Genomic DNA, 121,896 nt, shown 5'->3' on the forward strand with positions numbered 1-121,896 from the left:
AAGTAGAGACTTGCTCCATAAGTGGAAGACTACAAGGAAGCCTTTTTCGGTTGCTGGCCCACATGGAGAAGAAGAAAACGAATTCCTTTTCTTTGTGCTGATGGGAGTCTTTGACTAGCAATAGGAAACTAAACAAGGAGGAATTTCGGCTGAGCCTTAATTCTTTGGCTCTTAGACTCCTTATTCGGCGGGGGACCACTCGATAGCAGGAAGTCATTTTACTTTGGCTTTAAAAAGAAGACAAACGTACGGGAGGTTTTCGATCAATAGTTTTAGCTTAGTCTTTAGCATAGTTTTTAGTTTTCTTTTCGTGGCTCTTTTGATGGCCTGGACCTCAGTGAAATTACGTGGAGATTTTCTCATGAGATATGGCTAAGTTTTTCTAGTCAAGGGGACAACTGACGATTTGGTTCGACAATTATTGTGAGATCGAATCTGTTTTAATTATTTTCTTCATTTATTGGTATTTATATGTTCCCTGATTTTAATTGCTATGGCCTTGTGTATGATTGATTAGTGCGCAATAATTAATTATTCATATAGGCTATTTTTGCTAAATAGGGGTAATTGAATATGTAATTGTTCGTTATCTCTACCTCAGTAGCAACTGGCGTAATTGGGTTTATGTCAGGGGAGCATACGATCTAGCTTAAACAAACCCTCGTAGCGTGTTTATTGGTTAGGATTGGGCCTTTCTAATTATTAATGCAATCTAGAAATTAAATCCTACGGTCGTACTTAGGGTTATTTTTGGGTTAGAGAAATAGTTAACGGTCGTACCTTAGCTATCGAGAAATTAAGGAAGGGTTGGTTGTTTATTGCGTGCATGACAACTATAACTAATCTATTACTAAATGTTGGAATTATTTCTGCATCAATGATTAGTGCATGAACCATTTCTGAAGTGTACCCTTGGCTAGAGTTTTCCCTTAATTATTCCTCTTAATCAATTATTTTCTGCAGTTAATTTATTTAGTTAGCATTTAATCCTGAAGAAAGAAAGAAAGAAAAAAAAAAAAAACAATTCCCCTAGCAGTGGGATGGTTTCTGAAATTCTTCAGATTATTGTTTGCTTTTGCTCTTTAGATGGTAGGAGCATTTGCTAAACAAAAATCAAGGACGATGTTCCATTCCATCAGTTCTGCCTTAGGTTTATTATTTTGAGCATGAATCAGATTGTGAAGCCTTTTCTTTTTCTTTTTTATTTTTTGATTTAGGCTACAAACGTGCCCTTTTCACTGATTTCTCCAATTCTTACTCCCTTAGTCTCATATTGTTTGTCTTTTTTTTTTGGGGGGGGAAATTCAACCTTATATAATAAGTATGTTTATGGTTGTATGTATGTGTTCAGATTCTTCAAATTAGACCATCTAAAATTTAAAATCTGAATGGTATGACCCATTGTCATTCACAAAAAAAAAAGGGGACATAGTAAAGAAGAAATTATTATGTTTTTGAATTTTTTAAGGATGAAGAACATTTTAGCATAAATGAAAAACATATCAATTTAAACCCGAGGAGTTGGGGCCAGTGGTAAGCGGCTGGTAATGCGAGCAGGACGACCAAGGTTCGATCCTCGCTGCGCTCCTGCGATAACTCTAGGGCGAGGCCTTCACCCTCGAGTAAGAGTCAAACTCTGCGGGCGCTCCCCGGGCCGAATCCGGATTAGTCCGAAAGGGATACCGGGTGGTTAGACCCAAAAAAAAAAACATATCAATTTTCAATGGACTCAAATGTGAAAACATTATGAATCGCGCACATAGAAAAGCAACAACAGAAGATAAATACGAGATTCCTCAGGATACCAAACAATACAGCGGCGCTGGTTTTGAATTTGTCTCATTCCATCACTTTTGCCTTAGGTTACTTATTCTGAACACGAATCAAAATGTGAAGCCTGTAAACTGTAAACTGCAGCTTTTGTTCTGTAGTCTGATCTATCATCATTCTCATATCCTCGCTCAAAAGATTCTTCCAATCTCCAATAACTCCTTTCCTGAAAAATGAACTGTTATTCACCCGACCCTTTTTATAAATACCGCTCTTATTCACCTCAAATTGCTCAAGTTTTTAAAGCTACGCATCCCTATAAATTTCTCAGGGACACCTTCAATTTCTTCCTCCTTGGAAAATGGTTTCCCCATGAACTCCGCCATTTTCTTCACGTAAAACAGTTCATCTTTCTTAAACACTTCATGCTTCAAGAACAACCCAGCTTTGATGGTGGCTCTCCAAAATCCCAGGACATCGTCCCAGTAAGGTCCATATATTGACTTGCCTTCACAGAACAGCTCTACTTCCTTCTCCAGGGAGAGGGCCAGTTCACTTGAATATGGCCCCCTGTGGAGATGATTCAATCCGTTTAAAAAATGCCAATATGATTCAATCTGTTTAAAAAATGCCAATATGAAGCGAATGTATCCTTCGGCTCCCTGCATGTGTAAATAATCTTACCAGTTACCTCCTGATTTAAGAATAGACTTCGGCAAGGATGTATGAGGGATACGGGTGGCCAAAAGGGGCAGCTGGGATGTTCTGTACGAAGGATCTCTGGCATGATCAATTTCCATAAGTGGAAGACATTCATGAGTTATAGTTTTGAGAAAAGGTTTTGTAAATTCGTTGAAACGATCTCTTGTTATGACGGGAAAGCCAAGGCTGTGAGCCACGTGGTACCTGTTTTGGGAGAACTGCACAAAAAAATTTCCTCGGGTTTGGCCTTGAAATGTTCTTGGAGGGTAATTGGTTTTAGGAAGATTAAAGGCATCCAAAACCCTTGGTATTGGTAAAAGTCATAGGAGGGATCTACGTCTCCTCTTCTGGGAAGAGTTGATATGATTTCAGCAAATTTCATGTTGGTTTTTCCTGGAAATCTTTGTAGTAATGATCTTTTCAAGCTATGACAATAGTGGCTCTGATAGTAGCCTGAGAAGTACTGGTCTGGTCTCTACCTTGTTGAAGAGGATGAGCTTAGACTTGATGGTGCCATATCTTATATACTCAAATATTCCTTGCTACTTAATATGGCCAGCAGCCATGGGTGAATTATTTTGGTTTTCAGTCACAGTCTAGTAGTATAGTTTTCTTCATAAATAAACACATTCCCTAAGGTAGACCTATTCTGGAGTTTAAATTTTGAGATTACAAGAACTTTGCTCCTAGTACCTATGTTTTCAGACTCGGACCGAGTATTGACTCGGTCGAATGCAGGGGTTAGGGGTCATTAGCTTCGATTGGAATTGAATCGGATGATGTCATAAATAAAAATTAAACTATTGTATGTAAAATACCTAAGAACATGTTCATATTAATAAAGGTATATTTATATATATTTGATGTTTCAAATATATTTAACAAGAAAATACAAAGAAATTAGAACAATCAAATAGCAATTTATATTATTCAATGAACATTAACAAGTTTAGAATTAAAATTATGAACTTGATTGAAAATTAACACCAAACTTTAGGACAACAATTTTAAAGTATGAAATATTTGAGATATATTAATAATTTTTAACAACCCAGGGGTCAAAACATAATATTGAAAATGCTTTGACCTTTTCAAAAAAAAAAAAGTATGACACAAATCGGTCGGTTTCCGGTTAAACCCGATTTTTGACCGGGTATGACAGAGTCTTTATCCCTCCGATTTTTTAGTACAACTCGGACTGGACATTTGACCGGTTTTTGGTTCGACCGATCGAACCTGCAGGCCCGGTCCGAGTTTAAAAACATAGCCTAGTACCCAATAATTAAGCTACCTTTCTAGTATTTTGCACTAATGAAGGGGATGAGTTTTAATTATATAGTGCTAAATTGCTAGTTCTCATGTAATTGAATTTCTTGCTATATGCATGGATGGCTTGGGGAATCATTTTGATTTCTAGTCAGTCTAGTAATTGGAATCTCAATGAAATTTTTACAAAAACTAAACCAATGTGCCCTAAAGTTTGTTTTGAGAACGCTGACGTATGCATCCGGCATCTTTCGAGATTATAAAGTACCTGTTCTCAAATGGTTATTAGATTCTTTTGAGATTGAGCCTTTCTCTTATTCATTAATTAGGCTTCGAACGTGCCCTTTTTACTAATTTCTCTTAATTGTCACTCCCCTTTTATTTTTGTATATCTATACTTCTACGAATCGTATGCAGATAGTAATAGTTGCTTAATTAATCTCTTCACTTTTACCCTTCAAAATACAACTTCGGTCAATATGCCCTTTGTAATTTACTAAAGGGTTAAAAACAAAAAAGTCCTCCGTAGTGTACCTAATACACAGAAAAGTTTCCCATGGTTTCAAAACATACAAAATAACATCTCGTGTTTTGAACTAAATTATAAACTAATAGAATTCGTTAAACTTAACGAAAATAATGGTCTCGACTGTTAAACTTACCGGATTCCGTTAAGTTTACCGTTAAGTTTACCGGATTCCATTAAGTTTAACGAATTCTGTTAGTTTACAATTTAGTTCAAAAACATGAAATATCATTTTGTATGTTTTGAAACCACGGGTGCTTTTTTATGTATTAGGTATACCACATGGGGCTTTTTTATTTTTATCCCTTTACTAAAAGAAAAGGAATAAAGTTAAAAAAAAAAAGAGTAGTAAAATATGCTTCGAGCTTTTTAAGATGACCAATTTTACAAGACATGGAAAGATGGTAAACATGTCACTCTAATTTCGTTTTATAAGGACATTTTTTTTATATTAATTGTATTACCGTTAATGTTTTATGGGTTCTCCAATCGAAGGTGCTGGTTTTTAGTAAATAATTTTTTCAGTATTCATTTAGATCTTTTCATTACAAGATCGGATGATGAAATGAGACCGAAATTGCTTTTCGGGACAACAATGGGACAACAGTTTCAAACAAGATTCATATAGTCTCACAAGAAAATACAAGCAGCATTTTATTCTGAACCTTAACTGCGAATATATAGTTGAACCAAACATACAAGACTCCAAAAAGCATTCAGACAAAACAACACCATCAAACCATAACATACAGGTATCTGGACTCTGGAGGAGTTGGCAGTACATTAATCAGTTGTAGGCATCAGGATTTGCCTGGAGGTAGGTCTCGACAGCCTTGAACATGGCCAAGGCCCTCTCTTTTGCTGCCTTAATTTTCTCTTTTCCTGCCTCAGATTGTTCTTCTGTAACCTGGACGCTATCCTTGATGTGGTATGTGCTGCTGGTTTTGCAGATAGACCCTCCATCAGCAGAGGCTTCGATTTTGATAACGCAGGTGATCTTCTCAAGCTCAGCACTGAAGGCATCGCTTTCAGTTACAGTATAGGTGTAGGTGAAGTTGTTCTTGTCAAGTCCATCGACTCTGTGCTTAGCACTCTTAATACGGCAACCTGAAGATTATATTTAAAGTTTATCATTAGTATTTATGCATGTACTACAAAAACGGTGCATAAATGATTTACTATTACGTAGAATGATAAATATTCGATGACCTGAAAATGATAAAGTGCATGTGTAGAACTAACAAACCTTCGCCAAAAGTAATCAATTTAATGGTTCCAACACCTCCATCTCCTTCAATGATCTCGACGCTCTTGATGGCCTGTGGAAAGACCTTGGGAATGAGGTTGTCATCAAGGATGAAGGCCTTGAACAATCTTGCAGGAGGGACAGAGGAGGTGGCCTCATAATCACAAGTGATAGGTGCCATGATGCCTTAATTTGGCGTTTGGGATGTTTCAAGAAGGGTTTAGACTTGAGCTAGTTCTTATGGAGGAATTGTGGTGCAAAGTAATGTAATGAGAGATGGTATTTATAGATTGAAGTTATTGTCTGACTTGAACAGAAAACAATAGGATGTTAAATTGTTAATAATTAAATCCAAACTAATGAAGGCATTTACAAGTTGGACTTAGCTTTATGCTTTGCTAAGTGAGCCAGAGTAAGAAATCCTAATTAAGTTGACTTCGTGGTCAGTCTTGCAAATTTAAAATGTGAGTCCTCATTGGGTGGCCAAATAGTTATATTCAGCATTTGCTAAAATTCAATATTTAATATTACGTAATTAAGCAGCACAAATTTAAAGAAAAAAAAATGCTGAATTTGTCTAACTTGGTGCTTAATTAATAATAATAATTCTTCATGAATTTTAATTGGCTTTCTGCAATTGACAAATTTGACCAATTTAACACTTAGGCCATGTTTTCTTGCGATATTGCCTGCAAATGACAAATAACAAAAGTGTTGTTGAACAAGTTTTTTAGCTATATTCGTGACATTTGGCAAGCAGTTTGATTTTCCGTCACTGTCTACTTATTGGGATGTCAACTAAATCCGGTTATTCCTTCGACGCATTTTACAACTCTCAATCGATCTTCTTATACATTACAAAAAAATATGCTACACCTGTTTAGATTGCTATTTTTAGGATTTTTTGTAGGAAAATATACTGTAACGATTTGATGTATACGAGATAAAAAGGTGTTTGGAACATGTGTTCATGCAAAACGTAAAAAAAATTTCCAAACAATAATTTTCTAATGAACCCTGCCGGCCGTGGCAGTAGGTCTTTTATGAAGGAAATTGCAACCTTGATATGATATTGGCTATTATGGATTGACCATTTCCCTGGTCATCATTTGACAAAAACAAAAACAAAAAAAAAATGGAGCATATCGACATGGTCTTGTTCGAATTAAATATGCCACATTTGAAACACAATAATATTTCGTAGCTTGGGATAGCAGCAATTTATAACAACTCTGTTCCTGTAAAAATGAGGGCGTTTACTTGTACTCATTAGTGATTGAAAATTGTATTTTTGTTTTAATTTATGTTGACTATAATAATATGCCCTTTCACTAATTTCTCCTAATTGTTACTCTCTTAGTCTCATATTATTTTCTATTTTTTTCATAATCATAAACTTATAAACAATAATAGTGATAGCAACAGTTTTTTGGCTTCTTCCAATTTACCCTTCAAAATTTAAAATTTGAATAATATATTCCACGCAATTCACAAAAAGAGAAAAAAAAATAAAGGGTTAAAGGCACGAAGCCTCTCCAACATTTGGTACCATTTGCACCTCCCCTAACGTTACTTTTGTTGCACTTTACCCCCTTTGTTTAGCCACATCAATATTTACCTTCAGAAAATAAGAATGTTTCAATTTTGCCCTTATCTCTATTTTTCTCCATTCTTCTTTGTCCTACCCAAGCTTCTCATGCCACCCATATTTGGGGATGTAATTTTTTTTTTTCCTTTCGGAAAATGAAAAACTAAACCATGTTGATTAAATTCGAAACTTTGTTGTTGTTCTCCTCAAATTAATATCAATAAGTGGATGTGAGATTCAAATGTGACAAAAACATCTCTCACAAGCATGTCATGGACATTTTGATAGAAAAATTTTGTGTTGTGAAAATTACACAGCATTCCTTTTGATAATTATTTTATGTTTTTCTTTTTTTGGTACATGAAATGATTTTATTTTAAATTCTACAATAGACTTCAACGGGCATGTAATTTTTTAAAGTGGTTCCAATTCTTTTTTTAAGGGCATTCTCCTAAAAGAAAAAAAAAAAAAAAGGTAAAAGATCTTCTTTTTAATACTACGATCTTTTAGCTAATCCTTTAGTGTTGATCATTTGTCAAAGTGGGAAAAGCACAAATGGCAATCAAACATTAGAGGGTTTAATGCTTTTCAGCTTTAACCCAAAAAGTAAAAGTGGGAAAGAATACTAAATATGCTTAGACCTTTTCAAGGGGACATGTTTTCAAGTCATCGAAAAAATGAAAGACGTCACACTCCCAATAGACGCAGAACAGCACTTCATATGCATACACTTAAAATCCTTATCGTAAACTCATCTTTATGAGCAAACAGGGAAAATGATGTAATAGGGTGATTCCAGAATCCCGTTAGCTGCTAACTTCTGCATAAATTTGTGCGGCCAATAGGATTCTTTTCTTGTATTTACTGCAGGTAATGAGCAGAAGAGAGGGTCTAGCACTTTAACCGTATGCATCTTGGAGCAAAAAGGATGAATATGGGCATGTTGTAGAGCAAATCTAGGCTATTGATCAATAATCATCAACATAAGAGGAGCATATTAACTATATCATCTGCAAAAATTATAGTAGATGGCTACTGCACTGGAGGGTACTTGTATGTCAATGTACATGTAGATATCAGTCAATTCTTGTATATGAACAACAGGCATAAATTAACAGATGGAGGTCCTGCCTTTGCATTTGCACTCCCCAAATTCGAGCTCACTTCACAGAATAGGATTCCTATTCCAAAACCAGATCTTGGAATTCAAACGGTTAAAATGATGATTGCGCAAGAACGTTTTGAAAGACCCAAGTATTACTAGAAGTCTTTGGCTTTTCTCCTCAGTTCATTCAGCTCTTTCTCAATCTCAGAATCTTGAAATGGAAATGAAGAACTTGAACCCGTAGTAACAGGCGTTCTTCCAGGTGGTAGATCTCCTTTCTGCTTCGATCAACAAAAAATTTTGTGAGTTTGATACTTGAAAATTTATAATGAATATTAATCATCCCAATCAAACAGGGATCAGAAGAAAATAGTTGCACCCCTGCTCAACGAAACACATAACAAACACCTTCAAGGGCATATTCCTGAAGGCGAAAAAGTTGCCACGGTTGCAGCGGGCAGCCTTTCCACCACCATATGGAAAGCAAAATATAAGGGCCATAAGTTCCCTTTTCAACTTCTCTGTAATTATGTCATTAAGTTTACAGTTCTATGGCAAAGCTGCGCAAAGTTATTTGATTCACATGTCATTTCTTTTCCATTTTTTCATTATTTTCAGTTCTTTCTCCCCCATATTGCAGCATAATATCCTATGAGAAACTCGGTACATCACAGATTAAACCATGCTGGAGTTCCATAATGGACTGCCAAAACCCTATACAGCAAGTAATCTTGCCATAGTCATACTTCACCATTAACAACTGGGAACATAAATCATCAACAGTATAAAAATCTGCACACACTTGCCAGACTTAAAAGCTCTCGATTCCATTTTGGAAAACTCACATTTTTTAGTGAGTTACCATGGATCAAGCAACAGTAGCTAAATTTTGTAACTTAAGCACACGAAATTTGTAGATAACAGCAAACCTTAGCTATGATGACATCAAAAAGTCGTGTGAAAAATTGTCTTATAACTCTGTGTCCGAGTGAGCATGTCAACAGTTAAATGGTAAAAAAAACAAACTTCAAGAAGTTAAAAGAAAGTAGCCGTCTGATGAAAATCACATTTCTAGAAAGGGCAAAACCTACCTTAGAAGTACAATACATCATTGAACGAAAGTTTATGGTCCAAGATTTATAAGGCTTTACAACAAATAAAAGATGCAGAAAAGCTTACCTTTGTGCTTCCAGATAGCTCTTTCTTCAATGTGGTGAGATCATCATCAACCGAAGAACTCTCCAGCAATGCAAACTGATTAAGAAAAGTTTCTGGAGTTAAAAATCACCTTATAGAAAGCATTTAGGTAAAAGAATCAGAGAAACCATCTACACTGACACATGTAATTAGATGTAAGAGAAAGTCTGAAGATTATCTAGATGCAACAAAACATACTATCTTCAATTAAATACGCCCCAGATACATCTGAATTCCTTCCCAGTTCCAACATCCAAACAAGAAGCTTAGAAAGGCCACAAATTCTCTCATTAATGTCTAACACAAACTGGTAGTCACTTATAGGAGGGGGTTATTACAGTAGGCGCAGAGAACTGTAGAAGAACTTAAGGAGAACAAAAAACATAGAATCACATCAAAGAGGTACTACCTGTCCTTCAAGCTCATCACTTGTTAGCTGATTGAGTGCTTCTGCTTGAGATTCCAATGCCATGACTACCAAAAAGATGTGAAAGGCTCGGTCAAAACCTACTTATTTCTGTATTGATGCACCCACCAAAAAAAAAAAAAAACCTTTGTCTACCACAACGAACTAGAAAAAATGAACACCATAATCCTAAAAAGCAACTTCATTTGTCACCCAAAACAACTAAGGGAATTAAAGAAATGATGCATATTCACTCTTGTAGTAAATCTAAATGTGACGACAAAGAATGCTACAAAAAGTAAAAGAAATATCAAACAACCAGCAAAGAAATGGCTAGAGAAAGCAACTCATCGAAGTATAAGTGACATTGATTTGTCTAGCGAACCGAGAAGGCTCATCTCAGGTGGTATAATTCAGGTATATAGTCTTGGGACAACAATTATAAAAATAAAATGTCAGTGGTAAAATTTCAAATAATCAAGACAACCTAGCAACAACATTGCTGTTCTTTGCCTGCTGAACAGAATAAACAAATTCCTTCCTTCTTCCCTTGTTGCTATTATTCCCCAACTCCAACTCAATAACCTTTCTTGCCAATAACTCTTCTCGCCCCCAAACAACTAATCATAGACAAAAATTGACAACTTGTTAAAACCCCTCATTTCTCAACAACTTTATCGAGGTGTATGAATTCCATAAGTTAAATTCACTCAAACATCCACAAGTACAAAGAACTTGCTCAATGACAAACTGCTGCATATCATTATCTGTTTACCTATACATTTGCTACTTGGCCCTCATTTTATAAAAAGAACCCCATGCCTACTTTCGTCTAGCAGAAAAGATACTGAAAGTACTTCTGAAAAATATGACTGATAACAGACCAAAAAGAGTAAATTAGAGAGGAAAGAATTCCTAGACCCATAATTATTAAACCCAACCCAGAAGGTACTCGGTAAAGGGAGTGGGTCAATAGGTTACTGGTTCGACTAGTGCGTTGGGGAGGGGTGGTTGAACCAGTGAATCATTATAATACCATTACGTTTAGTATTTCATTGTTTTTGATACAAGATATATATTAAAAAATTAGTAAAATATGTAATAGCAATTTTTTTAAATTTTTGAATGAAATCTAAAATAATTATTTACATTGAGAGTTAGGATAAAATATTTTTGGTTAACAATCCATTCAACTGTTAAATATAAAATTTTACTTATATCATACTTACAAACTAACACGCATGAAATTTAGAGTAATTATTGTCTTGATAGTGAATTTTGTTAATGTATCATTTTTGGTAATTCATTTTGTGACAAAAAGCTTTTAATGAGTATTTGAAGAGAGGTTGTTTGAAGTTAAAAGAAGGGGTTATAGGACTTTGAGATTTAAAACTATAGTTTAAACCAGCACTTATGGCAAATAGGATTTTGATATTCAATGTAGTAATAAATTGAAGGCCTCAAACAACATTTATTGCTATATTTGAGCTTAACGCAAAACTTAAAGGCTTCAACTAACACAAGAAGTGCTGGTGGCCTAGTGGCAGAGTCTTCTTTTGGTATGCCGAAGGTCTAGTGTCCAAATTTTGCAAGAGCACAGCTGCTTCTCCTTTTTTCACTAAATCCAAGAGCCATCGGTTCACTCAAAAACCTGGGCACAGCTCAGCCAATTGAACAGCCGTTTCTTCAAAAAGTCAACAGCCTCCATCCTTATCAGGTCAACGAGTTACCCAGCAAGGCTTGATGGCCAGTTCACTGAGTTAACCAGTTGAACTGCCATGCCTGGCTGGGTTTAATAACTATGGCTAGACCAGATTGCATCTTCCATCTAGTCTATAGTCAGAAGTAATCTCCACAGGGAAGTAATGAGCTCAAAAAATTTTGATTTTTCCTTTCTTTTTTCTGTTTTGCTCCATTTTGGGTCATTAAGTGAGAAAAGTTGAAAATTCCTTTAGGACCTACAAACATCTAAACTGAAGCATGACAGAACCCCCAGCTTAATTTAGAAATGCAATAAGAACCCTAAAGAATTTGCCAACATATTTAAGATGTTCCCATAATTCTAGTTAGATGTGATGGGGTGGATCTCTCCTCATAAAGACAAAAGATTCCTCTAAAATTTAGGAGTTAGAACCAAAATTAGATACATATGGGTTTTGTGTCCCCAAAAGAACATTTTAGTTCATCTCTAGCTGCATTGCATACAGGACTTTATTATTTTGATCATGCATTATTCATTTATCACTTCATTGGCACATATTTAACATGTTTTAGGCCATATATACATTTTACTCTCCTTAAAAACCAATTGTACTTTTCAAGCTAATAACAAATCAAGTTAAAATTCATTAAAAAATCACTTAAATAATTCTTCTAGAACGGAGGATTTTCTGCCACAGCATCTGTCTGTGGAAGTTAAATTTGGAATCCTCAGTCATATCTTTAAATACTCTATTGCCCCACCCGCAACAAACAAGCAGAGACACCAAAAAGAATATCCAGTATTACATCGGTACCTCAATTAACTGGACATAGACATTCACCCACAACCAACCATGTTGAACCAACATCTCTATTTGGGAACCATTTTCAACTTGTATGCATTCATTTGTCAACAACAGATTTCACGTAGATATGCCAAGCAAACAAATTGGTGTATCATTAATAGGCATCAACATCTTTGCATGAATCAGCAGCTATAGCACAAACCAATTACACCAACAAAGAACTCTAACCTTTTTCCTCCATTCTTTCAAATGCTGACAGAGCACTGCTTGTATTTACATTCCCCAGCATCTCACTAACTTTGTTGGCAGTCCTTTAAATGAGATAAAGGCGTACAAATGAGAAAGGATAAATGAAAAATGAAACTTAACAGGATCTGGTCTATATTGTGCATCCAAAGAAGAGAAAAAACAAAAGCATGTTATGAAGGTTAAGAACAGACTTTGCAGATTGAGCACGTGCTTTTAAAGTGTCCTTCTTTGACTTTGCTTCCTGTATCTTGCTTTCTAAAAGCTGTAAATACATCACATAAACAGTTAGAGAAAAATGTCCTGGCAAGACCTACATTCATCAGTTGATAAATTTAATCATCAATCGGTGAAGCTATCAGTGGAATGGATTTTTGGATGTAAAACTACATAAATCTATTACTACCAAATCCTGGTAAAGGAATTTCAGTCACTATGAAAATCATTACAAAGAACATGCAGTCACCGAAAATCATTGCAGGTAGTTCAGGGATGCTATATTCAAGGCTTGGATGAAAGATGCCCTCAGATTCCTGTAAACTTGAGGTCTTCTATTCCTGAAAGAAACCCAAGTCCCAAAAAGTAGCTATTCTGATATTCCAATCTCTAGAAAACTTGCTGAACTTTTTTTTTCCTGTTTGAGGTCTCAATGGAAACTTCTTTTTCACTTCAAAAAAAATTTTGTATCAACAATAGTTGCGAAGTTTCAAAAAGGGTAATGAGCCAATAGCATAGAATCTGTTTCATGGTGCATGGGAAAAACAACCCACCCGTGTGTTTGAGACAAGGTTGTCAACCACTCCTTTCTGCTGATCAAGTTGTGCTTTAAAAGCATTTGCATTATCCTGTATAATGTGGGTGCAAAATGAATTAATCAACTGAAAAATATCCCAAAACAATAATCACTTTACTAACAAACTTTACTTCCGCTTCAAAAACAATCAAATGTTTTGCATACTTTATACAATGATAAAGGACTTAACATGATGCAGTGAAATTTTGTGCAACTCTTGACCAAAATTGAAATTTAAAATGACTCACAGACTTTACATAGTGTTCTTCACTACTGGCTTCGCACTAGCACAAACTACTAAGTTATGAATTTGAAATCAGGACAAATACAGTGCTCTGCAATGCTTGGACCTTAACAAGTAAAATGTCGTATGAGCACACACATCAGGAAACTGTAAGACCCATTCCAAAGCGCATAATGTTTTCTTATTATCTGATCCATCATGGAGTATTCAATACCGATTATCTAATCTCGACATTTTCAAAGTCAACAAAAAGCTCTAATGTGGTTAGTTTATTTCTCGTGAGCTTGAAATAAGAGAGAACTGCAATGGTCTAGTCAGACCAAAGAAAAGTGTAGTAACATCACCGTCACACTAGATACAATTCATATGAACACCACATAGGTTTCTGAGAGGAAAATAATAACACGATGCAGAATTAGTCCAATAAGAATGCTGTAGTTTGAAGTGAAAAGTATGGGAATCGTTCAATCTATAGACAGATAAATGCACAGCTTAAAACCAGAGAACACACAACACACCATGACTTATAAGAAAGGAAACTTTGATACTATCCTTTAAGCCATCTGTGTCAGTTACGAACAAAATATTATCTCATAAATAAATACACCCAGCTACCTGAGCAAAAATTCAACTGAAGCTGTTTAAGCAGTACACAGACAATATATGGGACCAAAAGAAGGAACATCAACACAATGCAGTATGTGCAAAAACCACTAGAAGAGCACATGGCAAGATCAAGAACTCGCACTGCAGGGTATCTAAAATGTCACTAATGGAGAAATTAAAAAGGCAACTCAAGAATATATATATGTGAACAGAACAACAATCTTTCTTTTACCTTTTCTCTTGTATAAGTTTTAACACTGTTAGATTTTTTGCATATTTCTGGACATAGAAAAGGAAACTTAAAAGAAGTAAAGCACATTATTCAGATTTTGCACCCATTTACATTGGCACAAGGCTCATCTTTTGAAAGCATCTGTTGTCTGAAAAACTATGTCCATAAAAAATGTAGACCCTTTTTTCTTTTTTCTTTCAGCATTAGCAAAGCCTCACAAAACCGTCATCCACTTTTAACTCAAAAATAATCTTCGAAACAAGATGGTCTTACAGCATAAGACTTCCTCCTTTTCAACGCCTCACGAGCAAGATCTTCATCTCCTTTTCCAAGTGCTAGCTGTGCTCTTCGATACCTGTGATCAAGTTGAAAGGTGAACCCAGAGCTGCTAGAACAAACAAGATACAATTTTTCTTTCTTTTAATTGTTTTGGGGTCTTTACCAATCCTCAGATGCTTGCTGTGCAGCTTTATATTTGTTCTCTAACTGCTTCTGTGAAGCCAATACCTTCATAGAAACAAAAGAAAAGCGCATCAAGCCTCTAACTCACAACCTGATGCAGTAAAGTGCTGACAGTAATTTTCCCCAAAAAAATATTGATCCATTATATTGGTAAGAATATTACTTGTGCTGTGGCTTGCCTCATCTTTATTAAGTCATTGTTCATTTCAAGCACAGTCTGCTCCAAGATCTTCTCTGGATCTTCAAATGAGCTTATGACTGCATTTGCATAGGACTGTACTTGTCGCAGAATAATAGAAGAGGATATGTCTCAGTTGTGCATAATAAGATAAAATTGCAGCAAAGATGGATCAAAGGAACTATTTTAACGACTAGACAACCTTAACTACTCTAGCAAATCTCTCAAAAAGGTTCATCTGAGAGCCAAGAGAACCGCCACCATGACCACTGTAATTGCATCGAGTTGAATGAGAGAGTTGCAGCCCTATAAATCTTGTAGTTCCCACTGCAAAGCAGGGAATGCATTTTTTATCAGAAGAAAGGATAAATATCTCTAGAGAAACAAAAAAGAAAAAGTTTTAAAGAATAAAAGAGAAAGTGGAAAAAATATGGACCTATAATGCCTAAAATGATGCATAAAATACTTTACAAACTGCAAGGTTCCTTGTTTGCATTTTTTAGTTGAATGCAATAGATAGCTTACACCGACTTCATTTCTTCAATACTACATTTTTCATGAGCTAAATCTAACTTCATGGAGAGACTTTCTGCAAGTCTATCTTAATTTGGGCATTTATACTCATTCACTGCCCAAGTATTCAAAACTTAAAACCAGGGTGGACTTGATACATCTTCAGGCAAGTCTTATATACAAATTGTCAATTCTGTACTGAAGTCGGAATCTCTTGCAAACATCTGGATTTTGCGTAGGAGATTATCTCTTGACTTAGGACCAAATTATATAAATATAAAAGCATGAATACCAATTGCACAAAAAAAAAAGTACGAAATTAGCGTCCAAAAATTTGGATATACACACTATGCAAATTCTATCTTCATCACCTTAACACATCATACAAGACTAAGTTTGTACCTCCAATCTACAATGCTGATAGGGGTGGGGGGGAGGGGAGGGGAGTCTTCAATCAGATAATATTGCGAAAATTAATAACCAAAATAAAAAGTTCAATATTTGGATATACACACTATGCAAAATTCATAAAAAGTCAAAAAATTTGGATATACACACCATGCAAATTCTATCTTCATCAGCTTAACACATCATACAAGACTAAGTTTGTACCTCCAATCTACAATGCTGATAAGGTTTTTTTTTTTTTTTTTGGGGGGGGAGGGGGGAGGGGCTGCTTCATTCAGATAATATTGCGAAAATTAATAACCAAAATAAAAAGTTCAATAGAAGTGGAAACACAAAAACTAATACCCAATCGAAGATTACAACTGGGAATCAACCAAAACACCTAACATCAAATGCAGAACAACTGGTGCTGAAACTATTGGAATAACAAATTTTTTAACTAAAAGTATCAAAATCCCATTTTCAGAAAAATACTAGAAAAAAGCTACACAAATTTGTAAAGGGGCAGGGGTTTTCATATATCAAGAAAGAAAATGAAACTGGGACGGCAGAAGAACGAAGAAAGCTTTCTCCTTTTACCTCCATGACCGAAAAAAGAACTTCTAGACGGCGGAGGCTTGAAAAAAGCCACCACCCGGTTGCAAGAAGAAGCAGAAGGTGCTGGCGAAGCAGCCATGCTGATGCTCATCCCACTCGGGGTTGTTATCCCTGTTCTAATTGCCGTCGTCATCTCTACTCCTCTGCTTCTCTCTCTATTCTGATACTACAATCTGCTACACAGACAACTTCTACTGGATATCAAACTACAGTGGCTTTATTGCAATTTGCGAAGAAAAAATGGGACGGAGAAGGCGTGAAATTTTCTACAATTCGTGGTCACTCATAGCAAACAAAGAATTGCGGTGTGAACATTTGATTTTTCCAGTAGTAACATTTTCTTTTCTTTTCCTTCCTTTCCTTTTCTTGGGAGCTGAGGGGTTTTGTTGTTTCTGTGACTGTCTTCCTTTTGTGGTCTGTGATCTCCCGGAGGGGTGCAAGATAGATGGAGAATTGGATTTTTTTTTTTTTTATAGTATTTTCCTCTTATTTATTTTCTACTTCCTGGTTTATTTGTAGGGGTAATCCCACGTTGCACCATTTAACTATACCAAATTTTTCAATTTGATCGCTAAACTTTAAAATGAGATACTTTATTTCTTAAATTGTAAATTTTATACCATTTAATTAAAATCATCGAGGAAGGGGAACAGATTTTAGACTTCAGTGACTACACTTTAAGGACTAAAATAGAAATAAAGTTATATTTTAAGGATTAAAGTGGAATAAGTTATATATTTTAGGAACTAAAGTAGAACAAATTTTATAATTTAGATATTAAAGTGTTTCATTTTAAAGTTTAGATACCAAAATGTTTGGATATAGTTAAAGGGTGCATAGTGGAAATTAACCCTTATTTGTTTAGGCATTTTTTGGTTTTTCTTGTAGAATTTTGGACTTCTTCCGTGGGCCACATTTAAAAAAAAAAAAAAAAGAGTTAACTACATTTACCCCCTATGTTTAACCAAACTATGAAATAAATCTTGAAATTTGACCAAGTAATATCAAACCCCTAGTCAGTGATACCATCCAAAACCCCACAAACAGAAGGAAGAAAATGTCAAAAGAACCATTTATTTCAAACTCTTGCTATATATTATCATCTTTCAATCTACATGCAGATGAGAAACGATCATACTCTCTTTATTTTTTTTCCCTCAAACCTATATTTGTTTCACCACATTCAATGTTATTTTATTTTTCTCGTAACACCTACTCTTCTAATAGAATCACAAGTTAAACCAATTTCATGAGAAAAAAATATAGCAAGTCATACCTTATTAAAACCATAAAAAAGAGGCACATATTCAAGCTTTAATTATTGAAATTCTAAGGATTCGACATATCATAACTGGATTAGTAACTTTGGTGCTCACAATTTAGTTTTGGTGGTGCGTCAATAACAAGAAATAGGTTGTTTTATTTGTTAATATAATTATTGTATCTTTCCTTGTTTTCATTTTTGGTTGGAATTCAAAACTATAAGTCTATTTTATGATTCGAAGGAGTATGTTTTCATAAGTTGTATGGAGACTTGAAATATTTTATCGATAATTTTTTTATTGATAATTTTCTTAAACTACAATAGACTTCAAAAGATTAGTATAGGGTTGATGAAGTAAATTGGGGTTGAATGTGGATAAAATCACCTAAAATAAAACCACTGATGATATTAGATTGATGATGCCTACGGTTTTGCTTGGAGAAGGAAGGAAGGAAAGTAGTAGAATGGTCAGAGATAATTGGTATTTTGGAAATTGAAGTGATCAAATTTGTTGACAACCTTAGGGGTCTTGAATTATGACTTTCAAGAGTTTAAGGGTGGTTATGTTAATTGATCAAATCTAAAGGTTTGATTTGTAGTTTGGATAAACCTCAAGGAAGACAAGATAAATGTAATTAACCCAAAAACCGGTTGGGGCTAGAGAGTTGGGCCTATGATTCATATACTTTTGGGGAGGCCCTTCAAAAGTTTAGCACATGCCCACAATCTATATGTATAAATATATATATAAGTAGCTATTTTAACCAAAGTTGTTTCTCACTTCTATGTGACATGACTAATTGAAGAGAATTAATGAATTGTGAATAGGAATGGCAACTGGGCGGGGTTGGGGCGGGGGACCCCTCCCCCATCCCCTGCCCCGCTACCTACAAACTCCCCCCACCCCCCATCCCGTCCCCCGCCTCCCACTCCCCCAGCCCCGCCCCCGCCCTGCCCCGCTTCCCCCGCGGGGTTAATAAAATTTTTCCCGTTGGGTTAATAAAATTTTATTATAGTTAAATTTTAATAAATAATCAAGTACTAGAATATCAACACATCATCAAGTTATTATTCATTTTAATTTTACAATTGAAACTCATAAAAACAATCAAATAAAAATTATTTGAATACAATCCAACATGATGAAATAAATATAACTAAAATAGTTAAGTTTTCACTTTTGGTACAAATACAATCACTAATTCATTATTGTGTTTGTGCTTTTTTTTTGAGAAAAAAGTGTTATTCTATTAAGTGTAATTAGAAATTTAGTATAAATGTATTAGTAAATTTAGTATAACTAATTAATAAATTCTATTAGTAGACATGTCTAATTATTCGTATAATTGATAATATTAATTATATTATATACACTAATATACATTATATAATATATCTAACTAATAATATCATTATCATAAGTTTATAACTAATTAAATTACATATTATATATAATTATATATATAATTTTTTTTTTGCGGGTGGCGGGGCGGGGAATGGGGCGGGGGTATACTCCCCCATCCCCCGCCCCGTTTCTAAACGGGGGGAAAAATTCCCCCCCGCCCCAACTCCCGCCCCGAGAGCCCCCCGCGGGCACCCGCCCCCATTGCCATCCCTAATTGTGGATCACTTAGGTTTTACCCATATTAAATCCTATTTGGATTATATTATATGCTTAAAAATTATCTCTAATTATCTCTTAATGATATTGCTTTTAAAAAAAAACAACTAATCTTTGCTTTCTATCAAATTATTACATATAGAACTATAGTAAAATCATTTTCAAATAGCAATTATTAAAATCTTACATATTCCAAATTACTTTTTTAATCACAATTATTGAAATCTTACATATCCCAAATTGCTTCCTTTCACCATCATACCATTTATTAGTATTCAAATTGTTCATCATTTCTTCCCTGAATTTTGAATTAACTTAGTGTACAAAAGAGAATTAATTGTTACACCGACAGATTTATCAATATTGTTGGAAACTAAATATTTATCGATGAAGAAAAATGAATTGCTAGATTATTTTTCTATTTAATTAAATATGAATATCTAGTTCTAGATTTATGGCCATTATAAAAATTTAAATTATCTAAAAGAATATTTGTAAAAAAAAAAAAAGAATATCTACCAATTTTTTGATATGGGGTACATGATTTGATGTATATTATCATATTATAGTGAAAGCATGTAAACAAATTTTTAAAAATTAGTAAATAACTGAACATTTATAATACATTAATTTTTTAATTACATTTCTTATTTAACCATACCTATTCTCCCTTGTATTTATTCACTTTTCCTAATTAATCTTATATTTCCAAATATAAGATACTTGAAATATATCTTAGCGCGTGCCCTGTGAGCACTCTGTTAGACAGACTCTCTAGTTTTTATTCTTACAAACAACCATTATAAATTGTTTATTGATTTTAATTTTAAAAGGTGTCAGTTTCCTCAAAGAAGAAGCTAGGACAGTAGAACTCAAAAACACTACTTTCAGTGTACTAGATTGAGTAACAAGAAGCAAGAACACTTTCAGTTTTACTAAACTGAACTATAACAAGAAGAAGCAACAAGTAGTATGAACATAATAAGCATACACAGACTACAAGAAGTAAATCCCCGACTTTTCTGATGCTCATCAGAATCTATTTTGGTAGAAGATACAGCTCTAACATGTTCTGCATCCCCCTGAACTTTTGTGATGAGAGATTATTTTCATTCGCAACAACCTGATTATTATTATTTGCATTAACCACATAATGATTCCCAGTTTGCAGCATTGAATTTACCTCAATCCCTCATCCGCATTCAGCTCATAATCAAATCCTAAAACTCATTCCCATTCGGCTTATAATCAAATCAAATCCTTCAACATTCAGATCATAATCAAATCCTTCAACATTCAGCTCATAGTCAAATCTTTCAACATTCTGTGCTCTCGAACATTATCTTGCACTCTATTGTTTGCTCTAAATAAAAATTCAAAAAAAGAAAACAACTTTGGAGAGAGAGAGAGAGAGAGAATAGAAAAAAGTCAGCATGATAGAGGGTTAAGTTAAAAAAAAAAAAAAATAGTTTTGTCTTGAAGAGAGTTAAGCAACCAAAAAAACACAGATTAGGGGGGAATAAACTGAAAACTAAAAGGTATATGTTACGAGGATAAATTGTAATTAACCAAATGGGTTCTAACTCAAAAACCTGAATTCTTCTAAAGAGCGGAGGGGAAGGTGTAGCAGAACTAAAAATCTCAAATGCAGCCGAGCCTTGCCAGGAAGGACGTCATAAATTCAAGTGCTTGAAATCGGAGTTATACCCTCTTGATAAAATGGGAATCATGTAGCTTGTGTTTCGAGAAACAAAATCGTAAGATAAAATAAAAAGAAGATGAATTAATGCTTTGGTTTCACTGAAAACACTACTATATTTCACTTCAAGCTAATATACAAACTCCAAATCAAATTTGGTCATTTACAGAGACTCAGTACAGCGATACAATCGCATTACTTTTCCTCACCCAAAAAAAAAAAAAAAAAAAAAGATAAGATGATTCACCAAGCCAACTCCACAGTCTCCTCCTCAAATTATCTTCGGCAGGTAACTACCACCTGCTCCTCTCCTCTCCTCTTCAAGGAAATCACAAACTTTGCTCTGTATATGTCAGCAGCATGGACAGACAAGCCTGTAAAGCAATCCCACACATGAGGCCAATTGCCAAAACAAACTTCTTAAGAGCTGGTTTCAAGTCAAACACTAAAACTCGTGTTACAAAATGTTCTTATTCACCATCTATGAAACAGCTTTCAATTCATGTCCCTCGTGATGTTCTTTGGAAGACCTTTCGAATGATTTCTGCAATGAAATAGAAACACTGGTTTCAGCCAAAATATAATAGTTGTTGCTCAAGGAGATAGAAGAAAAAGCACAAAAGTTTAACAAAAGTACCAGTCTTCAACTATAGAAACAGAACTCTCAATTACTGCCACTTATTTCTCAAATTGATTAATCCAACAGAGTATGCATAATAATGTAGGTAAATTCATAATGTAAATCAATACTTCGAACAGCATACAAAATCAATAATAAAGAATCTAAAAATCACCATAATCCATTGACAAAACTAAATCAATTCATTCATTTTACAAATCATGAATTCATCAAATTCATCAACACTACTATATCAATGTCATTATTATCGGAATAAAAAAGCTATCAAGTTCAGTAAATTAAGGTTGATTGTTCACTTAAAAAGATACATCTTAAGAGATTATCAAATAAAGTCAAACATTAAGCATGTAAAGCAGAAACATACTCACAAGTCATGCAATTGAATGAGAAACAAAATCATGAAACCTATGCTTTTTTTTTTTCCTTTTTTGACAAAAAAAAAGCACCTTTTTTTTTTTATAATGAAACATACATCTAAGCATTAAAGTGCCTATGGACATGTTCATGAGCGTGTAGTCACCAATCAAGTGATAATGTAAGTCAAAATTCTCAATTGAACCCTGAAACAGCAATACCACATAAAATCTCTATTATATCAAACGCCAACTGGTGCATCTATATGCACAGAATTAAGGGAACATGGAAGCTCAATGATGTATGAGACAATTATCAATTCTTCCCTCAAACCTCTCTAACGTTTCAAAATTCTAGACATATTTCGATGCACCAATGTTTCCTACATAGATAGTGCAAAGAATTTTCCGGGCTTAGATTCACCATTCATAGCACAACCTCCATTCAAATTTTGTAATCTTCTTTTTTTACACATATCATGCATCTGTGCCGGCAAATAATTTACAATATCAGTGTTAAAACAGATAACATCAAACCGCATTTGTGGATCCATAACAAGTATGTGATTAATCTGAATCCGCACATATAATTCCCCAACATATATGCACCAAAAAATTCTTTACAATAAATGTTTCTTAGAAAACATCCGCATATATATGGAAAAAAACTTCATTTAAAAATAATCGCTTTTACACTTCACCTGGATAATGCGGCCACGACCCTTCATAAACGAAAGATCAATCGGTTGGGACAATTCATTACGACGATTACCACCACCCTCCTCCGCAGTTGCGGCAGAGCAGTCGCGGGGTGTCTCGAAAAACGACAAAGAGAACTGCTTCGAAACGACACCCACATCAAAATAAATCAACCCAGAACTAGGGATATCCACCTGAATACCCTTTACAGGCAACCAAAGAAAAAGCTCCTGCGCAGAAAGGCCGGAAATTTCCTGAATTTGGCCGTATGAAATGGTCCCGGACACGTTCCACTCGTACCTGACTTGGGTCTCGAATTTGGCGTCGCAAGGAGAATCGGTCACGTGGAGCTCGAATCTGCCGGAAACTTGGTCGAAGGCAAATTCAGAAATTGATTTTGGGAAAAGCCCGATTGGAAGGCTGTGCGATTTAAGGACGTCGTGGATGGAGGAAACCGTGTTGAAATCGGTAGAACGAGGACCGAGAGTTGGGGATTGGATTGTCGTTGAGATTGGAATTGAATAGGTGGGTTTTGAAGAGGAGAGGATTATGAGGAGGAGGAAGAAGAAGAGAAGAGGGAAGTGGAGGGAAGCCATTGTTGAGGGTTTTGGGTTGGAATGTGGGAAATTAGGGTTTATGGAGGTGAAATTTGAGAGGAAATAGAAAGAAGAAGAAGAAGAAAAGAGAGAGAAATGTTTTGGTGGCATTTCTATTTGGGGGGGAAAATTGGGGGAAATGATGATTGTTGTCCACAAATGGACGACTTTTTTAAAGTAGTTTCAAATTAAAGGTCGTTTTACTTTCCTTAAAGAAAATAAAGGTGATTTTGCCAGATAAATTTAAACAAAATAATATTTTTTTTTTTAAAAAATTCATGGTGGATGTTGGAAGAATAAGCTGCAATTATGAGTATGATTATGGAGTTTAGTTTTAGGGAAATGGAATACAATGAAATAGAAAAACTGTAAAAAAAAAAAAAACACTTAGGTTCCGTTTGATAAAACTGAATCTGAATTCTGAAGTCTGAATTCTGAAATCTGAATACTGAAACAATTAATTTGCTGAATTTTAAGCACTGAAAAGAAATATATGAATGTCTGAATTTTAATGCTAAACCTATTTATACTGTTTGATAAATAATTATAACTGAATGTTTAATAAGTTAAATTTGACAATTTTGCCCTTATATATTTTCATCCAAAAAAGAAATAGAGCCTATGATTTAATTAGCTAAAAATGTTAGGTATGAAAATGACAATATTTATTTTTAAATCAAATTAATATAAAAGATGAATTATATTATATGAGGAGTATGAAGAAGAAGTGAAAGTCATTCAAAAGGGAGAAAAGAAAAATAGAAAATCATTAGATAGAGAATATTAGGTTGTTTAATTATACAAGAATTTTGAACATAATTAATAAACAATGGTAGATTTGGTAGATAAGATAAGATAGTTGAAGTAATTCTATTGATTCTTATCAGAATTAAGCATTCAGTTAGGATTCTTGTGCTGAAAGAAATACACACAAGTTCAGCACTACTTAACAAGTTCAGCAAATGGATTTTCATTTATCAAACACTCAAAACATCTGAATGTCTGAAAAAGTTCAGATTCAGCACTTTTTTATGTTATCAAACAGACTCTTAAACAAGATACAATTTTAAACCAAGTTAATAAGAAGCTAAATACATTTAAAAAGAAATTACATTTGGCTATGAATTTAAATTAGAATTAATCTTTCTTATACTGACATTGTATATACTGTCAGCGTTGAATGCATGATTGCTATATAAAATTTGAATTTAAAATCATAAATCAAACGGTGATAGTGTATACATTATTAGTATGTATAAAATTTAATCTTTAAATTATATGATACTCCAGCCAGTGTGAAGTTTTGATTGTTGTGCATAAACACTCTTAAAAATTCAGAGTCATTGTTTCAAAGATTGATATATTAGCCCATATTTCTTGATCTGCAAAATACTAACTCATCCAATAGCCAAAAAATAAATAAATAAAAAATAGAGTTACTAAGAACTTGACATCCATTGATCAGTCTCCAATGGCCAGCGCACAAAATTAACAAGTTAGCTGTGTATCCATGATAAAGGAGCATGCAAAATTCTACAAGCCAGGCTTGTGATTTTTGTCATGCAAAAATTTCCATTCCAGTTGGATTTACAATATCGAATGCCACATTAACATTTCAATCTTCAAAAGTTTAATGCATATCAGACCTCCAAAATCATTCTCTCCTTGCCAGCTACAAAATCATTTTAACTCATTGTCCACACTGTATTTTACAAACTCATGCTTACTGAGATGGTAAGCGTCCCAATTCAGCTCAATTTTTAAGGCACACTTCAGCTGTTTTTACTTTCTGTTTAAAACCACTGAGAGGTTGCGAAGCTCCTCAAATGCGTGCATGGTATCTGCATCAAGTCCTCCGGCAAACTGCATGATTGAGACACAGTTTAGAAGCAGATAAAATCATAAAATAGAATCCACCACAATATACTAATCGAATCACAGCCCTGTCTGTATTTTCCATGATGGTTCTCTTACTCTATACCTTTTCTTGCATCATTTCTTGTATCACTTTGTTCCCAATCGATACAAATGTTTCTTAGGGGCAAGAGTAGGTGAAAATATTAACTCGATAAAAGCTCCATATATTGTGATGTTAGGAGTTGAAAAGAATCTTTAAACAGGCAGTTTACTGATATTTTTCTTGTCAGGATGGATAATACGGAGAAGTTTCCTTCTGTATATGCTATAACCCAAAAAAAAAAAATATTTAACAGTACTGAATAGTGATTACTAAGACTGGACCTGATGGATTCGAAAAGCAAATCGAACCCCCTGGAGCAGCATATAGTCCATGGAAGACTCCTTGTCTAATGCCCCCTTGCTTTGTAGTTCCATAGCTACCCTCCTCATGTACACCTTAGCCAGTTTAACGGAGGCAAGCTTTATCTGCAATTCAGAAATTAAAACAGCTGCTAAATCTTGTGACCCTTCTGCTTTTGAAAACTAACAGAAACAAATGACACAGTTTCTAATGCCTTCACGACACTGTTTTCTAATCATTTTTCTAGACAGCAGAAGTGAAATGTGCACTTGCATCCTTGAAGGTGGATGGATATCTTAGGTAATGACAACCAGCTAAAAATTGTGGAGATATTATTTAGAAGTTCTTTACCATCCAACCATTAATATGGATCACGTTGAGGAAAAGTCCAGGAATTGCACACTTCGTTCCACCCCACACACACACACAAAAACCCTTTATAGTGAAATCCTGCCGATCCCTCTTCAGTTGCAAGGCTTGAATTAATAGCAAATAGGTCACTACTGTCCTAACCGACCATGAAAAATGCTTCTGAATTCATGTTTCATCCTGTCTCTATAACTCAAGGATCCTAAGCCAAATTAGAAACTATCATAGTTCAAAAATCTTGTAGCATGTAAAAAGACAGTCCATGGTAAATAAACCTGATGAAAGGAACTCCTAAAATTGTGAAATTTGATATATATGTGCTCTAGATCAATAAAGTAGAAGAAAATTTGAAGAAGTTCTTCATTTAGTTTTGACTTCTGGATATGGAAGTATGAATTGAAACAATATATTACCTTGCTTAATATCCCAGTATCAAGCATCCAATCAGTAGGAATTTGGAATTCCTTGCATCGACGGATCATCAGGTCTCTCATTCCAAGGAGATTGTACACAGTACGTTCCATCCTGGAAGGAAAAAAAGAACATGATACATAATCAGAAGTCGAATATGTCAAAGCACCCTTAAGAAGGGGAGGGAAAAAAAAGGACAAGAAGAAAATGCAAGGCCAGGCCTTTACTTCTCCGACAAAGCAACTGTTTTCCTCAATGCTGCATCGCATGACAATTGAGGATCGTCTATGTAATTCTCAATTTCATGTTCTAACTTCTTTAGATCTCTATATCCAAATGCTGCCTCACGTAATGTGTCAGCCTTTTTCTCTGGCCATTCAAAGTGCTTTAGAACTGCCCTCTCATCGACCTTGCAGATAAGTCAAACATTAGGGGATTTGTAAGTGGAAAAGCAACATGAAACTTGTTTGATCTAAATCTTGCATTCAAGTGATAGGGTTAGTAATGCTGCTTCAATTCAAATTGTCTACTTCCTAATAATAACTTATGAATATTAAGAACTATTAGCTCCATGAAAATAAAAAGAAAACCTGCATTACAACCAAAATTTAAAAGACAAGCTCCTCATCTTACAAATTCTTGCTGAATCAGTTGGACCTCTTCAAATTTTCTAAATAGATACTAGCACTCGTATTTCTTTTCCTTAATAGAAAAGCTACAATGATAAACTTACCAGAAAGCAGAGCTCATCATCCAGCCACTTCACAAATGCAACCACATCTTCAATGTTCTGATACATGGCATTGTTCACCTCTTGTATGAGGGAGTTCACAAACTCTCCTTGAGTCTCAACATCTGCCTTTATCTGGCCATTTAACAATGAGTTAGCATAACAAGCATAAATAATATTTTTTGAAAAATCCAAGAAATTTATAAGAGTATTTATAAGATGAATTTCAAAGAATGACAAATGAAAAGTTCAGTATCTTCAGAAAACAAAAGGTAACCTGCAGTAGCTATTTAATCAAACACAAAAGCGATATATATTGTATTATCAGAGAGAAGCAAGTTAAGGAAAGGTAAGGAAGTACTCACTGCAAGCAAATATGATGATCGGTTCTCAATTTCACCAATCATGCTACTACGTACATTGGCAACATCAGAGGCATCACATGTCCCACCATTTAAAGAATCTTTCCTAGAGTCCCTCTTCATCAGCGAATGATAAAATTCAACTACTTGTGGAGCACGCTTCACTGTTCCTGTCATATTTCTACCTATAAACTTTGGAGGAGGAGGAGGAGGAGGAGGGGGAGGAGGAAGTGGTGGTGCTGGAACTTGAGAAGAAATTTGTGCTTTCTGAGTACTTGAAGCAGTACATGAAGGTCTGGGAGGAGGATTTGGAATGCGCAGTGCCTTCTTCTCCACATCAAGTGAAGCTTTAACTCTGCAAGCATCTTGGCAGCTGCTAAGGAACTCAGGCATTTTATTTGCCCTCAAATCATACTTTTGCGAATCTAGCATCTGGACTTCGTTTGTGGGTTCCTTGAAACGCATAAAACCATCAGATTGTCTTCTCTTATCAAGCATGAAATCTTGTGAATAGCACTTCAATCCACTAATGGAGTGTCTCCTCAACGAACTCTCTGAACTATCCCAATTAGGATCCCTGAAATTGTCTGTGTGGTCAAGCTGCTGCATGTCTTCGTCAGTAATAGGCCATTTCTTCAGCTTCTTAATAAGATTTAACCTCGATATACTGCTGTATCCAGAGTCTTCATCACTTCCATTAGATGATAAGCAAATAGATTCTCTAGGCCTCTCAATTGCATAGGGGCTACATATGGTATCTGAATTCGAGTTTGAACAGTTGCGCAACTCATTCCTTAGACAGGAGTTAACCCATCTCAAATAAGCAAGTTCCTCAACCTCATTTAGTCTACTCATTTGAAGGCCTTCAACTTGTTTGCACAAATCTTGGTTCGTATGTCTTAGCAAAGAAGCCTCCTCTTTTATTTTCTCAACAATGTCACTCTAAATACAAGCAAAAGGAAATCAATTAGACAAAGAGAACGCGCAGAAATCTATTTTAAATCATGCCGCAATTTTTTTTGATGCCCATGAATTAGATATCGCTACGGAAAAAATAACATCCTTTTAAATTTGTGCCGTATTAACTCATCAAATAAAAACATCTTTTTCCATTACCTAAAGGAACAGCAGAACTATAATGAAGTTTCATACTATTAAACAGAAGCCTTGTTACATTACTAATCCTCACCCTCCCACAACACAAAATCCCAAAACGGAAATGAAAATATAGAAAGACGACTATACCAGTTAGTATTAACACTTAGCAATAATGAAAGAGAGATGCAACATTTACGAATGAAATGAGACAAACCATGATCAGCAGAATGCTAGTATATGGTTAATGATACCTCAGAAACTTTTGCAGAAGTGGCCAACTGTGATTCCAGAGAAGAAAGCCTGCAAGCAAGACTCCTCTTCTGAAGCTGAAGCTCCTTATTCAAGCGCCTCAACTCAACAACCTCCATTTCCACTCCATTCATGCTTTCTTGGTCATCCGTTTTCGGCATGTCGTCCTGCCTCCCCAGAATAGAACTTAAAGATACCAGCTGCTCAGAGAGGCTGGATTTCTCAGATTCTAGCAACTCAACTTTCTCCACAAACTTAGAAATCTCATCCCTTTTCAGTTCAAGCACCCTTTCCAGCTCAAAAACTTTAGGATTTCTCTTACATTCAGCCAACTCAGCTTGCAATTTGAACTCCCTCTCCTTTGATTCTTGCAGCAGACTCCTCAGATGATCAAGTTCAAGAAATAAATCCCGAGAGCCCGGAGAAGACTTACTAGTACTGAATGAGTGAGGATGAACTTGTGTAGCATTGATTGAACATGATAAATCACCAATGAGAGACCTTTTCACTCTCGAATGCGAAATCCCAAAAGGGTTCTTCTGGTTCCCTACATTAGAGCTTGCAAGAGGAACTTGCTTGCTCTGTGATGCTGTCTGCAACTTAGTCTTCTTCTCCCCAGAAAAACCCTTCACAATTTGAGAACCCCACGACGACTTCACCTTTGAAAGATGGCCATTAGTCCCTTTGGCATTGTTCTTGCCAGCCCCTTTCACTGGTAACTGATTTTGATCAGTAAATTTTGAAGCTTTTGCTCCATTCCCGGACTGATTTTCTTCTCTCATTCTCGATATCTATACTAACAAAAATCCCAACTTTGCACCACCTTGTGTTGAAAAGCATATAAGTTTACATCTAAAGCTTCTCAAAAAAAAAAAAAATTAGCCAAGAGAGCCGCTAAAATTCTCAAGTTAGAAGCTGAGTTTACAGCATTTAAACCAGCAAAATACCAGCATTAACTATGGGAAAAAAATGAACGATGGTCCTTTCTTCCTTTTTTTTTCCTTTTATTTCTTGTTTTTGAACTCAGACTAAGGTGATAGAAATGTGCATGATCAAGGAAGGCCTTTTCTTATAGCACAGCATTTCGTAAAAAAGTCAGGCATTATTATCTGGTTTGAACGCTTCAAAGAAGGAAGGGGGGGGGAGCGTGGGGGGGAAAAATGGAAGGTGAAAAGGAAGAGGATGACTTTGGGGAGTGTAATCAATGTAATGTGTCTTGGGAATGGGGGAGCTGGAAATATAGCAGGCTCCCAATGCCAATTGCCCAATGGTAATGGTAGTCGTGTCTTGATTCTTGAAGAAAGGCAGACTGAAGAGTCTGTGGTACGGTACTAATACTTCTGAACACTGGCAGCAGCTTTCTTTGCCTCATGCCCACATTTTAAATTTTGAATTTTGAAACTCACGACTCTTATGAATTTAAGACTAACTCTAGTTTTAGCCGTTAATGTGAACATTTACAGTCATAATAATAATATTCTCTTAGTAATAAGCCTTCTTAACCCTTTGTTTCTCAGAGTTATTGTCCAATTTCTTGTGATAGTAGTATTTAGTTTGAGCAATTTATCTCAGAATTTAGAAAAGCATGAGGGTTTGGATTGGATTGCAATTTTTTGGAATTTTTATAGAAAATGTGCTGTAACTATTTGATATATGTGAGTTAAAAAAGTAATTAAGAAATATGTTCACAAAAAACGTAGAGATTTTTTGGTAAAATATTCACCCTTCTTATTTTGTTAATTGTTTTATCCATGTGCTACTATTAGGTGTGATTTTCCTATATGTTTATCATAGACAACCCCGAGACAGCCAATACAAAATTTTTAAATTTGATGATACAGGTTGCCTTTGTGGAATCAGATATAGCAATGACTGTTGTGCTTAAAAATTCACAAAATGAAGTAGATGCTCAATAAATTTTTTTTTTTGCGGTCTTTTAGTAGCATTTTTGGATTCCAATCCTCATTGAATTTGAGAAACACAAGCCTAACCTCCAACTACTAAACTATTGCTAAATGTGCTAAATGTACGTGTGAACTATCATTTCACGTAATTAACCTCTGAAAAATTGGGGCAAGGAATTCCAAAAAAAAAAAAAATTTTTTTTGAAAGAAGCTGTTCCAAAACATGTTAAAAACTCAAAATATGTTTTTCAACTATTTTTTCTTCTCGCATACACATTTACTTCAATTAAGATATTCTTCAATTAGGACATCAGGTAGCTACTTTGGTGGAAGATATTCTTCAATTAAAAATGTTGTTTCAAATGTGCTCTTTTTGTCTAGTTAAAAATGATAAGGATAATATAAATTCTAAGATGAGCTCTCTTGTTTTAGGCATTACATTAGACGAGAAAATCATACTTCCTCAATATCATGTGCACTGACTGATTGTAAGGCCAATTCAAGCCTTTACTCGCAATTATATAGCTTCTGTTTTCGACAAAAAAAAAAATTACACATTTATTTCAAACGTCGCTCTAGTATTATTTTTCTAAAATACCTAGTAAAAGAAAAATCCATCCAAAGAAAAACCAAACCGGTGCAGCCGCATTTGTCTTTCGCAAAATAATGCGCGGAGGTGGACTGTTACCCAGTGACCTCAATGGTTAAACAACAAGTTTTCCGACGTCAATTGCAAAAGCTGCTAATCATATTAATGAATTTCTAGAGTCGATTTCCACCTAATTATAGGCACTTTATTATAAGCAGAATCTCTTGCAAAAACCCACATATTATTATCAGCAAAAAAAAACTTCGGACGACGGCATATGAAATCTATGAGTTCATTTCCTCGAAACGTTCTTGAGTGCCAGTCTTGCAGAGTACCTTGGTCGCTAGAGAGAGAGAGTTCGAGATTTTCCCTCTTGTAGTAAGCTTTGATACCAAATTGGAACAAACACCTCGCTGCTTTGATAAGGTCGGGCACAGTACAAGATATTCTTGCGTTCACATCACTGGTGGAGGACATCATTGCACTAGCCAGCTTGTTTGAATTGTGCTCCTTCTGTGCGAGAAATTCTGATAGTAAACTGATTAATGTCTCAACCTATATGCAATAGGCATGTTTAGAGACGAAGAGAGAACTTTTATTAATCCTTAATAACTAGCTAATTTGGAAGGAAGGAAATGAAAAGAAAAGAAAGATTTTGGAAGGATAATAAAGTTTTTTCATTGTTTAGGAGCTAAAATATGAAAGAAAGGAAAGATTTGAAAAGATTTCATCACCCTCTACAGTAAAGGAAAACTTTCCGCCCAAAATTGGTCAAAAAGCGAAGGAAAATGCAAAAGTCTTAAGTAAGTTTTCAAATATAACAAAACTACTCTTAAAATCCTGGTATAAAAAATTTTAATCCCCCATGAGTTCTCCCACCAGAAAACCCTCAAAACACCTCCTTTCACTTTATAAAAAGGACACATTTGTAAAATGACTTGTTTGAATATCTTTTCTTTTTATTTGTATTCAACTTCCAAACAAAAGAAAACTAATACCTTCTTTGATTTCTTAAAACTCCCAAACAACTTAGATAAAAACTTGGGTTAAAAACAAAAAAACCTCCCGTAATATACCTAATACACAGAAAACCCCCGTAATTTCAAAACATACAAAACGACACCTTATGTTTTGAACTAAATTATAAACTAACAGAATTCGTTAAACTTAACGAAAATAACAATTTCAGCTGTTAAACTTACCAGATTCCACTAAATTTACTGTTAAATTTACCAAATTCTATTAATTTTTTTATTAAATTTACCGAATTTCGTTAAATTTAACAAATTTTGTTTAATTTACAATTTAGTTCATAACATAAATTATCATTTTGTATATTTTTAAATCATAGGGGACTTTTCTGTATATTAAATATATCACAAAGAATTTTTTTATTTTTAACCCTAAAAACTTCGATCCTTTCTCATCCTTTCTTTTCTATTCTAAACTCCCAAACTAGCTACTGTATCGTGGTACACTTTGTATGGCTGATTGCGCAGTTGCTCAAATACTGTAAAGTCTATTTTATCTATAAAATCATCTATCATTTTCAGGGAAAAAAAAAAGAAAAAGAATCCCCACTTCACAGAAGGGAGTTGAAAAATCAAAATCAAATCAGCATCAGTCCCACCCGATGTTTTGCCAGAGCTCGTTTCACTAACCAAAATTAACAAGTTCCCAGCAACCGAAGCACAAAACTTTTTTTACTTGCGAGGATCATGCTAGTTTAACAAATAAAATAAAACTAGTAGTATAAAGCTGACATACACAAGCGGTTGTAAACAACAGCAGGCGGGTTCCACTAGCAAATACAAAAGACCAATCTTCGACGTCCACAACTTAAAATAAACAGAGTAACATCTTGCGAATCCTACATCAGGTCAGCACCGACCAGACCAACAAAAAATCCAATCTATCTTTCCAAAACCATTTTCAGCTAGTAACGGTCAGAGCGCCTGACAAGAAAAAGGAAAAGATTAGCAGCATATACTTCTACCACAAGAAGTAAAAATTGAGAAAATCAACAGAAGTTCTACTAAATTCAGAACAAAATTGGAATAGACAAGCACACATATTGCTCGAGTGCACATAAGAGGCATGAGTAGATTACTGAAGCTCTTCCAACCAGACTATCCAAAACCGCGATTCAGAAATGCATCAGTAAACAAGGTACCAAGTAAATGAATTACATCTGTAGGAACATGACCACATAGCAAGAAGATGTAAATTGTGATTCTTTTGAGGCAGCAATGACAGTAATCACCCCCTTCCAATGAAAGGGAGGAGTCACAGCTGAGCAAGAATAATCAAGGTAAAAAAAAAAAAAAAAGAGGAAAATCCAATGTCTCAACAGAGAGAGAGAGAGAGAGGAGGAACATCCAATGTATTTTAATCGACATTTGTATCTGATCTAAAAGATCAAATGACATATGAATATCCCCATTTCACTTACAATAAAAAAACATAAATTTTGAGGTAACCAGTACATGGTATTAGAGCATGCAAAGACTCACATGAGAGTAGGTCGGGTTTCAGGCAGTCATTGCAACAAAATAACAATGACTTGCTACACTTTAAAATAACAATTACCAACTACATGTGGTTTCCCCATAAAGAAGATTAGTTTGATATTTCAAGAACAAGAATAAGAATATTCACGATCCATTATCCATGTTTGCTTGTACAGGTCAATCTATTAAAGCACAAAAATGTACAAATTTTTAGGAATAAAGCATATTTGAAATATAAATGACCATGGTGATACAAATCAGTTACTATGCCTCCGTAGGGAGTCCAAAAGCAAAAGGCTAAAGAAATTGCTTTTTGATATTCAGCATGTAAATCAGATTTTTCAACTTAATATAACAGAACAACTATAAACAGAAGGTTATTAGTTAATATACCTGTGGCGATCATAGTCTCTAGAACGTTCCCTTGATCGGGATCGTGATCTGCGGCGACTCCTTGAATCATAGCTGCGAGAATGATCTCTTTCTCTATCACGCTCGCGATCATAACCACGATTACGATCATAATCTCGATCTCGGTCTCTGCTCTGTCGATCATGATCCCTCCCTCGGTCACGGCTGTCACCTTGTTCCACATCCTTACTAGGTTCCCTGTCACGATCCCGACTTCTGCGCTCTCTTGATCTGCACAAAAAACATTAAACTTCCCTCCCCAACAAAGTGGAAAGAACAAATGAGAGGAAAGAAAGTGCAAGATATACCTCCTCTCTTCTTCATGGGCTTTTCGCTTCTTGTTTCTCTCTTCCTGAGAATTCATCACCAAGTACAATTGAAACAAGTTCCAAAATTCAACTTCTCAACCAGTTCTAATATGAAGAGACATGCTTGAGACAAGAAATGAAGTATCTTAAAAAATCCCAAAACCACCACTTCCTCCTCCCCCCCCCCCCGGGTGCCAAAAAAAAAAGGAAAAAGGTGAGGATCATCGTATGATATGGAACTGCCTCCCAATGGTACATCACCACTGATAAAATAATTTAGGTCTCAGAAGGGAACATCCTCCCCATAAACATGCCTAATGAAGAACAAATCATGTGCCCCACATAAAGCTGTGCTTGGAAGCTCTTGTTCCCCAAGAAGTGGTCCATATAATCAGGAAACTAGCTCGTGTCTTTAAATAATGGCAAAAAATGAGAAAAACAACAGTAGCAAATGAAGCTAAGACATTCCAAAAAGCATTTATGAAAGCAGGTGCACAAACCTTTATAGCTTGCTTAAAGGATCAAAGCAAAAAAAATTTCAAAATGTGTTCAGGAAGAAACTTTCACCTTTTTTTTTTTTGGGGGGGGGGGGGGAGGGGGAATTTTGCCAAATCTTTTCCTAGTATGGCCAAATTAAATCAACCAAAAGAAAATTAAATGCCAGTATCTGTGGAAGTGTCAGACCAAAGGTTAGCTATATCTCAAGTTGGTATGTATGGGAATTAAAAGAGCCGAATAACCTCCACACCATATTATTATTGTAATTTTCAGCCTATTCTCTAATGCACCTCCCATAGAGATACTAGTAAATCACATGTATCATCCAAAAGTTCATTTCAGAGCAATGTCATAAATGAGTCCAGTTTTGGACCGGAAGGATAAGACATTTCACTAATAGTAAGCATATGTCCTCAACTTCTTAATTTTTAAACAAAACAAACAAGAAAGAACAAAGATGGAGAGAATTTTTGTACTAATAATGTAGGACTAAGTGAGATTATTAACAAAGCACACTTCATTTTCATTCTTTCCTTTTCCCCTTCCTTTCAGGTAATCTCATGGGAAGTGCGAGTGCCAAACATCACAGACCATGCCTATAAAACAACTGACTGGAGAAATTTAATCGTGGAGAAAAATGCAGAACTTAACTGAAACAAGAAAACTCGTACATGGAATGCGTAAAAGATACTGCTAGTATGAATCTTTATTCATACAGAACAAATCACCATGCAAAACCTCCAATGACATGCACATGAACATTCTCTGACTTAAAAAAATTTACTTCTCAATATAACATGTACCAGAACTTTCTCCAGGTTTGGCCAAAAGTCCATCTAGGCGACGTGATACTTGGGAGATTGACAAGCGCCAATTTCAAATTGGCAATTTTTCTCTATCCATAGCAAATTAGAATAACTTATATTCAACAGACAAAACCTGTATACTTTTTTACAGGAACCCCAATCCGAAGTCACAGAGAAATAAAACTGAAGTTTTCTGAGAACAAATTGAATTGTAATATTCATTATACACTCTTTTTTCCAAGGATAGAAAACTCACAGAGGGCATATAAACTGAGAATCTCTATAGAAGTAAGTGAAACATTATAGCAGCACCTGAATCAAATATTATAATGACCAACTTAGGTATACACCAAATACAAATAATCCATAAACTGTCATCTAAAATTAAAAAATATATATATGAAATCTGTATGATTCCAATCATTCACAGCTTTAGTCAAAAAACTAAGGCCTTATAGATGCAGCGAACAAATAAACTACCGAGCTAAAATAGGCTCCAAAGACCTCCACAATAATTTTAAAGATATCCATCCATGAGACAAAAGTCAAAATTATTCAAGAAGAATTGGTTGGCCCTTTCAAAATCTCACCTGAAGCTCGGCCAACTTTTCGCGGATTTGCATATAGCCTAAGTGAAGCTTTCCTCCAAAATGATCAGCTAAACGGCGATCACTGAAAATAATCAAAAAGGAAAAGCATAACTTGGTAATTAACTCTCCATATGAGACAAACAGAACATATAGAGCTGGCCCACAATCTTCTACCTAATGATAGCATGATCAACAACCATAAAACAGAAAAATAACGCACATTCTTTAGCTGCAAAAGTATATCCTCGTAAAACTGGGCCACAAAAGCCTGCTGGTGACAAGGAGGTATAATTTCCAGGTCAAGCACTGAAGCACTACAAACTCTAAAAACTAATTTTTTCCATCCATAAAAAAGCCACGAGTTAAAAGTTTCGAAGAATTCAAGAGAAAATTCACCTGTCATAAACACTCAAAAATGCTCCACATATGTCGCAGACACGTAGCTTTTGATCAGTCTGAGGAAGAAATGAACAATTACATTAGAATAGCCAAAGATTAGCATCTAGTTTTACATTGGAGATTACCGCTAATTTATCAACCATGTCTAAAGTAGCCATTTAAAGGTCTTGAACAAAACATTGCCGGACCACAAACTAAATGTACATATCTTTCAACCAAAACATAGATTCCACAGAAAATGGGTATCAATACTTTCCAGCTTCTACCCATAAAAATATAAAAAATTCAAAAATAAAAAAAATTTACCCATACAGTAACACTCCTCTTCACCACAATGGACGACCCAATTTTTAACACTAGTTTTAGAAGTTGAGCCATTCTGTTTTAAGCTCTATTCTATTTCTCGGTACTTCAAATGTTTGACTTGTAAATGATAGGAAGATACATGATGATAGGATAGCTCCACTGCCCCATTCACCCATATCTTGTGGAAAATTGAAGGTTTTGAAATTTTTTTAATGGAAGAATAGCCAAGCGCCGGACTACCACTTTTGTATGAAGGTTGGACCTTGTCTGCAGGCATCACTATAACTCATCTGCTTCACTTCAAACCATGGACAACCTTCATATCTAAGTTCAACTTTGTTTATTTCACCAATGTGGTGGAACACTACATTTTGATCACAAATAGCTGACATTTCAATAATCCTATATAGCTTTTAATATCCCCCCCGCCCTATATACATGTAAATGGAAAAATTTTAAAAGCCAGGAAGTAAAGAAGTAAAATTTAGAAGACCATAAGAAAAGGAACTTACAATTCGCACATCAGCAGCAGTATATTTAGCAGAATCCGCAACATTTTCCTGCCGTGCTGGAAGCTGATAACAAAACACTAGTTAATCTTAATCCCATCAAAAATCTGTTTTGGCACCAAGTACAAAGAACAGAATGGATATTAATTATAAAAAAATACCTTTTTAAGTGCCTCGGCCTCTTCCAATGCTTTCTGTGCTTCATCAACCATTCCTTGTTCACCTGAAGAATGAACCAAAAATAAATGAATGTCACGAGAATCTAGTAAACTTCATGGCTAATGATCTAATGAAACTCTCACTCCCAATGTCATAAGATACTAAGAAGACTGTCATCTAAAAGTAGTTTATTGAGATTCATCATTCCAAGAGGCCGCCAATTCATCAGAAAGACAGGTATCACCATATAGCCGCCAATTCTTAGGCACTTGGATGGCTTCCTTGCTCTGTCCATTTTCCCCTCTTTTTCCCCTTGTTTTTCTTTTGCTGGATGTAATTAAGAAAGCTAACATTAACAACCTAATTCCATAAGATTACTGGTTTTCTCTTTCCTGTCCTTCAGTGCTTTAATTTTTCCTGCCTTGGAAACAAACCTTATCATAGATCCCTAAAGATTTATACTTTAAATTTAGAAAAAGAATCCTACATATTGTGTTCCCTTGAATATTAGTCTTTCCCTGTGAAGGAACCCCAAGCCATTTGTACCCACCCGACTTCAGTTGGCTTAGCAATAAAACCTTGTATTACTATCAACATAGCTTTACACCATTATTTCCTTTAAACTCATGTTTAAAACTGAATAAGCATGAACAAAGCAACAACTCATGTTAGCTCTTGAAGACTGCACAAGATTCTCAATAAGTAGACACATTAACAGAGGAAATAGAAAAGCTATAAACCCTGTCCCTTCCAGCTAGAACAACATGTCACTTAAAGTTTCAAAACTAAAAGCAGCAGAAACAGTATAGTGAACAAACAAACAATGTCCTGTGTTTATATGGGCCAAGAAATCAAAATTGTCCAGGGCAAGCTTTACCAAGATCCTCAGCTTTCTTTAGCTTCTCATTTATCATTTCCTGTATACGAGGATCAGGAGTAGCAGCAGGCAAAGGTGCCAATTGGGGAGGGTTCGTAAGAGGCTGAGGTAGCGAAGCTCGATCCTTGTTGAAAGCATCCAAAAGTAGCATCGACTGCCATTAAGAAAAGATACATATGCATGAATCTGGAAGTCAATTTAGCCCAGTGCAATAATTCCATAGTAATCAGCAACCATGGGTGCTGAAAAGCAGGCATTACCTGTTTGTCTGCTCTTTTAGTCCTGAGCTCTTCCACCACTTCAAGAGCTCTAATCTTCATATCCGTCTTGCCTTCAAGATCTATATGATTATTCAATCACAGGCAGCATTACAAATACTAACGACCTTATAAAATCATTCTCATCCTAGAAAGTCAGAGTTACTACTAAAACGGAGTCATACATTCATCTATGACTAGTGTGTGACTAGTGTTGACACACTGTACAAGAAATACATGGTGAATCCAAAGAAACCATATACACTATCAGGAATGACTTCCAACAGGCTATTAAAAAGTAGATACCTCCCACTTCTTAAGTATACTTCATCTGTAGTAGAACATATCTAAGAGATCTATGCCATGCCAGGGCATCATTATAAATGCAAAAGGAATTGTATGACACAAAGCAATTCAAGCTAAATGATACAATCTATGCACACCATGTAAATGCTTTATATTCAAGAAGTATAACCAGAAAAGAGGATTTAACCAGACACTTCCTTCAACAAGGTCTGACACAAGTCACAACAGGACTTTTTTTATATTATTGATGCAGGAATGACCATGTTAGGACCAAAAAAAAGGACTGACAAGCCTGGGATTAAATTTTGGATCAGTTTGATAACCATAACACATCATTTTAAATGTCAGAGACTGAAAATGGATAACACAAAAATGTGAAGGTCCATAAATTTCTGACTATTCATGATATATTCATCAGCTATCTTGGGCATTCCTACACCATAGGAGGTATTTTCCTGCAAGAATACTCGTGATTCTAATTTCTCTTCAGGAGCTTATTTCATGCTATCTGCCAGATTTTCCTACACAAAAAGGCAAAATAGAACCAGGAAAAGAAATCCAACATTCTAACTTTTTCTGCATTAATTTAGATAAGACCTACCAACATTACTTTCAACTTACATTTAATGCATACACAAAGTCAAGATCAAATATGCTTTAGAACATTTTTGTTCAAAGAACAATGATCTTTCACTTGTTAACCATATTAAAGATGATACTGCAGAAATAGATGACATAGGTCGTAGAAGAAAGTTCAGTTCAATAGAAAAATATGAATGTGTTAGGACTTTACCATATTGATCAGCTTCTTTCAGCTTCTCCTTGATTTGTTTTGATAATTCTAGAATCTCTGGTGTCTGCCAGTCAGATTATTAGTTCAGTCACTACAAAAGACAAAAGAGAAAAACTAAAGGAGAAGAGGCAATTATATTCTGATTACCTGCGTAACTTCGGATACTGAGATGGCAATAGCAGCCTTAGCATCTTCATCATCAAGTCTTTTAAGAGCTCTAGCAATTTTCCGGTCACACTCAACAATAAGTCTATCAATGACATCCTCCAAGTCCCTATCATAGTTGTCAGTACCTTTTGCCTTCGATTCCTCATACCTAGATAGAGTTAAAGTAACACGAAGACAAATTGAAACTTTATAGTTCAATTTCAACCACATAATGTGTCAGTCATTGATGAGATGTTGTGGACAGAAGCATGCGTCGTTCCTAAGCAATAGCATTGATAATAGTTGCCCAAAATGGATTTCTTTAAGTCATAAAACCTACAAATATCTAAAACACTGAACATATCTTGGGGTCGATCAAAAACTGGACCATAACCGCATAAAGAGTAGGTAAAAAGGATACTCTTTCCTCAGCTGCAACGAATGCACCTTTGGGCATGGTCCCATATCCATTTTCTGCAACATGTGAAGTTGAGAAAATTTATTAAACCAAAAAGTACAATTAAGAACCAAAGAAAATAATTACTTCTACTACTACTACTACTACAGATACAAGCCAACTGAGTATCAAAACTAGCCAACTGAGTATGCCCCAGATCAAAACTTCTTATTTAATTCTTTAATCTGCAAACTCAACAGCTATATCAAAGAAAGGAGCTTTTTCTCCGTTTTATAACGTTTTACAGGAATCTCAGTCACATTTATACGTCTCCATTCTACCAAAAGTACCAGCAGTTGAAATAGAAATGGAAATCCCCAACTAAAACAGCCGCTAAACTTAAATTTTGCAACTCCAATTACATCTAGCCTCTCCATTCAACCAAAAGTACCAGCAGTAAAGAAAAAATGGAAATCTGCTATACTTTTCAATCTAGGGATTAATCAAAGCATACACAGACTAAATGGAGGTAGAAAGAGGGAAAAGATGAGATTTAAGAGGAAAGCAGAAGTAAAAGGTACGCACAGTGAGTTGAAAGAGCTCATGAGGGCACAGGCCAGAGAGGAAAAGACGGCAGACGTCACGGTCGTAGTACTTGCGATCCACCTCCCTGACGTCGCCGTTTCGGTTCGCTCCCATTAAGACATCGAGTTGCTTCCTTATCGCGTCCATGGCTGAACCAGAGTTGCAGAACCCTTCTCTCTCTTTATCCGAGAGGTAGGGCTTTTTTATTTCTCGTAAACGAGAGTTAGGGTTTTCGCTCGATTGGAATCGGAGCCTATAAGGATATCAAGTCCATAAACGATTAGACTGTGTAAATTGGTTTTAAATTTAGGCCTAATTGCTAATATTAGACTGTTAGCTACTGCTTAGGCACTTGTGTGAAATACATACATATATATATATATACTTTCTATTTTTTGTGAGGTAAAATCATGGTAAAACATGTGCTTGGATAAGATACTTATTATAACACTTTTTATAATAATGAATTTTATGTGAAATAAAAAAAGTATTAGATGAGAAAATAAAAACGTAATTGAAAAATATGTTTATATTAAATAATATCTGAAAAAGATTTGGTATCCAGATCTATTTTAACAAACACATGCTTAATTGGATAGGTTAGCCAAAAATTTGCTCTATTTTAAAAAATTAAAGCCATCCCCCAATGGAGACTAAAATACAAATATACATATAGAGTATTTCCTTTTCAAAAATTTTGTTTAAAAACATAGAGTAAAGATAACACAAAAAAAAAACACGCCTAAAAAAATTTTAAAATACCCAAAAACACTCATACATCAATAGTCTTTTCCCTAACAACCTCCAACCCCGTTTAGGGTATAATCGAATCGAGTCGAACTCGAGTAGTGTAAATAAAAAAACTTGGATTCGAACTTAAGTTCGAACTCTTTGAATTCTTGAAAGTCAAGTTCAAACTCGAATTCGATTTTATTTTACATTACTCGAACTTATGTTCATTAAGCCCAATCGAGCTTAATTAAGCTTAATCGAGTTTGAAAAAAATATAAATTCATATAATTTTAAACAAGAAACAAAATAGATTTTTTATCCTAAAAATATATGTGTGTGTATGTGAAGTTTGATTGAACTCGATTAAGCTCAAGAAACTTTCAACTTTCATGTATTAAGTTCGAATTCAACTTATTAAATAGTTCAAGTAGATCAAACTCGAGTTTAAACTCGATCAATACAAGTTCGAATTCAAACTTTGATTGAGCAAGCTCGCGTGTTATTAGATTAGGTTGGACTCATTTGCACTTCTAACCGTACCTTCCCCACTACCCAGCATAGTAAGAGAAAAATACTCTAACTAGGCGACCGAGAAGGAAAGTAAAAAGAAGTGGACAAAAACATCAATGAACTTTAAGCAAAGGATTCAATAGCAATTTGCCTTTACTGTTTAAAAGAAATTTTCATGTTCCGTGACTTCATTAGTTCTGGTGTTCCGATCATTAGTCTTCTGGGGTTCTAATCGTTAGTTTTTACTCCAACAGACAAATTCCGCTGCCCGACTTCTCAACTCGTAGATTCTTTCTTTCCCCATAATTTTGGGGGGGAAAAAAATGAAGATCACCGCATATTCTCCTAAATCCTCCAGCTGGATTCTTCTTCTGCTGACTCTTTCTTTTCTTCTTACGTCGTCGTTTGCTTTCCAATCGGACGAGCTCCTCGTGGACGACGAAGAATTCGGTCTTGAAGGGGGCTCGGGATCCACCCCTGATGTGGGCTCCACTATTCCAGCCCGACCATCTCAGCCGGCCCGGAAAAGGTCTCCTCCGGATTTTAGTTCCGGATCCGACCTAGACTCCAAGGTCCAGTTCACTCTGGAGCACGCCTTCGGTGACTCCGATTTCTCTCCTGCCGGTACCTTCGCTGCCCGGGTAAAGAATTCGCCGCATAGCGGTCAGGTTCGTGCCCGACCCCTTAAAATTTTACTTTTTTCAGTACATACACGTGATTGTGGGCTTAGCAGCAGTACTCAATGCTTTTTCAGTCTTTGATTGCGCAGGTAGTTTACTTGTATTATTTACACGTCTAGAGTTGCTGGGGTTAAATGTTTTAAGCTTTAATGCTGACTGATTAGTGGAGTGAATTGTTGTACGTGATCAATTGGAGCTGTACCTCACTCGAACTCCTACGTAGTTGAATCAATTTTTTTGCATTTGATTAGTTACATGCTATTGCTATGCTAGGATTTTAGTATAAATGCTGACATATTTATGTATAGAACATGGATTTTGTTTAAATTATTGTAGATGGCTATGTTGAGCGTTTCTTGATATGTATGGAACAGACTCTGACAAAGCTTCGATTCTCGAGGACTGATTTTACTGCTGCAGATAAGGATAATTTCAAAGTAATTGTTTATTTTGCGTGCTTTTTTTTTGGCTCAATATCCAATTTTGAAGGATTGAATGTTATGAACTATTGATGAATATTTTTTGCAGAAACTTCTGGAAGCTGATGACTTTTATAGGATCAGAATACCATCAAATCTATTAACTCCTCCTGGCAGAGATTATGTTATTTCATCTGTGAAAGCGGTAAGTTTGAATCTGCAATGTTATTGACATGCACTATACTTTGTTTGACTTGAGGACAAGTATGTCATTGAGCGTGCATGCCATGTTATGTACCATAAAGCATGAATCTTGTTTATAATTTAATGCTTGCGTGTCATGGTGTGTGCCATAAAGCATTAATCTTCTTTTCCCCAGAACTGAGAAAAGCTTTTTTTTTGCTTTAGTTTTAAAATTTAGTACCCTATACATCAGAAATTAACTTTATTTAAAGTTTGACAACGTTTTAAGTGCATATTGCATTATTTGAACTAAAACTTTTTGACTTATAGTTACTCAATGCACTTGTCACTTTGAATAGTTCCTGGTCTTGCCATTTGACTGTTTTCTTTCATCTGATATTGAAATGGTATAGGAGTTTTTTGCACTTATCATTGGTATGGTGATGCATTGGCATGATTAAAGGGGTTCTGTTTTTATTTTTCTCCCCATTCTTCTCCTTTGAGCTATGCACTGCAAAACTTTGACATGGTGCTGATGCTTTTTATGACTTCCAGAGATGTCTTCCACGTCATGGCTTGGATGAGCACATTGTCATTCACATGGTATTATTCAGTGCCAGATGTTCTATATTGCATGAACTAAATCCTTGAATATGATTTTTCTTAATCTTTTTCAGGACTTCTGCCTTTTGTGTTAAATTATTCTAAAGCATATCCTGTATAACTTTGGCTGTCTGCATGTAGCACAGCGTCATACTTTCATATCCACGTGTTCTTTGAAAGCATATCATGAGACTTCTATGAATTGGTGAATGTGTCAAATAACCACATTCCTTTATGAATTCTAGGATTGAGAAATTCTATTGGAGGATTTTGTGTTCTGTGTAGTCAATATACTTGGATGGATTCTTGTGCTTCATGAAGGTTTTGCCAGTATATTTTGAGGTTTATAAAAAGGTGAAATAATGAATAAAATAATATTCTTCTTCTTAAAACTATTCTGTCAGTCTAATGCTGTACTTCCAGCTTTTGACTTTTTCATTGTACCTACGAATGCTGGTGCAGCTGACTGAACTTCATGCCAGTTGACATAAAACCCATGTTTGTTGTTTTATGTATCTGCTTCTACCTCAATTATAACGACTTATATGTCATGAACATAAGATCAATTTTGGTGGATTTGTATATTCTTCTAGTCGTTGTTATTTGACCTAACCATGTAATAGCCTCTACCTTGCATGTTGAGGAACATGAAATGAGCTGAGAAAGTTCCAATGCTTTGTTGAAGTATGCTACTGGAATAAACAAAGTCTATTCCTGGACACTTGCTAATGTTTACCATGCAAGTTCTCATATATGCCTTTTCTTGTTTTATATTCAGGGTTTTAATTTTTTGCTTCTAATTTTGGACATTTTCAAATTTGACTTTCTTTTGTTGTGGCAATACATGCTTCATTATTTGCTTATATACAATTCCAGGATGGTGTCAATGTCTTGGCTGTTAACTATGGTTCTCAAGGAGCATGTCAATATCCTCGGCACTTGAAATTTGTAAGTGCATACTTAGCAATTCGTTTTTTCCTTTCTTCCCTGACCTTGTTTTAATACTTGTAGTAGCCAGAATAATAATTTAAAGTTTCCTGTATTTGATCGAAATACATCAGTCGATCTTGCTGGACACTTAATTTGGAATATTGACTGACTCGGATAATTTGAAGATTTGTAAGGGTTGCTACCTTTTCCTGTAGAAGTACTATGATTATACCATGCCTTTTAAGTTGTAGGGAACTGTTGACTGAAAAACTGCTATGGGTAGATATCATTTTATGTCTTAATATGATTTTATTGTCTCTTTTGCAGCCAAAAAGGTGGTTGTTTAACTCGCACACTGTCTTAAAGAGTGGTGAGCAGGCGCCAAGGTGATCTTCTAGTTTGTATGATTTTTGCTTTAGTTTTTCCCGTTGTTTATTAGGGTGTCTTTTGTAACCATATAGTGATTGTCATCCTTCTTGTGTTTTGCTGTGGTGCAAATAATGTAATTCATCGTTGCTAAACCAAACTTTGTTTAAGTCGAAGCACTTTCAATTTCACAAATTTACTGGACCATTTGGGGAATTCACTTGATTTAATATTGTTTATTTGTTTTATACTCATTAGGAGGAACGAATATGCTACATTTCCTTTTGATACCCTTTATTTTCCCTTGTTTACATATTCAAGTTTGTTTTTATGATTGGGATTGGTATGTAATTGACCAAATATTTGAAACAGAACTCCAGTACTTTCCCTTGTCTACATCTTCAAGTTTGTTTTTATAATTGGGATGAGTATGTAATTGACCAAAATATTTGTAACAGAACTCCAGTATTTTCTGAAGAAACTGCTGTTGGTGAGAATGGAGAAGGTGAAGGAGTAGCACCTCCAGAGAGATCATTTTGGGCTAAATATGTGAGAATCACTATAGCCATATACTTGTGGTTGTTCCTGATCTGATAATGAGATTTACTGGTGCTTCTTTTGGTGTTCATTGTTCTTCCATCTCTCTTTCAGTGGATGTACTTGCTTCCTCTGGGACTTATTGTGATGAATGCTATGACCCAAGCAATGAACATGCCTGAGGAACAACAGGGTGGTGGACAAGCTGGCTCTCAGGTGCAGCAACGTGGACAAAGTGCTGCAGTGCGAAGAAGATGAGTGGGTTAGTTCGTACGTTGTAGATCATGTTTCAACAACTATTTTTGTTCAGCCCTGATAGTTATTCCTGATCTTAGTTTTATTCGCATTTTGTAAGGTTGTCTCGAAATCTAGGTTCTCTCTCATTTTAAATGTGATTTCCATGAGGTTTTAAAATCTCATTACACTTGTAAGGTGGTTTTGACTTTTGGAATTCAATATTCGGTACTGGTGATGTTTCTCTCTTTTTTTACTTTTGCAAATAAGGCATGCATGCTTTGATGTTGGCAAGATGATGTATGAGAAGGTAGAGAATATATACAGATTTTTGGCTAATGCAATAAAAAGTTAAGACAGTGTGGTTTAGGATCGATTTTCTGAAGTTTAGCAGACCCTTTCTGCTTTTTCTTTAGAAATTAGGATTTTAGTCACAAGATTCACACAGAATGAGTAGGGCCTGAAGTTGGTTATTATTTGTCTTCCGCTTATGAATGATTTCATATATTAATGTCTGTAATGAATTTAGATGCCATCAATTCTATGTGCCATCATTTCTGTGATGTTAATTTGTTATAGTGCTAGCTTAATGTATCTGACAAGATTCTCAAATTTTGTGTTTGAAAAACTTATTCTTCTTTGGCCCTTTCATTGTTCGCTCTGTAGTTCCTAAGTTGTTGGGATTAGCCTGTCCTTGCCGCCAAAGCAACTCGCCTAGGTTCACCTGAGAAGATATTTTCATCCAATGGAAAACCTAGTGCTGTTGTTGCTCTACTTACAGAACATCGTATGGAGGGGGTGATATGAGTTGTACCATACAGTGCTTTTATATACCGTAGGTTTTGAAGCATGGACTACAAGTAATTTGGTATAGGAACACCTGTATTTTTGCTCTTTTGTGTCACTTGTGGTAGAATATTTCTTGTTACCTGACCCTCCTGGCACTAGATGGTCCAGTATTTGTCAAGTCGTAGTAGATCTATTCATGTGTTGTACTTTCTCTTGGAGGTGAGGTGAATGTGAACTTTTGTCTAATGTATGCAATTGATTTTACTGTTAACTGCACTATTTGTAGTTTAAAAAAATTTGTGTTAATAGAACAATGCATTTAGAACCAGATAATGCAATCACCAGAGTGTTTCTTAAGCTTGGGAAATGCATATATGTAGTTGACTGTAATTCTTGTGGTACAGGATGAAGGAAATAGGTCTGAACAGGAGTTTGCGTTGGCCAGTCATCAATATGAAAGCATTACATGCAAGGTTATTTTTGCCTGGCTGGAAATCCAGTTTGGATCTCGTCCGTCTTGTGGGAATTTTGGAAGCAAGTTCTTTTCCAGCACACTGGTTTGGACTGATGTTTTAGCTTGTGCCCGTCCCATAGTCTTTTTTGCTTTGAGGTGGCCAATACTTGATGCATCCACAATTTTTTCAAAGAAAATTTCCTGGATAGTCCCATGCTGAACATTCATGTATGATTACTATTATTTTGGTTGTGGCCCATGTTTTGTAACTTACAAATTTGAACTTTAGTTATTTAGTTAGTATTTAAAAGTGACTTGTCAAACTCAAGTGAATTAGATGAATCATTAGAAAAGATAACCATGTCAATGATTATTTGAACGAGACAGTTGCTAGATTTTATACCCCACAAAAATGAGAAAATAAAATTGAGAAAGAAGGATGCAAAAGGGCTGGTGCCTAACAGGTTTATTTGAAACTTATTATGGCATCTCCATACTTGGAAGTCGTAAACACGGGGATTAATTGGAAAAGACAATTAAAGGGGAAGCTTCCTAAACATCATAATCATAAACATGGTTTTACTTAAATAACTACATATTTTATTCAATAATTAATTTTTTTAAATTCTGAATTCAACTAAAAGTTGTGTTTATCGAATGGTACAAATGATTATATTAGGTGGATCTGGTAAGAAACCGAGTGATTTTTCTCGAGTTTGTGCTCTAAGGGCGCTCTTGAATCAAGCTCGAGTGGTACCCAATTCAAGTTCATACTCGAAAGATAAGGATATTACTCGAGCTTGATCGAGCAATGATACCTAAACTCAAGATCGACTCAATGCAGTTGTGATACTGTTCAATCTTGACTGGTTAAGACTGAATAAGAGTAATGAGTGTTAACGAGCTTGAATGCTTAATTAAAGCAAGCATTCAAGCTCGTCCGAGTTTGAAAGTGATTCTTATATAATTATAATATTACCTTTTTGTCATTTAAGAATTTTACAAAGCATACAAGACATCGTGCAATTTATCTAAATTATAAACCTTTATTGGTTATTTCATAATTATAATTAATATATTATATAAATAATAATAAATACTCGAGTTATTCAATGAGCACTCAAGTAGCACAAAACAATGCTCGAAATTAACTTGTTTTCTTTGTTGAGTAACTTGAATTCGAGTTCAAACTTGATCAACTCGAGTTCGAGTTCGAGCCGAGTGTTTGACCGAATTACTCTTGAGCGGCTTGACTCGCCATCAAGCCTATTGTGCTCTTTTACTCTATATTTTGTTCACCATTTTTAGTACCCCTTCATAGTTGTTCACTAGTTTAAAGTCTAGTATCATTTCCGTGGTTGAGAGTATTTGTACAACTTTATTATGAAGATAAGCTCCCTATCTACTTCATCACATCCCTGCCACCAGATTGAAAAAGATTAAAGTTTGTTTGAGATTTGAGACATTTTACGAGTTTCTTGTTTTAGGTGATGCATAGGCTTGGTGCTTAATGTTTCAAATTTGGCTTGTCCTCCTCCCTCCCAAAAAGCACCTCATTTTTAGAAGAAAATATAGAAATCTTATGGTAGAGTTTCACACTATGGAATTGGGGACAACTCCTCAACTTCGTCACAAAAAGGAAATTTAAACGAAAAAAAAATCTCAATTGAATGTTTGATTGTTAATGAATTAACTTTTTATACACTGACTGATATTTTTACACTCGCATATGATTTGATTTGCTTATTTTACTTACCAAAACGTTAACAAGATCATATGCATGTTGACTACGTCCATCGTTAATTTGCTAGCTTCACTTACTAAACACTAAATGGTCCTATACCATTAACAAAAATCCGTCATAAAAGGAAAACTAGTTAAATTCCTATAAATAGTTACCAATTCTGCCACACTGTCTTTGTAAGATTCCCACACATGTACATCATGCCACATGCATATGTATTAGCTTCTTGTTAGATTCAGAAGCTGTGCAATGGCATCATCATCTTCATCGCAGAGAATAATGGAGAAGGCAGTGGAGAAGCCAGGAGCAGGTCAGAAGAACGAGCCCAAGAATTTGCATGTTGCCCAGCCGCATGAGATAATTGAGAAGCTCAAGAACACAAAGGATTCAGGTCAAAGATCTTTCCAGTGGGCCTATGATGAGAAGCAGCTGCAGCAGGTTTGGGAGTGGCAAAGCAAGATGAGTTTTCAAGAACTCTTGAGCCATGTAATTTATGGAGAAGGAGAAGAAGTTGTGTGGGATGATGATGTCTTTGGTGTGCGGCAAAACAAAGAAATTTCCCAGCCCCAGCCACAGGTCTCTGTAGAGAAATTCAAGGATAATTAGGTTAGAACTTTTGCATGGGGTTGTAAAAATTTCTGGCACGTAAATTGGGCACTTTTTTTTTTTTTTTTTTTACTAATTTTCCTTTTAGCTGAATTGGGGAATGAAGTAGATGATTCCTGTATCTTTAAAAAAACAAACAAATAATTTGGCATTTTTCAATTTAGAGCATTTCGAAAGGTTTTGCTCATTAAAGAAGGGAGAAAATGGAGTTGAAAAAATGTAGGAAAGACTGTTGATAGGGGAGATTTCCAGAATGGTGAAAATTTCATATAGGAGTTCTTCTATAAGCTACTATGGTAAAACTCCGCAATGACAAAATTTACCTTCTAGTTAAAGTATCTCATTGGAGAGAATTTTACCCTCTTTTTGTTCTCTTTTTTTTTTTTTTTTTAATTTTCCTTTTGAAATAGTAATCTGAACACCTTTCATTTGGCTAAATTGGGATTCAATTACGTTTGTATTTTTTATTTAGTTTGAAATGATCAGGCCTTTCATGATTTAAACCATTTTACATTGTACACTAGTCTTTGAATTTAGTGCCCTATAAGTTTTTATTAGAGAAGGGAAAAAATGTAATTGAGAAAATATGAAAAAGGTTGTTGATAGGGGAGATTACGTGAACCGTGAAGATTTAGTAAAGCTTTGCTATGAACATCTGTGCATGCTTCCAATTGCCACGTTTGCTGATTAATTATTTCAAGTCCAAATATTATTATGAGACTTTCAATTACCACATATGCTAATTAACTCTTTAAGTCTAGATTTATTGCGAGATTTAGTCAGAATTTTAAATGGCTACTTTCTCATGCGAGAATAACGCAGGGTCGACAAGACTGTCACCTGCCAAAATAATTCGGTTGATTAGCATTAAATGCAAACAATGCTTTGAGCATTGGTTTCTCGTCTCACTTTTAGTCTTTTAAAGCAAACAAATCCTTAATTTCTTCATGTCAAATCCCAACCCAATTAATTATTATTCACCAAATATTAAAGGGAAAATCCTCATTATTCAAGAACCAAATGGCGTACAGTCTTTTTTTTTTTTTCCCCCTTGTCTAATTATGCACCAGATATTAAAGGTTCTCATGTCGGGTTCTATTTAACTGTTATCCTATTTAAAAATTAAAAGGTACTACGCCTGGAGGTACCATATTGTGAGGTAAAAATTAAGAGCACAAAAGTTTAGGCGAATAAAAGATAATAGGGATAATTTCAGAAACCTCCCCTGAGATTTCTGACAATTTTACTAAGCTCCCTTGAGGATTGGAAAATTACACATATCTCTCTTATCATTTAAAATGACAATACTACCCTTAAATATTTTATTGAAATTCCCTTGTTTGCCATTCTTACACTTAGAATGATTTTAAAATTATATTTCATTCTTTTTCCTTCTTATTTTAATTTTTTGCCAATAAAATTATAAAATTACCACTATTATCTTTAGTTTCTATTGTAACCAAATGTCGAACTAAAAATTTTTTTATGAGTTAAGTTTATACGTAATCCGATGTTTTTTGCTAATATTTGTTTTCTAATTTTTAGTATTAAAATTAACAATAAATAAAAAAGAAATTGCCCAAAATCACTACTAAATTATGATAATCCCACTATTCAAAAAATTCATAAACTCTGAATCAATTATTTCAACATTTTATTTTCTATCTTATAAATCTAAATCCATAACAAAATACTATCAAAAGTATCCTATCATAATGATAAAATTATTATTATAATTGTTTATCAAATAGTAGGTATGGACATGAAAAATTCGGCACTTTTTTCCTTATAATTACATTAGATAATCTTATAATTCTATAGGAAAATAAATTAAATCTCATTACACAAGGGCATTTTTGGATATTCATTTCAAAATCTGACCAAGTAAATATTATTTTAAGGTTTTGTTACTAAAACTATCAAATCAAGGGAGGTATGTGTAATTTTTCAAATTTCAGGGGAGCTTAGTGAAATTGTCAGAAACCTCAGGGGAGGTTTCTGAAATTATCCCAAGATAATATATAACCAAACAAAATGGCATCAAAAGGCCAATGTAATATTAAAGACCAAGATTATATACAATATTTGCAATTGTCATATGGTTAAATCTTTCGATTGAAACAGGATTAAGAGTAAAGAGGAAAAGTAATCACAATTATCAACTGTGCCAATTTTGTGTTTTTTATTTCTTTGAGGAAGTGTTTTAGTGCCTATGGTTCGTTTAATTTGTTCGCGTCCCAACAACACCTTTTGTCTCTTCCAACAAAACCGAGCATAACAAATCTTGGTTCAATAATAGATAAAACAGCACATAATTTCAAGACTCAGAGTAGCATTTTAAAGCATATAAACTCATAACATTTACTTTGCTATGTTTTCCTTCCAAGTTTTTATAAGCTGCTTTTCTTTGCTTGTAAATGAGACATGGATGTAAATATACTTCGCTATTAGGAATCATACAAAATAAACATGAAACAAGAAAGTAGATGAAGGAAATATAGGTCATCTATGCCCACCTTTCTAATCAAATCAAAGGCTGGAAATATGTATAATTCTATACTCATTTTTTTTTACATTTTATCTTCAGTTATTTTACCAAAATAGAAATACAGCTAGAGCCTGTATGATGTCTTGTTCAATATATTATTCTCACAAGATTAATTCATAATATGCATTGAGTTTTTCAATAGAACTAATTAACTTGTGATCAATTATATATGTTGTTGGAACCTTTCACTTTATCTGTCGTACCCATGTTGAATTCTTGACTTTCCACTAGAGCACCCCTAAGTCCAAGTAAAATGGATAACCAGAATTGTGCTATTTTTGAAGGATCATTTTTTGACTCTTGCATCATTTTGCTTACATTACTTGCATGATTTTAGAAGTGCAGCTTGATCTTCACACCTGACGACCTATGTGATTTCTTCAAGTGATGCTTCCTGGTTAAGAGTTGAGACCTTAGCAAGGCCTTTTCGAAGCCAATTGTTGCTGCAAATGTTTACAATCAAGATGAGTATTCAACGATTGGAACTCTTGTTGATGATAGGGAAGTTTCCTGGATTTCTAGAGGCTAGAATAATGTTGTTCAGGTACTGGATTAATATGCCAAAACAATTTCTGATTCCATCCATCGGAATTATCCCCGTTACAATATATTGCACTGCCCCCATTACAATACTCATCAATGGATTTCATTTCAATTTTCATGCTTGTTATCCAAAAAAAAAAAAAAAAATTATTTTCCTAATAATGTGGACACTCGTTAACACATTTAATTAAAATTTTTTTCCCTTTAACTTATCGCGTTAATACACACAATCATAATTAGTGTACTTCTATATTTAAGCACTTTCCAAATTAACCACACCTTTTTTTAAAGAAAACTAACACCTAAGATCTCTCTAATAAGAGTTGCGTTGTTTGATTTGCTTCACTTAAGTCAGCAAACATTAATAATATCTGATAACATATATTAGCCAACGGAAAACTGATTAAATTCCAATATTTAGTTACCAAGTTTGCTACACAATATTTATTAGCAACCGTTACATGCATTTCCTGCATTAGCCATAAAAACACTGTCATTAGCTTTTTGATGGACTGTAATTCAGGATATGCAATGGCAACATCATCGGAAAGAACAAAGGAGAAAGCAACTGAGAAGGCAGTGGAGAAGCCAGAAGCAGCCCAGAAAAAGGAGCCCAAGAATTGGCACGTCGCCCTGCCTTATGAACTGATCGAGAAGCTGAAGGATTCCACGGATTGGGGTCAAAGGTCTTTCCAGTGGACCTTTGATGAGGAGCAGGTGCGACAGGTATGGGAGTGGCAGAGCAAGATGACCTTCGAAGAACTCTTCGGCCATGTATTTTTTGGAGATGGAGAAGAAGCTTTGCGGGATGATGATGTCTTTAGGGTGCAGCAAATCAGAGAAACCTCCCAGCCACAGCCCCAGCAGTTCCAGTCTCAGGACTCTGTAGAAAAATCAAAGGATAATTAGATTTGCAGTTAATTTTGCATGGGGTGATAAACATTTCTGGCATGTAATTGGGCAACTTTTTTTTTTTTTTTAAATTGTAATATTGTATTAGTAAATTGGGCTCCTTTTATTTAGCTGAATTGGGATTGGATTAAATATCTGTTTTTCTATTTAGTATGTAAATCACTTGCTATTTTATGATTTAAAGCATATCAACCAAGTCTTTGAATCTAGTGCCCTATGAAGGGTTTCACTAAAGAATGAAATAGAGGTGATTGGGCAAATATAGGAAAGATTTTTTAATAGGGTGGATTTCCTGAATCGTGAAGATGGACATATCCAAAAAAAGCATTGTATATGGTTTCTATGGTAAAAATTAGCAATTATAAAATCTACCTTCGAGTTAATGTGAAACTCAAAAATCCGTCGATATGTTGGAATTGTAAATATTTGTCAAAACGAACTATTCCACTGTCGTTACTAACAAGTACACTTTATTATTTAGCTTTAAAAGTAAGATTAGAATAAATCAACTTAGGAGAATGAACCTTAAAAGAAAAAGAAAAGGAAAAAACTCAAGAGAATGAAAAATTAGATTGCAGATGTACTATATACATTGACTTCTCCCATCTTTGATCTAAATTATGTAGTATCTCATTAAAAACAAAAAAAAAAAAATCAACAAACTGAATTTCTAAGGTCGTTTTGATTTTGTTACGAGTAATTAAACAAACTGAATTTCTATAGGTTCTTTAATTTGCTCAAATGTCAATTTTCTTTCCAACAACACCTTGTATCTCTTTTATTCTCTCCTCCTCGTGTAAGAATAGCCGAAACAAATTTAAGGGCAAATCATATCGTCTTTGCACAAATTCATGGTTCCATAGATATGAAACAACGACTGTATAACACCTTTCACTATCCAAAGGTTGCCTACTGCCCCGCCTGACCAGCATCTTTACATGGCAGCTGAAACGCATCGCACCAGCAATGTAGTTACAGGGTTTCTCCATTTTCCCCCCCATTAACCATGAAAGAGCGTAACCTATTTCTAATGGCTTTAACAAGAAGCTGAGAGATTTCAGAGGTTCGATCGGTTCTGAAATCTTGAACTGCTAGCTAGATGATTTTTTTACTCTATCTATGTCCTAGGAAACGAGTCGAAGGTTCTGTATCTAGTGTAGCTTTTTGTACTGTAGAGCTAGGTAGCCTGCAATTTTATTCGTCTGTTCCAAAGTTTTATGAGGGCATGCATTTCAGTTTCTCAGTAAATAGCATCTGTTTTTCCTGTGATATTGATTAAAAGGAAGTGTCCATGTTGGAAATCAAAGGCGAGCAAAATCGAAAATCGGGTTACCTTACACCGAAGCTTTGGTCGCCCAGGATTTTTCGGATTCAATATTCCAGCTGAATCACATGTTTTTGGTTGGGTGTGAATCATAATGGAAATCACACTTTCCACAACCCAAATCCTAGGCTATATCTTTTAGTTCTTCTATTTTTCTAGAGGAGGAGAAAACTGGAAGAAGGACTTGAAAGCTCTCTGTTTTTCTTGTTTTTTCTTTCGATTCTTATATAGACATTTTTTTTGTCGGTCTCTGTTCCCTTTCTTTCCTTATAGAGACATTTGTCGTCCCTATTTCTCGGTGGGGCGGTGAAAAAAGCTACATTTTTACTCCTTTTCCTTTCTTTTTGTTTTGTTTCTACTTTCAGGTAGAAACCGGGTTGGACAACCCATCATGGGCGTCCACCTATTTTTCCCACATTCTCTCACTTGCACATAATGGGATAGATCCACCTAAAATCTCCTCAAACTCTACTTTCAAGAACACTATAACCTTCATACAGGAAAGTGGGTCGTGCGACCTATGAGCATACCTGCATTTTGGGAGCAAAAAAAAAACTACTCACCTGTTAGGGAGGACATAGCGGCTTCAACCCGAAAGAAAGTACAAGAATACATTATCTTGTTGTGCCCCAAACTCATTTCATCACACCATCATAGTATACCCAATCTCTAAAAGGTCATACTTGATATCCATATTTCACAATGCATTCACAATTGTATTACATCTCAAATAGTAAATACAATTAGTTGACCAGTGAATACATGTGAAAGGTGTGACCAAACCAGTCTTCCTATTGCATATATATCACTTGGTAACGCACAAATGGCTTTTCCAGTCATGCTCGAAAGGTTGAATCAATCATAACCATAAGGAACATGCTAGAGCAGCAAACATTTATTTATCACCTTGTAACAATGTCAAAAGTCACATAGGGCACAATTGAAGGAACTCATACAAGTGAGGAGGCAGTGATTTTTCAAATGAAAACTCACTTACTTTTCTTCTATGGTCGTCATAGCACATGTGGTATAAATCACATGTTATGGTGGATAACTCTTTATAAACAGAGCATATGTCTTTATTTTTCAAATATACCACCATACGAATCTTGACTCAAGCGCTTTCACATAAGCGCCTAGTCCAAAATCTTGAATAGCTCATTGTTCTAAGCATCTCATTCAGATTTCACATTCGGCTATAATCCAAACTTATATGATCGTGGGATATCATGTCTGGTCTGCTTTATTGAGACCTTATCTTGATCTTGGTCAATACGACATTTCTATTGTACAGTCATAAGCGACACGAAATTGTCAACTAATCAAAAACTGTAATTTAGTCTCATCTCAACTCGCTCTCGTAGCGTTTGAGGTGGTCACTTGTATGAGAAAGTCGACCAATGCTTGGAGACATATTTATTGAAATATATATCAGTGCTAACAAATGTAAATAAAAAACAACATATCTATTTCATTATAGATATGAAATATTTACATTACTAATTCAAAATTATACATCTTATCATAATCTACGCAAGCCAAGAGTCTTAACATGATACAAGAAGACATCTCTAGCAATCGATTTAGTAAGAGGATCTGTAACCATCTTATGCGTAGATATATGTTGTAAGATTATTTTCTTTTGCTCGATAATATCTCTAACAAAATGATATTTAGTGTCTATATGTTTCGTTTTACCATGATATTTGGGATCTCTAGTATAGTCAATAGTTGTTTGACTATCACAATTGATCACAATAGGCACACAGAGAAATTGACGCCAATCCATGAATTTTGTAAAAACCTCTTTAGCCAAATAGCTTCTTGTACAGCTGCAGCACATGCAACGAACTCAGTTTCTAGGGTAGATAAGGCTGTGCATGTTTGTTTCTTGCTACTCCAAGATATGGCGCCATTATTTAGCAAGAATACGTATCTTGACGTAGACTTTCGTTCATTTAGATTCCCACTCCAATTCGCATCAGTGTAAACCTACCAAATGTAGATTACTACCTTGATAGCATAAAACATAATTAGAGGTACCTTTAAGATATCTCAATATTCTTTTTACTGCTCGTCAATGAGCTGGTCTAGGATTTGACTGATATCGACTTGTTATTCCAACCGCATAACAGATGTCAGGACGAGTACACATCATGGCATGCATTAAACTTCCCATAGCACTCGCATGTGGAACTCTTTCCATATTTGTAATTTCTTCTGGAGTTTTAGGACACATTTCTTTACTAAGAGAATTGTCTTTCATTATAGGTGTGTCAATAGGTTTGCAATTTTGCATATGAAATCGTTCGAGAATTTTCAACACATAACTCTCCTGTGAGAAAGCAAGAAATTTCTTCGAACGATCTCTAAATATTTTCACACCAAGAATATATGCTGTCTCGCCCATATCTTTCATTTCAAACTGGGAAGATAAACATTCTTTAATGGCAACTGCAACATTTATGTTGTTTGTAGCCAATAAAATATCATCCATATAAAGTGACAATATTACAAAGTTATCTTCGAACTGCTTTATATAGACACAATGATCCTCTTCAATCATCGTAAATCCATAAGAAATTATGGCTCAATGAAATTTCATGTACCATTGTCTGGATGACTGTTTAAGACCATATATTGATTTAAGGAGTTTACAAACTTTGCACTCCTGATCTTTAGTAATAAAACCTATAGGTTGTTGCATATAGATTTCTTCATCCAATTTTTTATTAAGAAAAGCAGTTTTAACATCCATTTGGTGTAACTCAAAGTCCAAATGGGCAACAATAGCTAAGATAAGACGAATTGAGGCAAACCTTACAACAGGCGAAAAAGTTTCTTCATAATCAATACCCTCTTGTTGGGTATATCCCTTAGCTACCAAACGTGCCTTGAATTTATCAATGGATCCATCTGCCTTGCGTTTTATTTTGAGAACCCATTTGTTCCTAATAGCCTTACGCTCTGGAGGCAAATCAACTAGATCCCAGACATGATTTAATTTCATAGACTCCATTTGTTCTTCCATAGCTTTCTTCCATTCTGCATTATCAATTGATGAAAGAGCTTCTTCAATGGTTCTATATTCACTTTCATCATGTGGTGCAATCATAAAAGCTTCTCCTTCAATCTCAAAACGACGACGAGAAGTGCTCTTACGATTGCTTCTACGTAGTTGAATTTTCTGTGAAATTGATTCATTTGATGAAATATTACTCCTACTCGGTTCAAGAGAATAAGGAATCTCCTTATGTCCCATATTAGAACTACTTGGGATACTTTCATTATCAGGATCTTCCATTTCATATAAATCAAGATCCTTGTCAATTTCACCTCTAGTTGGAAATTCATTTTCCAAGAACTGGGCATCTCTTGATTATATTTCAGTTACACTTCCATCCACATGTTCACCAATGAATACATATCCTTTTGAATGTTCAGAGTATCTTATAAAGATATATTTCTTGCCTCTATGACCCAATTTTCCATTCATATGATTTGGATTATGAACATATGCTGCTGACCCCCAGGGTCGCAAATTGCTTAGATCAGGCTTTCGTTTTGTCCAAAACTCATATGGAATAGAAGTAACTGATTTAGTTGGCACATGATTAAGTATATATGCGGCAATCAACAAAGCATCTCCCCAATAAGAGATTGACAAATTTGCTTGTGCCATCATCGACCTAACCATATCCAACAAAGTCCTATTTCTTCTTTCAGTAACACCATTTTGTTGCGGAGTACCAGGAATAGTTAATTGCCTATTTATTTCTTTTTCATCACATAGATCTTTAAATTGATCTGACAGATATTCACGTCTAAGATCTGTTCTCAATGTTTTAATCGTTTGATCTAATTGATTCTCAACCAAATTCAAATACCATCTGAAGCAATCTAATGCTTCTGACTTGTGGGAAATCAAATAAATATGACCAAAACGAGTAAAATCATCGATAAAAGTGATAAAATAATAGGTTTCATGCCTTACCCTCACGTTCATTGGACCACATATATCAGAATGGATCAGTTGCAGCGGAAGTTCTGCTCTAGTTTCTTTACCAAATGGTTTTCTTGTTGCTTTTCCTGCTAAATAATGCGCACATATTGACAAGTTTACTTTTGAGTTATCACCGAAAAGTCCGTCTTTTGCTAGCCTATTCATTCTTTCTTGCCCAATAAGGTCAAGTCTAGCATGCCATGTATTTGCATCAACATTATGACTACCAGAAAATGCAATCAAAGAAAAGCAATAGTCATAATTTATATTTTCTTGTACCACATCTAGCACAAGAAAGTTATCCAAAAGGTGTGCGAAATCAACATATTGAGTGTCAAGACATATTTTACACCATGACCATGAAGACTCATGCAAAAATTCAAACGCATAAGGACAGTAACTGAAACCAAGTTTCGCCGAATGTCTGGTGCATACAGTACATCATGTAGGAATAAGGTTTGGCCATTTGTCAAACATAGTTTACAAGTGCCAATACCCTTAACTACAACTCTGGCATTGTTTCCTATATATACCCATTTTGTGTTTGCTGGAATTCGGTGATACTCGACAAAAGCTCCTCTTTCTCTAGCTACATGGTCTGTGGCTCCTGAATCTAGAGTCCAAAGAGGATTCGTTTCAGCGAGCATTACAGTGCTAGAAACAAAATTATAGTTAAGAGGAGAATTGAGCAATACCTTTTTAGACTCAGTGCATTCACGAGTATAGTGACCTAATTTGCCATAATTATAACAAGATTGATTGCTCTTGTCCTTTTTCTTACCACCGCGCTTACTTCTCTTGTGATTGCCAGTATGAGTTTTCTTAAATTCTGGAACATTCTTTTTGAACACCTTCCTTTTCGTGTTACGTTTGAAGTCACATTTGAAGTCAGAGAGCTTACTTGTGTTTGATTCAACAACATAAGCCTGTCCGAAAGATCTAGCTGCCTCTAGGCGCTCATCCTCCAATTCAACATGATGTCTTGCATCTTGAAATGTTTTGATGCTAATGTTGTGAGTCATGTTGACTTTCATATGCTCCCAACTCTGGGGAAGTGATCTAATGACAGCTTGTACTTGTTGCTCATTAGTCAATATATGTCCAGCAGACTTCAACTCAGTAATTATTTTTGACATTTCTCTCAGATGCTGCTTCATTGAGTGATGTTATTTTTTCACATAAGTGTCAAACTTGATTGTCAGCCGTCTGACTTTAGTAAATAAAGTCACTCCAAACTTTGCCTTCAAAGTAGTCCACAGTTCATGAGCTGTTGGATAATTCTCATACTCAACCATCAGATCATCTTGCATACTGCTCAGCAGCGTGATGCGAGCATTACTATTTTTCTTTTTCCAGGCTTGATAAGCCTCTAGATTCTTCTGATGGTAAGGAGTATCCCTATACTCTGGTTCACTCATGGTATGATGGAGAGTCTCCAAATATTTTTGCTCTTCAAGAATATACTGAACTTTTCGATGCCAAACATCGAAATTATCTCCGTTCAGGTTCTCCCCTTTGTTTAATTCAGCCACAATAGTTTTTGTCGCAATAGCCATGTTCTCAATCAAGTTACACATAGACAAAAAACGCAAAAAAAAAAAATAGCACTAAAAATATATTATTCATTTGCAGCCAATATTACTGAAATAATATTTACTAGAAGTAATTAGTACAAGATCGAAAGTCCGCATTGCGTCCAATCATCTCTTGTAAACTAAAACTTCTTTAAGTAGTATTATTCCAATATATTCATGCTAATTTTTTGGGTGAAAATTTTAACTCGACCAACTCACGCTTCCCACTTGAATAAAACATAGATAGCAATAACATAAAATGCATACATCAACATACATTTAGTATGCATTAATATTCATGAAAAAAATGCTTTTTTCTCAAATGATAGCATAATTCAATTATTATTCATAGACAAAATTGAACTAGGTATCCCTAATTAAAACATTCCAAATAGAACGCATACATAATTTAAATATATAAATCATACCAAAAAAAATTAGGGACTTAAATACAAGCCTTTATTCCAATTTTTTTTAATTTTATGAATCTAAAAAAAATTTTGAACTATTTTATAATGGTAACTTATAGTTCAAATTATCATATATTCCAAGAGAGCAAAAATCAGGAAAAATTTGGCGCAAGAATCATATTTTTCTGATTCATAGATGATTTTCTGCAAATTTCCAAAGAAAATCTTTTTTTTTAGCTAGAACAGCCCCAGCCACACAACATGGCAAGTGTTTTTACGTGCCTGTCATCTTCTTCAATAGTTCACATAAGTCAATGAAAACAGCTATAGGTTATGCGACTAGGGACTCTAGAACTCTGATTTCTCATTGTCTGAGCATCCGCTTTGCGCACATAATATAGCGTTGGAAAGCTCTTTCAGAGTACTACATAAATATGTAATAAAACATATTCAATTCTGCACACACAATTCACAGAAATTCTCCGAAAATAGCTTGACAACACATATGTAAACTTCAAAAAACTCAACAACAAGAGAGAATTAAACCATGAAATTTTGCAGGTATATTCTAACCCACATGAGGAACATATTCCATGAATTTCATGGCCTGAAATTATGTGTGCCAAAATCGGCCATTAAAGCTCATGCTTTAAGCTTTAACTAAAAATCAGCGCAAAGCACTTCTCAGAGCATGGCTTAGCAAGAATTCAGCCTTAGAAGCTCTGATACCATTGTTGGAAATCAAAGACGAGCAAAATCGAAAATTGGGTTACCTTACACCAAAGCTTTGGTCGCAACGGATTTTTCGGATTCAATATTCCAGCTGAATCACATGCTTTTGGTCGGGTGTGAATCACAATGGAAATCATACACTTTCCACAACCCAAATCCTAGGCTATATCTTTTAGTTCTTCTATTTTTCTAGAGAAAGAGAAAACTGAAAAAAGGACTCGAAAGCTCTCTGTTTTTCTTGCTTCTTCTTTCGATTCTTATATAGACATTTTTTTTGTCGGTCTCTGTTCCCTTTCTTTCCCATTTTTTTTGTTCCTATTTTTTTTGTCGGTCTCTATTTCTCGGTGGGGCAGTGGAAAAGGCTGTCTTTTTACTCCTTTTCCTTTCTTTTTGTTTTGTTTCTACTTTCAGGTAGAAACCGGGTTGGACAACCCATCATGGGCGTCCACCTATTTTTCCCACAGTCCATGAAGGCATTTGCAATATTCAGTCGTTCAAACAAATTCACTTGACAAAGGAATGGCTACTCAAGCAACTAGTAGGAGGGCTTTAACATCTCTATATGGAAACATTCTTAACACAATTTCTTCTTCTTTTTTGTGCAGGCTTATCTTAGGGTTCTTTCAGACGCTAACTTCCTAAACCCATTTCTTGAAAATATCCACAAGGGATAATCTTCCAAGTTGGGATGTTCAAAACATATTGGTAAATGGATTCGCACATAGATAGTTATCAGATTTTGAATAGTATATAGGTCGTATAGATTTTTCAAAGTAGACCCTTTGTTAGCTTTCTAGGGAAGAGCAAAGATCGTAATTAACTAAAAGTTTATCCCAATTCTTTTCATATTCAGCGTAATCTTGCACTCGTGGCTTCAATATTTAAATCTGTCTCCGTTAATTTCCTCCCCCCTCTCTATCCTCTCTCTCTCTTATTGCATCTGCCGGTGGTTGGCTTAAATTAGTCTTTCCAGTTTATCTATACACATCTACTATATGAGGAAGATATACCTAGCATAATGAATGCTGGTGCAATAAAAGATAAAATAACAAGTTGTGCGAACAATTAGTGGCATTTTAAGTATGGAAGATGCTACTCTACACGACATACAACTCTAAACTATAAAAAAGAAAGTGCAAGATGATTCACTTCTTTGATTGTTGGCATTTTCGCATTGTATTTATCGTTTTATGCATGTCAGCAATTTTAGTCGCTTTTTATGCATCATTTTGGATTAAAGGAAAGGGAAGAAAAGGAAAGAAGATAACTCTAGTCGAAAGGAAAAAGAATGAGATTAGAGAAAAGCGGATTTCATCAACCTTGTTTCGATTAAATATGAAAGAAAAAGAAAAAATATTAAAAATATTACTTGCACCAAGAAAGGAAAGGAAAGGAAACTGGTACGTTTTAGTTATTTTTTTATCTGTTTAAAAATCTAATTTATAAATCGATAGGTTCGTTAAGACATTTTTAAATTTTCAGTTATTTTGGTTCCTTTCTGTTTTAGACCACATCTGGACGAAAGCAATATGATAAAAAATAACTAGATCTTACCCTTCATTTTCCTCCTAAAATATTGGTATAAACATAATAATACCTTGTCCCTCCATTTTCTTTCCCTCCTATTCTCTCAAAACAAACAAACAGAGCCTTAAGTATGTAGTTGTAAAGGCTTGGTTATATATATATATATATATATATATATTAGTTACGTATTGAGGAATTATAAAAAATAAACATGAAACCAATAAGTAGATAAAAAAAATTTAGGTCATGTATGTCTACCTCTCTACTCAAATTGGAGGCTTGAGAATATACATCTAACCTCATTTTTTCAATTTTATCTTTAATTGTTTTACCAAAATAGATAGCTGCACCGCGTTGTGTTCAACAGACTAACATCTCATACGATTACTTAATGATATGCAATGAGCTTCACAATAGATGCTGATTTTCTTGATACTAACAACATTTTCATTGGTAAAGCACAAAATAAAACACAATAATAATCCAACAATAATGTACATTATCTCAATCAATTAGGTTAAAGTTTGCAAATTACGACCCAATTTTGTATTTTTTTTTTTGTTGATTAAAAGATGACTCAACTATTCCCACAATTTAAGAAGAGTAAATGCACAAGAGGATTAACTATGCTATACTTTTTTTTTTAAATTTCAATAACTTCTTTTTTGGCAAGCGTTTGCACTTATGATATCTTATTTATAATTTCTCACACCTTACCACATAATCTAGAATCTCAATAACCTATTGAACTTTGACATTCCATTTCAGTCTTTTTTATTTTAATTAGATAGCCCGTTACAAAATATTTTATACTCTATTAAACACCTCGGTAATTTATGTGAAATTATCACCGTAAAATTTTCTTAGAAGAAGATATGAAAATAATGTCCAAAACTTCGGTAGATTCGGTTTTTAAAGATCCAATGATCCAAATTATACCATATCACTTGAGTGAGATAGTGTGATATAATTTGAACCATTGAATTTTTGAAAATCAAGTCTACTCAAGTGTTTGAATAATACCCAGTTAACGGCAGACCGAAACGAGCAGAAAAAACGAACATCGGGTTAATACACTACTGATTTTCCAACTTCTGACCCGGTTCAGGACTCAGCCCACCATTTTCCCCTAAGCCTACCCGCAGCCAAACATGGGTTCCTTATAGTGCCTGGATTCATCAACTACTACACTAGTAAAGCTGCTGCTCCTAGTCGGGTAATTTTTCTATCTTTGAACATTTTAATTTTCATGGTGAAATGGGTTTTTTCTACTCTGTTTGATGTAGGAAGTCAATAATCCTGTAAGGTGTTGATTAATTCTCTGTCTATGCTGCTATAATTGAATTGCATGAGCAAAATCAGAACCTTCCTGTATTTATTCTAATCCTGATTTCATAGCTCAAAATTTCAGTTTTCCTGCAGTTTTGCAAACTGTGGGTGTCTTTCTTTTTGACGAGTGCATTTTCTGGATGTAAATCCAGGAAACTTGCTATTACTGACTTTGGACTTAAATTCTGGAACTGGGATTATTTTGGGTTGAAACTTCTCAATTGCAGTCTTTATGAACTTTCATTCCTGGATTTGGCAAAATTTCTCCATTACCTGTATTTCCTTTCTCTTGGATTACTGTTTAAATAGCTTATGTTTTAATATTTACACCTCTGTTTTTCATTCATCTGTTGATTACTCGTTGCCTTCCATTTTTTTTTTTGTTGTGATTGCATTGGTCCAACATTTGTCCCCATCTGATTCATAATTTTGGGCATGATATTCAGGGTATCAAGAAGCATATAAGCGTATTTTCAGCTGAGCCATCTGTCTCAGTATTTGGCTTCACTCTGTTCTTGGACTACTAACTTAATCTTAATAGGCGCCCAAACTTCTGACCTCACTGCGATTGTCAGCTCTGACAAGTTGGAGACCTTTAAAAAATGAGCAGCTTCTATTAATGGACTTCTTCGTCTCAAGCTTGGGAAACTTGGATTCCAGTGGTCACAAATGAACCAAATTTCTAAACCGGGAAAGTCTAGATTACCCTATCCTCAAGCAATTTTTAGATCCAAACATTTTGAACCAAAATCACAAAATTATTCATCATCTCTGCAAAGGGTACCAGACATTAATAAAAACAAACCCATCTCGAACCCATTTTACAATCTTCTCCCTGAAACTCAAAATCCTAACAACATAGTCAGTCTTGTGTGCTCTAGTCTGAAGCTAAAAGATGATGCTCATTTGTCCTTGTCCCTTCTCCATAAGACCATGCAAGAGCAAGGGCATTTAAGTCATCTGGGGACACAAGAAATTTCGAGGATTCTATTAAGATGTCAATCCGATTCATCAACTGCTCTGACTTTCTTCCGCTGGGTAAAATTTGATTTGGGTCTCAAGTTAAACTCTGAAAATTGTTGCATTGTAGTTCATATATTGGTATGGTCTAGAAAGTTTTCACAAGCTATGAAAATTTTATGTGAACTTGTGAAATTAGACAAGAATGTTTCAGAAAGATTGGATGTATTTAAGACTTTACTCTTGTGCACAGATGATTGTAACTGGGACCCTGTTGTGTTTGATATGCTAATTAAGGCTTATCTCAGAATGGGTATGGTCAAAGAAAGTTTTAGAGTTTTTAGGAAGATGGTTAAGCTTAATTTTGTTCTGAGTATTGTGACAATCAATTGTCTTTTGAATGGGCTTTCAAAGATGAATTATGGTGATAAATGCTGGGAAATATATGGTATGCTGGGAAGAATTGGGCTACATCCAAATACTTGTACCTTTAATATACTCATTCATGTTGTGTGTAAGGAAGGGGATGTGAATAAGGTGAATAAATTCTTGGAGAAGATGGAAGAGGAAGGATTTGATCCTGATAGAGTGACTTACAATATGCTGATGGATAGCTACTCTAAGAAAGGGAGGTTGAAAGATGCGATTTACTTGTATCATATTATGTTTAGGAGAGGAGTTGTGCCTGATCTACTTACTTACACTGCACTGATAAATGGCTTCTGTAAAGGAGGTAATGTCAGTGTTGCTCATCAGCTCTTCTCAACAATGATACATAGGGGTTTAAAACCAGATCTTAGGGCCTTTAATACTCTTCTCGTTGGTTACTGCAAAGAGGGGATGATGCAAGAGGCGAGGTCCTTGCTGCATGACATGATTGGAGATGGGATTCACCCTGATGAGTTCAGTAGCAGGATGCTTGTGGAAGGTTACCACAAACAGGGTTCCTTGATTTCAGCTTTAAATTTGGTTGTGGAGCTTCAGAGATTTGGAATCTTAGTACCTCAAGATGTATATGATTACTTAGGAATTGCTCTGTGTAGGGAAAATCGACCTTTTGCTGCTAAGAGTCTTCTGGAACGAATAGCTCGTCCCAGCTATGAGCCTAATCCAGAGATCTTATGTAACTTGGTTAGTTCTTTTTGCCGATGCAACTCTTTGGAGGAGGCATTAGATTTAAAAGCTCAGATGGTATCCAAGAATATGAGGCTGGACTTAGTATCCTATAAAGCTATTATATGTTGTTTGTGTAAATTAAGTAGATGCAAGGAGGCTGAAAACTTGATTAAGGAAATGGCTGAATCTGGTGTATGGCCGGATATTGAAATTTGCAGAGCTTTGATAAAGAGATTGTGCCAAAAAAGCAATTTTAGTGAGGCAGAATATCTCCTGAGATTCTTCGCTGAGGAATTCCAGGTTTTTGACACAGGGTGTTACAATGAACTTATAAGAATTCTCTGTGAGAAAGGCGATATGGTTAAATTGATGGAGTTTCAAGATAGCATGATAAAAATGGGGTTTGTGCCAAATGGCCGAACATGCAAGTACATGATTGATGGATTGCAGAGAGTCATGGGGATGCAGAAAGGCAGTGTATCAAATGGGACTAGTTGGTGAGTTATTTAAGTTATTCTTATTTTGGTGCTTCCCTATGTTTTCCAGAACAAATATCAGTCTTACCAAAATACTTTTCTGGATAAAATAAGTACATTTGGATTGCCTTATCCTTAGTCTTTCCCAGGTACTCTTTTTTTTTTCTTTTTTTTAAGATTCTCTCTCTCTTCCTCTATTTATTTGAATGTCTTTTGAGTCTAAAGATGTAAAACATACATCATTCATCATTGAGAAAAATCTTTCAGTAATACACAGAGATTTCTTCTTTGCCTTATTACAGGCATTGCATATTGATGCTTCAAAATCCAGTAGAATTTTCATGGTCCACTAATGTAAATTAACAATATTCAGTTGTTTCATCCTAATTAAGGGGAGGGTATGAGTAGTATTTAAATTGGATACCCTTTTCTCTTGTTTTCTGAGACCTTATATCTCTACTGTATTTACATCTTCAACCTGGGCTTTAATAATTGAGATGAGTTTACAACTTAATCAAATCAGTTAAAGCATAATTTTAGTAATTTCTGAGAATTGCTAAAGGAATGGAGTGGATGAAGGAGTAAAGCCACCATACAGGTCCTCTCTGCACTAAACGCTTGAATGTCAGTATTACTATACATTTCATGTTGCTTGTTAATTTCTCTTGTATTTATGTTGGGACATAATTTATCTCTCTTGGGTTTTTATCATTGATGCCAGTACTCAAGCAGCAAACATGGCTGAGTAACAACAGGCCGGCTGTCAATCGGGTTCAGAGTACAGCCAACAGTGGCGTGGTTTCCATCTGTGGAAGATGCTTCAGTGGGAATAAGATTGCTGGTCAGTATTTTGAAATCTTTGTCAGCTTTCTAATTATCGTTCCCAATCTTCTGTCCTCTTCTTGTTATTACATCTTAAAATATATAACTTGTTATTCTTTTGTATATAGTTCTAGTGTTTTTGACAATAAAATTGATTATCTACCACATCAACTTAAGGCATTTGAAATTCAATTGCTAATGTGACTAAATTAGATAAATCTTTCTAATAGTATGTTTATGCCTGATACTGGGAGTCCAGGACAGCTGATGTATCAGACCCCAGACCCCCTTCTGAATTCTTCAAGCAAGCAGTTTATGACCACGTGCAGCTTGTGCACTCTGATGTAATCATGAGGATGTTGTCTAAATTTCAGTATGACTACCTTATGTTCTGATGGATTTCCATGAAGCTAATCTTAGTACTCCTCAATTGAAGGCTTAGTTGGGAGTATCACGCTGGCACCATCCTCCAGCTGGGAGTGTGAAAAATCTTTAAATGGAGCTATTAGGACAGACGCTGTTTTGGTGGTTGGATGGTAGTCAGAGATGGTGAAGGTTGTTTCATAGCTGGTTTTGCTGAGAGGTTTGAAGGGGCGCGACCAATATGCTGAAACAGTAGCAGCTAGAATGGTTATTGAGCTGGCAGCATACCTGCAGACTCTGTGCTTTGGTGTGGAAGGTGATGCAGTGAATACAGTTGAAGCACTCAAAAGAACTGAGGATCATTTTTCTGTTCTAGGTTCTATGGTGGCTGTATCAAGAGAGGATGAGCTTAAAGTAGATTGCTTCAAGTCTTGTATACTATTTGGGCAGTATTAGGCATTTTTATGGTTTTCCATCACTGACTGCTTATTGAAATGTTAACAAAATTCTTGTCATAAATAATGTAACATTCACAAAAGTTTGTTGTTCTTCTTCTGGGTTGCTATCATCAGTACTATCTCTTAACTTTGCTGATGGGGATGCAGATAAAACAACCTTAAATGGATAGAAACCTCGAGACCAGTCAGGAAGTGACTCCAGAGAAGGTATAAGAATGTAGTGACTGTCAGGAAGTAGAGGAGCAGTCTTGTCGTTGAGAAATGGATCGAAAAGGCAAAAGAGATCACCGGAAGGTTTAACATGGACAAGCCAGCCATGAGAGGAGCCAACACATTCATTCCCATGAGGAGTTGCTTTTGGGGCTGCGCAGATGTAGTAGTATTTTCCTTGACAGCATTCTGAAAATGGGCAGAATACTTTGTGGGGAAGACAACGAGTGGTTCATCGGACCGTGTTCTGGGTAGGCAAGGAAACTTTCTGGAGTTCAACACAGCCTAGCTTATGTCCAGCTTAGTATAGAAATGCAGTTTAGGTTTTCTGTTTTACGTTCTTATTTTTTATCTTTTAATGTTTTCTCCTTCAACCTTAGGGGAAAAAAATGCATTGAACCAAGATCATTTCCTTTCTCTCTGTTTGGTAGAAACGAAGTTTTCATCCGAACAAAAAGCAAATGATTCCATTCAATAAGAGCACAGAGGATAGCTAGTACTCCAGTTCTACTGCTGGAGTTTCTTTAGAAGTAAACATAAAATTGCTCAAGCTTGCCAGTTACCCTCAACTAACTTGAGCTTCATAATCTGCACATGAATAATGCCTATTGCTTGTCCAAAATCCACCTACACTAGCTGTTACAACAGGAAATCAAAATACAAGGCCAAAGTAGACGAGACAATTTGTAGTCCGCGAGAGCAGAAAAGCAAAATGTCACTTTCTCACAGTTCGTCCTGCATAGCAACATGGAGATTTGCAGTGTTAATTGTACAATCCAGAACTTGCAAACAAAACAAAAAAAAAATGAAAATGAAGCTGATTATGATTCAAATGTGAAGGACATAATATTTCCAAAATTTATCTTAACAAAAAGTGAAGAATAATCAGAAACAACTGTCAGACAAAAACACACTAGTTCTGTTATTTGTCAGCAAGTTTTATCAAAATATTTACATATTTCAACCTTAGAAAAGATGAGGTATGCAAACTTACATGATAATCATCCATGTAGTCATGGCGATCATGCTGCAAAACAGATATACAGGAGTTATACAGATCAGATTTGACAAACAAACACAAAGAATGAACTTTTGGAAGGAACCTAATTTCCAACATGCAATAACTGGCCGATTAAACACTTTGCCAGGACTAAGCAATGTAATACACATTCTTATGTGTTTCTGTGTGTGTGCGTGCGCACGCCTGCGTGCATATTTATGTTAGTTTATCTCGAGCACGTATCTTATTAGGAATCCATGTATATCATGAAGCAGTCATAGATTTCAGCTGCTTGAAACCAAAGTATCAATGTGTGGTTCTACTAACTAAAACAAGTTAATTAATAATGGAATCCATAAAGAAGAAAGGAATGTAGTAACTTGAAGAAGATAAAGCAAAAACATATTTTAGTCCATAAGATGTCTGGTAGCATAATTGATAGAAAGAGTCTACCACAGATACATTGATAGAATAAATCTAAATTATAGTATTAACCAAAAAAAGATATGTCAGACGTTGGTAAGTAGTTCTGAGAATATAAAAAAAATGTTTACTAACCCTTCTATATCTGTCTCTGTATCGATCTTTCCGTCGATCGTGACCCCTTTCTCGTCTCCTCCTTTCACCTTCCTCTCTTGCTCTTTGAGCTTCCTGCATAAACAAGGTCACAAACAATTTAGACATTGTTTTTCTTTTTTTAACTAATGAAGGAAGACCTATCAGGAGTCAGGCCTCAACCTCTTCTTCCTTCGCTTTCCTAATTTTTTCTGCTTCCTCAAAAGCCTCCTTCTCAACCTGAAATTTTAAGAAAACAAGACAGTAAAATACTAATACCTAGACACAAATGCAGCCACTGATTGGCCAATAAGTGGAGGAACAGAGTCTCACCTCCCTATTGGACAAAACTTCCTGCACAACTTCTTTTGCATATTCTGGATCATCACATATCAAAATATTGTCATAAACAGACCCAGCTTTAACCTGCAATTGATCACAAATCATAGTAAGCTTCTAAGATATCACTATCCTATATTTGTTAAAAAAATGATTGCAGTGTCCAATGTTGATGTTAAAAACCAAACATCGAATGAGAAGGAAAATGCTTGAAATATGACGCTAGAGGAACTGAACTACCATTTTACCTGCCAGACTTCAATGCCCACATATTTGATGGGCTTCAACACATACAGGTCAGGATCATCTTCAAATTCTGTTCATAAGATGTATGTAATCAGAAGCTATAAGATACTAAAAGATTGAAGTCATATAATGCTTTTTTGTGAATCATCACAAGTGCACCCGAGAATTAGAGCAAGTCTACTCATACAGTACCTGGATTATCGATCCAAGGAATCTTCCACTTCCCTTTGTAGTTAGGATTCTTTATCTTCTGCAACATGAAAAGGCAGTCTTGCTGAGAAAATACATTGATTAATAAACTCAAACCATCTGAATCAGGTAGCTCCTGACATACCTTACGCTTCCATGGTCCCTTATATGCTGGATTAGGTATCTTCGGCGGTTTCCATATGCCATCTTCCTCTTCATCCCAATGATCAGGCTGATGAAGAGAATATTAGTTTAGAACCCGAAAATCATAATTCTCTATCTCTCTCTCTCTCTCTCTCAGTCTCCCTCTGAGAAAGTATAATCTTGCCCTTATGTTTTGGTCTTTGGAAAACAGTCTGTAGTACGATTCTCTTCTTCTCTTCACACTAATCCCTCAGCATGGTCCAACATATTTCTACTCAAATTGCTACTTTAATACTTGATAAATTGTTATTACCATAACTTAGCATTTTAGCATGTGTAAAAAGGGGGCGTGGAGGTAAGGGAGGGGGGACAGAGAGAAAAGGAGAGTTTAATATCTGGATATTGAGATGAAGACAATTTAATCTGCCTATTTATTTCATGAACAATTATTTTTAAGAGCCCATAACACACTTAGAGTACAAAAATCAAGAAAAATGCACGAAGCCAGCTAGAACACTAAAACAACCTGGGTGACACTTCTAATGGAACACAGCATGGTTAGTTGACAAAGCAAGATAAAAAGCATAACTTACCTTTACAGCATTAGGATCAGGAATTTCTCGGGGAATTGAGTCATATCCCTGCATTGCCAAGAAAATTCAGAAGTGCTTAGCTGACACACTATATGTGCAGTACGATACATAGATAAATAAATGAATTTGTGTGGCAACATAATACCTTCGGTTTCACATCATTCGGATCTTCAATATATTCTCTATCATCCCAGTCTGCAGGCTGCAAATATAAAATTAAGTTTCCACATAAGAAAGATTACCATTTATCAGAACCTATATTCTATTTGTCACTTGCATAAGAGAGAGTACTAACAACCAGAACCCATGCTGCATCTGTAATTCATATGAAAAGAGGTACCAGATACCAGAACCTCTATTTCATCTGTCACGTGGCAGGAATGCAACCAAAAATTTTCAATTTTACTAAAAATAATAGCCAATAGAAAGTTAATAGTTCTGATGTGCATGCTTAAAAAGTGGACCCTTTTCACTTTGAAGCAATGGCATAAAGACAAAGTACAAATCTTTAAACCAAAAAGACATTGAAGTTTTGATTAATTTCAGAAGTTTTTTTTTTGGCACTGAAACGAACCTTTTTTGCATTCACAGCCTTGATTTTCCGAGGAGGAAGGATATCCCAGTCAGTATACAAGCTCCCTGAATCTCTTTCTCTACCATCAATCAGAACGCTATATGTTGCATCAGGCCTAAGAATGAATGTATAGAAGTGGGTAAACTTGTCTGTTTCACATTGCAAGTCCTTCTTGATGGGGTAATTCTGCCCTTGATAGGAGTATATAACATGAAGTTTCTTAGTCTGTGTGCCACATAAATCTGGTCCAAACATTACACTGCAAGACAAACATTGAAATTGATTTTAGAAAGGACATATGAGCATTGTCCAGACAAAGGATTAAACGAAGTACACCGAGAATACCAGTACATGCCTTATGAGAGCAAAAGGTTCAAAAAACATCCAAAGTACATGATTGGTGATTAAGAGTATAACCAGTTAAGAAGTCTAGCAGCATACAAACGGTAGGTAAGAAAGGAAAAAAGACCACCCTTAAACCCAATGCACAGATGAAGTAATTGTTGGACAATACGTCATTCAAGCTTTCCTTACAACAAGTTAGATATGACAGATCAATCACTATAGTTAATTAGTTTACATAACATACAGACCATCACTAAGGTATTGCTAACAGACATTTATTTCATTGTCATCCATTACAAAACCAGCATTACTTACATGTTCAAATTAAGATGCAATTGAATAATAAAGGACCACAACATACCCCTAGAATGAGCCACAATGCAAGAGTGCACAAACACATGAATAATTAAAAACTGAAGCTCGAATATGACACTTCAAGGATATGCATGTACCTTTCCTATGGGGAAAAATAAAGGATGTAACTAAAACAGGATGCCATCTAAGTGAAGATCATACTAAAGATAAAAATACAAGGAAGGCAAACTACATGTAAGAAAAAAAAGGAAAAAAAATACTCGACCTGTAAGGAGTGTCACCACCAAATTTCTTCTGATTGACAAATCCAGAAAGAAGCTTTATGTAACCTCCTCCACATTCAATATCCTGCTCAATCCTTATAGAATATTGTAAAACCAGTGTCCTGTTCTTGTTACTAAATTCCGGTATCTTTGCAGATATTGCAAAATGTCTAGCATCAGCAGATGTCTGGATACCTGAAAAAATTCAGAATTCTTACTATCTGAGATCAAATAACTTAGTAACACATCACTCTTAAACACATGTCAAGTACCAAACTACATTCAGATGAGAAACAAGAGAGGGAAATTCAATCTTAATAGTGAATCTATGAGAGGGTTGACTTTCATCCCAAATTTTAAAAGACTTCTTTCTTCATCCATGCATTCACTTTGGAGGAACAAGAATGAGAAAACACGGTTCACTTAATATGTCATCTAGGCAAAAGAAAACAATCCAAACCCCACTAAGTAATTTAATAACTATGACTATGAAGTAAACACACAATATAGGATGATGACACGAAGAACTTTTCCACCATAAAACAGAAGATATGATGTCAACAAAAGTATAGGCTACTTCTATTTCACCTACAAGTTTTCTATGAAGATTTGAGCCCTTTTCTATCGAACCTTTCTGTATAGTTATGTAGAAAATCTTAAAAAAGGCACTTAAACAGATAGGCATTCTTCTTCACCTAATTAAGAAAAAGATTTTAGAGAGGAAAAAAATTGAAGGAGGTTTATGAATAAACTACAAGAAGGATCTTAAGAAAGTCAAAGCCCCAAATGTTGTAAAATCTCTTTTTAAGACACGAGTAATTTAGAATTATATTCTCTTTTGAGTTAGTTTTTCACATTTTTCTGATTGTTTCTTGCTAAAGAAGGAACTTAGCCACAACCTCTTGGTAAGACCATTTGACAGAAACAGCAAGGCCAGCTCTACAATTGAACCAAGTATTCTCCTATCTCTGACGGATTGGAAGAATATCTGAGAGCAATGCTTGAGCAAAATGACAACCCACATTCACAAGGGAGGACTAAAAACAAAAACATGAAGCCCTCTTGTTTAACATAAATGGATCTTTCTATGGAACGAAATGAGATTAAAAAGATATGCAGCAAATGTACATTGTACGAATTGAACTTTTGCAAGCTGTACTGTGAATATAAGCTGCATTTGCCACATATATGACACAATTATACGGAAATATATCTAACAAGATAAGCACTACCATACAACTTCAGCTGTGCTTAGTTAAAAATATATGCCATTTTTGCAGATTAGACCTTCAGCTTAATGATCTATTTGAAGGAAGACGAGACAACTTTCCAGCAGTGCGCTATTACTTCCCGAGGAGACAACAATCAGAGTAAGAGTACGGAAAGAAACAGGTAAAATATTTCAGCTCTACAAGTTGAAAACTCTCTACTGGAGATTATAATGTCCAAGCGCAGATATATTTCTGAAGAAGAATCTAACTAAGGTAAAGAATACAAATAGTGACAAATATAAACCTTTATCATCAGGATCACCAGGCCACTTTCCAGCAGTGTGCTTAAAAGAACCTGCTTTCCCTTCACTCTTTTTCCAATCAGACTTGACCCACCTGCTCTGCCACCCATCTTTCACAAACCAAAAGAAGCACATGAATCAATCAATCCAAGCACATAAAAGATGCAACTTTATGAACAAAACCATAATCTCAAATTCAGCAAACAAAATCCACTTCAAAAACTTCAAAACACAAAATTTCAAGAAGTACAGTAAAAAAGAAAATGAAAAACTTTGTCCTACAACGACAACGACAGCAACAACCGAACAAAGGGTTTGCTTGGTATTCCCTACTAGCATTAAAGAGCATATGGCCACCCCATCAGGCCATTTTGCTGGATTCAAAACAGTTCAGCCCTTTTTCTAGTTTTGAGTTCAAGAAACTGAGCTGCCAGCAGACAGAGCTCCAGGGAAAATCAACCCTTCTTTCCATACTTTCCTGCCACTTGGTACTTGTACACATGAAAACTAGAGAAGGGTACAAGAAAATGGAAGTGGAAATTAAAAAATCATACCCTCAAATCTCTCCTCGAAAATGATTTCAGCAAGTGAAGAGCTGAAAAATGAGCTACATAGGAGCAGCAGAAACGCTAACAGTAGTAGTAGTAGACGGCTGTTGCCGTGACTTGATCCAGCCATGTTTCTCGGATCGTTGGAATGTAGTATTGGAGCGTTGGGTCTAATTATAGAAAAATGGGTGGAAACTTTGCCTGAGATTTTGGAGTTAATTGCAACATTAGCCTCGTGGAATCGGACTTTTTGAATGAATTGACCCGTCCTCCAATGAGAATTCACTTGCACGTTGCTGCATCCAATTGCAGCTCTTCTAGTACATTCTCATTAGGCCTTTTATTTTTCCACCTTAGGCTTAGGCTTGTGGTTTTGTGCCTTGGTGCTTAAATTGCACTAAAATTGTTGCTAATTGGATGATTTGGTTTGTTTGGATAGTGTTTATTTGCATGATTTTTATTTACTTGTATCATCGACACATTTTTTAAATTATTTTTTTTTATTTTATATACACAACATCAAAAAAATTGTTACAGTATACAAATATATAGATTAGCAGAGAAATTTGAATATACTTTATTTATATGAAATTATAATTGTATAGCTTAAAAACTACACACAATTCACTCTCTAGATCCATTTTACCTCACACTCGTGCTTATGGAAGCTTAATATGTTTTGTATTGTACAATGATGCAATTCTTCGTTTTATTTTGTATCCACTTACATTCACTAGTTCTTATATCATACCATATAATTGCAATAGTGATACCTTGTTAAAGAAAGTAGTGCTTTTTTCTTTTCCCACGTTTGAGCACAAACTTAGCAGTGTCCCTAAGTAAAATTTTTTAAAAATTATATAACTTTTAGAAATAATACTTAATATTTAGGTAAATGTAAAAATGACTCCTCTTTTTTTTTTTCTTCAAAATGAAAATGAAAATGACTTGACTAGTTTAAAGGACAGTGCAAAAGTAAAATTTTAGAGTTGAGTAGACCCGGCCATTTGCCTACAAGCCTGCGCTAGAAAGTATTCTTGTAATACTGACCAATATTGGGGGTTTATTCTAAGCAGGACGGTCTTTGTAGAAATATAGCAGTCAGCAACGGGGTCGTTTTCAGATTTCTCAGTCAAAGTCTTCGCCCCTGAACACACGAAAAACTCTTTGGAAGACCGGTTGACTTCATTTGTTTCTACACTTTTTTTTTTTTTTTACAGTTTTACGTTAAAAGTAATTTTGTGGGGTAATAAATTTGTAATTAATTAATACAAGTCTTACCATATAAAGCATACCGTTTAACTAGAATAATTTCCAATTTTTATCCAAATTAGAATTGGTGTTTTCTTAAATTTGTTGATCCGCATTACTGTTTTATTTTCCTTTCTGCCCAATAGATGCGTTTTCAACCTATATTGTCCTATGCGACCGTATGAAAAATCTAAAATTCATTTTTTTTGGATAATTTTTTTTATGTATATATTAACAGATTTAGATGCATATCACAAATATAAAATTTAATATTTAAATTTAAATTGAAATAATGTAACGTATATCTAGACTTGTGAATGTATACACTGACACGAAGAGAGATTAATTTATTTTCTTAACACAAATCCTTTTGAAAAAAAAAAAAAAGAGGTTTCTTATCACAAATCCTTTTTTTTAAAAAAAAAAAAGAGAGAAAGAGGAGAACAATCCAAGTCAAGACGCAAACGGGCCAATCCAAATCATACCACGTAGGGGCTTTTTGTTTTACATTTAGATTTTTGTCCAAAATGGAAGTGGGCCAATTTCCCCAATGTTCAACAAAACCTGATTAGCCCAAGGTCCTTGCTTTTTAATGCAGTTGAAGCTCTAAACAGTTAACATTTATCTACCCTGCTAAATGTTCTGCTATTTCAACCGACCTTAAAAGAGCTAAAGACTCGAGTACTTCAGGGTTGTCAAGGAAATGATAGCAAGATACTGGCCATAAATGCAACGCATTCAGCAAAATATTAATTGAACAGAAAACAATTAGGCGGTAGCATGGGTAAGAAAACAATTAGTCGGTAGCATGGGTGGAACATGAACAATTGAATTACAAAGATCACAAGTTTTAGTAGGAATGCAAATTATTAACTGTATTTGCAGCTTTGATAACCTAGCTTGAAGCCAAAAAAACTGAAGTATCTCAGCAGAGAACAATTCCCAACCAGAATGCAGATTATGGAATAGAAATCTAGCAAAATGGATGGTACAAAAAGTTGTAGGCGTTGGAACACTATCCCCTCATGGTGCAAGTTCTCAAGGCAAAATCATAATTGAAGTGATTGATGTTCCCCTATTTTGCTTGAGGATGAGATGCAATGAAGTCCACAGCGAGATTTATGGAGCTTATCTTGTCAGCTTCATTGTCTGGAATCTCAAATCCAAACTCTTCTTCAAGAGCCATAACAATCTCCACAGTATCAAGACTATCTAAACCAAGATCATTATGAAAATGAGCACTTGGGGTAACCTGAAACAGATCCAAAAATGAGGAAAAAATTGGAAGAATCAGCGTAGCGAGGGACAAACTATTTCATGATTTTACTAGCATACCTTCGAGCATAAATGCTAAGACATATAAATGGAAAAGGCCAGAAAATGCATGACTTTCGTACCCCTCTCTCTCTCTCTCTCACACACACACACACACACACCCCAAAAAAAAAGGGGAGAAGAAAAAACTTTAGCACGCACAGTAACGCATGCTTATTCAAGTCAGTGTGTAACAGGCTGGTGACATGCACCTGCAAAGAGGCAGGGAGAGGGAACCTGTGACAGTGAGGTTAAAACAGTCGTCAACCAAGCCATTGCATGTACCAAATCATCTTCTTTTTGATTAAAAAACAAGCTTTGTGAGAGAAACAACTCCATATGTAGCTAAAAATCACCCAAAAACTAAATCCAAATGGATGGAACTCAATAACAGCCAAGTCATTTATGCCTTGTGTATGATTTTCTCAAACATTAAGGTAAGCAATGATTACAAACATATATTCATTCCTTAAGTTATATGTATGCTTTGCCAGGAACAAATATTAGCGACATCTGCAAGCAAAGTAGTTAAAGAAATCGCCAACAAGGTGGCCTAGCAGACAAAAGGCAGATGCAGACTCAAAGAATAGTATAGATGGCCTTGCATACAAAAAGCAGAAGCCAATGTTATTGTTACTCCTGACATCACTTGCACAGACTCTACACTATCAAAGGCCAAAAGGATTACACAGAACTCTGAGACACTGTTCAATAACCTGCAGTAAAAGATGCCCTTCATTTTATAAATAACCTGCAATGGTATTAACAGGCCCAAGTCCATTTGAATATGAAACTAGAATATACCCCTTCCAAGCCCATCCCTCAGATTTATAAGCACATTGATATGAAAAAATAGCCACATAAAAAATTGATATGAAAAACATTGATATGAAAAAATAGCCACAAAGTTTGTAATTTGTTCTTATTTCTGGGGGAAAAGAAAGGGAACTCAAAAAGCAAAAGGATAGAATAACCATATCTGTAACTAAAAAGGATCTATTCACATACTAGTTTGATGTGTTCTCTTGTTTTATTAAAACCTCTATCGGATAGTATCTAGTAACCCTTACTTAAATGGGCTGGAATTGTCAATGGTTAGAATCTCGGCTACATTGTCTAATGCTCAATGGCTACTGACACGTTTTAAACATCGAATAATATACAAAAATGGCTCCTTAACCAAGATCGCCAAGAAAGTCCAATTGCTTTCGCCTTTCTTAAGCCCCATGTAATTGCTTAATACCACAGACACCACCAAAGAAACAGTTAAGTATCAATAAGCTGACTCCAACTGACTGCCAATCAACACGGCTATTATTACCAAAAAAAAAATATTTGACTACTAATCATACAAGGCTATTGCAAATCGACGAGCATGAATGGTAAATTATTTTCCGCGTCAACAAAAAATTAACACTGAAGCGCCTAAAAATCTAAACTGAAACAGCCGAAATCTTTTACAACTGGTACCCGATAATCATTTACTAAATATGTTCACCCCTCTCCACGAATGAACAATTATTATCAAAAATCAGATTTTCCCTGATGAAATGCAAGTCCTGTAATCATGATTAAGCACCAGAAAAAGTAGTGCCTCAACAATGAAATTACCACACTAATCCCCTTCCGTCTACAGCATTTACATATCAAGACAGCAATTTCATACCAAACCAAACATTTTTCAGCATATTCAAACACCATATTACCAAAAACCCCAATAAAATCCTAATTTCCATACCGACTAATATTCCAAAAAAAAAAGGGAAATACCTTGGAAGGATCAACTTTCTGGAAGTTCTTGACGACGGTGACGACGCGATCGGTGACCTCGGACTTGTCAAGGAAGGAGCCCCTAACTTCCTCCGAGAAGCAACGGTGCCTTAGGAAATTAGAAATTGAGCCACCAATGACCGTTCTAGGGTTTTGGAGAAATGGTTGTACTGGATGAACATTCACCCTCAGGTACTTTAGCAGTGCGTTCCTCGCCGCCATTGATCGAAGTCGAAGAAGAAGAAGAGGAAGACGGCTTGGGGTTTCCGGAAGCCTGTATTGTAGTCTGGCTTCTTCTCTTGTGCTGAAATGTGGGAGAGAGCTGCTTCACGGCCAAGTATGCGCCCGGGGGTTTTGGTTGGGTTTGTTGGGATTGATGTACAACTTCAACAGCATGAAGTACTAGTCCCTTGCGTCAGTGTATGAAAAGCAAAATTACAGATTTGGTTCCTAAAGTTTTACTAATGTGGCATTTCAGGTCCCAATGTTTCAAAATTAATTCAATAAAACCCTCAATTTGTTACCATCTCAATGATATTCTGGAAGTTCAAAAAACATATCTAATTCTTCAAAATGAATTTAATTATATCATACGATAGCAATTCTACTCCATATTTATCTATTTTTTTCCTCTACTCACACTATTTACAAATCCCATACCAATTGGTATAAAACGAAAAATTGTTATAATTTTTATTGATATTATTGTTTAGCAAAATGATAATTCTTTAATTCAAAAGAAATGTGCACGAAAGGAGAATGATCCGAACAAAGATTGAGTAAGTCAATTATGAAAATTACTGATATAAAAACTATCAAGAAATCATCAGGATTTCTCGTATCAAATTAATTATAACCCATTTTATATGTGTGTTATTTATAGAAAAAATTCATGAATAACTATCATTACAGTTTTCAAACACTCTTATTTTTTTTATTGGTTAGAAGTGAATTGGCTTTATCTATATCTATAATTACATTAGATTTACATGTCATTGTCGATGAAAAAAATTATTATTTTTCTACCACATTTCATAACCGAATTATACAATTCATGTATTATAATTGTTTTACTTCCTTTTAGTGGCACCACTATAGTATTTTATTTAAAAGAGGTAAGTTTAATAAATAGAATAAATTTGAGGATTGGAATGGTAAAAGTAGTGCAACTGTCAAGAACTGACGGAAGTCTCGAAGAACACAAAATAATCCAGCTCCAAAATCCTGTCTTCAGCTTCTCAACTCTCCAAATATCTCACCATTACAAAAGGCAGTCGGAATTCGAGTGTGAGTTGATAAAGAATACTAGGAATAATATGCTGATTCTTAGCATAGCCTTGCTGCTAATTGCTGCATTCATCGGAGTGTTCTACAAATTCTTGACAGCTGATGGTACTAGTCTCACAAATACCCGCTAATTCATTCTGGAATTTGTAATATTGCGGTGCATTTATTTGCGATTGACCTTTTGGTTGATGGGTTCTTGTTTTATTCTTTAATCAGGGGATTTCACGTTATTGTCTAAAGGGCACGTAAAGCGTGTAGAAATCGAAGACAAGGTATGTTGAAATTTTCCTTTACTTTATCTCAATATATATTAGATTTGTTGATTATGCTTGTAGAAACTGATTTTTATAATAACAAAAAGTACTCTTTTTTTGGTTGTTTTCTCGTGTCAATTTACTTTCTTGGCATAAATAGGTCATTTGGATTACTGGAGCCAGCCGTGGAATTGGTATGTTCTGTTAGTTTAGTTGCATTTACTTTTCCTAGATAACTTATTTTCGTTTTATGTCGTGAAGATTAATATTTGATTAGAATCATGCATCCCACTTCGTTGAAAATGGTATTTTGCTGAAAAACATGTTTTATATTTGTTGCTAAATGCAATGTTTTTAATGGCATTGAGATCTCGACTGTAGATAAATTATTATAGCCTCTGATATAGCTTTATTTGATGAAAGCAAGTATACTTTCGTAAGGACGAATCCTACGTATTTTTTGTTAGGAATAATGCTTTTTACATATGATTTGGCAATTGCATGGACATATCCTAGTTTGGAGTACTCAAACTTTGGCCATTCCCACTATAACGGTTGCACAATATGCTTGCAGGCACTATAGTCTTCCAACCACCAAATAAACTATTGGTTTTTTGAATATTTCTGGCTAAATAATGGTGTCATTGAAATTAAGTGTTTCAATTGTAACCAACGCATTACTCTAGGAAAGGACTTGTCTCTTTAAACTTGATTATGGTAAGCATGTATTCAGATGTCCAAAATTAAACCTGTTCATTGTGGGCTTTTTGTGCTGTTTGAAATTTTGGAATTCAGGAATATTTTATTACTGTCATACAAGAAATGAACTACAGATTTCACATGATTCATGGTTTACTTTTTATTCCTACACCCAGCTTATGTATCTATTTGTCTGGTATATGTCATTCCTTGGTTCTTTTGAAACTGTAGGAGAAATCCTTGCTAAACAACTTGCAAGTTTGGGGGCAAAACTTATTATTTCAGCCCGGAATGAGGCTGAATTGGAGTGTGTCAAGAAACAATTGGCTGGTATGTGGTTATATTGCGAGTTGTGTTAAACCTGCTTCATGCTTACTTGTCAATTTGTTGCTTCATTTACATCTTTTAATTTCTTTTTTTTTTTTTGTCAAACATACATCTTTTAATTTCTTGGTGGCTGTAAAACCAGGAAAACATGCACCAGATGAAGTGATGATATTACCTTTGGATTTGACTTCTGGGGAAGACAAGCTTAGAGAGGCTGTACAGCAAGCTGAGTCTCTTTTCAGTGGTGCCGGTGTGGACTATTTGATCCACAATGCAGCATTTGAACGCCCAGTGAGTCCCTTTGTTTTTGAATTTATCTTTTTATGGTGTCATTTTCACAATGAGAAATATATTTAGTGTTGGTTTTGTTCTATTTACAGATTTTACATGCATAAGCAGGTTGCTCATGTTGAGATTAGTTCAAGATTTTATAGCAGAGTGGTGTAGTGCTAGGCTGCAACTTGGAAGAATACTAAGCAAGAGTTTCACTTAAGCAAAATAGGATCATATTCAATTCGTACCTGATATTCTTTGCCTGTAGTGTCTGACAACAAGCAGAAAGTAATAACCATCGACATTTCATAATTTGCTGATATATAATATTTATGCATCTCTCAATCGATTTTTGTTTAATGTGGATCTCCTACTTCTGGAAAGGGTTATCTCTTTGAAGCTTTTATTTGCAAATAGATAAGAACTTGCATCCGGTTTGAGGTTTCCATTGGTGTTGCTGGGCTGTTCCTTAACCCCTGTAATATTCTTCTTTGTGCAGAAAACAACAGCATTAGATGTAACGGAGCAAAGTCTCAAGGTATCATATTTACCTACAAGTGCAGCAACGAACCTTTAATAACTAAAATCTTCACTCATACTTCTTCTGAAGTACTGGTGTTGGTTTTTTGACTTTGGAAGAAAGCATTCATTTAACAATGTTCTTCCTTAGTAGGCTACATTTGATGTAAATGTCTTGGGACCAATATCTCTTACTCGGTTGCTGGCACCTTACATGCTGAAGCGTGGGAGGGGACACTTTGTTGTGGTATGAATTATTGAATGTTATGTATGTATTCATGTGGATAAGAAATTAAATTCCTTTTACACATTGCAGAGTACAAGAGATAATTAAGTATATTGAGAGGTGTATACACAGATACAAAACAGATATGTAGACACACAAAATGTAGCACATATTTGTGTATAAATAATTGTATATATGAATGTATTGCTGTATGTATATATGCATGTATATGTACATAAATACACATATATATGGCCATATATACATAAGCATATATGATAATCTGTGAACAGACATAACTTGATCATATACATACATGTTACTACACCTATAGAGATAAGACTTATCTATGCAAAATACTGCCGTACATGTTCCTATGCTGTATATAAAGGCAGGCAAGATTATCAAAAGTTCTGGATTACCTGTATCTTTTGATTATTTTTGATGTATATTTCAACTTCTTCTTGTATGCAGATGAGCAGTGCTGCAGGAAAGACTCCTGCACCCGGACAGGCTGTATATTCTGCTTCCAAATTTGCTGTAAATGGGTATTTTCACTCCTTGAGATCTGAGGTATGCCTACCAGTTATCCACATAAAAAAGCATTAACAGCTTTGTATACTCCTCATGTAGCCTTGCAGTATGTTTTTGCTAGTTTCAGCTGTTTCCGTCTGCATGTGTAGTTATAGGGAATGTAAGAAAAACAGGGCGTACCTCTTTGCAGTTGCTGTCTGTTAGTTTGCTGCACTGTAGGAGCATATAAATGTTCTTTAGCAGAACTAAATGTGTATACAGATTTCACTGCCTGTTTTGCATTATTAAGGTAACTGAAAAATCCGAATCAATGCACTGTTTAGAAGTCAAACCAAATCTTACATCTTGGAACACACTTCTTCAATTATGTTGTGATTATCTCCAGTCTTTCTAGAGATGTGCAGTTTTGATTACATTATTATCTTGTCGGATCATTGGTTTTGTGTATTTTATGGTTGGATTACCATACTTTTTCTTATGTACTGCATTTGTGGGGGCTAATAACATGCACAATGAAATCTTTACTTCCTCTTTGTTTGAAGGGTGATTTTTTCTTATTTTTCTTCTCCAGCTTGTTCTGCAAATCTTTTCATTCACATTGAAATTGATGGAGTAGGTTAATAGCTGCATCATGTTTTATTTTCATTTCAAGAAGCAGAATCATATGAGCAACTTAATGTTTTCCTGAAAAATTTGCAATCTACATATCTCTTAAAATCAAACATTTGAATGGTTGAGATTTTGAAAGTTTATTAATGATACAATCTGTTTAATCTGATTATAAATGGTATAGCATCTGAAAGTAACAGAACCAACAACAGCTTACTATTAAATTTTCTGTATGTTATCTCAAAAGAGTTAGTGAAGGTCAATGGACACAAGTCTATATCACGTATTAATCCACATACAGATGAGTCTATTCTCAAGCAATATTGACTTGTAATTATGTCTTTGTAGTATAATTGGTATTCTTGTGATTTTAGTTTCTTCCATTGATTACACACAAATAATGTTTCAGTTTTTTTGGATTTTTTTAATCATTTATTTCAACTAGAAATTTGAGTGAGGAGCTCACATTTAAAAGATATTCCATATGACAAATTCGTTTGGTAGGACTTGAAAGTTGATATTCTATATTTTTTTAAAGATTAAGACATGCTTCACTTGAAATTAGATTCTTTCTATGCCACTGCACTGACTAAAAAATGTTGATTAGTAGAAATGGTCATATTTCTTCCAAAACAGAGAATCCATGTTGAGTTCTATTATTTCAAATACCCAGTGCTCTTTGCAATTGAGGTTAAGTCTGACTTTCTGCTTCTGAGATACTGGGTTTTGTCGTATATTGCTTGGTCATTGTTGAGGGATTCTATAAGGTTTAACTTGTGATTGTTTTTCAGACTGATTACAATCACCAGAGAAACTTCATCCTTAGATTCTTACTAATACAATGGAAGGCTAAAATGACTAAGGACATCCAAAGGAATTTTGGGAAGAAGTAAATGACTAAACTACAGAGAAAATTTAGTATCTCAAGTTTATAAATGTCATTAGACAGTATTTATGTGTTGATTTACTTGGACAGCTTGCTATTTAAGATGTCTGTGGGAATGCATCTTTAGCATATTTCATAGCATTTCCAATTTATAAATGAGTTGTATCAATAGTGTGAGAAGTCTATTGGGAATCTAGGGTAATTACCATTTCCATCTTATCTTACTGGAATCATCAGCACCATCTTCTCCATCATCTGCATCTTCATGGTCTTTCTCGTGTTTTATTCTTTTTCTTCTTGTACTTTGTGTTGCTCTTCAGTTTTTATGTTGTCATTCAGCATCTTTGTTTGTATTCATATTATTCTTCTCTTTTTTCAGCTTTATCGAAAAGGAATCAAGGTCACTGTTGTTTGTCCAGGGCCCATAAAAACATCAAGTACTCCAGAGGCAAGCACCTCATCAACAAAGTTGCCTGCTGAGGTGAGTATCTCCGTTCCAGGACAGACAGATATTTATCCGGCACTCTTTATTTGTTGTTGTTGTTGCTGCTGTTATATAACTGAAATGTCTCTTATTTCAAGCCCAATGCACCTGCCTTCTATCTCTAGAATCACTGTGATGCCTTTTTTGGTTAAAAACCAGAGGAGCTATTGATCATTCTATGATTTTATTGGTAGAGTTGAATACAAGTGTTCAGGCGCATGCAAATTTCTTTCCTTTTTGACCTGTAACCTTGATAGAGCAATGTCTAAACTATCTGTCATACTTCTCATGCCTCAGTTACAGACCATCCAACAGACTCTAGTTGCCAGTCACATTGAAAGTTTGTGTGGAGTTGAAGCATTGCAATGTTGGATGTACTTATAGTTTCATCATGAGCTGCATGAATCTGTGTGCATTTATTTCCAAGTTTTCCAATAACTGATAAAATATTTTTTCATTTTACCTTTAGTAAGTTATTGGTTGCTGTGCACTGTGAATGTGTTTGTAGCCAATTGGTTTGGTGGTCTATAGATATTTAGAAGTAAGAGATTACCATTTTATCCTTTTATGCTGTTCAGTTTTAATGTTCACTTCATCTCCATCAGCGACGTGTGTCATCAGAGAGGTGTGCTGAGCTGACTACTATTGCTGCAAGCCATGGTTTAAAGGAAGCTTGGATATCATATCAGGTAATCCTGTAAATCAATTTGCATTGCTTATGCAGTAATACTATTAGTTTGGTTCTGTGGTGAAACATTGTTAAGCCGGAGTTTTCTTCATTTTGTTTAGGTTTGTTGTCATTTACCATCTCTAGCAATCTTGTTATACAAAAAGTAGGAATTGCATTCTAATTCTAAGTTGCTTTTGCAGCCTGTGCTTGCTGTTATGTATTTGGTGCAGTATGTGCCCACTATTGGATTTTGGCTTATGGATAAGGTATCTTCTACTCTTGATTGCAGAATATTTGCATATTTGAGGTCCGAATTGCAGTAGACTGGTTTTTCAGTTTAAAAATTGCCAAAGCACAAAGTGTTGATGATGAATTTCACAAGTAATACAGACATCTGATCCTTCGTTAAACACACAATTATGTACTGATCTTAGGGTAGTAAGAGTGACTAATCTTTTGAGGTTTCAAGATATGATGTTGCCACATAGTTGCCCAGAAAATCTTTTAGAGTTACGTTGTTGTCCATGGAAAGCATTATGAAAAGCTTTGTGGTCTAATTTATCTTGACTGACCATTGCCAGAACATTGGTTTTTCATGCTATCTTGCATTGTGTACAATTAAACATTCTAGGATCATATATTGCATTAAATTTTTCTCTAGAATAAGGTGATGAAAGTTCCAACATTAATTGTTATTGGATTTTAGACTTGTAGCATGGTATATGGTTGTCCTTTTAATTTGAGGTTTTAGACTTGCATATCGATTTTTCACTGGCACTTTTGTCCTATCTCAAATTTGCTTTTTATGGTGTGAATGGCACTAGGTTGGTGCAAGACGGGTAGAAGCTGCAGCAAAGCAGGGTGATACATACTCTTTGGCTTTGCTTTTTGGTAAAAAGAAGGAATAATCAAATGAAGGCTTAGACTGACGAATCAAAGAAACAAGTCTTCCCCACCATGGATCGCCTGGTTGCATCTGCAGCACCAGAAGCCATGCGCTCTGTTTTTTGAAACTTCCATATTGTCCACATGATGAACCCACATTGTTCTCTCTCTCTCTCTCTCTCTCTCTCAAAGTTAAAGCCTTATTGTACAATGGTTTAGAATCATTAATATACTTTGTAGTGGAGAAATGTAACAGGAAATTTTGCCAAATTCCATCTTTCAGTCTCTGAGCTTGTTTATCTTCTTTTATCACCTATAAAGTAAGCTCTTTCAAGTGTTGAAAATGGTATTGAAGTAAGCTGATTGAAGGGAATAACAATAGAAGTACTCAAATCTGGATGTAATGCCGTCTCTGCCGAAATGAAAAGTGTAACTGCAACTCTACACTTATTCTATTGATGAAAGGATGAAGTACAGGACTCAGTGATGACAAAGGAGATTCATGCTTTGTTGCATGATGCCTCGTTGTTTTGCACATTAACCACCTAGGAGTTCCTGGCCAGCTAAATTAATCCTGTAGATTTCCCTTTTTGGATCCAAAAATATAAGCAAGAAGTTGTTTAATGGAACTAGTCAGGCAGCTGATCTAAGGATAGGCTAGGGAGCATAACGCTGTACCACAATAATATTTTCACTAGCTACAAAATAGTAATTGCAAGTTTTTCTAGCCAACTAAGTACCCTTAAGTTTCCTTTACCTTAAAAGACAACATATACAACTATCGAATTGATCATGCATTCAAGAATTACTCTTGATTATTCGAGACCGATGTGCTGTACTTGTACTTGAGGTAAGATTTGATGAAGAGATCCAATTCCCCATCCATAACAGAAGTAATGTCAGAGGTTTCATATCCTGTACGCACATCTTTTACCAATTTGTATGGATGGAATACGTAGTTCCGTATTTGTTGACCCCATTCAGCCTTCACTGCATCCCCCCTAATTTGCTTGATCTCAGATGCCCTTTGTTCCTCAGCTATCACCAACAGTTTAGCTTTCAGCCGGCCTAGAGCCTTGATCTTGTTTGCAAGCTGGGTTCTCTCTTCTGTAATGTGAGAACATGTACAGTCCGTGAGAAAAATTGCAATGCAACTAGTCAAAAAGGGATAAATAACAAAAAGATGCAAATAATCAAGAAATAAACTACATCAAGCTTCGAGAATCTTGTAAAGCTTAGCAATATAGCTCAAGAACAAGTTTAGGTGGGTTGTCCGGCCAACTTAATTTGGAACATGAAATACTAATAGCAGTTACAATCTAGTAATTACTAGCACTGGCATATTCTACGAACTCAAAAACGGTCTGCACTCATCTAGGAGACCTATTCTGCGACTCTGCCTTAGCTGATGCTTGAGCTAAGACCTATGTTGGAGCTGAGATCATGTGACTAATTATAATGTCAACACAAGAGTCCCTACTTGATATAAACAGAAAGATCGAAGTCAATGAAACAAAAAGGGGAGTTCAAATCAACCTCTGTGCTCAGGCATGTTTAAGATACACTTCAAAACTTGAAGGGAAAACAGCTGGTGAGACAAACCTGTGCAACGAACAGTTACACCAGTGGGGATATGAGTAATGCGAACTGCAGTTTCGACCTTGTTAACATTCTGGCCTCCTTTCCCACCAGCCCTGGAGAAAGTGATTTCCAAGTCTTCTTCTGGTATTTCAACATCCATTGACTCAGGTATAAGAGGCATGACTTCAATACCTGAGAAGCTTGTCTACAAGAAATTTAGAGTTTAATGTATCTATTCATCTTTGTTTTTGTATTTAAAATACTGGAAACCGTGTGCGAGTCTGTGGGGTGTATGTGTGTGTGAGACAGATTAAGGAGATAAAACAGGGAAAAAATTATAAGGTTACCTGCCGAAGGCCTTTGGCATTAAAAGGTGACTGTCTCACAATGCGATGGGTGCCTTTTTCCCCAGACAAGTACCCGTAGGCATATCGGCCTTCAACTTCAATTGTAGCTGATTTAATTCCAGCTTCATCTCCAAGTGATTTCTCAACCACTTTTGTTTTGTACTTTTGCTTCTCAGCCCATCTTACATACATCCTAAGAAGCATGTCAGCCCAATCCTGCACTGGAGTTTATCAAAAGAATTTTACATGAAACAGGAAAATCAGACAGAGATTATACCAACTCTACAATAGTACATAGTTGACCATCAAAAATATACCCATATTAGCCTATATTGTGCATGAGGGTGTCTTGGAAAGGTGATGGTCAATATCATATGCATGGAAAGTATCGTGTACAGAAAATGCAACCAGTAGGAAGATAACAGAAAAGAAGAGTTCTTGCAATGTGGTTGTTGGTGCTAGATATCTTCATCTCTCCAACATTTGCAGTTTAAGCGTGAAGAAAAAGATGGATAATCTTAACGTTAGTGCTTGTGGGAAACTATCAACATTTTGTAGTTAATTCGAATCCTTTGAATCAGGATGTGGCCAAAGATACTGATTCCCGATGCATGATTTGAAATTTGAGAATATGTGAATTACACACCAATAGTGCATATTGCTGGAAAATCACTAGCAGGGAAATTTAAATAGATTTTGTGTCAAGCCACTCAATTTGCTGTATATGTATTTCTAACTTCTGATCAAATATACGTGCCTCAAATTTATAAGCTAATTAATCATAAATAAGTTTCAGGGACAAAGATATACAAACATGCTTTGAATTTTGATTAACTTTAGCAATGGCTTCAAATAAGTTAAGTCAACAGTCCACTTGACCAGATGCATATCCTATTGTCTTTATTCGGTATAACTGCTTGCAGAAAACAATTTTTGAAAACTGTTTTCCCAAATAGAAGCAAATGAGCCTTGGCAGAAGATAAAAGGAAACTATGCTGAAAATCAGCTCCGGAAAGTATTTAGAACTAAAATTACCTGTGCATCAGTACCCCCTGCACCGGCTGTAATATTAATAACAGCACCTTCTTTGTCGTATGGGCCAGATAGAAGTTGTGTAAACTCAAAATGGTCCAATGCCTTGTTCAAGTCCTTAATAATACTAACAGCCTCCTCCAGAAGGCCTGTATCAATGGAGTCCATCTCCTCAGTAAGCTTTACTATTGTTTCTGCATCTTCAATCTGCATTCAGCCTATAACACATGAGTACTTTGTAATTTCTGAAACTAGCCCACATTCATTCACCCAAATTCAGAGTAACAGATGTTTAGAGCAAACCAATTAAATATTCAGCAACAAAACAATATCATGGAAAATGTAGACATGAAGCACATCTAAAGGAACAATCAATGAACTCATGGTTTATGAACAATGAAATTACAATGTCCTGAATTCTCCTAAGCTTTCCAGAGTTGTTATTTCTCAATGATCAACACGCATCAATTAGAGTCACCAAGTAATTTTGAAAGAATAAAGTCAGAAATACTAATGAAACTTGTAAAGAAACTAGATTTAGGGCATTCAACCTTCTCTCCTAAAATTTACCACTTTTGCTAGAAAGAAAAAGAAAGATGTTATACTGCCTCAAAGTGTACATTCTGCAAAAATTGATCTTCTATCATCATTCTTTTCTTTTCTTTTGTGTCTTTAATCCCAGAGAACCTCTCTTTGTCAGATCTCTTTGAACTTACTGCCTGAAAAAATATTATCTAGTATATCTTTAGGAAATTCTGCAAGCAGCTGATCAGTATATGGGCTGTTATTCGTTGATCTTGTGTCCGATTAGAAAAAAAGGGCATAATTGAAGCAAATTATGGAACAAAATAGTTCCACAGTTATAATAGACACAAGCCTCACCCGTGCTTTAAAGTCATTGAGAAGCTTCATTCTGTCTCTGACATCTGTCAGATCCTGAAGTATTTCCTGAGCTTTAGCACGATCATCCCAAAGAGAGCTATCTACGGCAGCATCCTCCAATTTTGCAAGATCTTCCTCTAGTTGCTTAAGACCAGCAGCAGCCCTAATTTCTTCTACACGCTCTGATGTAACCTCTACATTCCTCCTCAGAGTATAGAAATCTGTTTTAAGAGTACCAGAGCTATTAAAACAGAGTAAGCACTAGACATGTACACTATGTATTCTCTTCATTATATACTTCAATATGAGATCATGAGCACACGATGAGGAGAAAGTGGTAGAACACCCCATAACATCTTGTTGGCATGAAAAATACCATTCTTATGGTTAGGGTCCTGGGAATGCAAAGCATTCTTATAGCATCCATAAGTTGGTTAAAGTCCGATATACTCTCACAGAAACTAGCTACAGGATTATCGCAGGTCTTAGCAATTTCTTCTCCTTATTATGTTCAAATAAGCTCCAAGAGATTCATCAGCTGTTCCGTCTGAGAATCAAGCTCTCAGTTATAACTCATGAATTCACTTCCACTGAGCATTAACTCAATGGCACAAATATGCCCTATATAATACCTATCCTCTGATATAACCAAGTATGTCAATTCACAGTTTTTTAAGTGCTACAGTTACCTTAGCATTAGTAACTGCTCAATCACAGTAACATGGTTAGCTTGAATTATTTTTCTTGAATCTAATGAAAATTTAGAATTCTTTCATGCCAAATGTTGACATACAAGATAACTATTCTCATAACCTTCACACGCATTGCCAAATTAGGCCATTGCACAATGACTGCAAACTTCATAGAAGACCAGGAAAAAAGATTTTTAAAAGACATTACATGATTGCAACCTCAATTCGATTGTTACTAAGAGACACTAACCAGACAACCTATAGAAATGTTCAGAATTCAGTTACATGCCAACCACCGAAATCTTAAAAACATGAAAGAATGATTTTTGTATTCATCAAATGTTCACAAAATAATTATTATCTAAATTGCTATCAATAGTTCTGAGAAAAAAATTGTTATCAATAGGCATTATCAGGGAAATATATGGTGCCAAGTTGAAAAAAGCCTACCTGGCATTGCCCATTCACTTGTTTCAGTACTAACTCCCACCTCAGGTGCGGCAAGCAAGACTTTACTGCCTTCATTTGAACACACAAACCACCACCAAAAAGCAAGCAAAATATTATTCAAAAATCACAGCAATCAAATTAGCAAGGAAGCAAAATTTGAACATCAATGAACAAAACAGAGCTACCATCAAATTAAATACCAAAACAGAAGAAACCCAACAAACAAGAAAACATGAGTTAATCGCAGGAACAGAAAAAACCCGACAATAAATACGCAAAAAGCTACAAAAAAGTTTGCAACTTTATACTCTAACAACAAGAAAAAAAGTTACTACTTCACTACTTACCAGAAAGAAAAGCAGGAGAGTGAGTGGCAGAGGAACCAATGGATAATAGACAATAAGTAGAAGTAGTATAAGAAGGAGGGGATAGAAAAGGGGTATAACGATGGTGATGCAAGGAGAAAATGGGGCTTTCTTGGTTAAAAGTGAGAGATATTGATGGTAATCTTCTTGGTGATAGAAGTAGCTTAGTGGGCTTGAATGACGTAACTGACAGTGTTGTTGGATGAATTATGAAGCTCTGCAGCATTACTCCCTCCATTTACGCTCACAAGGAGGAGTGGGAGAAGTGACAGCAAATTCCCAAAAGCAACAGCCCCAGCAAATTGCTTTCCAAGCTACAGGGGAAGCGTTTATCCTTCTTGATGAACAGGAGCAAACGTTATCTAAGAAAATAATAAGAAAAAAATATGAAGAAAAGAAAATAGAAATAAGATTAAGAATGAGGCAAGAAAATGAATATCGTAATGCTAAAAGGAAGGGGAAAATATAATTTACCCCAAATTGAAAAATTCCCATGTTGCCTCTCCATCATTTGGAATATGAGATTATTTGATAAATTACAATAGTATTTTTTGAACAGAAGAATTATAATATTTTTTGTGATGTAATGTATACGAAGTAAAAAAGTTGTTGGAAAGATAAAAGTTAATTAAAAATTATAATTATGATATAAGCAAAATAGTATTGAAAAAAATTGCTCTTCAAACACACTAATTTTGTGCATTATTCGTCAATTATTAAAAAAATTTAATTACATCTGCCTCGTTTACGGTTATAAGACAATGGATAATCAAAGTTAAATCAATTGTATACAAATATTTTCGAGAATGTGCTCATATTAAGCCGCAATCAACACTTGTTCATGAAAAATATGGAGATCTATTCATTTTGAGTCTCTCCCTCTCTCTCTCTCTCACACACACACATATGTTGAACTTATTTTTACTTCATCACAATTTTCATAAAAAGTATTATAAATTAAAATAATTGTGGCTAATGTATAAGGATGGTATCTATGCTTCATTTCTTTATAATACAATAAACATGATAGCCTTCTATAAACATTAAACAAACTCTTTAAATTGATGAATGCCTCTTGCAAGAATAAATAAGAATATTGAAAGAACTTCACATAGATATAAAGAATGAAATAACCACCTAGCCAAAGAAAAACACAAAAAGATAGGGGGAGCTAATCAAGGCAACTGATAGTTGAAGTCCTGAAGATAGCAATCTGAGAGAAGATTAGATTGGGGGGGCAATATGTAATTTTGTTAGAATAAGAGAGAAAAATGAAAATGGAGGGTAAAGGGCAAAGGGGGCAACAACAAAACAGGAAACCGGCAGTTGACTAAAACCCAGAAAGCTGTAAAACCTCTAAGAATTCGAAAACCAGCCTTCCACCTTGAATCGCCATTACTGCTGCTTTTTTTTTTGCCCAAATTATTTTCAACGCCCCTCGCCTCCGAAAACCCAGGAAAGAAATCCCACCAAAACATAAGTTCTTAAGTTTATGGTCGCCTAAAAGATAAGAATCTTGGGGAGCTGTTGGCGTTTAGGAGATTGCAGTGGACATTCTTGTTGCTACAAAATTACAACTTGACTAATTTTCAAGGTAAGAAGATGCTAAAAAAAGGAGAAATGGGAAGAGAATAAATAGGCAATCTTGAAACATTCAGGCTGTTTACTGTTGCTTATGCCTTAGATGCCTAAATCTGCTGTAATGCCGGGATAATTGCTTTTCTTCAAGTTCTGTGATTTTTTTCTTCCCGCTTTTTTTATTTCTTTCTTTTTTTTGGGTTAGTGAGAGGCTGCTTTTCTTGCAGTTATTCGTGTATAATCGATGTCTTGTTAATACTGCCTTTGTGTATATATTGAAGTTATATAGTCTTTGATTTGTACTTTTTTTGGTTTTTGGTTGATTCCGTAGGTGAGATAAGTAGTAGCTAAATCATTTACACAATTAACTGAATGAATTTGAGTGTTCCTCTTTGATAACGTGTTTACTAACTTATTAGACTTATCCATGTTCTATTTTACGGATATGTACTTTCAATATTTTCTTTTTGTTTAGGGAAGAAGATAACTCAGAAGACAATAACAGAAATCCTAAAGCTCAAAAAAAATAAAAGTACAAGCTTTTTGAAAAGAAAAAGAAAATAGGAGAGAATTAAAAGAGAAAATGAGAGAAAACTGTACTTGTAATAGCATTGTAGTGGTCTAGACGGAAACCTAGCAGTATCATTAAGTTGCCATAATTTTTCGTCTTCCCCTTGCATTCATTTCTTTCAACATGGGTTCTAACGTCTTGCTGTTTCACAGAGGTTAAGTTATCTTACCATTGGCTGCATGCATCTGTAAAATGACAACGAGAATGGAGTGCCACGTATGTGGTAATTTTAGCTTCAAGGATGGTGGCGATGGCTTCTATTATTGCAGCGTCTGCAGCTCACAAGCTGATGATATTGTTGACACTGGTGTTGATGACGAGGACCTCTTTGGCAACAAAATCTACAGTCAGACTGCCCATCGTTCCCAGCCCACAACTGCTGCTGCAGCCGAGGACATTTCTCAATTTAAACAAACACAATCCCAGCAAAATTTGCTTCAAGACTTGGTGGTGGATGCCGATACTGATGCAGGAGATGGAGTTGGGCCTACTGGGCCTAGTGATTTTGGGTCATATCCCGAGAATTTAAGCTATGATGACTATTATTCAGAGATAAGGTCAAGGTATTTGATGGGGTATCAGATATTGATCCAGTTGCAGTGTAAGGCTTTGGTTGAGAAGTTCAAAGTCAGCCCATTGATCATTGGTCTGGTGGGACCAATATGGTTAAGATATTTAGCTTTCACAAGGATAATGGCTGATGACTGGGCAGATCAGGTTATTCATGAATCAGAGTCTCAAAAACAAGGTATCCTTCACTTTTAGTTCTTTAGCAATGGAAAACTCAATTATAATGTAACTTCTTGGTTTTATTGTTGTTACTGTTATAGTTTCTATGGTTTCATGAAAGTAATGGCTCCGTTTATTTCATTTGGCTAGTTTAATATATTCATGCTTAGGACACACACTATGAGTTTTGGGAGTGTAGTTGTTGATTTTGGAGTGAGAGAATACTTAGTTTAGTAAGGGCTTTTTTCTTGTGGGCAAATAAGAAAATGACATTACATCAAATCCACCTTTATGCTTAAATATATAGTCAAAATTAGTAGCTTGTATTGCTATAATTATGTGTGTGTTTAGTGAAGTATAATTATTGTAAATTGCAATGTAGTGCAGACAACTGAGTTGCCTAAGGTGGCAAAACTCATGATCCATCCTTCCATTTTTTTTCTAATACCCCTTCACTTTTCATGGATTTGCACTAGTAACAACTTTTTGAAGATAGTTGTCTAATAGCAGTTCTAATGATTGTAAGTAGCATATTCAGCAGGTTGTAGGTATAAAGTGAGTACAGATCCAAAAACTTGTAACCAGTTTTGCTATTCATTGTCTTTATTGCTCTGGAAACATTCCTACTCTCCTATTTCACATAAATTACCGTAATCATTTTGACACATTGCTTGTAGAAGACTCTTTTGCATATGGTTTTTGTCATTTTTTGTCTGTTCGAACTTCTTCCATGAAGGGGTGGGCATTTTTATGACATTTATTAGTCACTGTCCCAGTAGCATTAAATATAGTGGAGAATCACTGATGAAGAAGATGATAAGGGGGAGAGTTTGGGTGTTGGGGGAGTTTCACGAGAGTAAATTTCTGATATCTGTTTTTTGGGTCGAATGAATTTGAGTGCAGGGGATGCTGCTGATTTTCATCCTCCCGCTAAACAAAGTAAAGAGCCACACAATATATTTGGACAGAGGGCTGTTACATTATGGCATATATCCCTCCGCAGAACAATCCCATTATCTCATTCTTTGGCTATAAATTTTCTTGTTTGTCTTCTGGCAAGAGAGGCAATCTTGCCAACAGATATACTAAAATGGATTCTTGAAGGAAAACTTCCATATTTTGCCGCTTTTGTTGAAATTGAGAAACAACTTGGACCTCCTCCTAGTGCCTGTCCTATCAGTTCTAGTCATATGTTTAGACCTAAAACAACTATGTCAGCTCAGAAGTTGGAGGCACTGGCAGGGTCTATTGCTCAAAAAATAAATCTAGAATTGCCTCCAGTGAATTTCTATGGTATAGCTTCCCGCTTTGTTGGGCAGTTATCTATTCCTGTCAAAAGCATTCTCCAACAGGCATTTCGAATATATGAGTGGTCTATGCCTCCTGAGTTGTATATATCAGCAAACATTTTAAGGCTACCTACACGCATATGGGTGATGTCTATACTGATAGTGGCAATAAGAATTCTCTATAATTTAAATGGTTCTGGAAAGTGGGAAAAGAGTTTGTCTAGTTCCAGGAGCTCATCATCATTGGCTGGTAAGGATGGAAAACAACCTACACATGCCACTAATATGACTGATGATGCTGAGAAGGACTTGTCATCACATGATTTGTGCCTTCGTGACAATGCATCAGATGATGAGGAATTTGAATTGGATGCTGTAGACCTTCTAAAGATTCTTGAAACTAAGTATGACAATCTCAGAGATACATATGGTAAAAATTTTGAGTGTCCTATTCTAAAGGCAATTGTTTTCGTGCTGCTACTGATTAGTTGATTTTTAGCTTAAAGAATTCTCACTTTCTTGGTTTGACAGATTATTCAAAAGGTTTGACATCATATCTGCAACACTGTAAGGATGTGGTGTTTGCTGGTTCAGGACAATCCTTTGAGGATTATGAAGAAGAAAAGATAATAGAGGATTTATGGGAGTTTTATCAGAATAAGGTATTTTTCACCAGATATCTATCCACTCCAGAATAGCAAATGTAACCTAAAACATAGTGGTCAGTGAAAAAAAAAAAATGCACAGTGTTTATGCATTTGATTGATGCTGTGGGGTGATATTTTATATGTGAATTGTGCCTGGTGTGAATTAAAAATGTGGACTTGTTTAAACTTGCATGTAAATATTGTTCCTGAAGTATCTAAAAATGTCCTCTTCTTCCTTCAATTCACATTTTCAACATTAACTTCCGGCTAATCTTCTGTCCATGCCCACATGATACTCAGTCCTTTAGCTTTGCTTGACATTTCCCTAGCATCCTTTGTCTTCCAAAAGACAATGTTGTCCTTTTGCTTTTGTACTTGCTTCAAGCTTCATCCTCTTTTTCGGTAATATTGGATAGCTTTGAGTTTAAAATAACCTAGTGAACTTTAAAAATTTTTGTTTCATCAGCCATTTTAGCACATGTTAACACCTTAAAGACATTTGCTTTTTTAATCTTTGGCACCATTTCATGTCAAGATGATCATGGAAAATTATTCAATATAAAATTGCCTTATTTGGTGGAAGGGGGTAAAAAAGAACAGGAGCTAAAAGCTAATATTAAAACTGAGTCACTAACAAGTTTCCTCCAGTTAAGTGAAAATTAATGCTCATATGGAGCTAATTATTTCTTTCTTGTTGATTTCAGGGTGTTGAATGTCTGGAAGATCAAGAAATGAACTCATTTCAAGATAGTGGTTTGCACCAAAAGAGATCCATGGACGACATAAGAAACATACAAATAAAAAACAAAGAGTGTCGATACTGCAAGAACAACCTATCAGAAGATGGCTCACAATATAGTATGGATGAGAAGAACTATTCTTCCAGGTTTGAAGATTCATCCCATGAAGGTCGATCTTCAATGGAGTCCCGCAAGGTTAAAGCAATAAGAGAACTGAAATTAGATATGGAAACGAACAGATTTGCCTATATTCCTCCTAGGCAAGTAATTATGAGTCAAAGATACATCAGTTATAATAGGAGAAGAATAGAAGGTGCTTTTGTTTATGCTGCCCATGCAGACTATTATATCTTACTTCGTGCCTGTGCAAGGGTAGCCCAAGTTGATGTTAGAAGCCTGCACATAGGTGTATTGGAGTTTGAAAAGAGATTGAAGCAACTGGAAGAGAAAATGGGCAAATGCTTGCATCTGAAAATACCCAGCGGCAGTTCTGGTTTCTGTGCTAATGAAGATGATTAAAGTCCTACGAATGACTGAACTATTTTTGAAGTAACAGGATGTCCGTTGGTGTTCTCTCATCACTTTTCCCCAAGAAATTGAACTACTGGAAACTCATCCTTTGTATGGGAAGCCCAAAAAGTATGTCTTTGCTTGTGGAAACATTGACTAGCACCTGAATATGTAAATAGACCGGTGAACTACTGCAATTTTGCTAGCTACATAACCCAGACTGATTCTCAAGTATGGCATGCTGCTATGTGATACAAGTTTTAATAGCTATGAGCATTCAGGGTGATATCAGCTTTACTGTGAATAGTAAAGGAGAAAGGTCAATAGTCTAACAGGAGAAACTGAAATGCGCTGCTTTTTTGTCACTTATGGGTGGAAAAGACCGAAGTCTTTGCAGGCCTGTGTACTTACCTACCCTCGAAGTTGCAAGTACAGAGCTCTTGGCAGGTCTCATTTGGAACTTGCCATCACAATGCACCAATCGAAAGCATCCTTGAAGTATGCAGGTTCTTCAGAGAAGCTCTGCTTGGTCACAATGTGTGCATGTATCTCGAAAACATGTTGTGGAGAAATTTTTGGACAGGGGTTTGGAGGCAAAACTGTGGAAACCACATTTAGCATATGTCTAGTTTGAGAAGAAACATCTTTAAAATAGGACGTTACTGACGTTTGATTAATGAACTTACCTCTATATGGCATATACTGCATAGAGTAAGGAATGCCGGACCTCAGACAGTAATGAGCTACCTACATGCTAAATACCAGTAAGTTTCTTAACTTTCAGGAGTAGGTCAATAGAACAAAGAGTCCTCTTTAATTGTGCATACCATTGTGTACTATCTCTAGCAGTCTTTTCGCACTTCTGGATTATGGTAGAATTCTACCACTGATGACAAGATTAAGTTGTTCGTCCAATTATCTAAATTGCCAATTTCTACTTCTTTTTACTATGTTATTATTGTCTTTGATTACTTGAAAGTTGTATTGCTGTTCAATTTGAATCGCAACTGCCCTCTTTTTCTTATGATGGTCTTGAGGTAATGGTTCTGGATTATGCAGTGGTTTGAGAACTAGTGATTTTTACACAACATGCCATAACCATTTCTATAAATTCACATGCTGAACGGTTTTGCTAGAAACGGTTGGTGCATAAAACATACCGGTTGAAACCCTGTGCATTGTAGAGATGAAGGATTAAAAAAACCGAGACATTGAAGTTCAACCATGTTGCTAATAGTTCTTTGTGTTATCAAGAGCAGTCTTGAAGCCTTGTGCATTTTAGAGATGAGGATTGCAAAACGGGATATTTGTTTCCTATTTCGTATTGTACTTCATGTCAAATTTTCATTTACGCTTTGATGGTTTGTAAGGTTGAGCACTTTATTAGTTAACATATTTAAGGTCACAAAACATATTTTTACTTTGGATATGTATATATATATTCGTGACATTACATGGCAGTTATGGGGAAAGGGGAATAGGTTCAAGTGGATCATGGGATCCAACGAGGATTGAACTACTATCGGATCAATAGCATCCGTTAGATTTAGAAACAGCCACATATACACTTTTGATGGCTAGCAAGGTTGAGCGCTCTCTATTAGTTAACAATTTAAGGTTAGAAAACCTATTTTTACTTTGGATGGTCCCTTTTTTTTTTTTTCTTTTTTGACATTACATGGCAGCTATGCAGGAAGGGAAGAGGTCCAAATGGACCACAGGATTGATCTTTAATATATACCATACCTCAACATATAAGCATTAACCGTTTTTCACAAACAGTAGACGTAGCTACCATTTTCACAGTTGCCAATACCTTATCTAATCGACTCATGTTGTCATTTGTACACCAAGCAACCATTATTGCGATCCTTTTTGTTGTCCTTGAGTACTATCATACCACTGATATTAATGTAAACTTTTTTTTTTCTAAAACCGCTGTACAATGCATTTCAATAATCTGTAAAGATTAAAAACTGGGATTTGATTTTGATTCAAGAAATAGAACTTTGATAATCCATGGAGCAATATCATGATAAACAACATAATAACCTATAACCAAGTTAACACCTGAGGAAATTTTTCTGAGTTGCTGGCTTGGATGAGGAACCTGCCCGCCCAATATCAGAGTCTAATTTGCTTTTGTAGCATCACGGGGAAGAGGTTCTTCCACCGAATTCATGACAAAAGTTGCAACGCAAATTTTTCCAAACAATGACCAACTTTATCACCCTTCCTTTCTCATAAAGGAGAGAGCACTTACAAAACATGGAACTCTTTACACTGATATCCTCCAGTACTGTTGCTGGATAACATCAAAGTCTATCCAAAAGCTGCTTTCTCGATCTTTGAATCACGAACTGCCTACGTTGTAAAATCTGTCCCTGCCAATCCTTGCAACAATGCCAATTCCTGTACTGCTCTTCCCTTTCTTTCAGTGCTGTATCAATATCTGTTTTAATAAACACCGAATCTTGGGATTCTACGCCTTTATTTTATTGTTTTTTTTTTTGGGGAACCCATACAAGGGGGAAGGGGAACGGGGAAGGTTTTGAAAGTCGAATCAGCAGGCTAATGTCCCTGCTAGCTGAGCTGAGCTCGGCCTCTGGGACGGGTTTTGCACTTCTGCTGTTTTTGATGTTTGACTTGTTTGATCAGTGCTCTGCTCCTCTTCCTTTAGAATGGTACTTTTCCATCATTGATTACTAGAATGTTTACTAAGACTATATGCAACTACATCAACCTCGAGCTCCTCCCCTGAATATTAGACGAGCGCTCCTTCAGTACTTTCAACAGAGCTTTGCAGGCTAATTTTTTTGCTGTATTCTTGTCTGCCGCAGAGTATGAGTAGTTGTGAGTGATACCATTTGCTTCAACCTCTAACGTGATCGTTGCCTTCCCATTCTCGTAATTCCAATCTGGCTTGTTCCTGATGTAACCTTCCTTCTGGCATAATTCATGGAACTCCCTAACCGGATGGAGCTTTAACTTGTCAGGTGTAATCATAGGCTCAAGAAGCGGCCTTATGCTTTGGAACACAACGTCCTTGTTGTATCCTGAATCGATCAGTATCGCCCCAGCAAGAGATTCAATAATATCGCCTAGCACCTATAAAATATCAGAAACATGAAAGTTGAATTTTATAAGAAAAATAGAAAATTAGCAAATGCAATCTTTTACTCAAAAGCACACTGCAGTCTAGAACATATGTGCCCGCTCAATAACAATTAACCTACATTACTGATCAAATTACCAGAGAATATCAATGAAAAAAAAGGGCGCGATTGGTAAGCGGAATTATTTCAATAGCCTATTAAGGAATATTGTTGTTGTCAAAATGGGTACAGTTATCACTCCCATCAGAACGTACTAACTATTACGAGGCTCACCTTTATGGAATGCTTTAAAGTCAAAATCATGATCTATTCTTTCAATATAATAAAAGAATCTTTTCTCAAAACAAGGCATGAGACAGGCAACATTACCTTAGGGATTTTTGTCTCCGATTCCCATCCAAAAGTTGAGTCCATTGATAATTGTTCAAAGTTTTGAACAGCACTCACGATGTGCCTTTGAAGCTCTTGTGAAGCATATAGAATGTGCTTATACAGTCCAGCCTTGACTGCAGATTGTGCATAGCAGTCGTTGCTCACTGATGCTGACCTTAAATCAGTTAATAGTCCAGGAGACAGCTCTGGATATTTAGCGTACAGATGCATGGTGATGAGATAATCCAACACAGCATCCCCAAGAAATTCTAGACGCTGATGAGAGAGGGGGGGGGGGGGGGATTGGGGAAGGAGGGGAAATCAAGATGAGAACCCACAGAATATATCAACAAAGACGAAATAATAAGTCATGCTATCTTCAAAAAAATAGAAACCATCAACCATATGCAAATTACATTCTGATATAGTTTCAGTAGATGATTTCATTTGAAGGAACAATGTTTCACATATCTCCATAGTAATCTTCACCAAAAACAGATTTTATATTAGGGTAAATTACATATAACCTACCTGTGGTATTTCAGATTGCCACACGACGCCCTTAAGATTTCAAAAAGGCCACACCACTACCCTGTTGTTTTATCTAAAGTGCAAAATGCACGAAAGGAACTGTAGAGAACTTTGGCTAAAAATTGAAGAACATAATATTTGGAAGCACATCAAATTGGCATACATCAAAAAGCTGCTCTAATAGTGCAATATGTCTTGAACCACAAAGTTATACTATAAATGACAACCAAAAAAGACAAGAGGACAAACCAACAAGTCATTTTTAACAGATGATTTAAATATCTTTACACTCAATTCAAGCAAATTAAACCTTGAATACAGAATCTTCAGCCAATTAAGTTGAGGCAATAGAAAAATAGATAAACAAAAAAAATTCTGAAAAAATCATAAATAGTAGGAAAATAAAATCGTATAGGTTTAACAGTAAAATAGTACATTCTTATATCACCTGATAACATCTTGGAATCTCAGGTAGCATGTAAGAACCATGAGTAAGTGCTTCAACAAGGAGAGAAGCATCACGGAATGAGTAGTTCAATAGAGACTCCAAGAATTTGACATTAACTAGCTGCTCTGGATTCACTTGCAGGGGCATCGTATATGGAACATCGACAAAATCAACCTTAATACCAAGCCATTCCAAAAATAACAAGGCTGCTATCTCACCTACTGTGCTAAGAAATGCACCAATGAGGGCCTCAACAACATCAGCCACCCTCTTACTTTTAATCTTTCTTTTCTCCCTTGCATAAACAACTCTTTTGGGTGGAAGCAGCTTTTTCTCCAGCCTGTACACTCCAGACTTATCACCAGGTATGATCCATGTTTTAGGATCAAACGGTTCATTGCGTACAAAGCCCTGTGATTTGCAAGAAATATGAGAAAAAACCAATCTACAGTGCAAAGGGTTGTCTGGATTACTAGCCAGCTATATATAATTCAAAATTTAGTCAACCTTGATGAGATGCAAAACATTTGTTAAAGCTACGTAGATGAAATTATTATGATGTGATAAGGATGCTCTGATGAGTTAAACTCTAATACAAGGTTAGCTAGGAAGAGTTACCGGGATATTATGATCACATCCTAGCTTGCATAATGAAGCATTGGAGATAATTTTATCTTTCTTGACACTAAGAATACCCTCGTGGTGATTTTGAAACGTTTTGAACAGTTGTTGACTTGCAGCGTACTTCAAAAAAGAGTCGCCAAGTGTCTCCAATGACTCCAAATGAAATTTTTCTTGACATTTTTTAGTTGTAATTGCCTCCAACACCTAGGATAGAAAGAATCATTTGCACAAAGACAATTAGGTAGTGAGATCCTCTTGAGAGATGAGAATTGATTTACATATCATGCCTCAAGGATATTTGACATAAAAAGCTACAGCTGCACAGATACAAATCAGTTACATGATTAACATAAACAAATTTATTGAAACATATATCCAACTTAAACCATTTATCAGGCTCAATTAGTTTGGCAGCTTCAACTACCCAAACTATTATATGGACACAAAATCCAAAGAGTGTACAAACGCTAAATTGTTCAAAGATCACAATTTCCAAAATGTAATTGTTGGCTTTCGACTCTTTACTAATTTACTTAAGCTTATGATGATAGTAGTACAAAGAAAATATCAGGCTGGTGTGATTAGCAAAGTTGTCTGGCCTTTTTGTTTTATTTAAAAAGCAAGTTGTCTCTGCATAGTTAAACTCAATTTCTGAAAACTTCGGTTTTTATCGGGCCAACTGGTATCTCAAGTCAGCAGCCTCACAGGCCACAGCATTTCCACTGGAAAGTTATACAGTCATCCTTTTAATTACTTCTGCCTCATTTAACCAAGCATAGGTGGAAGGGAAACCTAGAAGCGGAAGTGAAAGAAAGTTTTCCATCAATTTGGCTGGAGTAACTAGTAAAAAGAATGAAAAGAGGATTAAGGGCCCCAACAAAAATCAATTTGTTTTGAAACAGATAGATGCAAAAGTAATGATGGGCGTAACTTATAATTATTTATAACTCAAAAGAGACCACCTATTTCTATTTTACTGCTATTTCATTTCTTGGATGTGGTAAGGGTGGCTCTTACAAATTCACCAAGCCCCTTGCCTCACTAACACCCTTTGTTTGTCCAAGCATGGATTGCTCCTATTCTTGGATTTACCTCTCTTCCCAGTTGGCATACATAAACGGTATAGAACCTAAAATTGATAATATAACTCACTGGATACACTAATAGCTACACATCCATAAACTCATGTCCGCAAAAAATAACCAGATAACAAACCTTCATGGTTGGAATTGCATCATTTTGCATGCAGTGGTCCACGTGCATTCTTTTCAAATTGCCAGCTATTAAGAAAGACTCTATCCGATGCATGATGGATGGAGCAAATGAGAAGGAATAAAACGAAGCTATCGAGATGGGAGACATAATAACTGAACAGAGTTCTGGAGGTAACTCAACAGATGCTTTACTGGGTTCTACAAGAGGAGAAAAAGAGGAGGACCAGTCAACACACAGAGAACCATAGAAAATTAACATTACGTGTCATTTAATATTTCAGAAACATTACGGCAACAGAAAAATACATAACATGAATCCTAACCCAAATCCCACAAATGATATTTAACAGAATGCAATCTGCACTCTTTGCAATGGATTGTAATCCTAAAACTTTATCTTTATTTGTGATAATTTTCCATCATGTTCAGGAAAATATGTCAAGTAGTATATCTCATATGATGCCCCTGTAATGAACTATGATTCCTCCAATCAGTTAAAACTAGTGATCACGAGCAAGCCAACTATCAACACCATAATAGAGACATAACAGGAAAGCAGAAAAAATTAAGAGCAGAAAGTAAAATCTAATATAATACATCTAGTTGCTAAGAAATCTAAAGCTTTTGAGTGAAAATCTAGATCGAAGTAAAACCAAAATTCAAAGGGAAGGTTTTAGACACAAGAATTTGATGACCCTTTTCTGCTGACTCATACTGTGCTGAGGTAAAGTTTTAGACACAAGCATTAAAGTTGGAATGCAACTGATCAACCAACCTTTAGCTTTCTGATTTCTACATCTATGAAGGTAATTTCGCACTGTAAATAAAGGATTTCCTCTGAGTAATGATTCTCTCTCAAACTGCAATTTGATGCCATACCTGTAATGAATAGTGTTAGATTCTCAATTAAACCACCACAGAGAGGTGGAATGGTGGGACTCCCAAAAAAATAAGCATATAAAAAGTGAGTTCACAAACCGATTTCGATAATAAGCTTTGTAAGTAATAGATTCTCCATTTGTCAGCTCTAGCAGGGAGTTACTGTCCAAATCATGCAAAATGCCAGTAATGCAATACAAGTGACCATTGTGAGGAGTGAGAACTAAAGAATTCCCCAACATACAGCAGCAAACCAAAGCATCCTTCGTCCAGAAATATTGACGGTGACTTCTGGTACAACAAGAAGCCATATGCTTATTTGGAATATCTTCTTGTGGAAATAGCACCGAACTAACATACTTCCAATCAATTAATGCATTTCCACGTGAGCCTGTAGATGGAAGCAGAAGATAATCAAAGAGAGGGCATTCACTGTTCAGATGTAATCCACCCAATGCTTCATGTAGCTTATTCAGGTTGTGATCAAGAAGAGCCCTAAAAATTGTAACTTGAAATTTCCGACAAAGAAGAACCTGCACCAAATTTTCAATTACAAATGACAGGAGTCACTCCACTGCCACTGTTAAATGTGACAAAACATGACCATTTTGGCAATGTTACTGATTTACCTCTTCAGAAGCAAGAGTTATAGATCCAGCATAACTGATTTCTATTTTTAAGCTGCCCCTGTCAGCATCTAAATCAAAATTTAAAGTCTCCCCATGACATTCAAGGGTTTTCCTCACAGCAAGTACAATATCATGAGGCAGGACGTCATAATTAAACTCTGGCTGTAGCTTAATTAAATAGCAATAATATGACGTTTCAGAGTCATTCCCCGGGCAATCAACCAATTCTGGTGGGACATACTGTACTTGCTCTTCAACATATGGCTGACGACCTGTTGAGAGGTAAGTATAGTCCAAAAGAGATTGTATACATCTCAGCAAGCATCAATAGATAATGTATAAGAAAAAGACTGTCAATGGTTCTTTGATATCACAATTAAGAAAATTTCCAAAATAAAGTAAGAAAGAAAGATGCCAAACATACACAATTCTTGAGCCTGTGCTTCTTCCTCAACAATATCTGGCACAAGATAATCTGTCAAGGCTCCAATCTTGTGAAGCTGCTTGCATGCTTCTAGGCATGCCAATTGTTTCAATGTTTGGGTGTTGCCCTGAACACTGATAGTTTGTATTGGACTGCTCCTAGGAAGATGAAGAGTGCAAGTTCCTGACTGCTTGTCTACAACAACCCTTGGATAGGATTTAAAGTACCTAAAATGGAATAACAAGTGTATATAACAGTTATAATCATGTCCATATCAGGATATTCTGGCAAGTTGATGATCTAAGAAGCCAAAAATTAGAATTTGTCCCATATAGAGTAAAAGAGATCTAAAACAAACCCATCACAGGGAAGCCTTGAGCAGTAGAAGTAAAGCACTTGCACACTGGAACTAAGGTTTACAAACGCTCCTGTTGTTTGAACTTTATAACAAGCCTCCTTATGCACTTCTCCATTAAGCGGTGCACAGGGAACAAAGGCATGGCGCAGTGACTCCTGCCTCATTGTGTCCCCACTAGCCAGATAGTTTTGTACTCGAGAAAGAGTAGATTTATCCCCACTATAAGTTTAGATGATAAAATACAAAAATTAGGAGAGACACGAAATGGGGAAAGTATGTAAAACAATGTCATCAGTTCCCAAGTTTGTTCGTAAAAAATGAAACAATGAATGTTAATGCATAGCCCACGTTAAGCAACATTATTATGTCCTTTGCAACTAACCATCTATCTTGAAACTGCCACCATAGGCCAAAACCATTGGATGACAAAGAAAGCCACAAGATGCACTAAAGGAGAATGCATTTATGTCTTTTAATTGTGAGAGGATAGGCAGAGGGAAAATAAACACCTAAATATGCATTTCATTTTTGGTGAAGCAATTCAAAAAGGGATGATGAATCAACCTTTTAACCATTATTAAGAAGTCTGAATTTTGCATGCGAGCACGGCCACGGGACTGAATAAAGCTACACACAGTTGCTGACGGATCAAATCTAATTACAAGGTTGCAACTTTGAACATCCAAGCCTTCTTCTAAAATTGAGGTTGCAACAATGATGTTTAACTGCAAATACATGATTTATCCAAAGAAAAAACCATATATTTATCATGCTCATAGACAAGTTATTGAATTGTCCAGTAAATCAGTAAATTTATAACCAGGAAAAGATGTGTTAAAGAAACATATACAAACCCACCAAGCCCTTCCGAAATTCTTCAACAATTCGATGTTGTTTATTCCTACTCTGCGACTGCAGATTGGAACTAAGCCCCACCATATACGCTGTCCTCCATCCACTTTTGCTTGGGAGTAACTCATTAAGAAGAGCTTGAAGAACGATGGCAGTGATAATCCTTTCAGCAAAAATTATACATCTCAAATCCTTCTGGTCCCTGTAGAGATACATACATGACAAGCCTCATCAAAATGAACCTTGAAGCAAACTTCTAAGGTTTCTGACCAACATTTTAGTTCTTGGACATTCAGAAAAAGGGTAAAGCACATATTAGATTGAGCATAATTTTGACAAACATGTTTTAGATTGAAAATAAGGCAGAAAAATTAGTAATTTCAGACATATAACAAACACCAAAGGGAACTGAGCATTAGATATCTAGGCTCCAGAATTCCAACTTCAACAGCAGAAATACATAAAAATTCCAATTTCCATCAAACTAAATGTGACAGCCATTTGGAGCAAACATCAGACTGGTTAACATACTAGTCTAAGAATGAGGAATGAGCCAATCCATGCCTAGTTGCAGCATCCTAGACAAATGGCACAAATGTCAAAGTTATTGTTCTCAACCATTAATGTTTGGAAAACCGTGTTCCACAAGAACTTGGATCATTTGCTTCTTATGAAAAATGGATGAATTTCAAATGACAATTCTTGCTTGACATCCCAAGTCTACGAAGAATAGCATTTAGAATCCAAGCAATGATAAAGTTTCACCAAACAACCCCAAAATGTATAATTTATGAACACCTCCGCTTATAACTGAGCTAATGCAGGCTATATCTTAATATGATTATATGTTGCTAAGCACATTATACTGTTCATACCGACATTCAATATTTCCTCTCTTTTCAATAAATTCCAGAAGAAAACTAGAGAAATTGAAAAAGGGAGTCTAATACCCTTTAGGCTTATGTATGTTAGGCTACCTGTACTCAAGAAGGGAGTCAACGAGACATTTAACCTTTGAAGTTAGATACCCAGCACTGATGGCAGCTTTGGTATCAGAACTAATGCACCACTCTGGACCTAAGTTAACAGTGACAAACCAAACACTTCAGCAAGCAGATCTTAGGACACCAAAAAAACAGCACAAAATACAAGTAGAAGCAAAAAGTTAAAAAAAAAAAAAAAGAGAGAGAGAGAGAGAGAGGAGGACCAGATGGTATCCACTCAGAGAATATTGTAACAGCATCCGAACAGAAATTATTGATAATTGTTTCACCGCGATCATCCAATCTCCCCCATAGACAGACCTCAGTTTTAACACAAGCAAAGGACTCTGCAGCCTGATCAAAACAAGATTCAATAATCTAATGCAACCCGTTGAGAGATGCTCAGAATTATGCATCTAAATATTAGAAAGAAAGAAATACCTTCAGAGCCAACCAAACACCTAGTTCACTCAAACAAAACAACAAAGTTGAGAACAACTTGTCTAATTTTTTTCTCGTAGATTCAGCAATGGATTCTGGGAGACTTGATGCGTCAATAGAGTGCTCATACTGATAGGGAGTATATGAAAACTGTCAGAAACTCAATTAATTCCAAAAAGAGGAAAAATGGAAAAGGCTTCTAGTTCATAAAATTGACAAGAACTACTTTCACCTTCCAAAAAATAAAACAACCATATAATGAAAGACACAATGAATAGCCAGCTGTAGGAAATAATTTTCATCGTAAAAAAGTAAAGTAAATTCTTTAGATCAAGCTACATGTTTGTATTGACAACGATATATCTCCAAAGCATCAATAGAGTACTCAACCAAGGTTTCGAGTACATTCTATGCTAAAGGCGGTCAAATAAACATTTTGGACTTCAATTGTCAGCTGATACTTTAGTCGTGTGTTCATGGATTCATTATCATTGGTTAGTTATGGCAATGTTTAAATGCTCACTCATATTAGCAACATTTGGCATCAAGATATCTTCAGCCCCTATTTTGCTTACAAATCACTTCATATATCCAAGTCATTTTTCACTAAATGGCATGTTTGTAGCTATATTTGCTTGTAAATCCATATAGAACATCTCGTGGGGCTGCATTGCTAAACTTTTGCTGGTGAATCTTGAAAATCCCACCACCAAGCATTCTACCAGAAGCATAAAAGAACATGTGACCTAATAAGCATGAAACTTAAGTATGCAAAACTGGAACAAACCTTCTCTCTCAAAATCTTCAGTCCATTGGCCACACGTTCAAAGACAATATAGGGAATATCCATGTGTTTGTAAAACTTTAGTTTTGGAGTTGAGAAAGGGATATACTCCGCCAAAACAGATTCGCTGATGCATGTATAGACCTTCATCCACAAGAAAAAGTGGTAAACATCATAAATTTCATGATGCAACTATACTTCACAAAAACTATAGAGCATAAGCTGCTAGATCTTCCAATTTGTTCTCGTGCTACCATGTATAATAGACAGGAATCATTTCCTTGAAATATATGCAGGAAGAAAGGACATGTATGTAAAGAAGTAACCTTTGAATTCATAAGGTTCTCAAGTTCATGAATATGTTGCCAGCATAGTGAAGATGAGCTAGAACCTGCATCAAACAGGACCACAAACAAATAACTCAGCTACAACCACTTGCCATTTTTCAATAACCAGAAAAATCCAATAGTATATGAAACGATATAACAAACCTTTCGCTTTGATAGGAGATGCAGTCATCCCAAATATTCTAGGAAGGTCTGAAAAGTTTGAGTTCATGTAAAGATGGTAGAATTCCTGTCAAAAGATTAAAATTCTCATGATTCATGTCTTCAAAGTACAAACATTTCAATCAAGATATCCACTTTTAAGAACATATATCAACAGTTACATCATTAGTTTTAAGCAATGAACCAACATTTCAATCAATGACAGTATTATACAGTTTAGGTCAAGCTTATGCATTTTTAATTAAATAACAATGAGCTGCCAAAACTGCAATGCAAGACCAGATCAAATTCATTTTTCCTTAAAAATAAATGGTCACCACTGAAAAGTTCAATAACCTCAAAGTACAACCTCTAATTACAAGGATCTTGGTCATGTATTAGCCTGAAACCTCTTTGGAACAGAACTGAGTGGTCACAGGTAAGATTTAAAAGTCAATGACAAAATACTTTAGTGAGAAACTAATACCAGAAAGCTTGCATATAACTTGCGCATTCTTCTAGTCATTTAAATGCATAAGAAAACACCATTTGCATGGTCCAAGGAGTAAGTTAAAGGGATAAAAATAAAGAGACATAATAGAGCGAAACAAGATAATCTATCTTTGCTGCTTTCATAAGATGTAATTCATGTATAACATTCGGAGTAATTGATTGTCTGCTTAAATTTTCTCTCTAATGAGAAAGGAAGATCGGACAACATAGCTGGAAATGAAGATCTAAGCAGCAGAGCAAATAAGCTTTTGCATTCACATCGGCTTGAGTAAATGTCCCAAAAATTATTGATAGCTCAACAAAATGAGTTGAGCTAACTTCAAGCCAAAGAGGTGTTAGATTAAGACATCTAGCATTGGTTACAGAAAGACCTAGGTTGAACACTGATGATAAATTATCTTGGTAACCAAAGAGAGGTAGAAGGAGTAGATGTTGGAGAGTGGTCTGCTAGCACATGGCTTCTACCTCAGGGAAGAAATGTTAGTGTTATGCTAATTTAGAAGATAAAGAAAGGCAAGTCTTGTATGCAGTCGATAAAAGAAGCAGGTATATGCAGCTTGCGATATATAACCCCTTATGGCATTTTGCATTCTACAAAAACTCTTGAAGGTGTAAACTATGATCAATTTCAATCACGTTCCAGTATTTACCTAATGAAAATATTACTTAAAAAGCACGTCATGCCATGCTGAGAATATCATAAATAAGTTTATTTACCGTCATAATGCAAGCATATGGGTGTTTGCCCCTTGCATTGTGGCATTCATCAAAAATGAGAACCTTAATCAAGTCGAGTTTCAGAAAACCATGCCTCAAAGCAGAAAGTAAAATTGCTGGAGTCATCACAAGCACCTGAAACAAGTAGACCAACTGGTTAGGCGTGTTGAGGATTGACATGCGAATACAAACCGTGTAAGTTAACTAACTGACTCTAAAATTTTATCCTTATCACAACCGTAAGCCTTAAGTTTATCATAGTAGACTTCAATGACATTTAACCACATTAGGTTTCCTCCTTTGCACATACATCTAGATGTTCATCAAATAATTACAATCATTCGCTCTTCGATGCACTTCTCAAAACATTTTGGATATAGCCCAATGGAAGCATCAAAGACAGAATTAATACCGGAATAAGCAGTTCAAAAAGGTCAACAATAAATATAAGATTTATCATTTTGAGATTTCAAGTTTTGAATATCAGCAGTTGTTCAGCACCATTTGAAAACCGTTACAATGACACAAAGAAAAATTGAGCACACCTCAAACTCGTCAACCTGCTGCTTCCATGTAGCAGCATCCCAGTAATCAACGCCCATATCTCCCCAGTACTTGCCAACTTTCAAGTCAGTGTGCATCATGACAGCTTTACTTTGCTAATGACAAAAGTTATTAACAACAATCAGATAAATATAACAGAGTTCAAGGATTGTGTTGATAGCATGTCGACTAACTACAAAATTTGCATGAGTTAGTGCACAAAATATTCAACAAGAAAAGAGAGAAAATAAAGAAGACTCAAACTTGGAGGGAACAATACAATAAGCATGAAATGGTCATTGTAGATTTAACCTGCTCCACCAATACAACAGTTGGGACCAAGAAAACAGCAAAGAAAGGTTTAGGCTTTCGTATAAGGTAGGCATAGCTACGCAGAAGCATGATTGCAATAAGCGTCTTTCCAGAGCCAGTCTCTAAAAACACAATGGTATTCTGCTTGATTGCTTTCTCCAATGCTTCCAGTTGATAGCTGTCCAGAACAAACAAAAGAAGATTGAAAAAGATTGTATCTTTTTTTATCATTTTAAGAAAACAGAACATAGCAGAGTAAGAATACATGTAATTTCTGGAATTGATGAGGAAGCCTACCTTCTAGCAAAAGGGAGAGGATCAGCACCACAATGTTGATTTCTTCCATCAATTTCCATATCAATCGGCTCCATAGGCTTCCTTTCCCTTTCTATTTCAAGAAATCAAGAACACAGTTTAATCTCAAACCCCGTAAAAATGAAGTAAAAAGAAATCAACCGCAGCAACAGAGACATAAAGTAAGCATTTTCACGAACAACAAGGGACCATTACCAAACCTTGATTCACTTTTTGCATGTAAGCATTCATATTTGAACAGTACAAAATAAAACAAACGCTCTGAGGCCTTAAAGAGTGAAATGCAGACAAACTTACTAGAATAGAGCTAAGGTTGAATCACCCCAATAAAAAAAATAAAAATAAAAATCAAGATGCCACTGTTGACACTTGGTCGTCTGCAATTTCTGAAGTCTAATAGTACAACCGATGATCACTTCTTGAAACCAAGAAAAAGAAAGATGCTATCTTTAAACTAGTACAAGAACAACAGAAGCATCAGCCGCTCAAAAGGGACTACTTACATTTGATAGGAGAACCGAAAAGACACAATAATGTAGACTGATCTTAGGAGGATAGAGGCAGGGAATGGGAGTCAGGATGTGGAGAAATGCGGGGCAAAATGATCGCAAATAAATGCTACCCTTTAGCTTTCCGAGCAAGGAAGCAACAGTGAAGTGATGCTGTACTAGTAAGAAACAAAAAGTGACGGTGGTGTAGTGCAGTGTTGGACTGTAGTCAGCGTAGTGGAGTAAATGAAAGTGATTGATCAGGAAAGTGGAATCCCACTTCACATATTCACGTATTCACGTAGCATAGCAGCAGGAGCGCGCTCCCCAACTTTCCTTTGCTTCGGTCTTAAGCGAGACAAAGGGAAATTTGAAGGACACTTGGCGGAATTTTGAAGGACAATTGCTGTTTCCGAGCTGCTGCTGCTGCAGTCAATACAAACAAACAAACGAGCACTAAGTAGGAATGCTGGAGGTCAGGGGTTCAATCCCTGCCTCCCACAAATTTGCCACAATTTGTGGCGGTCTTAATTGACCTTCATCGATGGAGTCTGTACTCACATCGAACCCCTTCCCCTTAGACTAGGCTAGATTAGGTTATAGGACATCTATCGTTGCGACAAAAAAAAAAAAAAGTAGGAATGGCAACAGTCCCCCCCCCCACTTCTCACGGGGTAATTAGTAATTTAGTATAAATATATTAATATAACTAATCATAATTTTTATTAATATAAATATATAATTATTAATATAACTAATAATATTAATTATATTACATAGGCATAATTTGATATTTATAACTAATACTATTAAATATGTTTTGTATATAATTCATATATATATGTATATATTATTATTATTTTATTTAAGCGGGGGACGAGAGTATAGTCCCCGGTCCCCTGCCCCATTTTTCAACGAGGAAAGCATTTTATCCCCCGCCCAACCCCGTCCCATGCCCCACCTCGTTTACCCCGCGCACAAGTGGGGGAATGGGGTGGGTGTCCGCAAGTATCTGCCCTAATTGTCATCCCCTATAAGTGAGGTGATATTTACTAAAATAACCAACTAGCTACCAAAAGTTTGGCTTTATTTAGGTGTAGGTCAAGGAATCAAAATTTTTAACCTGCATTTTAAAAAAATTCAAGTTGCCAGCTGATGCATATGTGTCCGTCTGAGCCAAAGGGATTCAATCCTCTCCCGATTTTCCTTGGACCTCTTTAGGTCTCCCCAATAGATTCAATCAGAAAAAAAAAAATTTCTACTGAAACAAACAAACAACAATAACATGGAAAAAAAAAGAAGGGAAAAACAGGTGCTGCTGGCTGCTGCACGAGGGTGCTCGGAGTTCTGTTGGTGTTTGCCCACGAGGGGCTCCTGCAGTCTCTGAAAATCTCAACCATGTCCCCCTTTCGGGCTGTATGGTGCACCAACGGAGTTGCACCGGTACTAATTTTTGAATTAGGAATTATCAGATTAGAAATCCCCTTGAGTAAATTGTGGGATAATCAAAATTCACAAATACTATCGAATTTCCTCTATCAGGACTAGTTAAGATTTGAAAATCCCCTTGGATAAATTGTGGGATAATCAAAATTCACATGTACTATTGAATTTCCTTTGCCAGGACTAGTTAAGATTTGGGCTTGCCAAAAGAGTTGATTTAGTTGGTAAAAATTGATCATTTTTTTTTATAAAAGATCACGTGTTCGAATCTCGCTATTATATAAGGGTTGTATTGATAGAAGATTTTGTCAAAACTGATGTAAACGACCCGACCCGTGGTAGTGATTAAAATCAAACCCATCTAAACATTTCAATGCCTGAAAAAAAAAAAAAAAAAAGATTTGGGCTTTGTGTTGAAAACACACATCCTGCCAATTAGAGCTTTTTTGATAGGAGATTTATAAGACATAAGTAATAATATAAGGTAAATCTCTTCTCCTCCTTGACCTTTTTCTTATCAAAAAAAAAAATAATTGTTCTTTTTTTTTTTTTTTTTACATAAGACTGTTTTCATTGTAACACATTAGCATATTAGCTAATATAAGCAGTGCATGATCACAATTGCAACGTGACAAAATCATTTTTCTATTTTTTAAAAATTCCTATGCCCCTATGAATGCCTTTCTGGAGCTGGACATTTATGTTGCTGCTCCCTCCTTCAAATCAAAATATAGCATGTGAAACATAATCACTAAATTTTATACCACATAATCCAAGATTTAGAGGGCTTATCTTCAAATTCCTTATCTCGTTCCATTTCTTAAATCTCACTTCTCTCCTGCTAGAAATTTTTTTAAAAAAAAAAGTAAGGAATTTCTCTCCCTCGCTCCTGACTATAGTCCCTATTTTAGCTAATTGTGTTTTTGCTCCCTTTTTCTTGTCAAAATGAAGGAGGAAGACAACCAAGTCTGCTTTTCAATTACAAGGAATAATCATCTTCAAACACGTACAACATCAATACTATGAATCAGATACAAAACAGACATCTTTTCGTCCAGTTATATGATTCATACATCCATGGACCAGGTCTCTTGGCTCCCGGAATACAAGTCTGACCAATTCCTTTCTCCTCATTTGGGTAATCACCTTGTAATGCGAAAATAACTTGGCTCTTGAACTGCAAATGCAAAAGGGAGCATTGATACGCATTGGTTAGTTGACAGGTACTAATATACCCTGTGACATAAACCCTCGGCACATCCCCTATAGCTCCTGAAATTTGATCAAAATCTGATTCATCTGAGGTTGATGTCTTCTAATCTGAAATTAACACAAGAAAATGCACGAGGAATCCAATTAGTCTAGGCACTCAGTTTTGTATAAAGGGAGAATACAAAATGGCAAACCAAAATTAAAGGCTCACTTTCACACCAGCCATGGATAGAAGTTTTTGTGATGCAACGTAGGTAGTTTGAGAGTTATCCAACCTCTTCTCCACAAAGTATATCACTTCTGACACACCTGACTGCAATTTTAAGAAAGAATTAACATATCAAAAACGCAAAGATATTATCTTGCATGGCCGCAAAGCATATAGTTCTGCAGGGTAACACGGGATCAAGATCTAAACATCACCAGAATACACATTAATTTCATTGTTAATCCATCTCTTACATGTCCAATCCTTTGAAGACTTCCCCTCAATCATCTTTGAATCACATTCAACATGGATATGGTATGGCATGCTTAAAAATTACACAGATTTGCACTCGCTATTTTTTCTTGTTTGCTTTCTTTTTTTCTTTCTTTCTTTGGTTGGTTGGGATCATTTTCTATTTCAAACTGCTTTTAACTGGTTCCTAGAAAACTTAAGCATCCAAATCTATGCTACAGGAATACAAAACTTGTGGTTCAGCAATAAAGATGGAATGAAGAACTAAACAGCACTTGGATACACATAGTATCACTGTTCATGACAAGAGCCATGTTTTGAAAGAGTTATTAACAGTTTTATGTGGCATGATATTCCTTGAGAACATCTACAATCCAGAAATGCAAATTTCAGATGTCATAATGCACGGAAAAACAGGAGTTTCAAGGGAAAGATGAACACCATTTTTGTTTGTGAAAGTTTATATGAGAACTTGAGATTCAAGTCAGCATGGTAACTTTGCCTTTATATCTTGTCGACCTTGGAGCTATTTGGTAATTCACATACTTGTACAATTTGCTACAGGAGTACCATCACAGAAATTAGTTGCCAGTCGTGACTGTGTTCAGATGGGCCAATATGGAAATTTCATCCATTATAAAGATAAAGAGGCCACTGCAGGTGAGCACTGGACTTAATTTCTTCTTTTTCCTTCAAGCATTTTACTGCATTCACAGCATTTTTAGTTCCCAAAGCTAGCAACGCAACCAACACATGCATAAGCATACAGATCAGCATGCATCACTTTCTGCAACTTGAGGGACTAAGCTCGAATACAGGAATATGCTTAAGGAAAAAACTATGGCTTTATTATGTAGTTCCTTGTCAAATAAAACTGTCATAGTGTCCCTTCAATGTGATCAAATATGTTTCTTTTTCTTCTATTTTGACCTCAGCATTACTTAGCTGATATTTTGTTCTTATGCAGTTTCTGAATGTGTAAAAGGTAAATTCAGAGTAAAGTTTATAAAATAATATTAATTGCTAAAGAAAAATAAAAACTCTTTACTCCTAGAGTTCAAAAAAGTGCAAGAAATGATCAGCCTTCTTTACCTGGATAATAATCTTTGCACATTCGTTGCATGGAAACATAGTAACATAGAGTTTCTGCAATGACAGAAAAATCACAGGCTTAGTCAAAGAGTTACTCCATGACCAGATTTAACATGAATATTACAAAAAGATCACTTTCTTGTATGTATTTTTTCATCTCTTGGATTTCCATTTTGTGTTGGATGAGGGAGGGGGAGGACAGGTGGGAAGAAAGGTACCTAAGAACTGAAGAAGAGAGAATTCAAAGTTGGAGCTAACCTGTCCTGCAGCAGATGCATGATTTGTATTAAGAATTGCATTGACTTCAGCATGACAAACATAACTGCAAAGAGACAATCAAATGGAGAAGATGCACCAGGTTATCAAAACCCTGTGAGGTAGACATGAAGGAGAGGTGGCTGACTGACTATGATCATCAACCAAGAACAGTTTATTGTTGCAGACCAATATGAATGGCAAAGAATGCTTTACATCATTGATCACAGGATTGCATAAAGACAAATTTTACTTGTTAGATTTTATAACTTACGGGTACTTTGTCTCCAGTGGATTTCCGTTCTTGGATTTCTGCAATGTGAAAGATGGGCTCAATATCACAGAAATTATTCTACCAATTTCCTAATCTAGAAACCACCTACCTTTGACCATGGAAGCATATCGTCCGAACAACCACGTGGGAATCCATTATAGCCAATGCCTGGGAGGAAAAGATAATTTTAAAAAATCCTGTAACCAGCCAGATAGCGAGCTAATTGCCAATCTTTTTTGTTTCTGGAATGAGGTGATAAAAAATTTGTACACAACAAAACAACCAATTGATGTATTCCAAATGCATGTGTGCTAGTTCACTTTTGTGTGTGTGAATGAGTGTGTGTGTGTGAGAGAGAGAGAGAGACCATCCCTTAAAGGGGAAGGCCCTAGTTTACTTCATTAAATCCTTTTTGTCCTTTAAAGCACAAGACCATAATTTACTTCATTGCAACGGTTTCACTTGACTATCAGACTTAAGAGGAGTCCAGGCCTTCAGGTATGACACAACCAGCAAATTTTATTTCACTGGGAGAAAAACCACCTAATAGGTACTCGTCAGCAAAACCCTTTAACAATTGAAACATGAAATATGTATAACATAGACCTATCACACTGAAGTCCATTACATTGCAGTGCTTTTGCTTAACAAAGAGTCAAAGACACCTCCTCTTCCCCCCCCCCCCACCCCCAGGTCCAAAGAGAGAGATTCTATACAGAGTAGCAATTTTTTTTCCTGTGTAGTCAGGTTTCCATGATATAAAAATTAGGGTCATAGGCCCTTGATTAACCTGTCATTCAATGGAATGCTCAACTTCCCAAACATGAATTCCCAAATTACCATATCCTTTAGCAATAATATATTCTACACAGAGGCCAGAGATGGACCTTTCAAACAGAGGCCTTTAATTTTTCAAAATCTGATGTACACATGTACGTTGATATACCTGCAAATTAGATGTATATGTATCTAGTGCTTTGACCTTACCACAAAAAGAATTTACATGTATGTGGTTTGTGGGAGAAGCAGGAAAAAGGAATTGCTCTACAAAGAAATGGGTGCCTCTAGCATCCTTACCTAATATGATGCCATTTTGACTGACCAAACATGCACCAACCTGCAACGTCAGCAGAAACATGTGGCTACTTTCAATATCCAAAGTGCAAAATACAACAAAAGCATGTAACCAAAACCTGCCCAACAAAAAACATTTATAGAGAAATGTTCATTATCCTGCTATTCACAGATGCCCATCCCCTGGCACCTCCCAAAGAAGAAAACAAAATTCAAACTTACGAAGGGGAGATGCCACTTTTATATGGCCCTTCATATTGCAATGTAGCAATCTGTCCTAATAAATTTTGCAACGTAAAACGCCCAAGCTTTAATTTTTCATCGTCAAAAAATCAATCAGATATATCGTCCCAACTTTTCTTCATCAACTAGGTCGAACAACAATAAATGGATTAATTTATGAAACCTCTCCAAGTTCACTTCTTTTTTACTCCAGAAACTTAGAAGAAATAGAAAGCACATAGACTCGTAGTATAACAACAATTGCTTACTAAAAAATGTGTCTAAAAGTAATGTAAAACCCACGAAATCTTCCTTCCTTCTTTTATCCTCCTGAACTAAACCCAAAAGGGGCGATAAAAAATAAATTAAAATGAAAAAAAAAGATACACAAATTCTTTTCTCTTACTTTCTCTTGCTATGTTGCTCTAAGTTCCTTTTTTAAACTCCTCATCAAGGGAAAAAATGAACTTTCATTTTTTTCTCAGCAAAAGAAAATTTAAAAGATAAATACCTGCCTATTGGGATCTTTAGACCTCTCAGCTGATAGAAATGCTATTGCCATAAAGTAGTCATCCCATGACAAATATCTGTTAAAATCAGCAATCAAGATTAAATTACCATTACAACTCAATACCAAACCACAAATTAGTAGGATAGTTACAACAAGAATCAAAATTAAGCTGAAATTAACTGACCCTTTTCGTTTGGAGGGATCAAAAGGGTTCAAGGGTTGAGCTTTAATCTCCCGACTCTCATCAGAGCCGTTAGACGACGAATTGAAGACGACGACGTTGCTGCTGCTCCGGCGGCCGTTGGAGGTGGCGGAGGAAAAGGGGAAGCGCTTTCTTTTGCCGTTGAAGAAAAAGTAGAAAGATATAACCGAAGTTGAGGCTAAAGCACCCAAAACCGCCGCAGTTGATAACACCACCCAATCTCTCGAGGAATTCATAGCCTCGATCTGAAACACACATAACACACTGAGTGTGTTTGGATTGAAAAGTTTTGAAATAAAATAATTTGCTTTGTAAATTTCAATCATTTTTTATATTTTTAATCACATTTTTATCATATATATATATATATATATTACATCATAAAAATTACAACAGTAATTATTTTAAATAAATCGTCCAAACAAACTCGGTTTTGCACACTGAGAAATGTTGGAATTTTGAGGGGGAGAGAGATAAATATTGCCGCCAAAAAAATAGAAAAGAAAAATCAAATTTGAGTAACCCGACCAACGGGACGTTAGAAATGACGTTAAACCGTCGGTAGTTTTGACGAAATCTTTTGCCATTTCAAAATCTGCCAAGGACTCGGTCTCCCGCTCAATTGTGGTGTAGTTCTCTTCTCTACTTCTGCTGATGTAAGCAAAGGCACCGTTTGGATTTTAATTTTTGGAAGAGAATTTGGGAAT

At 35.5% G+C, this 121,896-nt stretch overlaps 15 protein-coding genes across 26 annotated transcripts; 4 read left to right on the forward strand and 11 right to left on the reverse strand.

The window, feature by feature from the left end:
* Nucleotides 1-1,863: 1,863 nt before the first annotated feature.
* Nucleotides 1,864-2,570, reverse strand: LOC113782060 (flavonol sulfotransferase-like). Its single transcript, XM_027327973.1, has 3 exons — nucleotides 2,455-2,570; nucleotides 2,053-2,340; nucleotides 1,864-1,996 (listed from the first exon to the last, which is right to left on the reverse strand). Exons 1-3 carry the CDS (start codon nucleotides 2,568-2,570, stop codon nucleotides 1,864-1,866), a joined length of 537 nt encoding a protein of 178 aa, XP_027183774.1.
* A 2,481-nt stretch (nucleotides 2,571-5,051) lies between these two features.
* On the reverse strand, nucleotides 5,052-5,691 carry LOC113783665 (major allergen Pru ar 1-like). Its single transcript, XM_027329869.1, has 2 exons — nucleotides 5,511-5,691; nucleotides 5,052-5,371 (listed from the first exon to the last, which is right to left on the reverse strand). Exons 1-2 carry the CDS (start codon nucleotides 5,689-5,691, stop codon nucleotides 5,052-5,054), a joined length of 501 nt encoding a protein of 166 aa, XP_027185670.1.
* A 2,379-nt stretch (nucleotides 5,692-8,070) lies between these two features.
* On the reverse strand, nucleotides 8,071-17,027 carry LOC113783069 (membrane-associated 30 kDa protein, chloroplastic). The gene is made up of 11 exons (XM_027329093.1): nucleotides 16,575-17,027; nucleotides 15,277-15,401; nucleotides 15,060-15,170; nucleotides 14,877-14,941; nucleotides 14,708-14,789; nucleotides 13,330-13,404; nucleotides 12,754-12,824; nucleotides 12,542-12,624; nucleotides 9,810-9,874; nucleotides 9,383-9,457; nucleotides 8,071-8,481 (listed from the first exon to the last, which is right to left on the reverse strand). The coding sequence occupies exons 1-11, from the start codon at nucleotides 16,723-16,725 to the stop codon at nucleotides 8,359-8,361; spliced, it is 1,026 nt and encodes a 341-aa protein (XP_027184894.1). The 5' UTR covers nucleotides 16,726-17,027; the 3' UTR covers nucleotides 8,071-8,358.
* A 4,229-nt stretch (nucleotides 17,028-21,256) lies between these two features.
* Nucleotides 21,257-23,590, reverse strand: LOC113782853. Of its 2 annotated transcripts, XM_027328788.1 has the most exons (3): nucleotides 22,871-23,590; nucleotides 21,655-21,720; nucleotides 21,257-21,550 (listed from the first exon to the last, which is right to left on the reverse strand). In XM_027328788.1, the coding sequence occupies exons 1-2, from the start codon at nucleotides 23,573-23,575 to the stop codon at nucleotides 21,658-21,660; spliced, it is 768 nt and encodes a 255-aa protein (XP_027184589.1). In that variant the 5' UTR covers nucleotides 23,576-23,590; the 3' UTR covers nucleotides 21,257-21,550; nucleotides 21,655-21,657. The 2 variants fall into 2 exon arrangements, with proteins under 2 accessions (XP_027184589.1, XP_027184588.1); XM_027328787.1 differs by having other exon boundaries at nucleotides 21,257-21,720; nucleotides 22,871-23,589.
* Nucleotides 23,591-24,976: 1,386 nt separating this feature from the next.
* LOC113783580 (protein CHUP1, chloroplastic-like) lies at nucleotides 24,977-30,027 on the reverse strand. The gene is made up of 7 exons (XM_027329763.1): nucleotides 28,946-30,027; nucleotides 27,600-28,538; nucleotides 27,238-27,369; nucleotides 26,732-26,913; nucleotides 26,507-26,618; nucleotides 25,706-25,849; nucleotides 24,977-25,327 (listed from the first exon to the last, which is right to left on the reverse strand). The coding sequence occupies exons 1-7, from the start codon at nucleotides 29,723-29,725 to the stop codon at nucleotides 25,247-25,249; spliced, it is 2,370 nt and encodes a 789-aa protein (XP_027185564.1). The 5' UTR covers nucleotides 29,726-30,027; the 3' UTR covers nucleotides 24,977-25,246.
* A 3,083-nt stretch (nucleotides 30,028-33,110) lies between these two features.
* Nucleotides 33,111-41,561, reverse strand: LOC113783800 (putative RNA-binding protein Luc7-like 2). Of its 4 annotated transcripts, XM_027330019.1 has the most exons (13): nucleotides 41,295-41,558; nucleotides 40,734-40,786; nucleotides 40,313-40,481; nucleotides 40,166-40,229; nucleotides 39,070-39,149; nucleotides 38,810-38,963; nucleotides 37,935-37,996; nucleotides 37,777-37,839; nucleotides 36,956-37,014; nucleotides 36,560-36,641; nucleotides 34,666-34,709; nucleotides 34,340-34,588; nucleotides 33,111-33,391 (listed from the first exon to the last, which is right to left on the reverse strand). In XM_027330019.1, the coding sequence occupies exons 1-13, from the start codon at nucleotides 41,439-41,441 to the stop codon at nucleotides 33,373-33,375; spliced, it is 1,245 nt and encodes a 414-aa protein (XP_027185820.1). In that variant the 5' UTR covers nucleotides 41,442-41,558; the 3' UTR covers nucleotides 33,111-33,372. The 4 variants fall into 4 exon arrangements, with proteins under 4 accessions (XP_027185820.1, XP_027185821.1, XP_027185823.1 ...); XM_027330020.1 differs by lacking the exons at nucleotides 33,111-33,391; nucleotides 34,340-34,588 and adding an exon at nucleotides 36,226-36,281 and having other exon boundaries at nucleotides 34,668-34,709; nucleotides 41,295-41,561; XM_027330022.1 differs by lacking the exons at nucleotides 33,111-33,391; nucleotides 34,340-34,588; nucleotides 34,666-34,709 and adding an exon at nucleotides 36,780-36,827 and having other exon boundaries at nucleotides 36,557-36,641; nucleotides 41,295-41,561.
* A 1,114-nt stretch (nucleotides 41,562-42,675) lies between these two features.
* On the forward strand, nucleotides 42,676-48,000 carry LOC113783801 (ER membrane protein complex subunit 10). The gene is made up of 9 exons (XM_027330023.1): nucleotides 42,676-43,204; nucleotides 43,591-43,653; nucleotides 43,745-43,840; nucleotides 44,374-44,421; nucleotides 45,298-45,369; nucleotides 45,679-45,737; nucleotides 46,176-46,266; nucleotides 46,369-46,516; nucleotides 47,682-48,000. Exons 1-8 carry the CDS (start codon nucleotides 42,860-42,862, stop codon nucleotides 46,510-46,512), a joined length of 918 nt encoding a protein of 305 aa, XP_027185824.1. The 5' UTR covers nucleotides 42,676-42,859; the 3' UTR covers nucleotides 46,513-46,516; nucleotides 47,682-48,000.
* A 16,793-nt stretch (nucleotides 48,001-64,793) lies between these two features.
* LOC113782658 (pentatricopeptide repeat-containing protein At5g40400) lies at nucleotides 64,794-70,086 on the forward strand. Of its 2 annotated transcripts, none has more exons than XM_027328533.1 (4): nucleotides 64,794-64,870; nucleotides 65,430-67,556; nucleotides 68,257-68,376; nucleotides 68,617-70,086. In XM_027328533.1, exons 2-3 carry the CDS (start codon nucleotides 65,653-65,655, stop codon nucleotides 68,282-68,284), a joined length of 1,932 nt encoding a protein of 643 aa, XP_027184334.1. In that variant the 5' UTR covers nucleotides 64,794-64,870; nucleotides 65,430-65,652; the 3' UTR covers nucleotides 68,285-68,376; nucleotides 68,617-70,086. The 2 variants fall into 2 exon arrangements, with proteins under 2 accessions (XP_027184334.1, XP_027184335.1); XM_027328534.1 differs by having other exon boundaries at nucleotides 68,794-70,086.
* Nucleotides 69,828-76,170, reverse strand: LOC113782660 (calreticulin-3-like). The gene is made up of 14 exons (XM_027328535.1): nucleotides 76,019-76,170; nucleotides 75,467-75,574; nucleotides 73,954-74,146; nucleotides 73,029-73,287; nucleotides 72,600-72,656; nucleotides 72,455-72,502; nucleotides 71,863-71,949; nucleotides 71,721-71,778; nucleotides 71,531-71,598; nucleotides 71,277-71,369; nucleotides 71,127-71,183; nucleotides 70,947-71,039; nucleotides 70,383-70,415; nucleotides 69,828-70,123 (listed from the first exon to the last, which is right to left on the reverse strand). The coding sequence occupies exons 1-14, from the start codon at nucleotides 76,140-76,142 to the stop codon at nucleotides 70,112-70,114; spliced, it is 1,290 nt and encodes a 429-aa protein (XP_027184336.1). The 5' UTR covers nucleotides 76,143-76,170; the 3' UTR covers nucleotides 69,828-70,111.
* Nucleotides 76,171-78,048: 1,878 nt separating this feature from the next.
* LOC113782870 (acyl carrier protein 2, mitochondrial) lies at nucleotides 78,049-80,698 on the reverse strand. The gene is made up of 2 exons (XM_027328812.1): nucleotides 80,348-80,698; nucleotides 78,049-78,515 (listed from the first exon to the last, which is right to left on the reverse strand). Exons 1-2 carry the CDS (start codon nucleotides 80,567-80,569, stop codon nucleotides 78,339-78,341), a joined length of 399 nt encoding a protein of 132 aa, XP_027184613.1. The 5' UTR covers nucleotides 80,570-80,698; the 3' UTR covers nucleotides 78,049-78,338.
* An 828-nt stretch (nucleotides 80,699-81,526) lies between these two features.
* On the forward strand, nucleotides 81,527-88,275 carry LOC113783130 (dehydrogenase/reductase SDR family member 7). 2 transcript variants are annotated; one of them, XM_027329181.1, is made up of 12 exons: nucleotides 81,527-81,739; nucleotides 81,851-81,906; nucleotides 82,049-82,082; nucleotides 82,819-82,917; nucleotides 83,057-83,205; nucleotides 83,687-83,725; nucleotides 83,861-83,953; nucleotides 84,407-84,505; nucleotides 86,341-86,442; nucleotides 87,051-87,134; nucleotides 87,316-87,381; nucleotides 87,940-88,275. In XM_027329181.1, the coding sequence occupies exons 1-12, from the start codon at nucleotides 81,664-81,666 to the stop codon at nucleotides 88,021-88,023; spliced, it is 981 nt and encodes a 326-aa protein (XP_027184982.1). In that variant the 5' UTR covers nucleotides 81,527-81,663; the 3' UTR covers nucleotides 88,024-88,275. The 2 variants fall into 2 exon arrangements, with proteins under 2 accessions (XP_027184982.1, XP_027184983.1); XM_027329182.1 differs by lacking the exon at nucleotides 83,861-83,953.
* A 146-nt stretch (nucleotides 88,276-88,421) lies between these two features.
* On the reverse strand, nucleotides 88,422-93,693 carry LOC113783066 (peptide chain release factor PrfB1, chloroplastic). The gene is made up of 7 exons (XM_027329089.1): nucleotides 93,332-93,693; nucleotides 92,985-93,053; nucleotides 91,843-92,063; nucleotides 90,964-91,167; nucleotides 89,929-90,144; nucleotides 89,603-89,786; nucleotides 88,422-89,107 (listed from the first exon to the last, which is right to left on the reverse strand). Exons 1-7 carry the CDS (start codon nucleotides 93,585-93,587, stop codon nucleotides 88,806-88,808), a joined length of 1,452 nt encoding a protein of 483 aa, XP_027184890.1. The 5' UTR covers nucleotides 93,588-93,693; the 3' UTR covers nucleotides 88,422-88,805.
* Nucleotides 93,694-94,709: 1,016 nt separating this feature from the next.
* LOC113782722 (TATA box-binding protein-associated factor RNA polymerase I subunit B) lies at nucleotides 94,710-100,621 on the forward strand. 3 transcript variants are annotated; one of them, XR_003469840.1, is made up of 6 exons: nucleotides 94,710-94,943; nucleotides 95,651-96,246; nucleotides 97,131-97,946; nucleotides 98,048-98,178; nucleotides 98,868-100,177; nucleotides 100,550-100,621. XR_003469840.1 is itself a non-coding variant. In XM_027328630.1 (5 exons), the coding sequence occupies exons 2-5, from the start codon at nucleotides 95,691-95,693 to the stop codon at nucleotides 99,420-99,422; spliced, it is 2,058 nt and encodes a 685-aa protein (XP_027184431.1). In that variant the 5' UTR covers nucleotides 94,710-94,943; nucleotides 95,651-95,690; the 3' UTR covers nucleotides 99,423-100,337. The 3 variants fall into 3 exon arrangements, 1 of the variants encoding a protein (XP_027184431.1); XR_003469839.1 differs by lacking the exon at nucleotides 100,550-100,621 and adding an exon at nucleotides 100,451-100,522; XM_027328630.1 differs by lacking the exon at nucleotides 100,550-100,621 and having other exon boundaries at nucleotides 98,868-100,337.
* Nucleotides 100,622-101,321: 700 nt separating this feature from the next.
* Nucleotides 101,322-114,521, reverse strand: LOC113783456 (endoribonuclease Dicer homolog 2). Of its 3 annotated transcripts, none has more exons than XM_027329597.1 (23): nucleotides 114,460-114,521; nucleotides 113,939-114,029; nucleotides 113,642-113,819; nucleotides 113,332-113,445; nucleotides 112,787-112,921; nucleotides 111,560-111,644; nucleotides 111,395-111,459; nucleotides 111,072-111,212; nucleotides 110,285-110,413; nucleotides 110,068-110,197; nucleotides 109,838-109,937; nucleotides 108,867-109,062; nucleotides 108,573-108,733; nucleotides 108,009-108,227; nucleotides 107,651-107,877; nucleotides 107,227-107,498; nucleotides 106,697-107,130; nucleotides 106,494-106,597; nucleotides 105,720-105,916; nucleotides 104,499-104,708; nucleotides 103,881-104,291; nucleotides 102,899-103,177; nucleotides 101,322-102,521 (listed from the first exon to the last, which is right to left on the reverse strand). In XM_027329597.1, the coding sequence occupies exons 2-23, from the start codon at nucleotides 114,010-114,012 to the stop codon at nucleotides 102,147-102,149; spliced, it is 4,236 nt and encodes a 1,411-aa protein (XP_027185398.1). In that variant the 5' UTR covers nucleotides 114,013-114,029; nucleotides 114,460-114,521; the 3' UTR covers nucleotides 101,322-102,146. The 3 variants fall into 3 exon arrangements, with proteins under 3 accessions (XP_027185398.1, XP_027185397.1, XP_027185396.1); XM_027329596.1 differs by having other exon boundaries at nucleotides 109,838-109,931; nucleotides 113,939-114,025; nucleotides 114,460-114,490; XM_027329595.1 differs by having other exon boundaries at nucleotides 113,939-114,025; nucleotides 114,460-114,490.
* Nucleotides 114,522-116,821: 2,300 nt separating this feature from the next.
* LOC113783517 (deoxycytidylate deaminase) lies at nucleotides 116,822-121,458 on the reverse strand. 2 transcript variants are annotated; one of them, XM_027329674.1, is made up of 9 exons: nucleotides 121,172-121,458; nucleotides 120,988-121,063; nucleotides 120,258-120,297; nucleotides 119,290-119,348; nucleotides 119,181-119,218; nucleotides 118,910-118,973; nucleotides 118,652-118,705; nucleotides 117,311-117,412; nucleotides 116,822-117,207 (listed from the first exon to the last, which is right to left on the reverse strand). In XM_027329674.1, the coding sequence occupies exons 1-9, from the start codon at nucleotides 121,423-121,425 to the stop codon at nucleotides 117,151-117,153; spliced, it is 744 nt and encodes a 247-aa protein (XP_027185475.1). In that variant the 5' UTR covers nucleotides 121,426-121,458; the 3' UTR covers nucleotides 116,822-117,150. The 2 variants fall into 2 exon arrangements, with proteins under 2 accessions (XP_027185475.1, XP_027185476.1); XM_027329675.1 differs by having other exon boundaries at nucleotides 117,139-117,207; nucleotides 117,319-117,412.
* Between the last annotated feature and the right edge of the window lie 438 nt (nucleotides 121,459-121,896).

Source organism: Coffea eugenioides, chromosome 9 (genome assembly GCF_003713205.1).
Source record: "Coffea eugenioides isolate CCC68of chromosome 9, Ceug_1.0, whole genome shotgun sequence".
NCBI lineage: Eukaryota > Viridiplantae > Streptophyta > Magnoliopsida > Gentianales > Rubiaceae > Coffea > Coffea eugenioides.

Bases quoted from the DNA above. Each gene is read 5' to 3' on its own strand.
- LOC113783069 (XM_027329093.1), bottom strand. From the start codon at position 16,725: ATGACGACGGCAATTAGAACAGGGATAACAACCCCGAGTGGGATGAGC. The intron at 14,790-14,876 runs GTAAAGACCCCA...ACTTGATCACAG, and splicing joins CAGCAAGCATCTGAGGATTG to GTATCGAAGAGCACAGCTAG. The intron at 13,405-14,707 runs GTAAGACCATCT...CACATTATACAG, and splicing joins AAAGGAGGAAGTCTTATGCT to GATAATGCAAATGCTTTTAA.
- LOC113782870 (XM_027328812.1), bottom strand. From the start codon at position 80,569: ATGGCGGCGAGGAACGCACTGCTAAAGTACCTGAGGGTGAATGTTCAT. The intron at 78,516-80,347 runs GTATTTCCCTTT...GATCTGTTTCAG, and splicing joins AGAAAGTTGATCCTTCCAAG to GTTACCCCAAGTGCTCATTT.
- LOC113782660 (XM_027328535.1), bottom strand. From the start codon at position 76,142: ATGGCTGGATCAAGTCACGGCAACAGCCGTCTACTACTACTACTGTTA. The intron at 73,288-73,953 runs GTCGAGTATTTT...TTTGTCTTGCAG, and splicing joins GGTGGTGACACTCCTTACAG to TGTAATGTTTGGACCAGATT. The intron at 70,416-70,946 runs GTTAGTAAACAT...TCTGTTTTGCAG, and splicing joins ACAGAGACAGATATAGAAGG to CATGATCGCCATGACTACAT.
- LOC113783580 (XM_027329763.1), bottom strand. From the start codon at position 29,725: ATGAGAGAAGAAAATCAGTCCGGGAATGGAGCAAAAGCTTCAAAATTT. The intron at 26,914-27,237 runs GTAAGTTTATCA...CTTATCTGCAAG, and splicing joins ATGATGAGCTCTGCTTTCTG to GTCGATGAGAGGGCAGTTCT. The intron at 26,619-26,731 runs GTAAAGGCCTGG...TTTTCCTTCCAG, and splicing joins ACAGTTGCTTTGTCGGAGAA to GATGGAACGTACTGTGTACA.
- LOC113783456 (XM_027329595.1), bottom strand. The intron at 111,460-111,559 runs GTTTGTTATATC...TGTTTGATGCAG, and splicing joins ATCTCCTATCAAAGCGAAAG to GTTCTAGCTCATCTTCACTA. The intron at 104,292-104,498 runs GTAACTCTTCCT...TGCAAATCACAG, and splicing joins GATGTGATCATAATATCCCG to GGCTTTGTACGCAATGAACC.
- LOC113783801 (XM_027330023.1), top strand. From the start codon at position 42,860: ATGAAGATCACCGCATATTCTCCTAAATCCTCCAGCTGGATTCTTCTT. The intron at 43,841-44,373 runs GTAAGTTTGAAT...TATGACTTCCAG, and splicing joins TTATTTCATCTGTGAAAGCG to AGATGTCTTCCACGTCATGG. The intron at 45,370-45,678 runs GTAAGTGCATAC...TCTCTTTTGCAG, and splicing joins ATCCTCGGCACTTGAAATTT to CCAAAAAGGTGGTTGTTTAA.
- LOC113783517 (XM_027329674.1), bottom strand. From the start codon at position 121,425: ATGAATTCCTCGAGAGATTGGGTGGTGTTATCAACTGCGGCGGTTTTG. The intron at 119,219-119,289 runs GTAGGTGGTTTC...TTCACATTGCAG, and splicing joins ATATGCTTCCATGGTCAAAG to AAATCCAAGAACGGAAATCC. The intron at 117,413-118,651 runs GTAAAGAAGGCT...TTAAAATTGCAG, and splicing joins GTGCAAAGATTATTATCCAG to TCAGGTGTGTCAGAAGTGAT.
- LOC113782060 (XM_027327973.1), bottom strand. From the start codon at position 2,570: ATGGAAATTGATCATGCCAGAGATCCTTCGTACAGAACATCCCAGCTG. The intron at 2,341-2,454 runs GTAAGATTATTT...TCATCTCCACAG, and splicing joins CTTAAATCAGGAGGTAACTG to GGGGCCATATTCAAGTGAAC. The intron at 1,997-2,052 runs GTGAATAAGAGC...TTCATTTTTCAG, and splicing joins AAAAACTTGAGCAATTTGAG to GAAAGGAGTTATTGGAGATT.
- LOC113783665 (XM_027329869.1), bottom strand. From the start codon at position 5,691: ATGGCACCTATCACTTGTGATTATGAGGCCACCTCCTCTGTCCCTCCT. The intron at 5,372-5,510 runs GTTTGTTAGTTC...TATAATCTTCAG, and splicing joins ATTGATTACTTTTGGCGAAG to GTTGCCGTATTAAGAGTGCT.
- LOC113783800 (XM_027330019.1), bottom strand. From the start codon at position 41,441: ATGGACGCGATAAGGAAGCAACTCGATGTCTTAATGGGAGCGAACCGA. The intron at 40,482-40,733 runs GTATCCTTTTTA...AACTCTATCTAG, and splicing joins TCGTTGCAGCTGAGGAAAGA to GTATGAGGAATCGAAGGCAA. The intron at 37,015-37,776 runs GTAAGTTCCTTT...TTTCTTCCTCAG, and splicing joins CTGCTGCTGATGTGCGAATT to ACTGATCAAAAGCTACGTGT.
- LOC113783130 (XM_027329181.1), top strand. From the start codon at position 81,664: ATGCTGATTCTTAGCATAGCCTTGCTGCTAATTGCTGCATTCATCGGA. The intron at 82,918-83,056 runs GTATGTGGTTAT...CTGTAAAACCAG, and splicing joins TGTCAAGAAACAATTGGCTG to GAAAACATGCACCAGATGAA. The intron at 87,135-87,315 runs GTAATCCTGTAA...TTGCTTTTGCAG, and splicing joins AAGCTTGGATATCATATCAG to CCTGTGCTTGCTGTTATGTA.
- LOC113782853 (XM_027328788.1), bottom strand. From the start codon at position 23,575: ATGCCACCAAAACATTTCTCTCTCTTTTCTTCTTCTTCTTCTTTCTAT. The intron at 21,721-22,870 runs GTGAAGTGTAAA...ATTTCATTGCAG, and splicing joins GTCGTGGCCGCATTATCCAG to AAATCATTCGAAAGGTCTTC.
- LOC113783066 (XM_027329089.1), bottom strand. From the start codon at position 93,587: ATGGAGGGAGTAATGCTGCAGAGCTTCATAATTCATCCAACAACACTG. The intron at 91,168-91,842 runs GTGAGGCTTGTG...GGCTGAATGCAG, and splicing joins TCAATGACTTTAAAGCACGG to ATTGAAGATGCAGAAACAAT. The intron at 89,108-89,602 runs GTTTGTCTCACC...CTCACATTACAG, and splicing joins TGTAACTGTTCGTTGCACAG to AAGAGAGAACCCAGCTTGCA.
- LOC113782722 (XM_027328630.1), top strand. From the start codon at position 95,691: ATGACAACGAGAATGGAGTGCCACGTATGTGGTAATTTTAGCTTCAAG. The intron at 96,247-97,130 runs GTATCCTTCACT...ATTTGAGTGCAG, and splicing joins ATCAGAGTCTCAAAAACAAG to GGGATGCTGCTGATTTTCAT. The intron at 98,179-98,867 runs GTATTTTTCACC...TGTTGATTTCAG, and splicing joins GGGAGTTTTATCAGAATAAG to GGTGTTGAATGTCTGGAAGA.
- LOC113782658 (XM_027328533.1), top strand. From the start codon at position 65,653: ATGAACCAAATTTCTAAACCGGGAAAGTCTAGATTACCCTATCCTCAA. The intron at 67,557-68,256 runs GTGAGTTATTTA...CATTGATGCCAG, and splicing joins GTATCAAATGGGACTAGTTG to TACTCAAGCAGCAAACATGG.